The sequence below is a fragment of the Antechinus flavipes genome, chromosome 6 (genome assembly GCF_016432865.1).
Source record: "Antechinus flavipes isolate AdamAnt ecotype Samford, QLD, Australia chromosome 6, AdamAnt_v2, whole genome shotgun sequence".
Taxonomy (NCBI): domain Eukaryota; kingdom Metazoa; phylum Chordata; class Mammalia; order Dasyuromorphia; family Dasyuridae; genus Antechinus; species Antechinus flavipes.
In genome coordinates, this window is record NC_067403.1 from 151,618,728 (window position 1) to 151,762,906 (window position 144,179).

At 35.3% G+C, this 144,179-nt stretch overlaps 2 protein-coding genes across 3 annotated transcripts; both read right to left on the minus strand.

Moving 5' to 3' along the window:
• Positions 1–556: 556 nt before the first annotated feature.
• Positions 557–69,263, minus strand: DNAJB14 (DnaJ heat shock protein family (Hsp40) member B14). Of its 2 annotated transcripts, XM_051965239.1 has the most exons (8): positions 69,131–69,263; positions 41,986–42,157; positions 26,055–26,200; positions 15,502–15,687; positions 12,906–13,000; positions 8,464–8,573; positions 7,383–7,555; positions 557–6,514 (listed from the first exon to the last, which is right to left on the minus strand). In XM_051965239.1, the coding sequence occupies exons 1-8, from the start codon at positions 69,261–69,263 to the stop codon at positions 6,390–6,392; spliced, it is 1,140 nt and encodes a 379-aa protein (XP_051821199.1). In that variant the 3' UTR covers positions 557–6,389. The 2 variants fall into 2 exon arrangements, with proteins under 2 accessions (XP_051821199.1, XP_051821200.1); XM_051965240.1 differs by lacking the exon at positions 41,986–42,157 and having other exon boundaries at positions 69,131–69,234.
• A 2,080-nt stretch (positions 69,264–71,343) lies between these two features.
• LOC127540518 (histone H2A.Z) lies at positions 71,344–73,781 on the minus strand. The gene is made up of 5 exons (XM_051965244.1): positions 73,642–73,781; positions 73,038–73,115; positions 72,649–72,762; positions 72,201–72,330; positions 71,344–71,787 (listed from the first exon to the last, which is right to left on the minus strand). The coding sequence occupies exons 1-5, from the start codon at positions 73,642–73,644 to the stop codon at positions 71,726–71,728; spliced, it is 387 nt and encodes a 128-aa protein (XP_051821204.1). The 5' UTR covers positions 73,645–73,781; the 3' UTR covers positions 71,344–71,725.
• Between the last annotated feature and the right edge of the window lie 70,398 nt (positions 73,782–144,179).

Here is a 144,179-nt window from a genome sequence, read left to right on the forward strand (position 1 = left end):
TTCTTGTTTAATAAAATCTGTTGCTTGCTGTCTTAATAAAAGAGGAAAATCTGGAACACAAAGCCTAGGAAAAATGAGTGTTGAAAATTATCTTTACATATGTTTGGAAAATAAAATGCTATTGGAAAAAAATAAAAGTTCATTCCAAGCCTGGTGAAATTGGGAAGATAATGTGACATGGGGGAAGAACATTAGCTCTTGCCAGAGGAATCTAGTCTCTTGCTTCCAATCTGCCTGATAAACCTTTGTGATCTTGGATATAATACAATTTCCTTAACTAGATGTGCTCTGGGGTTCCTTCCATCACCAGATCTGATCCTATGAATGTAATTCTATTTGGTTAAAACTTTGTGTGTAATAAGCAGTAAATGAAGTAAGTTTAGAAAGATAGTTTAGAGCTAGAGTGTGACACTGTATTTTTGTATTTTTATTGGAAAAGAATAGGATGGCAGTCAGGATGGGACATGATAGAACCTGCGCTTTAGAAAAATTGTTGTGTCACTTGATATGGAGGATTTTAAGAGAAACTAAAAGAATAAATAAAATCTCAAAAATGTTGGAATCACAAATGTCCATTTATTTGTGTACATATGCAAACATATGTATGTTTCACAATCACAGTCAGACCTGATATATATCTGGCATTTTCAGCATAGGTTAACCTGTCAACTGTCCAAAGAAAAACTTCCTATCAGCTTTGGACAGCCAATAAAAGAATACTGGCTCTCCAGGCCAATGGTAAAAATTGGAATATTTTTAGAAATGACCTTTTGAAAACAAAACATGAAAAACAAAACCAAACAAAAATGAGACTACTTTCTGGGCTCCAAACATCTAGGGATTGAGAGAAATATAACCGAGACCTTGTCCTTATCTAGCAGAAGCAATGGAGTTTATCCCTGATTGTGCAACGATGTTTGTTTTTTTCCTCAGGAAGGTCAATGAGAAAATTTCATCTGAACATGGATGTATTCAGTGTAAGGTATTGCACTTATGTATGAAGTTTTAGATCTGACCCATTACTATACTATTATAAATGGTATAAAATATAAAACATGATTTTTAGCACCTGCTCCAAAGTGACTCATTTTTTTCTGTGAAAAAAAAAAATGATTAATGAAAAGGCTTAGAATTCATATTTCAAAAGATGTTAGGTAGACTGGAAAAGATTTATATGTGGTCATTTTCAAAACTATTGTATTTGACTATCTGCTTTCCCAGATCTAGCTTAACCAGGATAAAATTATTACTAAGTGGTAATAATTGATAAAGCACTTTAAAAGGGTGTAAAGTACTTTCCTCATAACTACCCCTGAGGCAGGTGGTGGGTGATAAATTTTCTGCTCCTGGATAAAAAGGAATACAAAATGACCCTTAGTTTCTATGCAGTTCTTTTTCAATTCTGTAGTGAAGGTAGAGGCATTGCAGGAAGGCCAGCAATCATAAAACCTAGCACATCCTTAAAGTGAACTTGTATTATAATCATTTGCAGGGAGAATAATAAGAACTTCAATCTGTTCCTGCCTTGCACAGACATGAAAACTGTAGGAAATGAAAAAAAACGAATTTATCACAAAGCATTCAATAAAATTTACAAATTTACAAAAATAAAATCAAATACCATTTCTTTAACACACTTCTCACACTGAAAATAATTTTATTTTGATATAAGTCTGATATTACAGTAATTATGTTACAAATCAGACAGTTCATTTTTTAATCTTGAATGCACTATATAGACAAAATAAGATCTCCTATATAAGATGCCAGCTTCACTTCATTAAATTTTTTTTACAAGGCTTCCACTTAAAATTCCTACACATACTGGGAAAATTATCTGTGGCTTTCAAAACATACAAATTAAATTTTGGACTAGAAGGAGTTGTACTGAATGACAGAAAGTGAAAACAGGCAAGAAGCATTTCTCAAGATTAATAAATGGCCAACTGAGTTAATCCTTTGACTGCTTTTGTTTCTTGTCATTATGACTAGCTAGAAAAAGAACTGACCTCTTTATTACCAAAACTCATACTACATACAGTTGAATGGTACCCATTTGAAAGTTCATTATTTAAATTTTTGAAACTCAGTGGCTTATAAAACTGCAATGTTTTAATAAGGCATATTGTCTCCTGTGAAATGAAATCAGTTAAACAGTTTGGGGTCAGATGTTATTAACTTTTTGGTTTAATAGTCTTGTTGAGTTGAAGTCTCAAACATTAAATAATTAATTGATGGAGATATTTTAAGAAATGCTTCTTACCTAATAGCATATTTTCAGATTGCTTTGAAGAGAAACAGGTACAGGCTATTTTGAAAAACGGAACTTATAACAGGAATGGCTATATACTCTTAGGGGAAGAAAAAAGATTATTGAAAAGGCATAGAATTATGTTTAACAAGAGTCTGAACTGAATTTCTAGAATTAGAAGATTAATCCTTCTGCTAATGGAAGCCCTGCTCTGTGCAAACATATTGTGGTATTAATTAAACAATCACAAGTTTGAGGTATTAGCTGAAAAAAAATATATATATACACCTATACACACACACAATACACAGAGTATTCACAAATCTAATGGCCCCAAGACCAGCAAACATTGGCATTAAATGAAAAAAAAAATTTTTTTTATCTTGATAAGGGAAAAGTTACACATGCAAAGGGATTTTTAAAAAATGCTACACAATCCTTAATATAAGGAGTGTTTTAAAGTAATTTTATTAAAAAGAAAACTGCTTTCATTCACATGAAATATGTATTTTAACAGTAATTAAACTAAAAAGGAAGCCTGAATTCTATTACCATGTTTCCCATCAGATCACTGATAAGTAAAATTCCTTAAGGGGGATCATCACTTTATTTATTTTCTTTGAAAAAATATATAAAGAGGTTTGCTGGCACTAAAACCTTAAATAACAAATGTATTTGCCAGACTATTATTTTTGTACTCATCAGTTTAGTCACATGTTTTGTAAAGTAGCAAACAAGCTTGTTCACTGTTGTTTTCCTGTCCACATAAGGAGTGAAGATTTTATATAACTCTCCTTTTGCCTTATTCAATGTGAGGCTGAGGAGTTATAAGATTACTACTGGATTCAAGTCTCCCACAGGGACACCAAGTTTTTCTATGAACCTTTTGATTCTTTCACATAATACTTGCTTAATAGGAATGCTGCCTTGATTAGAACTCCAAGAATTTTTTTTACTGTCTTAAAATCATTGGGAGATTAAATTCATATATAATTAAGCAAAAAATTAAAACATGTTTTATCAGGTAGTGTTATGTTGCCACATGATAGTATTTTAAAATATTGAATACCAAAGAGAAGGCCCTTTTAAATCAACTATAGAAACTAAGCCTTCCTTTTACTTGTTAGATGTAGGGCTGGAGATGAAGGCTTAGTTGGTTTTTAGGGTTTGGGCTAAGTTATGTTCAGTGGGAAAGAGCAGAAAACCAATCTAAGTAGAGGTAGTACAAGCAGATTAGTCTAATGAATTAGAATAATGATGCTCATCTATATGGGTGTGACTACTTCTAGAGTATTCACATATTCATATTTTATGTGAAGAGTATGAAACAAATAGTTACAGATGCATCTAAATCCACTTAGTTCTGAAATGAACCCTTTTCACTTAAAAAAACAAAACAAAACACAATCTGAAACTACTATACAATATTGAAAGTGAAACTTTCCACAATTCAAAATTAACCAAGATGGCAAAAACTAGCACCAATCCATCTGTAAACTATAGGGCAAGGGAAAACAAAAGTGATGAAACAGTGTGATTCTACTTTGTCTCAATTTACTCAGACATTAAAATACTTTATTTTGTATTTCTTCAGAAGCTTTAATTTGTTACTATTGTGAGTAGTTTAAGGACATGGAAAAATTTCTTTGATGCCAAGTGAATAAAATAGCTGTAAATTATCTAAACACAGTATATCCTTACTTCATGACTAGGAGCCTTTGATTAGTGTAGTGATGTAAAGTTTTAGTTTGGAATTTGGGATGAACACATACCTTTTATAAGTAATAATATTTCACAGACAAAAAAAAAATATCTTTGAAATGAGTGTTAAAATGTGAAATCCTCCCACTTTAAGGTGGCCAAATGTTGCCTTGCACATCTTAAAACACTAAAAGGCCTGGGCCTTTTTTTTTTTTTTTTAAACTAGCATGCAGGCAGTATAGAAAGCCCAACTTTTTTTTAACCTCCAGAGCACAAAGCAGCAGAAGCTTTTGAGGCTTGTTGGTCAGCAAGGTACCCTAAAATTTGCTCAATCATTACTAGTGATTACAATCAATTTTAATATGTCCTTTTTTCCAAATATTTCATCTTAATATTTTAGGAAATTCAATGGAATATACCAATACAATAAAAGTATATAACACTGTCTAGAACCATGAGTAAGATAGCATGATACAACTTCACCTGATTTTACTAATGTCATCAATATCCTCAAACTCCAAATTAAAAGAAAAAGAATCATTAAGTAGGAGGGTTGAATTCAAAGAAATTACCCCCATTTATGCCCATCATTCCTGTTAAAACTGGAAAAAAGAAATGGATAAAAATATTGTAATTCTAATCCAAATTTATATGTTTTCTTATGACTATAATACTTTCAAAATAAATAATTATGAACAATTTATGTCCTTTATCTGCTAATAGCCCACTCTGCAGGCTGAAGGAAATACTTCAAAATGTAATTCCCTTTAAGTATGCTATTTATTCTAAAGGCCACTTCTCTAAAAATTAAGTAAAACTTGATTGGGTTCTCTACTATTCCTTAATTACTATGCTGTTATATAATTTATGATGCAACTTAAGCAATTCTATTGAATCACTTGGAAAAAAGAGATACAAGAGGACAATTTTAAGGAGAATGGTCATTTTAGCAGGAATTTATTAGACTGACAATAAATTAACTAAATTTAGAAAGTTTCTAAGCAACGAGCACTGCTACTATACCAAATTTCTAGCATTCTCGTCAAGTTAAAAAAAGCCGTCAAAGACTTTTCCATTCAACGAGTATGAAACAAAATGATTAAAATATGACAACTGTTCCAACATAGAAAATTTCAAATAAAAGTCTCATACTCAATTTATAGGCACAAAACCCAAAATCTAACTGCTTGCATATGATTCTAATTTATACTAATGGATTTCATTACAAAAATGTATTTTTTTTTTATTAAGATCAAATTCGACTACTTTAAATGGTTAGTCGACTTTAAGTTCAGAGTGGCACTATGGAGACATTTAGAGACTTCCTGTAAAAGATTATTCTATCTGCCACTATATTTCTGCTCATCTTTGCATATAGCCAAATAGGTCAAATAATTTTGCAAGTTACCTATCTAAAGTTTAGTAGTTGGCAATAGTGTTAAAGGCATAAGGCTTAATTTTAGTAGTAACTTTTCTTACCACTTGCTTATAAAAGAATTAATTTACTTTTGAGACCAAGCATGAAATGAGCACTAAGAAAACACAAATTTCTGTAGGAGAGGAAAAGTCTTTTCCTTCATAAATTTTAGAAGCTTTTAAATGGACATACATTGACTGGGGGTGGGGTAGAGGGAACAAAGGAATATATTCAGAATTTCAAAACTGACATTTACTTCTCAAGAAATGTCAACATTAAGTATTTGTGTATCATTTTTAGTGTATTTTTAAATTAATCAGGATAGCTTTTCATTTCCTCACATTGCTTAGCAATTCATAAAATTAAATGGCAAACTGATAATCTACACCAGTTCAAGTCATCTCAACATATATTCAGGAATATACATTTAAAAATATTAAATTCTTCTAAGCAGATAAAGCTAGAAGATTTTTTTACACAAAGTTAAATTGCCTTTAAAAAAAAAAAAGTATTGTTGTTTAAACTCCACACACTGGACACCTGACAAGAAAAAAGTAACATTGTCATATAATTATTTCATCAGTGAGGTGAAGTGTTTCATGGAGCTAAACTTCTGAGATTTTTAAATATAAAGTCAATAACTTGTATATACACAAAATGGTTTTTTTCCCCCCATAAATATTTACATGAGAAAGGAAAAAGGGAGTCACTGTAACTGGAAAACTGCTAGAGATATGATAATCCTTTTCTGAATAATCTGTAATTAAAGAATTATGTAAGCATTGGAAGTAAAACTAAACAATTAAGAGATGCGTAACTAAATCATGAATTTTAGTTTTCAATTTCTTATTATATAAAGAAGCCATTAACTGTTTTGAGCCCTAGAGCATAAGATTTCAGGGAACAACTACTCGGTTTAGTTTTTAATATCCAACTCTTTTTTGAGATTTTACAACGAAACTAAATTTCTTCTTATACAGAAAAAAAAGTGTGCTAAAAGATGTAAATGAAAATCCTGGTTCATCCTCCTCTATAGATACTAGTCAGCCGCTCTAATTCTTTACAGTTGTCCATGCTTAGTGATTCTGCCTTTTTTCGTAGTCGATCATCCCGGTATACTTTTGCTGCATACTGCATATCTGTTTCTTTAAACACAAAAATATTTTTAAAAATTTAAGAAATAATTATATTTTTAAAATAAAGTGTCATTTATAGTCACTGAATGAAAATCTGTTCACTGAATCCCTTGTTCAGAATTATTAGTCTTTCTCTTTGTATATGTGTGATTTTATAAAACATTGCTTTAAAAAAAAAAAAAAGAATCATTTCAGAGAACTATAGAATACAGAATCTCTTCATTTAGCAAGTAAAAAATTAAAACTCATACTGGTGAAATGATCTGATCCAAGCACTGCTAATTTTATTTAGTGATTTTTTATTTGTAAAATACTCTAAATAAGCTCAAGCAAGTAGTTCATTTAAATATGAAGTATCTCCATCTTACCAATGAGGAAACTAAAAGACCTGCCTACAGTCATAAAATAATTAACTTCAGTCAATTCTCAAACCCAAGGCTCTTGATTCCTAATGCAGTGCTGATTCCATTTTCTCATTCAGTGCTAATTGGAAATAGTGAGTATTTAGGAGCACATGAGTAATAATGCAGCTACCAATCTTTAAGAGAAAGAAGACAATACTTATGTATGCCATCGTCAACTTATGTAACTTTCTTAGTGGACCATTTACATATTAACATATATCTTGTTGACATCTGGTCAATAGTTAAGCTTTACATGAAGTTACACAAATATTTTACTGATGCTGACCAAAAATAAAAAATGAGAGAGCCATAAACTGAGAATAAAAGAGAAAGAGAGAAAGACACGGAGATGGAAGGAGGGGGAAGACTGGTGGAGAAAATGAATGAAAATTACAAGTAAAATAGCATGGTACAAAGAGTAATTTAGAAAATCTGTTGTAAATCTGCTAACATTAATTATTTGTTCAACTTACTTTGTTGTCTTTCTTTCCAGCAATTATTTCGAATATTAGTCACATAATCTTCTTCCACACTTTTTTCTACCTTTTGTAATAACATTCCTTTATATTCATTTTTAAAATCCTTGTTGACATAATAAACAACACCTAAATTTTCTGTCTGCATTTTAATGGTTTGTCCTGAACCACTGCAAAATAGACAAAGACTTATTAGTTTTTATGAACTAAATTCAAAATTAAAATTTTATGAACTTAAACTAAGTTAGAAAATCAAATTGCCAAAGGAACATTAAAACATGAAATTGATAATAATTCACCTTAATTTTAAAATTATATTATGTTGAATTTTCAAAACGATATTTTGATCATTCTCTAAAATGAAATAATTTTAATACAGTAAGTTTTATTTTAGATTTTAAAAGCAAACAAAACTATATCAATGTTTGAATTCCTGCTTAAAAGAGTGATAGGTTTTATTTAGAATGAGTAAATTTAATGGCAACTATGTAAATGCACTACATCTTTAACAAACTAATTTTTGACTCAATGAAGGCAAAATAAATGTGAACCAATTTTCCTAATCAAAAAAGTTAATATTAATAAAACTAAATAAAACTAAAAAAAAATAAAACCAGAATACTGGGTTAAACTGCCTTAAAGATAGATTATTAATATAATTCAAAATTCATTTCAGATTTTATGAGAAAGTGGGCTTCATACAAAGAGCAATATCAACTTCTCTTTATTCTATACTCTATAGTTACATTTGCTAACATACACAGGAAAATTAAGTTGTTTTCTCACTTTCTTATATCTATAGAAAAGAATAATTATTATTTTTTGCCTTGAAAGTACAAAAGTATTAATTAATATATCATCTTTTCATATTAAATGGCTGTGAAGTCTAATCACAACATTCTTTCCTTATTCATTTCATCCAATTAAATAAACTAGATTAGAAAAGGAAAATAAAAACATACTTTACAATTATTAATCTGTTAAAAATCCAGGAAAAAACTAAAAAAAACTCTGGTAATTCAAGAGGTAGAAAGACTACTAAGGAAATCAATTCATTATAAAATAATTAACTACTTACGATCTGGGATATAAGGAGTAAGGAGGATTAGAAACCATCAATTGACTTAACAAGGACACAAGGATCAATACTACAATGGGCATCAGCTGTATAAACACAGAGAAACCTCCCTATATAATAGAAAAAAATAACAAATTAGAATCTAAATGTCTTCTCAAATGAAAAGTTATACAAAAATCAAGGAATCTCACAATGGAAAAGATCTTCAGAAAATACTTAATATTGTAGGCACTTTATAGGAGTTAAGATGAAGCTTAGAGATAATACTTAGTGGGAGAACCAGTCCTGGAACCTTCACACTTTTAGTCCATTGCACTTTCTTAGAGATACTTTGCTGTCTTGTATAATTTAGCTTCTGTACAGAAACTGAATTATAATAAAAAATTAAAACCCAGAGGGCCATTAACACCATTAAATAGATTAATAGCAATCCTGGGTCATATGAGATTAAGACTGTATTTTACACTCTCATAACTGACAAGAGCTTTAAGTTCTGAAAACATTTGTGCCAAATTTCTGAAAATCTAATTATTTAATCATTGACATGTATGTTCCCTTCTGATTAAACTAGCCATGGTTTTTAACATCTTCTAACAAAGTATTTTTCTTCTCCTATTCCACCTATCTAGTTTATCAATTAATAGAGAATAATTTAAATAGATGCTGATAAATATTAAACTTTTTAAAAAATGTAAACAATTTTCTTTCTTAAATAACCTAATTTGTTTGAGGAAAAATGAGGATTGATTTCTATGCATATTAAGATTGCTTGAAAGATAACCAAGAGACTTTTCTTTATAATGAGAATCTGACCAAATCAGAGTCAAAAGTTACATATTACAACAAAATCATAAACAAGAAAACAAACAGTAGATGGGAGGGTGCAGGGAAGGTTGAATAGGCCTGTGTGCTGGCTTGTAAAACCAATTCATTAAGCTGTCCTACATGAACTACTAGAGAAGAGATAATGTAAGCTTAAGCCTAAATTTAAAAATGTTTTGATCCAGAATTTTGATTTTTATAAGTACGAGTTAACTCCCAATAAAGAAATTCCTTCTATCAATGCAAATCAAAATTTTTGTTAAGATCAAAATTGCAATTGCAGAAAGGTAGTCCTAGGAAACTTTACTTTATAAATCCTTGAAAAAGCATAATCTTGTATGGAGGAATAAGAAGGAAAAAGTGTGATGTTTAATCTCATTATGTAAAAATAGTTGAATGAAAAACAGATCTGGAAGAAAGCAATTTATTATGAAGAAAAGTAACTGTCCCTAGAATGAAACTTGTAAAAAATTAATTCAAAGAAGCTTAACTATCCGATAGAGAGCATCATATTAAAAGAAACAGCATTATTACACATTTGTATGATGTTTTCCAAAGCACTTTTATATATAATCTAATCCTCAAAAAATAGTAGGCAAGGAATATGTAGTCATATTTAATCAATCAACAACAGGCACTTATTAAGCACTTACTATGTGCCAGGCACTCTGCTAACATCTAGGGATAAAAAGAAAATTCAAAACTGAAATAAGTTTACACGCTAATGGGAGAAACAATTTATACATAAACAGATACATATACTATAAAAAGAAAATTGATACAAAGTAGAGACAGTGATAAGACTTCCCAAAGAAGGGGTCTCAATCTTGAAGAAAGCCAGAAATTCTAAGAGAAGGGTGAATGTTCTATACAATGGAGACAACCATTATATGGTATATACATGGTGATGGGAGACATGGCTGGAAGAAAGGATACACAGAGAAATAATGTATATGGGAGAAATGGGTCAGTTTGAAAGAGGCATTTATATTTGATTCTAAAGCTAATAAGAGAATCACTGGAGCTTACTGGGTAAGAAGGCAATATGATCAGGCCTGAGTCTTAGAAAATCACTTTGGTACCTGCATGAAGAATGGATTAGAATAAGGAAAGACTTGAGAAAGGAAAACAATGTAGTAAACTACTGCTGTAATTTAGGGGAGAGGTGATAGTCTTAAACCAGGTTCAAAAATTATAATGAAAAGAAGATGTACATATGAAAGACATGACAAACTGAAAAAATCTAACAGATTTGACCTAATTTCATGATTTTCATCAGTACCATTCAGCAGCAAATAAGTAGGAGCAAAAGATGGACAATGAGAGTGATCTAAAATAGGGTTTGGCAAGATACACATGATGATTAGAAAAGGGAATATGAGATTTGACAGTGAAGGATAATACAGAGTTAAACTGGTTCATCAAAGGGTTGGAAAGGGAGGAGAGTAAAGCTTGAGCAGGGGCAACAGACTGGGAAAATATAGAAAACTAGAGGGATAGACAATGGGGATGAAAAGTAAGATGGCACAGGGAGAGAAAGAATAATAAAGAGTTATGAACAAATGGGGGAATTTTGGTGTTCTCTGACATGGAAAAGAGTGCTTGTAGATAGATCATCCAAGTAGAATAGAATTAAGAATTAGATATTTGAGAAACTATGGGAAGATATTGATAGAGATATAGATATAGGTCTCCCCATATTATATATGCATGTGCATATACATGTATATATGCATGTGTATATATATATAGAGAGAGAGGTTGGGGAGAAATGATTGCTAATTAAAAACTAAAGTCACTGAGAAAAGAGGAAGAATGTCCTAGAAGTCAGTAAGTAATAGGGGTCAGGATATGGTCATGGTCTCTTCCCCTCTCCCCCTCCCTCTCTCTCTTTCTCCCCCCCTCCCCCTACTCCTAGGCTCATCTAGGGATAAAAAGAAAATTCCGTCCCTCTCCTGAACTCTGAAATAACTTTACATGCTAATGGGAGAAACAATTTATATATAAACAGGTACACATAACATAAAAAGAAAGTTGATACAAAGTACACACAGTGATAGACTAGATTCACTGTAGAAAGTGTACTCGACTTGGAGTCAGCCAGAAATCAACCAAGGGAGGGAAACACTAGAGCCTGATGGTGGCGTGTTCCAGGAGCCTCAAAAAACCTCTAAGAGAAGACTGGAGGTGTTGTGTCCCAAGATATCTGGGAGGCCTGGAGGCAAGCATAAGGAAGGTCAGGTAGTATTATGACCTGAGGCCATATGTGTGTGTGTGGAAAATCAGTTTCAAATTCTAGGAAATATATAAATTGATAATCTTACTAAATACATTAAGTAATTTTCCAGTCAGTCAAGTTTTGTCTTCCAGGAAAAGATAAGTAACAAATATTTAAGGAAAAGGTGGTAGGTCTGAATAGCTATTTGTTAGAGCTTTCCTGGGCTAAAATTCTAGTAAATAATTGCAATGAAGAGTTTAGATAATTGCATAATTCTAAAGTGATGCAAACTAGATTCGGTTCAATGAAAAAAAAAATTAAAATACATTAAAAATGAGGAGATGATATTTAGGGAACAGATATTTATATAAATTTGCTGCTATGGAAGACTAGCAAATACTGTGGTAAAATACTTGCAACCTATATTCCTCATTTCCATCACAGAAAAAGTTACCTTAGGCATGTTTTTAAATTGATATTTGAAAATATCTAAATGAAGGTTTTCTCCATAAGCCAGAGAGTGGGTGATAAGTATCTAAATACGATATAAATTTTTATGTGTTTGACCCGAGAACCTGCCTATCGATGGGCTAAAATAAAAATGAAATGAAGAACTTTTTAAGAGAAAGAATGAGGGGAAAAAAGAATGATTCGATTTATGTTAAATGTTGTTTAAAAAAAAAAAAAAAAAAGGTGGCAACTATCCAGACAGAGCAGTTAAGGAAAAAAGCTTCCTAGTAAAGAGCAATGTCAGAAGGGTCTTTTCGCCACACAGAAAAGCCCTAAGGAGAGACTTGTTAAGTGCTGGATAGAATCCAAAATCAAGATTCAGGTATTATAGAGGAGGCCCCTGACCCAAAACTGAGGAGCTGGGTCTGAAGTCTAGAGCTAGGAATGAATGAGTTTTTCCCAAGGACAGGATTTAAAATAGCTGCACAATTTTGGAAATAGGCTGAACCTGTAAAAGCAAGATCATTCATGTTATATTACATTTTAATAAACAATGAAGTTTTATACTTATAAATTAACTTTATTATTTTATAAAATAGAAACTTTGTACTCCCAAGAGTTCCTCACACTATTTTGAAGTAAAGTTAAATACTAAATGGCTTTAAAAGGTGTTCCTATACTACTTAGGACAGGACTATGGGAAATGATTTTAGGCAAGAAATACAGAAGTATGTTAGGCTGTCCTAAAATATAAGGAGTAGAAAAATTCTTTGATGGTGGAAGAAGAAATAATCAGATGTAAATGGAGATATGCTTTCTTATTTGTGGATGATCTAAACAATTTCATTATAAATTTTGCTTATAAATTTATTTTTATACAGCCCTCTCTACGAATCATACCACTTAATTTCTGGAAACAAGGCAAATACAAGCAATTATATCCCAAACATACATCGCCTCTTTCTTCTTCTCTCTCATGTCCACTATGCCGATGTTGGTGGTGATGACTATATCCAGCCCGTCCATTAGAAAATGAATGTACACTACCTGAAGAATTAAAAGCAAAATTAAGCCAAAAATAACACTTGTGACCAAAAAACTTAGAAAAAGAAAATCAAGCCAAAATTCAGGATTATTATTGTTTACAATTATCGTCAGATCACAAACATGCAAGTTTTTCTTTTCTTTTTTTAAAGCAACCATATCTACTGATTTATAAAGATTCTTTAAAAAGTTTTATGGTACATTTAAATTTAAATAATGTGGTTTTTAGGTGTGACAGAAATAATAAATATATGGTATTTAGCAGTATAATTTAAGACAGCTACATTACAAAATGAATTGCAATGTATTAGTTCAGACTGTGTACCAAAGAAAAGTGGTTACTCTATGGATAAGATTGGTAAACTGTGTTCTATGGCTAGCAGAACTGAAATTTGTATCAGCTACAAAAAGAAAATTTCTAAGTCATTATCATAAAGATTACAAAATGGATGACACCTACATCTTAAATTATTCAAGTTTCCAAGCTTACCATCTTGTATAAGGATTTCATAAAGACCTGTACATACCTCTAGATCTCACTCCCATGGTCGTCCTTTCATAAAAAATTAACGCTTTACTATGATATCCATTTTTTTCCCCAGACCAAATTCATTATTTTTGATCCAAAAGGTAATTATCCTCCTTATTAATGATACTATTGATTTTTCCTATTACTCAATAACTAAAATGATTTAATTAATTCAAGAAACATTATTTTGATAACTTTACAATTTAAATAACAAATTTAATTATTATTTTGCATTTATATAGTATCTTTGCTTTAAAGGTTAAAAATAAAGCTTATATTTTTTAAGTTCCATAACCAAAATCATTATCAGTATCATTTAAAAAAAGGACAGGAGATGATCTTTTATCTCACTAATCAGGAATCTACTCATTTTAAAATAGTTCAAACTATCCTGGATTAAATATCTTTTGATTCTAATTACTCAATCATTTAGTTTGAATCCTTCATCTTTGTTTATCCAGGCTGATGCAATAAATTAACCTTTTAACTGATCTTCCTCCTTGAATATCACATCTTCTACACCAAAGCTTGTCATCTTTCTAAAACACTACAATGTTTTTTCACTTCTCTCCTCAAAAAACTGCAACTGCTTTCTACTGTTTGGTATAAGGTATTAAAGGACTAACTTAGATATGTAATATTTTATAAAATCTAGCTCCAACCTATTTTTTCCAACTTATATTGCAGCTAACCTAGACTACATTCCATTACTCATTATCATTTTTTTTCTTTTCCCATGTCTTTGTTCCTCACAACTGGAGAAGTCAATTTTTTCATGAAACCTTCAATAACTTGGTCCAGGTCCACTTATTTTTTTTCATTCTCAATTTTTTTCACCGTAATTTGTATCTTATCTATGTACACTTCTCATTCTATTTTGTTTCTTAGTTATTTGTATGTCTATTTTCCTTCCTCATTAGAACCTAAGTTCATAGTAGAGCCTGTGTGTCTCCAATATCTAGTACAACTTTTTTGCATATAGCAAATATTTAATAAATACTTGTTAATCTTTTTGCTGAATAAACAAGGTTTTTTAAAGATCTTATCTATTAATTATTGGCAATGCCATTAATTAATTGGCAAGGCTATCCAATAAGTGAATACACACACACACACACACACACACACACACACACACACACCCCTACACCCCTCTTGAATTCACTGGCAAAAGCAAAATTTCAGTAAGGAAGCTTCCTTTCCCAATGTGGTTCAGCAGTTGTTCTGCATCCTGTAGTCTACAAGAACTGTTTGGGGCACTACCAGATTCAGCAACTTGCCTTGGGTCATTCATGCCAGGTGTGTCAAGAGATAGAACTGGAAACCAAGTAGACCTTCCTGACTCGGGGACTAGTTTTTGTATCTACTAAACCACAAAGCCTTGCCATATGTTAATTATATTTATCTTATTGTTGTTTGTTACTTCTATTAGGTATCAATTTAATAGCTTCATTTCAGTTATTCTATATACTTGAATGAAATAAAACTGTATTTAGATAAATATATGGTCCTAACTTCTCACTAACAAATTACTATTAATGATATTTTTGTTATATGACTAGGAAATCTGCGCAAATGAAATAATTCCTGTACAGTCAAAGTTTATATCCAAGGCATTTTTGTCTTCTAGCAGTAACAGTAGTTCACATTTGTACAAAGCTTGAAGGTCTGCAAAGAGGTTTTTTAGATCTTACTTATTAGTCCTCAGAGATCTAACTATATATATATATATATATAATATCTTTAAGATATAACTTATTATCTAATTTTCTGTCATTTTCTTTCATATAGCTTTTCTTGCAGACAAGAGTCATGATTCACTGCTCTTGACAAGAGAAAGAAATTATCTCTTGGATTTGCTCACAACTCTGACATTTTTAACAAATATGGGAGTGATAAGCAAACCATTCAAAAGACTTAACTGGTAATCTCAAATTTCAATAAATAAGTTATATATGAATGATTATTACAATACCTGATGGAAATCCACCACCAAAGAATATATTAAACAAATCTTCAGGAGTTATATCAGCTTCACAGCCTCTATGGAAATTAAATCTACCATTGTTTTGGTGATTACATGCTTGGTCTTCATTCCCTGTGAGGTCATACTGCTTTCTTTTTTCAGGATTGCTTAAAACAGCATAGGCATTTCCAATCTCTGAAATATTTAGTGAATAAAAGCAAACCACATTATAACAGATACATTAAGCTACATATATCTAATTTAAATAAAGAATTACTAGTGATCAAGAAGACAGTAAAAATGATTATCCTTCAAAGACAAAATTACATTATTTCTACAATTATATAGGTAATAATCTTGAGGTACTCTACAACACTAATTTCCTATTTCAGCTTCTCTAAACATGAAATACTACTTTCATTATGAACCTAGTCTATGTTACTTTCCTACCCATACCAGCCCTTCTTCCTTTGTGACTTGAATCATCAGGGCTAAGCTCAAACGTCTCCTCTGTTTTAAGATCCTTTTCTTAGTCTGAATGGATATGACTTTCAACTCGGAAAGTAGTTCTTTTCTAGCTAAATAGATTATCTCAACTTTCTGAAATTTCCTATTGTACTTCTCTGCTCAGTATGCCTAAAGGATCTGTTTTACTTTTCACTGACTTAAATGTTTATCCACTACTTTTCATCAACATCAGGGAAAAATTGCCAGAATATATACATGGTTATAATTCCATCTTGTGGCAACCTACATTCTCAAGCAGAAACATACTAATTTTAAAGGCTAGTCTTGTCTATACCTCAATTGTGGTATTTATTGCATAAGAGTAAATGACTATTCTTTAAACATTTCATAATGTTAAAAAGACCTAAAAAGGAAGCTTTCCAGAACATTAGGTAGATCCTCAACAAATGAATTGTGGGAAGACAGGGCAGAGGTCATAAAAGAATAAAAAGGTATGGACAGATTATATTCTACACCATTAGGGGCAGCATCAAACCAATAAGACCACGAATCCACCTAAGTATATAATATGCCTAATTTTCATAACTAAAATTTATGCTTCTCTAATACCAATAAGTAAATGCTACTTCTTGTGGATGTAAAAGTTCATCTGTATCTTCCACAGTGCCTACACATGTAGGAAACTCAATAAATTCTTGTTTTTAATGAATGAGCCATTTCCTTAGACATACATTATTCAGAAACATACTTCTAAATAAAACTACATTGCCTTCAAGATCTAAAATTAATGGAATCTGTTAGTAAATTTTCTATTCAGCTAGAAAGTCTGTTCAAAATAGAATATAATATAACCTGATTTAATGTGTTGATAAACTAATAAATGAATAATCACAAAATTTTTACAGCTAGAAGTTTTTCCCTCTTATTTTACAAATTATAAACCTGAAGCTCAGGAGGGTTAAGTAACATCACATGGGTGATAAATTTTCAATCAGGAAGGAAAGATATGTTCATTCCTCCTCTTAATAAATCTCACTGAGTTATCCAAATTCTCTTTTAATACTGAAATTCTTTTGTTGATTATTACTTAAAATAAGCAGCCCATTGTAAACGAAGTAGATGTCCATCATTTGTTAAGAATGGCTGGATAAAATTGTGAGATACAAGTGAAACGTAAACCAGAACACTGTTATTCTGTAAGAAGTGATGAATAAGTCAGAGAAATCTAGAAAGACCTGAAGTGAGGCAAAAAAAGCAAAACAAATGGAATAAAATATAAAATGACTATAATAATTATACTATCATTAAATAATGTAAATGCACACAGAACCCAAAACACCAGAATTTAAATTATACACGTCAAATCTTGGTTACAGAGACCTGATGATGACACAAACTTCCTTTCAATAAAGAAACACAAACACAGTTGTATATTTTTAAGTTTGCTTTGTTTGACATTTTTCTTGTTATAAGAAGGTCTTTTGGGAATAAAGGGTGGAATAACATCAGCAAGTAATAGTAGTGTTTAAAAAAAAAAACACTAATAAAACAAACAACAAAATAAATCACCAGGTGAAAATTCAGGAAAAAAAATTGTTATATAAAAATTTTAATATATATTTTGTAAGGATCTGACTGTAATGCTGAGAGCTATAGGCCAATACCATCATATTAAAGCCTAAGGCAATATCTTACAAACAATGCTTTGTAAAATTCTGTTATTCCTACACCTGAATACTAATGCTAATAATCTTCCTGCTAAGCAATATGGAATTACTTCATCAAAATAATATATGTGGCAATTTTTATAGGTTTAATGCTATTTTCCCACAAATGACATTCCAAACCCTCTGCTTAGAAGTTATGGGTTGCATCAATATATTTCAAACTCCAAAATCTTCTATGGTTAAATATGTTTGAAAAATGTTAACCTAAGGTAGTGGGTACAAAAGTTTTAAGTATGTGACAACATAATTTAGTGTCTTGATGCTATAGAAAGCAGAAAAAATGATAGAAATACTAAGAGAACATAAAAGAAGAATAGAAAGAATAAAAAGTGAATGTCTAACAAATATAAGGAAAATATAGTAAGTTACAGTCTATTTGAACTATCCATATAATACCCTGACAAATCTATGAGCATGTATAAGTTTTTTTCTTTTAATACTGAAGAAGCTAAGTGCTTTCCAGAAGTAACACCAGGTAGCTGTGGATCCTAGACCAAAGTCCTCACAGTCCTAGTCTTCCACACTAAAAGCTACTTTTTGGGAATGGATTTAACCAAGTCCAACCCTATTTTCATTACATTTATTTTCATATTTAAACACTACTGCTGTCACTGGAAATAAAAATTAGTTTGCTTCAGGCTTTAAATGCTACCCTCCTCTGATGTGTTAGCAGCACTTAACAAGACAAAACGTTAACCAAGAAAATTCTTTAAGTGAACAATTAAAGTAATTTGCTTCAACAAACTCAATTTTGCGAACTGTTCAATTTTAAAACTTTATCTCTACAATGTTCCCATCTGCAAATAAATGATTACAGAATTATTCTGGAATAAAGCCACAATTAAAGTTGTGAGTTCTATCCTCCAGCTTTGTGATTACACTGTTGGAGAACATGGTTTTAACTGGATTCATAAAGTTCATCTTCTTAAGGCTGAGTTATCCAATTAGGAAAATAGGCAATTGTAGAGGCTCTATCACTCCTCAGGATGCATGACTCAGTGTCAACTACTATTATTTCTCTCTTAATCTTCCAAAGGAATAAAGAGTAGGTTGAGAATAAAGATTTGGGTTAAAGAATTTGCCTGCCTCACCTAGAAATGGGAACAGGAAAAAAATGTACAACATTAACTAGGCTTTATCAGACTCACTAAGATGTCCTAAAGTGGTCATATTCTCTAAAATAATTTTGTTGCTGTTGAGTCATAGCTGACTTTTTTGTGACCCCATGGGCCACACTATTGATGGAGTTTTCTGGGAATGGATTCTTATTCCCTTCTTCAGTGGATAAAAGTAAACAGGATGAAGTGATCTGCCCAGGGTTACAATGTCTGAGGCTGGATTTATTACTCAGGGCTTCCTCATTTCAGAGTTTGTACTCTATTTACTGAGTTATTTAGTTGTCCCTAATATATATTTATTTTGTTTAAACTCTTAGTGTCAGAATTTAAAAACATCTGGAAAGATTGTTTTGATTTTTTAAAATATATACAGTAATTTAATATTAAAGAGCTTTAAATATGTTATCTTATTGGATCCTCACAACAATCCTGTGGGAGGGAATGCTAACAGTATCCCCCATTCTAAAGATGAGGAAAACAGGATGAGAAAGTTGAGTAACTTTCCCAGGATTATACAAGTATAAAGCATCTTAGGCAAGATTTGACTCCAAGTTCTGCACTCTATATATTATACAACTGATATCTTTTTTTTTTTCTTTTTATCATATATATATATATATATATATATATATATATATATATCTCACTTTACCTAGAACTCACTTTCCAAAATCCATCTTATCTTGAACATGAGAAATAGAAAAGGAAAAAAGGAAAAAAAGACCTCTGAGCAGTCATGTAGATGGTTGTAAAATTCATGCACAAAAATACATACACTTGATTCACAATGAAATGAGCCACCCATACCTAGCCACAGTTTACCAACTGATATCCTGATTCAATAAGAAAAAGCTGTATCATATTCAATATGTCTTCCAGAAAGAGTAGGAAATATGCAAATTATTTTAGAAATATTTTTATCATGAATGATTAAAAGTATTAGGATTTTTCAGCTATTCAGAAAGATTCATTTCCCTGGGGTTCCAAATGGTATTAAGGTTTTTAAACCCTGGTTTAATTTCGTCATTGAAACAGGATGCAGCACTAATTGTATTGTTAATAGAACTAACAATTTATGCAATGCTTAAGGTTTCCAAAATACTTTCCACATATCAGTGTACTTCTCACTCTGGGCAGTCTTTGCTCTTAGTGGTATAATTTTAAAAGAAAGTTCAATTTTAATCTCAGTTTAGTTTCAGCTCAATTTTAGTAGGTAATGTTCTATCTCATTTAATATTTGTAAAGATGAATGGGAAGAGAAAATTACAACAAAAACTTCAGGGTCAATTAGTGTGCACATTCTATGTAGTACTGTTTTCCAAATGAAAGAAGAAGTTATATCTTTAAATATTAAACTGGCATTTTAAATATTTTTGTGAAATAGAGGCTATCTCTGATGGGTAATGATGAAAGGCCATACCTGCTTTACCTCCATCCTCCCCATGGAGTCAGCTGACAACTGACATCCCCCTCAATTCAGAATAAAAGGTAAAATAACTGACCTATATTTCTTGGGCAAAGGGGTGTTTTCTGCTTTACAATAGAAAAATGTTTAGTAGCAAAGTTCTGACTTACATGCATTTTCCCATGGGAGTGGGGAGTGGGATGCGGAGAAATCGTTCATTCTGGATACAGTGAGTCAAATAGGCTTTTTTGGACTGACTTGGGAAACAAACCATCATTCCATTATTAAGTAACACTACAAGGTAAAGTAGTCTTAACTCCAAACAACTAACCTACAAAAGAACTTTTGGTTTGTTCTGGACTACCTATTAATCTCTATCAATGCTATTTTATCTAAGGACTAAAATCAACTGCTAGCTCTCTCATGAAGACATTATATTAGTTTTAGGATAAAACAAAGCCCCACATCAAGACTTCAATTTGACTTGATTCTTATGCATTGAAATTATTGCTCTGTAACTCCATAGTGCTGCTTTCTTCTTTAATTGCTGATATAGATAGAAATGGCTTCAATCTTACTCGAATTTTCACTTAAATATTTAAAAAAACAAATGCTTGTTCTTGAAGTATTTTATTATGGTATTTTATAAAATACCTGAAATATTACCATCATACTAAAAGTATGTATTTCTTAGAAAATTCATCTGACAGACAGTACTGTTTACAAATTTCAAATTATCCCCCGATTCAAGAACTTATTGCTTCCTACAGCTACTAAAACTAATCTATATTTCACTAGTTACATTTAAAGTCCTTTTTGACATTGCCTCATTTTACTTGCTCAATCCGGTTGGAGTCATCTCTCCAAGTCTTTTCTCATGTGATGTATCATCCCCTAATCACATACTTTCTTTGATTCCTCTCCACCCAACTATTTTTCAAGGCATAGTGAAATTTTACAAATTCTATGAAATCTTCTTTGAGAACTATGAACCACAATGATTTCCTCGTCTTAATTTCCCACTTGGCTTCTCTATGGTACACATTTTAGTAAGTTTCTTTCTTTCTGTTGTTCTCTCACAGTTTCATATAAGTCCACTCTCCAAGTAGACTGAAAGTTCCTTAGAGAGCAGGGACAATTCTCCCATTCCTTTTGTTTTCTTCCCCTAAACACTAAGCACATAGGCATTCAAAAACTTACTGAATTGAATTAAACTTCAATATATTTTCTGTACTAAATGATACACTCACTGAGGAGTGTTCAGATGCTAAAACACTCACAAACAAAATTCTGCTCTAGTCTACTGCCATAGTAAATGATCAATAAGTTAATCTAAGGCATATACTTAATTCTGTTTTTGTACTCTCAACAAGTCCAGCTATTTTTCAAGCACACCAAAAAATGGTTAGAGGTCTTTAAAATGAAAAGCTCCACTAGTCAAAATGCATCTGGAAAGAATTTCTGAATTACAATTCTAGGAACAGGAAAGGTTAGAAATTGTTTCATTCAACAAACATCTGAATGTCTATTCTATGCATAGCAATTTCAATCTACTACTCTAGTTGGAGAGATAAGGCATACACAGATGAAAAGTTAAATACAAAAATATTTAACAACTATTTTAAAAATGGTATAAAGCAGTATACAACTAAGTATCAACTGAAAATAATAAGTATTTTAAAAAGTCAAATGAAGGAGACAGACACATTTGAGCTTGGCTGATTAGACAGCTTCATAAATGAAATAAAATCTGAGTTGGGTTATGAGAGGTAGGAAGTGAGAACAAAAAGGAAAAGCAATTTAATGGGGGACTTTGGCTTGGGAGGAAGGTAAGGATATAATCGGAGTTAAAACTGGCATCTTAGATTCATTTATTGAACACTAACTAATGAATGCTTACTATGTACAGAACAATGTGCAAGGGACCAATTCAAAGGAAGATTACTTCCAGACTGGGCATGGGCAAGCGTTCACCAGAGGATAATAGAGGTAGAGCTGGAAAGGATGTCAAAGGCTATCTAATTTACCACTCTTATTTTATGGGAGAGAATACTGAGCCCCAAAGAAGGTAAATGGCCTAATTAGTGTCATACATATAGTAAACATCCCAGGTGTAATTTGGAACCAGATTGTTTGGTTTTAGAACTAGTGTATTTTTCACTGTAATAACTGCCTCCATCCTCCTCCCCCTAATTTTTCCCATCTTGGCTACTTGGTTAAAAATCCTGGATTATTTAAAAAAGGGGGGAGAGGGGTGTCAAGATTCAATCCTTATTTGTGAATGGAGTCACGTGTGCATAGTTTTTTCTACTTAACATTAAAAAAAATTATTCAGAAAAAAAAAGAAATGGAGAAATGTTTTATGGTGGGTTAAAATTTTTTTTTTTTTAAAATTTGGCCTAGTCTTATGATTTCATTGGAAGAGGGAACTCATTGATGAGGAAACTCCCATTCTCAATGCAGATTAGTACCACCTTTTCCATTTAAGATTTGTCTAATCACCCTGTGAGAGGGTAATTGATTTGCCTAGGATGACATAGCTAGCAGGTGGTATTTGAAACCAGGTCTTCCAGACCTACTACTTATTACAACATACTTGCTTTTCATATTTTATTTCTGCATTAAAATGAGCTAAAAAATTTTCATTCTTAGGGAAAAAAAACCCCACCAGAATGAAATAATATTAACATTTGCAGACATTGATTTGGATTTAATTGTGAAGAGCCTTAAATGACAAGAGATTTAGAGCTAGAAAGGATTGTAGAGATCTCTTGTCCAACTCTCTCATTTTTCAACTGACAACAGAGAGGTCTAAGAGGAAGTTACTTGTATGAGGTCCAACAGACAGTAAATATTAGAATAATGATTTGAACTCATATCCTCTGATTCTATAGCCAGAGCTCTTTCCACCAAACATTGTGCCTCAAGATGAATGAAGCAATATGGTCAGGAAGAGGCAGAGATCCAGGAAGTCCCCTAGATGAAACATACTTCCATTCTATCATTCCTCCAAATTCTACCAAATGGGCATTAATTTGATCTACTAAACTCATCTTAAGTATAAAAAACACACACACTTTAGAATATATTTTAAGTATTAAATTTATTCTCCATTTATTCCTTAGTGCAAATCCAATCCAAGGGTCTTCCTCCCAACACAAAGCCGATCTGAGCAAATTTCAATTTGTTTAGGGCGTGGGGGAGGTGGGGGGGTGGAGGGGGGAAAGGTGTGATGATGCAAGAGAGAAATAATTATAGAGCACAGTGAACTTAGAGGGATGCAGGCTTAAATTGGATAATAAAAGTGGAAATATAAATAAAAAGATCAAGGAAAAGACTCTATATATAAGCAGTCGAAGAAGGGAGGGTGAAGAACAGAGAATGCAAGAAAGTGGTGAGAAAAGGTTATACAAAAGGAGATGGGAAGGCAGGGAAAACAAACTTCACCTACTTTGTAATTTTGCCTAGGACCCTGATGGCAACAATTGCCCCAGATGCCATTATCTCCTCTGTCACCTGCCGTAAGCTGCCAATGTCTTGTGTAGAACAACATCCCTGTTTATAGGTGCAACTCGATTTAGGCAAACCCATTATAAGAAAATCTGGATTTTCAAAAAGAAAAAAATTAGGGAGGGGATGGGGTGTGTATGTGATCATTTTCTTTACAAAAGAATTCACCATCTAATTCTTTTAAATGCACAAGGAAAACTCATGATTTTAAATGATCTGACTTATAAAAATTTAATTTATATACAACTTTTAAGGAACAGATATACCTAAAACAAAGCACATTTATATTCATTATCAGAGTTATAAGAAATCTGGAGAAATTATTTGGTCCATATCTCCTTAGTGCTATATAATTAAAGAAACCCCGTCCTGGTTGTCAAAAGACTTAAGTGCTGGTGACTTTGGGGATATTTTGTTTAATTTCAGTTCCCTTATCTGTCAAATGAGGAGTTTAGATTAGATTATTTCTAGAGTTTCATTTACCTGTATGATTCTATTAAATACTATTCTTTGAAAACTAATAGATTTAACTAAACATCACAAAGTAATCACACTATATAGGTAACATAAAAACCCTTATGATTTAACATATTACTTCTTTGAAGGGTTCTGATTTTCGGGAAGAGAAATCTTCTGAACAAAATTACATCTGTAATAGATGAACTTATTAAAACTTAAAAAAATTTTAGATGACAATAAATTACAATCATTACACAAGCATTTACATTACTTATTTGGATGTTTTGCTAACATTCACTGAAAAAATTGAAGGAAAAAGCAACTTATTCCCTAAATTGTGATTTGAATATTAATTTTTCTTAAAAGAACCCAAACTTCTACTACAACTATTTCCAAACAATTTTTTAAAACACAGCTGTCAGAGATTTTTAACTTTTCACACTTGGGGAATTCTCAAACAGAAAAAAGAATAAAGATCATAAAATTTTCAAGGCTATACTTGATGCACCATTATGAACTAGCTTCTATTTGATGAACATTTTATGAAAAATAAAAAATAATTTTCTTATGTAAAATGGGTAGCCTTCAGTAAGTAGTAATTTTTAAAAATTATATATTAAATCAGAAATCATACTTTTTAAAGAAAATTTCATTAATAAAAAGTTATCAGTAATTAATTTGTTATGAATTAAGCTACTCTGATCAGTTTTTTAATTCTAATTTTTTTTAATGACCCAAGATAACTATTTGTAGCCTGGTAATATAAACCAACTGAAATGTCAACTAAAATTTGGTTGTTTTTGAATAAAAATTTTTTTCTACATAAAGTCGATTTCTTTAACTTAAAGGAAAAGAAACCTGGCCAAAATGTCTGACACTGAAATATATTTATATCACTAATGCCACTTCAGGAACTAAATATTACCAATGTATATTTATAAACTTTAAATATTCTTAATATATTTTCTTACCAAAAACTTCCAAGAAATAAAACTCTTTTTTGGAAACATTTTTAAAAGCACATATAGATAGTAGTCATTCCCCAGGACTAACACCTCTTTACAATAATTTACAGTGATGCAGGTCAGTTTGTATAGTTCCAAAAAACCAATAATGTAACAATAAGTACCAAATAATGCTTAAAACTTGCCCAGTCCCCAGTGAATGATGATCATAAACCTAACTAAGTTCTTATAAAGAGGAACTTGTTAGAACTAAACTGTGTTAAGAGGCATGAAACTGTAAATGCAATCTTATGGCACATTAATTTATTACTCATTGAAATACAAACATATCAAAAAAAAAAAAAAGGAAGAAAAAGAAAACTATGAAACTTGAATGAAAATAATGGCCAATAAAAATGAGAGAAAAAAAAACTTTGGTTAAGACAAAAATTTTAAAATATCAAATAAAAAAATGAGCTGAAGGAAACAGACAAATTGATGTGAGTAAGCAAATGAACACCATACTAACAGAATAGCTAATAAAATATATTTGTATATGTCAAACTGCTTATCTTGCTTTTTTATCATCACAGAACCAGGTAGCAGCTGACAACAGTTCATGTATAATCATTCACTTAAATATTTATGCTTAGTAGGTTTGATTGGCCTAAAAATATATTTAGGTATTTAGCCTAACCAATTTACTTAGATTTATGTCCAAGTGAACACAATGTCTTTGTCAAATACCAAGTTATACTTCTCTTGGGTTTACTCTTTTCTAAAGAACTTGATATGAATATTTTAATGAACGTTTCTAAAAACAACATGCTATTCAGAAGACTTCTGAAATGAATTAACTGAACTAGTTATTAGCTCACTACTGTTACTGTACTTATAAACTATGTACAATGTTTTAAAAAGTTTACTTTACTTTTAAAAGCATCTGTTGCCCCAGGTGCATGGTTTTTATCTGGATGAAACTTCAAAGCAAGCTTTCTGTAAGCTTTCTTCAAATCTTCATCACCAGCATCTTTTGTGACTCCCAGGACTTCATAATAATTTTTACACTTGTTTATGCTGTGAAGAGAATGTTATATAAAATAAATGTCAGAAGAAAATTTCATACAACTTTTGTGAACATTTAACTCATTAGAAAAGATAAATATTTTTGCTCCATTGTTTACTCAACACAAGAAACCTGTGTTCGGGATTAGATGCATATAATTCTCAATTTATTTCATTGTGTTCCAAGACACACTCTATACCCCAAATTCTGGAAATGTAGGCAGAAATGTGAGCAAGAATAAACATTCAGTACAAGAACTTATAAGAAAAGCAATTCAAAGTTTGTCACATTTGTACCTAAAAGATAGTAGATGCCACAATAAAATATTTTGGAACAAAAAAATTGAAACTACAATAATTACATGAAAAAAATATACTTTGCAAATAACTTTTGTCTAATTATAAATATTTAGCTAAGAATGACTAACATGTAAAAATTCAATATTTAACATAAATAAATATGAAATTTGAATCTTCATATGGTTCAACACCAAGTAAGGGTAGAAAACAGGAAGGGAGGGAAGCTTCTTTATGTAAGGTAAAATTCCCATCAAAATGAATTTCCAAATATGTTCTGGCAGAGGCAAAGAAAGAAACTGGGTGGTGGAAATAAGGTAAACAAAGACGGAACATCCCTACTATTACCAAGAACAAAACAAAGCAAAATATTAAAAGAGTTGGAGGAAAACTGACCTTCCCTGCATTACTAGACAAATTTTCTAGTAAGATTTATAAATTAATTAAGAAGAAAATTACATAGGACTGATACAATGACAGAGAGATTGACTAGGCCAATGAGAGAATTGATACACTGAATAAATGGAATCTTCTGACTAGGAAGGGTTGCAAGAATGATTAATAGGAACCTGAAACTTATGTTAGGTAAAAATATAGTAAGGTTTTTCTTACAGCCCAGAGTTGAGTTCAAGTCACTCAGCACAAACATATATACTAGATAAATATAAAAAACTGAAATAAATTTCAATTTTGATTTTTGTATTAATGATCTTTAGAGAATATGTAAAAAATTAAGGGACTGGAGACAGAAATGTCTCCATATTCAAAGAGGAAAAAATGAGGTAGAAAAAAGATGATAGCTACATGAAGTATTGAAAACTACTCAAATGCAAGGATTAATTTTGACATGTACAATGATCTCCTGGTTCTGCTCATTTCACTTAGCATCAGTTCATGTATGTCTCTCCAGGTCTCTCTGAAATCATCCTGTTGGTCGTTTCTTATAGAACAATAATATTTCATAACATTCATATACCACAATTTATTCAACTATTCTCCAATTGATGGGCATCCATTCAATTTCCAGTTTCTAGCCACTACAAAAATGGCTGCCACAAACATTTTTGCATATGTGGGTCCCTTTCCCTCCTTTAAGATCTCTATGGGATATAAGACCAATAAAAACACTGCTAGGTCAAAGGGTATGCACAGTTTGATAATTCTTTGAGCATAGTTCCAAATTGCTCTCCAAATGGTTGGATCCATTCACAATTCCACCACAATGTATTAGTGTCCCAGTTTTCCCACATACCCTCCAACATTCCTCATTATCCTTTCCTGTCACCTTAGCCAATCTGAGAGGTGTGTAGTGGTATCTCAGAATTGTTTTAATTTGCATTTCTCTTATCAATAGTAATTTGGAGCACCTTTTCATATAATTAGAAATAGTTTCAATTTCTTCATCTGAAAATTGTCTGTTCATATCCTCTGGCCATTTATCAATTGGAGAATGGCTTGATTTCTTCTTATAAATTTGAATCAATTCTCTACATATTTTAGAAATAAGACCTTTCTCAGAACCTTTGAATGTAAAAATGTTTTCCAGTTAATTGCTTTCCTTCTAATATTGTCTGCATCCAAGTATCTTTTTAATGGTTCCAGAGAGGTCTCTTGCCAAAAATCAGTGCCTCATCTGTTGAGCAATGTTGATAATTTCATCAAGACTTATGTTACCACTGTGTTTAATATTTTCTTGCTTCTTTATGTCCCAAAGAAGTTCTTTTAGGGCTTTGATGATCAAGGCTGAAACAGAAGGCACAACCTCAGTCTGGAGTTGTCTGTTCTGAATGTCAAGTTTCAGTGTAATCCTTAGTCTTTTTCTTGGGGATGTCATCACTATTTTTTTAGAAAATAAATCCAAGGGATTAATCTGGGGGGCAAGAGCTGATGTGGCACCAACTTTACCACTAGTACACCTTAAAAACATGACTTTAATTTCTTTAGGGATAAACTTGGGCAGCATGGCAGTGCCAAAAGTGGAGACTTGGCCTGTGTGTTTCAGAGAGGCTACCAATTTTAGATGCAGGAAGACTGAGCTGGGAGGCAATAAAAAGCTCAAATTACATATTTTTGCTTCCCAAGATGGAAACCTAGTGTCTTAATTTCACTTTACTCACAATGGAATTGTCATGGCCTTGACCATATTTATCATCAAATGTAAGACTATGCCCAAAGGATTATCAAGCTGTTCATAACCTTTGATCCAGCAGTGTTTCTCTTGGGCCTGTATCCTAAAGAGATCTTAAAAAAGGGAAAAATTTCCCACATGTGCAAAAATGTTTTGTGGCAGCAAGGAACTTGAAACTGAGTGGATGTCCATCAATTGGGCAATGGCTGAATAAGTTATGGTATATGAATGTAATAGAATATTATTGTTCTATAAGAAATGATCAGCAGGATGATTTCAGAGACGTCTGGAGATACTTGCATGAACTGATGTTAAATAAAGTGAGTAGGACCAGGAAATCATTGTACATGGAAACACCAAGATTACATGATGATCAATTCTGATGGATGTGGCTCTTTCCAACAATGAGATGATTAAGGCCAATTCCAATAGACTTGTGATGGAGAGAGCCATCTGCTCTCACAGAGAGGACTATGGGGACTGATTGTGAATCTTAACATAAAAAAAAAAAATTGTTTTTACCTTTTTTTGTTGTTGTTTGCTTGCTTTCCCCCCCTCATTTCTCTCCCCCAGATCTGATTTTTCCTTGTGCAGTGTAAATGTGGAAATATGTTTAGAAGAATGGCACATGTTTATTGTTGGAATTTTTACAAACTGCTAACTCATTAGAGTTGATAGAATATTGATCTGATCTTACAAGATGTTTTGGGCCAGAACCTGAAACAAGGTACTAAGTAGAACTAATTAATACAATGCTTGTGTTTGCACCTTTACTCATCGGAATTCACAAGTATGGGAGATTCACAAAAAAAACTTTGTAACTTTGTGAATTCACACCTCCCTTGAAGCTCTTAGGGTCAGAGAGCACTATGGGAGAAACCCATAATCCCTCTCTCTCGCATCCCACAATTTCTCTCTCTCGAATAAATAGAGCTTCAAAGGGGCCAGTCAGAAGAGTTTTCAGAGGAAGAAGCTACCAGTTGAGAGTTCAGCGGAAGATTGAGAAGGCTCTCTCAGAGGCAAAACCAGATTCACTTCATCTCACACCACTGTGGTGGCTGGGCTCCTGCATTTCCCTCACTGAGACCAAGTTGGTCTGAAAGGCTCGCCAGAAAGCTAGCCAAGCCCCAAGTGAAGGAGACAAGAGATTCATTCCATCTTTGTGCTGGCTGAAGGCTGAAGAAAGCAGAGGCAGAGGCTGAAGGAAAAACCTTTGGATTTGGAGACATTCGGAGGGAGCTCTTGGAACCAAGCAGAGAGATAGGCCTCTAAGCTAACTGGGCTATATTAGAGACAATAAAAGATCTGAACTTTTATCAACTGGCTGTGTTTTGGGTGATTATTACTTTCTACTGAAACTAAGGCTGCTTCCAGAAAACCTTCCCCAAGAAACCTGCTCTCTCCCAGAGAGAATCTTTATATTATTTTAAAGAAGAACAAAAGAACACAACATTTATCAATCTATATTGGATTATTTGCTATTTAGGGGAGGGGGGAAAAGGAAGGAGAAAAATTTGGAACACAAGGTTTTGCAAGGGTGAATGTTGAAAAGTATCTTTGCATGTATCTTGAAAATAAAAAGCTATTATCAAACATTGTTTTAAAATGTAAGTGTTCCAATCTCAAAATCTGTTATTTTGAATTTCCTTTATTTGATCATGACTTTCTTTTTATCTCCCTTCTCATCCATTCTTATCACATATCTAGTCATGAGACATCTCTCTGCTTTCCTAAGCCATCATCCCTGCTCTGACCTTAAGTTTCTTCCTTCAAAATTCTGACCTTTTCAAATTTAACCCTTCCTTCTGCCCTTGAATGAATCCCTGGCCTCCACTGTTCCATTGCTTCTTGATTCCTTTTCAACTCCCATTAGTAGGTTACTCCCTCTACCTACCTTTTCTGTTACTCTTTACTTGCTACAGATCCAACTTGATAAAACAAAATAATTCCATTGAGTCCATTACAAATCTATGTAATCGAACTGCAATTACCCTCTTGTTCCTGTACAATATTTTTAAACTCTCCTTGGATGAACTATATCATATTCTTCAAATCTTCTACATTGCTTTTTTTAAATTTCCCCCATCATGAGAACTTCATTTCATATTTTATTTACAAAAAGGGCATTAAGAGTGAAATAAGCAGAATCCAAAAAAAAAAAACAAAAAACAAAAAAACAAAAAAAAACACTTGTTTAAAGAATGACTTTGTGTGAATAAGCTGTTTGTCTATTTAAAATATTAGCTATTAAGGGCATATGAAGAAAGATGCTATCTGAAGCCAGAGAAAAAACTAATAAATAGAAATGTGTATAGAATAATTTTGTCTATAAATATATACACACACCTATTTGGTCTAATGGTAGCCAACTCTAAGATGGGAGAGGGAGAAAGGGAAAAAATTTACATAATTTTGTATATTTGAAATATAGCAAATTGAGCATAGTAGATTTACATTTTCATATATAATCATCCTTTTTATTATGTTGTATTATAAAAATGCTTGCTTTATTCCCCAAATTTAAAAAAAAAAATTAAAGAAGATATTAACCAAGAGCTGCCTCTCCTCTCCAATTTCATACTTCAAATTACTTAAATACCCTCCTTTCCTCTTTCCTTGATCCAGTTTGAAAGGCTGTGATAGCCAGTCTCTTGATCATTAACAATCTCTCTACGTATGTGCCCGATTCCATCTCTTGTTTCCTATGCAATTTGTCCTTTCTATAGTTCTCTCTTGTGCTTGAATTATCAACTAACTCTAGCTATTTTATGAGCATTACAGAAAGTTTTTACATACAAACTGATTCCTAAAAGTACATAACCCCAACAAAGTACAATTAGCTGAGTGAAATCTAAATTGTGGATATATGCAAAAAATAGGATCAAAGACTGAAATTCACTTTACCAAAAAATGTAAATCCTCATTTTATTAAAAAAAAAAAAAAAGAACAAGCAAACTTTTTAAGTGACAGAAAATTAAAAAACACCAAACCAATATTTTGTTCAACTAAATTTCTATAAGATCTGAATATTACATAGTTCACTTTCTGTATGAGCCAGGAATTTTCTGGTTTTTAAATCTTAAAAGAGTTTTAGAACCCTGCCTTCTGTAGTACCTTAAAATGTTTAGTTTTTGATTCTCAGTGGTCATTTGAATTTCAATAATTTGCTCATTTATATCACAGAAAATCTGAAGGCAAAAATGAAATAAATGAATACCAGGTCTTAAAAGTTAAATGATAGTGGAGTCAGTGCCATTTTAGAAGAGTACTCCACCTTAGCTTATGTGTCTACTTTAACCAGTTAGCAAAATATTTAACCAAATTAGTAAAATTAATACATCATTTTATAAGATAACTCTTATGCAAGATGAACCTCATATTTGGTAAAGCAGACTGTAGAGGGGGAGAGGAATAAGGAAAAGAAAAGGGACAAGAGTTTGCGAGAAAGTATGTCTCCTTTTAATTATCAATTTAAGCTCAGGAAAATGAACCATGGACTTCCTGCAACTACTGCTGATCTATAGTAGTGGATAAATAACTGCAATCATTAAGCTGTCTGATATTCAAGAAGACTTCTCTTTCATCCAGTAACATAATAAAGACCAGTACAGCAAAGGGCTCCACCAATAGCTATGGGGATTAGTAGATTGTTTTCATTCCAGAAGATATTCCTCCACTGATTCAAACTTGTCACCTTTGCCCTTGAAAATCTGTGACTTGAACATTTTTTTTTCTGTATTAATTTGTAAGAATTCACTATGATGGCTTGGAATGCCTTCAGTAAACAATTAAAAGCTTCAAAAGAGGGTGGTTTAGCATCAGGTAAAGTTTTATTAAAACAGATCCCTTTTAGGAAAAACTTGCTGACAGTTGCACTCATTCCAAATCTGAAAACAAGAGATTATTTAAATAACCTTCACTTGCCCCTACTGCCCCATCACTCTGACTGAAACTGTTCTCTCTGAGGTCATCAAAGTCCTATTCATTGCCAAATCCACAGGAATTTTCTCAAGTTTTCATTATCTGATACCGTAGCCCACCCTTCCTTCTGAATGCTCTCCTCTTAGGAGTTTTTGTGACAATGTTTTGTCATAATTTTCTTCCCACCTAATTTGACCAATGCTCTCAAATCATTCATTGTTCTGTAGATCCTCTGCCACACCCCACCCTTTTAATATGGGTGTATCTTAGAACTCCATCTTCAGCCTTCTCCTCTTCTTCCTCTACACTCTTTCTTCAGGCGGTTATCAACTTTCAAGGATTCAAGAGATCAGGGAATTATAGGTGGAAAACTGGAAGAAGAAACTAAGGCACAATGAAATTAAATAAATTACCTGGGTCATACAATTATACTTAGCAGCCAGGTCTCCCTTACTCCAAACCAGAGACCTTCTGACCCCTATTTAGTCTCTCAAATATCCATCTAGAGAGATGTCAAAAACCTCTCAACTTCAACATGCTCAAAGCAACATTCATTTTTCCTCCCTTAAAAACCAGGCCCAGAGGCAGTCTTAGAGCACCAGTGCTGAAGTCAGATCTGGCCTCAATCACTTAACACTTCCTAGCTATGTGACCATGGGCAAGTCACTAACTCCAATTGCCTCAGCAAAAACCAAAAACACACAAAAAACACAAAAACAAAACCAAACCACAGGCTCTTCTAACATTCTTGATTCTGTCAAATAACAACCAAGAACTCATCCTGGCCTCTTCCACTTTCTCTTATCTCACAGAATCAACTAAATGCCTGATTTTAGGGCTTCTATCTCAGTGACAGTACTTGTATTCATCTCTTCTTTTGTGTTCCTAATGCTATCCTCTCCATTTAGGATCTGGCATCACTCCATTTGAATTATTATAATGACCTTTTAATTGGTTTCCCTATATTCTGTCTCTATTCTCTAATTCATTTTCCACAAAGCCACCAAATTGATATTTAACCATGTAACACTACAATAACTCAAGACATTTTAATGAAATCTCCTCATTTTGACATTTTAAAAACTCATCACACTATAGCTCCAGGTTATTTTTCTGAGCTTATTTATACATTTTTCCCCATCTTAAAGCCAAAATGATTTACCTGATGATCTCCATCTCCATGACATCACATTTCCTATGTCTCTTGTGCTCATTCTCCTAACCTCTGCCTCTGGGACTTTCATGGCTTAGCTCTAGTGCCACCTCTTGTTAGAGGCCTCTCCCTATTCTTTCTCAGAATTTAGTACACAAGCCCCCACAGAAAATTATTTTGCATTTAGCTTATATTTATGTGTGAATATGCTATATCTTCTAGTAGAATGTAAGCAGGGCCTGTGTTTTTGTTTGTTTCCCCATCAAATAGCACAGTGCTCAAGGATAAGCCCCAAATCACACAGACAGTATGTGTCAGAGATGGGATTTGAATCCAAGTGTTTTGGCCCCAAGGATAGCTTTCTGTTTGTTACAGTTACAACTCCTCTCTTCCCCTCCAATTATGCCTCAGAACAGACATCATCAAAAAAGTTGATCAACCTCGCTGCATCAACTGCAACCTACAGGGCAAGCAAATCTATTTAATTGAAACTATGTTCAAGATAAGTCAAATCACCATCCTGACTATCAATCTCTAGTTATTGACCAAAGGCCATCAAGAGTCAAGTGCTACAGCCCCAAGAGTCCTTAGAACAGTCAAGTAGTTGAACATCTGAAATAAATATGGCTGTATCCGTGGAAGGAACCTTAAAGAAGATGTAAGATCACAAGCTTTGGTATTGTATACTAAAGACTATTAGACCTTTCATGATGCTATATTATGTCTGACATTAGAATGTAAGCTCCTCAATACTACCAGACTGCTTTTTCTTCTGTATTTCCATGCTCAGAACAGTACTGTCTATGCACATGATGTCATTAATGAAGGCTTTTCAATATGTTCCCTCATGATGCTAAGGTGCCACTTTCCTAGTACATAGTAGGTATTCAATAAATGCTTGCTCAAAACTATGATCCCATAAGAATGAGTGTAAACAATAAATGAGAGTGCAGGAGAGAGGGAGTGAGCTATTGCATCAAATGCTACAGATAGGTCAGGTAAGAAAACAGTGGCTCCACAGAGTTAGGAAATCATTCATACTCTGAGGAGAACAGTTTCACTGATGTTGTTTCTGACTGATGTGGTAGTCAGAAACCAGATTTCAACGATTGAGGAATGACTAGGGAGAAGGAGAAAAAGGAGAAGAGAAAATTATCCCTGGTTGTAGAAAAACTTTTACTTAGAAAATTCCTGAGGAATAACAAAGAAACTATTAAGTGACTAATAGCTCCAGTTAAGTAAGACAGAAAATACATCTATAAAAATCACTAATGGCTCCATATAACAGTAACAGAAACCAGAAGAAAATGAGGCAAAAATACAAAATAGAAATAAAAAATGTACAAGACTGAAGCCATACTGTGAAAGTCTCTGACTACCTAATAAAGAAGTTTGTATTTGATACTAGAACTCCTAGGGAGGCACTGGAGCTTACTAAGCAGAGAAGTGAGATGTTCTCTTTTGTTTTCCTATTATTTTTACAGTGTGCAGAGGACTGGAAAGGGGGTGCAGACTTGAGGCAGGGAGAGCAGTTTAGGGATACTGCATTGGAGAGAGGTGACTGTGAGAGTAGAGAAGACAAGTCTAAGAGATTTGGAAGCCAAAATCACCAAGCTTGGCCAATGAATGGATATATGAGGTGAGGCCCCATGAAGAGTTCAAGATTATTCCTAGGTTACAAACTTAGGTGGACTTGAAAAACAGTGCTGCTCTTAAAAGATTAAAAAAAAAATACTAACAGGAGGCTGCTGCAGAGGAAAAAATGAGCTCTCTTTAACTGAAATGACTGTGGCATGTTTTTGTTCTTCAGCTATTTCAGTTGTGTCTGGCTCTTTGTGACTCCATTTGGGATTTTCTTGGCAAAGAAACAAGAGTGGTTTGCTATTTCTTTTTTCTGCTTACTTTATAGACAAGAAACTTGAGGCAAACAGGGCTAAGTGACTTGTCCAGGATCATATAGCTACTAAACATCTGAGGTCAAATTTGAACTCAGAGGAAGATGCATCTGCCTGACTCCAGGCTTGGCACTCTACTGCATTTTCTAGCTGCCCCTACTATGGCATAACCAGACTAAAATGTCTAATAGGCAATGGTGATGAAGGACTGGCACTCAGGAGAGACACAAGAAATGGATATATAGAACTGTGAGCCATTTACAGAAAAATAATAACTGAACCTTTATGAACTGATAAGGTCACCAGGCAATATGGAATACAAAAAGAGATAAGACTCAGAACAGTTACTTGAGTGTCCAACCATAATTTCAAGGCACAATGTGAAGGAGAATCCTGCAAAAGAGGCTGAATAGCAAAGATAAGCCAAGCAGGAGATTTGGGAGATAGAGGAGGGAAACAGAAGTTCAAGAGTGGAGAGCAGTGTAATGTTGAAAGTAGTTGACAACAGGTTCAAGACTGAGAAGGGAATAAAGTGAAACAGTGATAGCCTAAGTATAAGTATAAATAATTTCTGCAGGGAAATTAAATGCACCTGGAGGATCTGTGCTAATTTGATTAAAAACTACCTAAATAATGTCACTAATTTAGTGCTATATCAAACAACAAAGGGCAAAAATCATTTGAAAACCAGAATGGTCTAGAATTTCAAAAAGTTAAAAAAAAATTGGATTGAAAGTACATCTGAAAATATAACATAAAATGACAATTATAACATAAAATGACAAAAATTAAAATTTAAGTTGAGCTCAAATAGAAAACTATGCCAGTGGGACAGACAATATAAACAAAAATATGAAACAAAAATTGATTAGTGTTCAAAATAGAAGAACAAATTCCTAAGGGGAAGTGTTCACAATTTGATAAAGAACTTCTGTGAAACTTGGAAGCATCTGGGGAGAAAATAAGCTTAGAATGACCTCCTATATCAGGAAAAAAAAAATTCCAAAAGAATACATGGCATAAATAGATTTTAAAAACAGATGACATAACTCTGGCTAAGAGAAACTGCTTAGATTCCCCCTTCCCCCAAAAAAGAACTAGAAAAAGAGAAAGCATTCAAATCTGACTACATTAAAGTTAAATAGGCTAAATAAATTCCATATAGTTAGGGAAAATGAATGAAAACTATTCAAAGGGTGGTATAATCTTTTTATCAAATATATTTGTTAAGATTTGCTATTCACCCAAAAAGTATGAGATCAAATACCATTCCCCAATAAACAAATGGTCAAAAGATATGAACAGTTAAAAGTGCTGCAAACTACTAAAACATCATATGCTCTGAATCAAAACCACTATTGTTTTTGTTTTTTAAATACTCAAAAATGACAAAAGATGGAAATATTGTAGAGATAATAGAAAGCCATAAATGTTAATGCATTGGTAATGGAGGTACAAATTGGTCCAATCATTCTGGAAAGCAATTTGAAATTATGTAAACTAAGATGTTCAAATCCTTTAATCCAGAAATTTCATGCTGAATACATCTCAATGATAAGATTTCATTTCAAATGATACATTTCACTGATAAGAAAGGTTTCACATACATCAACTATTTCTATCAGTCCTTTTTATGGTAGCAAGGAACAAAAGAGAAGCCATTGTTTGGGAAATGATTAAACAGACTGTGGTAACCAACAATGTAACAGAATATTATTATGCTATAAGAAACAGTGAAAGTGATGGATAACTACACCCTCTCAGTATAGAGAAACACGAGAAAAGTATATGCAAGGATACAAACTGAAATAAGTTGAATCTGGAAAACAATACATATAACAATTTTAAAAATGTAGAAAGAACAGGAAGTAAAACTAAATGCGTTGAAATTATAATGATCAAGTTTGACCATAAAGAAGAGATATGTGAAGGAGTTCCCCTTCCTTTTTTGCAGAGGTAGAAAACTATGGGTGGAGAAGCCTACAAATAATGCTTGATTTTTTAGGTGTTCTAGTTAGTTTAGCTAAACATGTCTCTCTCTCACACACACACGTAGGTGATATCTTTGGCAGCTAGGTGGCGCAGTGGAGATTGCTGAGGCCGGAGGCTACACGATTTGAGTACCTGGAGATATTAATTAATCTGTCTGCCTTCAGTGTTCTCAACTGTAAAACAGTTAAGTGATGGATTTGGCTCTTTCCAACAATGAGATGATTCAAACTAATTCCAATAAACTTAAGAAAAGAGCCATCTGAATCCAAAGAGAAGACTATGGAGATGTGAATTACAATATAATATTTTCACCTTTTTTGATGTTTGCTTGGGGTTTTTTTTCCCCCTTTTTGATCTGATTTTTCTTGTGTACCATGATAAATCTGGAAATATGTTTAGGATAATTATGCAGGCTTATTAACCTATATTGAAATGTTTGCAGTCTAGGGAAGGGGGAGAAGATAGAGAGAGGGAGAAAAGTGTGGAACACAAGATTTTGCAAGAGTGAATGTTGAAAATTATTTTTGCATGTATTTTAAAAAATAAAAAGCTATTACTAAAAAAAAAAACCCAAACCAACAAACTTTAAAATAATTAAAACCATCTATCTCCCAAGGTTATGACAATAAAATAATATATTGATTAAGAGCTTAGTATAGTACCTGACATAATCGGTATTATATAAATGCTAGTTATAATGATGATATAAAACAAAACATAACAATAACATTTGTTATTTTTTAAAATAACTAGTAACATAAAAAAAAATAACTAAGATAAATGCAACTTAAAATAATGGTAAGGTTTTACCCTTCACCCACTAAAACGGAGGGACTTCTACAAAGAGACACATACAACTATTGGCACAAATATTTTGATGTACTCAAAATATTCTGGAAAATAATTTGGAATTATTGAGACAAATTATAGAAGGTGAAATATTCATATTCCTACACAAAGAAATCCCATCCTAAAAAAGTCATAGATAGAAAATCTCAACATATAGCAAAATATGCCTAACATTATTTTTACTTATTTATTTTTATTGAAGCTTTTTATTTACAAAACATATGCATGGGTAATTTTTCAACATTGACCCTTGCAAAGCCTTCTGTTTCAAATTACCCTCTCCTTCCCCCATCCTTTCCCCTAGATGGCAGGTAGTCTAATACATGTTAAATATGTCTAACATTACTTTCTATGCTAGAAAAATAATGTCCCAAAGTGAGTAGCTTTCAATTGGAGAATATCCAAATATTATATTAATTATTAATATAATAAATTATCATTATGCCGTAAGAATTTTTTTTAAGTAATTTAGAAAATCAAAAGAAGATTTGTAGGATTTAACTGAAAATGAAGCGATGAGAAAAAGACTTATAATACAAATACTATAATGTGAATGAAAAGAACACTATGATGAAATAGCTATGATGGACAATCTTGGGTCTAAAGAAAAGATGAGGAAATGAATATTCTTCCTCTAGGCTGAGGTAGGAACTAAAGAAATAGAAAGGAGCAGAAAAAGTCACTTTCCAGATGAGTTTGCTCAGTTGTTTTTGTTACAGGGAAAGATGAAAGGAGAAAGGAGAAGTGTGGTGGGAGAGCTGGGAAGGAGTCACATGTCTGAAAAGGGTTATAATGTGAAAAACATGAACAAAGTTTTATTTTTTTAAAAGGTCCTTTTTTTTTTAAAGTCATGTTCCTCCTATCCTAGCAACATTATTAAGTTTGAAGATAGGCTTAGAATTTTAAGATTCATTCATTCATTTAGATTTTTTGGACTAGGTGAAAGAAGAGATTCTTTGCCTCAATTTCTACTTATCTTGAGTCACTGAATGGGTGCAGCCTCAGTCAAAGTGAGACCTGTGGAAGACCTTAGCCTCAAAAGCCTTAGTATAATTTTGAGCTACTTACAGCTTTTAATGTAAAGATATAGTGTAAGATTTAAAATCTTAAAATAACATTTTTATTCAAAACTATTTTTAAATTTACATTCAAATTTTATGAAATGTATAACATAAGTAGTGAAATGCTTTCTTATTCCTGGAAAGCTCTGATTAAACTCTTTTCTCCCTGAACAATATATGGGTTGATTTTTGTTTGTAATGTTAACAAGTTTTTAAAAAATCTAAATTTTTAAAATGATGTTCAAATGGTAATTATGATGATGTTTTACTTAAAAGATTTCATATTGGTCATTGTTCATATTCATGTTCATACATGATGCATTTTTAAATAGCAAAGTCGGAAAACTCTTTAAAAGTTTTAAAATCTTAACTCTTTCTAAGCTTCATTTCAGATGTATTTCAACTCAAAGGTGATGAAAAGTACTTCACTTCAGAGAATTAGCCTTCCTATACCAGCACTGTTCAAGATGTATAACTTATGCAACTAATGGAAAACTATTGCATTGCTTCTCCCTGAGCAACTGGCTTGCATAATCATGCAACAATCAGCTAACCAACAGGATAACAATTCTTTCTTCAGAAAAATCCCTTGTGAACATGTGAAACAAAAAACAAAACAAAACAAAAACCCATCACTAAAGTGTTTGGTTATTTTAAGTCTATACAACAAGATAGCTTATGACTAAATTAACGCAATGAAAGTGAACCTTGGAAATCAGTTCTGTTTATGAAAAATATGCACACACATATTAAATGCCTAATGCCATGAGGAGCCAGGAAATTTGATCAATGGAGAATCAGGGAGTAGGAGTGAGTGAGAGAGAGTGGCGGAAAGAGAGTAGATTTAAAGCAGAAATAAGACACAATATTTGGCCTCAAGAGGTTGATAGGCAATGGGATCATCAAAAATTCATGGAGAAAGCAGTATCTCAATTTTCCCTTTGTAGTAAAGTAGATCTCCAAAGCAAAACAAATAGGTTGGACAAATGGGGGGAGGGCATTCTCAACATAAGAAATATTAGTATCAAAAGCATGGAAGCCTGAGAGAAGGAACGAAAACAACCCAAATTGGCTAAGAATATGAGAAAAAACTTGAAAAACAAGGTGAAGACATATTGTGCCACGTCTTGGATACCAGGTGAGGGAGTCTGCATTTTATTCAGGAGGCAAGATACAGTTGATCTACATGTAAGGAAGATGATTTTGGCAGCAATATATACAGGGTAGACTGGCACAGGGAAAGAATGGAGGTCAGCCTATTGGCAGGCCTAGTAAGTAAGCTGCACATTAAACAGGACAAAAAGGAAAGCATCAGTAAATATTCTGATCATGCCAGATGAAGTGGTGATCAGACAAAAAGAGTGAGATTTGAAAGGTAGCCCAAGTTGAGGGGAAAAAATGAGTTCAATTTCTTGGTTGCACTTGAAATGCTGGTGTGACACATGAACAGAAATACCTACAGGGTTTGGCTTTTTTTGGGAAATTTTAGATTTTGGAAAATCATATTTTGGAAATATGAGGGCATGTTCACAAAAGAAGTCAAGAATGGAATCCTTTTCTTAGATAATGTCCACTGAAATGAGGGAATGAATCAAGAGCACCAAAGGAGAGAATGAGAGAAGAGAGGAGAATGGTATAAATTGATTCAAGGAGGGAAGAAAAGAAAAAGACTGTAATGGAAAAAGAAATTGGCCTGCCAGAGTTAAGTATCCCAAAAGAGGAGTGCCTGATGGCAGGATATGACAGACTATCCAGGACGAAAGTATAGTCAGCAGTGACAAAAAAATACAAAAAGGTAAAGGAGAATGAGGACTGAAAAAGCCCTTGGATATGTGGCCAAATCAATGATCACTGATGTTTGACAGAGGCCAAGGGAGGTAAAAGCAGATAGCAAGAGACTGAGGAGAGAATGAGATAGGGAGGAAATCAGGCACAGACAATTCCTGGAAGAGAAAAAGACCAGGTTTGAACAACCCACACCAAATACCACCATCTCCAGGCCCCCCATTCCACTCTACTATAGATCTCCTTGCTTTTTAAATAACATACAGTCTTTGAATCCTTGTTCTGAGAGATTTTCATCATACAATTGTGTACATGTAGATAACATTATTATATAGAAAACTATGGGACTTTCTTCACATTGTTTTCACATATAATTGGGGGAAAATAAAAACAAAACAAAACAAACCATTGGTGAAAAATTATTAGTCTTAAGTAATTATAACAGTAAACACTTATATGTAGATTTCCAAAGTTGTAAATATTTTCCACATTTTATCTCATTTGAAACATAACCCATAATCCCATACTATCACGTTATGCCCATAATGTGTTTTTATAAGGAAAATTAATCATAGAGCATACAAGTAAACAGTTCAGCTTTTTCATATGCATTTGCTATTTACAAAGAGACAGAAGAATCTTTTTAGGCCAAAATTAAACTTTCTAAGCAGTCATCACAATCAAAATATTAAAAAGATCTTATAAAATTCCATACCTGAGGACTCCATCTACTTGATCTTTGGTATAGGCTTTTCCACTTTCACCACCAGCACATGTACTGTCCTTTGTGCTATTGGATCTGTTGTGATCACTACCACTTGTTGGTTTTCGACAATGTGGGCCATTTGCAGCTGTGCTTCCATTTTTCATAATTGCTTCCAGAAGCACTATACCAAGACAAAGAAAGTACATATAGTAATTTCATTAAAGAAATATATGCAACATACATATGACATACTTTAAGAAATCTGGATGACTAACAAATTGAGATAATTTTTAAAAATAAAATGACCACCTTAAATGGAAGCTTCCTTAGTTTCCAGAAAGACTAAGAAATTTTAAATGAAAGTGTTAGTAACTACTGGCAATTGAAGATCAATCAACTATCTGTGATCTCTTATCCTTTTCACTTATCTGAAAAAAGGCTAATAAATCTGGTAAAATATAGCATTTAGATTTTCATGACTTCTACCTTACTTCAATTTTGTATAGTTTTCTGGTATCCTAATCTATTAAGGTCCCAACAGAATTTCCTACAGTGTTGATCTCTCCTATGACTATTCATATTACTCTAAAAAATTCATCATCATCCTCATCCCCTCTTTATTTGCATCCCCCCCACCCTCTATTAATATCTTCTTTCTAAGAAGCCAATATGGCAGACCTATATCTCATACCCCATACCAAAATAAGGTCAAAATGGGTACATGATTTGGATGTAAAGGTGATACCATAAGCAAATTAGAAGAGCAAGAGAGAGTTTACCTCTCAGATCTTTGGAAAAAGTAGGAATTTATGACAAAGTATTAGAAAACATTATGAAATGCAAAATGGACAACTCTGATTACATCAACAAGTTTTTGCACAAATAAAACTAACATGGCCCAAGATGAAAAGGGAAGCACAAAGCTGAGGAATTTTTTTTACATCCAATGTTTCTGATAAAGGCCTCATTTCTAAAATATATAAAGAACTGTGTCAAATTTATAAAAATAAAAGTCATTCTCCAATTAATAAATGGTCAAAGTATAAGAACATATAATTTTCAGATGAAAAAATTAAAACCATCTATAGTCATATGAAAAAATGCTCTAAATCACTATTGATTAGAAAAATGCAAATAAAAACAATTCTGAGGCATCACCTCATACCTCTCAGATTCACTACATTGACAGGAAAAGATAATGATAAATGTTGAAGGGGATGTGGGAAAACTTATTTATAAATGCGTTGTTGGTAAATAATAATTCAACCATTCTGGAGAGCAATTTGGAACTATGTTCAAAGTACTATCAAACTGTGCATAACCTTGATCCAGCAGTACATCTGTATTCTAAGGAAATCATAAAGGAGGAAAAAGGATCCACATGTGCAAAAATATTTGTAGCAATTCTTTTTATGGTGGTAAAGAATTGGAAAATGAAAAGCTGCCCTGATTGGGGAATGGCTGAATAAGTTATAGTATATGAAGATAATAGAATATTTTTGTTCTATAAAAAATGATGAATTGTAGAGGGCTAAACCTCCAAAAAGATATGCTTGAATCAGATAACTAAGCTTTTAAGGCTAATTTTACCCATTCAATGTGAGACAATGACTCTATTAGCATATATTTGGATAAATGGCTCTTCTCACCATTGGTACTTGCTGAAGGTTTGGTGTTAAGATAATGATAGGCAAGGATTGGAGGACAGAAGGAGAGGGGCCACAGGGGCACTTGGTAGCAGGACAAGGAGGAGAGAAGTTGGTGACTCTGGAGTATGGAATCCAGGATTCTGCTTGCCTCCTCTTTCACTTCTCTCCCTAAAGACTAAGGACTTTAATTTATCCTGACTCTGGCTGACCCAGAGACCCTCCAGGGAGATAGCACATACCCTACAATGAACAAGCTTATTTTGAAAGGCCTGGAAAAATTTACATGAACTGGTGCTGAGTAAATAAGAATGAGGAATACAACTGTACACAGCAAGGCTGTGCAATGCTCAACTATGAAAGATTGGATTCTTCTCAGCATTCTTCTCAGTAATACAAGACAAGTTCAATAAACTTTGGATGGAAAATGCTATTTGTATCCAGAGAGAGAACTATGGAAACTGAATGTAAATCGACACATGCTATGCTATGCTACACACTTTTTTCCCTTTTTTCTTCTGTTTTTTTTTTCCTTATGGTTTTTCACTTTTGTTCTGATTTTTCTCTCCCAACTTTTCATAAGGGAATGTATTTTTAAAAATGAATTACATATATAACCAGAAAAACAGAAAACAAGATAAAAAACCCAAACAAAAAAGAAAAAGGAACGCCTTAAGATAAGGAAAAGTTAAGATAATCATTCTAGGATGGTCAGGTACCAGACAACTACAGTTGAAAAATTATTAAAGATCATAAGAGAATGAAATAGTGCTATGAACTGGTACTAGAAGCAGGCCTGAGAATTCACATATTTATAGTAACCCTAGAAATTACTTAGCAACAATGCTCTCTGTCTATATATACTCCTTTCCTTTAGTTTTTATTTTTCTCCCTCCTTCAAGGCTCCTTGCCCCTCATGTTCATTAGAATCTATCAGAAGGTAACTGGAGTTCATATAATATAAATGTGCCCTAATTGGTTCCAAATTCTCAGAACAAATTCACCAAGTGGCTGGAGCATGGATTTCAGAAATTCAATTGAAAATATCTTTAGAAGGCATCTAGTCCACCTGTAAACTTAAAAGAACTACATAAAATGTTAGATCATTATCATAAATCTTACAGGCTATAGAAAGCTACTCAAGTTTTTTGAGCATATGGATGACATAATCATGCCTGTGCATTAGGAAAATGTTCTTTATGGCTATAGGAAACAGATTGGAGACAGAGAGATGAGAGACAAAGGAAGACTCCCTCAGAGGCATATCTGTAACAATTTAGACAGATACTGACAAGATGGAGTATAAGAAATTACACTGGAGGTAGTAGAGTCAGCAAATTTGGGTTCAACTCTAGACTTTGCAGTCTCTACCACTCCATATCATAAAGTGACATTTAGCAAGTCAGTTCATCTCCTGGAGCCTCTGTTTTTCCCATCTATAAAATAATCCGTAGCTTCAGAGAAACTTAGTCTGAATGATAGGAGATATATTTCCAGGACTGATCCTCTGAAGTCAAGAAGCAAGGGGGAAAAAAAATACAAAACAGCAAAGTTACAGAAAAATGAAAGATGGCTGTACCAGTTGGGCTCCAGCCCTCTCCCTCATCGTTCCTCTTCCTATTCTCCCATTTGCTCCTTAGTTGACTGGGGCAGTCAGAAGTTTGTGAGGCTCAAGGTATACATGGAACCTAGAAGACATGGTGACTACAGCTTTAGCAGATGGTTAGGATATTTCCCTTTATTTTCCGTTAGTATTTTGTATTACACTACTCAAGTCCTGTGGAAATTCCAAGAGGAGTTTCACTGTAGTTATTAAGTTGCATGGTTAAAAAGCATTGCAACTTAACAGACATGAATACGGAACCATCACCACTGATTTTTGAGAAAACTGTAATAAAAGGTATTAGAACCTGGAGACAAGCAAATGTCCTCTTTTTTTTTTTTTTTTTTTTTTAAAGTGAAAAGGTAGATTTTTTGAAACTACATACTAATGAGAAGTAACATGGAATAATAAAACTGAGCCATACTTGTATTTTGGAGGCATAATGAAATGCTAGAAGAGGGCATGGATTCTTTAAGAACCATTATTGATAAACTAAACTCATTTTCTTTTTTTCATGAGATTAATAGACAACAGAGTAAGAGAAATACTTTAGATAGACATGTTATTCTTAGATTTTAAAAAGGTTAAAATTCTCTTAGATCCTTGCAAAAAAGATGGAGAAATATGGATTTCAATTAGTTATATAGCTGATTAAGAAACCTACATAATGGAACAAAGTCATTTTAATGTTATGTTTGTTTGTTTCGAGATGTTTCGAGAGGGGCAGCCAGGTGGCGCAGTGTTTATCGATAAAGCACCAGCCTTGAAGTCAGGAGGACCTGAGTTCAAATATGACCAGAGACAGAAATGAGAAATCAAGTTTTTAAAAAAAGCTTAACTCCACTTAACCCCAATTGCCTCCATATCTATATCTATATCTATATATATATCTATAGTATATTTTTAAATTAGATTTTTTTTTTTAGTATAAACCTTTTCAAGGAAGATGTGTTAATGCAATCTATATTCAGGTGTGACATATTGAGACAAGCAATACAATAAGCTGTAAACTAATAGGGTCTGAAATTTTTTACTAAAAGATAACTCTTAACAAAAAGGTATTTTTCATCTGGGTTCAAATATGTGCCAATCAATACCCTTTGGCTTTAATACATTACTCTCTGTGGGGAGATTCATGGATAAATGCAAATGTGACAAGGGGATTTTTACCATTTGATATTAACTAATGATTTACTTCCAGGCTGGATTAGGAGAAGCAGGATCCCCTAGAATTGAGAGAATCAAAAGAACTCACACAAAGGTAGCTTGATTTAACAAGCTTCTTGTTGGAGAATATAAATAAATAAATCCCTGGAGAATTAACCTTTACTTTTCATTTGCTTTAATTAGAACAACATCTCGCTCTAACTGATCTCAGGAAAAGGAAAATTTGGCTGTATCTGATCTGAGAAAGGAAGAAAGTATAAGAGGGGAAAGACATGAAACTTATGAAATTGCACTTACTTCTGAATTCTTCTCCTTAACTTCATCCAACTCCTACTTCTCCACTTTTATTATCCCTAGAACAGATTTTGTCAAGACTTCTACATCTGAGATGCAGACACTAGATGACTGCCAACTCTGCGTCTCCAATTTCCCAATACCTGAAAATAGGAATCCTAAGAAAAAGAGGATGTGGTAGCACAGGCTCTAATCCCATCTGCTGGAAAATCTGAGACTGGTGGATCACCTGAACTCTGGAACTCCGAGTTGGATTAGGGCTAAAGTCAAATGGGTGATCACATAAAATCCAGCACAAATATGGTGAGCCTCCTAGAGCAACAGCCATCAAAGTTGTCCTGAATGGATACCCATCAACTGAAGAATGGTTGAGTAAGTTATGTATATGAATATTATGGAATATTATTGTTCTATAAAAAACGATCAACAGGATGATTTTAGAGAGGCCTGGAAAGACTTACATCAACTGATGCTGAGTGAAATGAGCAGAACCAGATCATTGTATATGACGACAACAAGACTACACAACAATCAATTCTGATGGATATGGCTCTTTTCAACAATGAGATGATTCAAACCAGTTTCAATTGTTCAGTAATGAAAAGAACTATCTACACCCAGGGATAAGACGGTGAGAACTGAATGTGGATCACAACATAACATTCTCACTCTTTTTGTTGTTGTTCCCTTGTGTTTTGTTTTCTTATTCGTTTTCTTTCCTTTATGATCTGATTTTTCTTGTGCAGCAAGAGAATTGTATAAATATGTTTACATGCATTGGATTGCATATATATTAACATGTATTAAAAAAAAAACATGTATAACATATATTGGATTGCTTGCCATCTAGGGGAGAGGGTGGGGGGAAGGTGGGGAAAATTTGGAACACAAGGCTATGCAAGGGTCAATGTTTAAAAATTATCCATGCATATGTTTTGAAAATAAAAAGCTTTCATAAAAATATTTTTAAAAGTATCTGTCACCCAATTCTCACTTGTGGCTGAGTCATAACCCAGTAAAACTTTTTGGCTATAAACCAAATTGAGAGGAATTAAAAGACCTTAAAATCCTTTGATCCAATAGAGAGATGTCTACCACAAATACGTGAAGATTTCCCCAGTGGAATGGGCAGAAGAGACAATTTGTTCTAAGAGCCACAAAGAAGGTATTAAATTTTACTTCTCTTCTTGCACTCTATTCTTTCAGCCAAAAAACGCCTTGCTGTTTCCCATATGTGACACAATCAATCTGCTATCTTGGAACCTTTAAGGTAACTCGGTACCTTCAAAAGTGAAGATGAAGCCACCTTTGCAGTTCTCTGACATAGCTGAAATAATTTACCTCTTTAATATTTGAGGGAAAATCTATCAACTGGGGAATGAATGAACATGTTATAATATATGATGGCAATGGAATCCTATTGGCTATAATAAATGATGAGCAGAATGCTTTCAGAAAAACCTAAGAAAGACTTCCATAAACTGATGCAAAATGAATTGAGCAGAACCAAGAAACCTTGTAACAATTATAGCAATATTGTACAATGATCAACTGTGAATAAATAATTTGGCAATTCTTGGCAATACAATGATCCAAGACAATTCTGAAGGATTTTTGATAAAAAATGCTATCCACCTCCAAAGAAAGAACTTGATAGTCTGACTGTAAACTGAAGCACATTTGTAGTGGCCAGAAGCTGGAAAATGAATGGATGCCCATCAATTGGAGAATGGTTGAGTAAACTGTGGTATGTGAATGTTATGGAATATTATTGTTCTGTAAGAAATGACCAGCAGGATGAATACAGAGAAGACTGGCGAGACTTACATGAACTGATGCTAAGTGAAATGAGCAGAACCAGGAGATCATTATATACCTCAACAACGATACTGTTTGTGGATGTATTCTGATGGAAGTGGATCTCTTCGATAAAGAGAACTAATTCAGTTTCAATTGATCAAGCAGCTACACTCAAAGAAAGAACACTAGGAAATAAATATAAACTGCTTGCATTTTTGTTTTTCTTCCTGGGTTATTTATACCTTCTGAATCCAATTCTCCCTGTGAAACAAGAAAACTGTTCGGTTCTGCACACATATATTGTATCTAGGATATACTATAACCTATTTAAAGGACTGCTTGCCATCTGGGGGAGGGGGTGGAAGGAGGGAGGGGAAAAATCGGAACAGAAGTGGGTGCAAGGGATAATGCTTTACCCTGGCATGGGTTCTGTCAATAAAAAGTTATTAAAAAAAAAAAAAGGAAATCAGGTTTAGTCCCTATCTCCATCTCCATCTCCATCCATTTATATGGAAAGTTTAGGACAAATATTGCAAATAGACAATGAAATGGGTCTATGACAAGATAGGAGAAAGAACATAAACTGGAACAATTTGAGAAACAATGCCATTCTTTTAATTATACTAAATTGCTCGTTTCTACAAACGCTCATCTTTTTAATCACCCAGATTCTCCTAGTAATACTATTTGGCTGAAGATCACGAGATGTCACAATTTCAAGAGAGTAACAACTGCAGGGGACCTAAATAGTAATTTAGAAAGTAATATGGTAAGTGTCTCATGTTATAATGTATTACCAGTGATGATGAATTTATATAAAATGTGTACAATGAAATATATAAGATATTATGTATATATTTAAAATAAAAGTGTAAAAAAGTAGATCAAACATGTAGCAAAAGAGAGAATAATAAATGGATAATTCACATATTGCATTGGTATTTATAAAATTTTAAAAGAACTAAGGGAAGGCCTCCACTGCACTGGGGACAACCTCTATGAAACATTTACAGACCAAGATGCAAGGCTTTACATTAAACTACTGAATAGTTTCTAATAAGTTCAATTATCTCTTGCTGAATTAAGAGATTAATATAGTTGCTGTGTTAAAATGACCCTATACCTATCTATTGTGATTAATCTCTTGGATCAACTGAGATGTTTCAGAAAGTATGTTTTTTCCTAAAAAAGTACAATCCTTTAAAAAAGGCTGTACGTTCACACACACACATGCACACACATGCGCGCACACACACAAATGGGAACTCTATTATTATTATTATTGTTGAATTTACAGGACTTCACCAATTTTCTTCTCAAGCTCATTTTACAGGTGAGAAACTGAAACAATCAAGGTTAAGTGATTTGCCCAGGGTCACATAGCTAGAGTCTGAGACAAGACTTGACTCCAGCAAGATGAGCCTTACTCTAGGGCCTGGCAATCTATGCACTCTGCCACCTACCTGCCTTAAGCTTATTAAAAGGCCACGGTCTCCCACTACATCCAGTGCCATCTCCAGTCATCCTGATCTATATCTTGCCACTGAACTCAGATGTTCTGGAAGGGAAAGTGAGGCACAGCTTTCTCTCACTTATACCCAATGTACTTCTATATCATGGCATCACTTTCCTAATGTCATGGTTCTCTTTGAAAATGAAGGACAAAATAACAACTACTACTACTCAATAAGTCTTGGAAGTAACAGGGAGCCACTAGGATTTTTTTGAGCAGGGAAATGCTAGAGTAAAACCCAGACTCCAGGAAAATCACTTTGGGAGCTGAATAAAGAGTAAATTTGAATGGGGAGACAGGAAGAAAAATGAGGTGCCTATTTTAACAGTTAAGAAAAAAAGGGTGAAAAGAACCTACCCACAGATAAAGCCCTAAATTATAGTTGACATTCTAGCTACAACAACTACAAGATTAGACTTGAGAGAACAATGACTAACATTTAACCTCAAAACTTAGTTCTTAGCAAGAACATTCAGTAGAGAAAAGGATGAAAGGTAGAGAACAACACAGAGGTAGAGAAATAGAGACACATAAAGGTAAGAGTATTGCCCTTAGAAGATCGTTCCCAACAAAGTAAATCTAGAAAGTCCTACCTCTCGCATGCATTATGGTGCCTGAATTCTTTAAAATTACAAATTGAAGGAACAGTTGTCATTCTGCACTAGTACACTTTACTGTGAATTTGAAACACAGATAAAATCACTGCTAAACAATTTACAGAGGCACCTCAGCACTAGTCTGCTTTGACACTCAGAATTCCAGCAACTGACGCTAGCTCAGCACTTCTTGCAATTGGTTATTGTCTCAGTAGAGCAATGGGGATGTGAGGCTGGCCGAGTGCACTGCCCAGCCCCCACTGCTATGGCTGCTATTGCCCTCAATTGGGGGCAGGCCCTCCTCAATGCAGGCAGCAGCATGCAAAAGTGTCCGATGGGAGTCTATGATTCAGAGGTTGGTTGCAAGGCAGTGCCTGTAAGACAAAGTGGCTGCAGCATATAGTCTCTTGGCTTCCAAAACATTAGTACTAGAAGGAGTGTACTCAGGAGGAAGAGATGCAGTAGCAGTGGTGGCAGTTGTGCAAGCAGCATAAGAGCAGTGATAGAGAACCAAGTAGCCCGCAGCCCCTAATCGCAATGGGGGCCAGAGCCCTGAGCTTCAGAGGGTGCAGGATCCTAGTTTTTGCCTCCTCAGGCAGCCCTGCCCCATCACCCACCACTCCAGAAGCTTGGACAACATGGGGAAGGGGGAAAGTAATAAAGATCTCAGTTCCTCTCAGAAAGTGAGTTAGGTCAAGAAGGGAGAAGCCTGGCTGGGCTGAGAGGATTGTTTCTTTGCTTCTTTGCCCCTTTGGGGAATTGGGAATAGTTAGGCTGCAGAATGGAGACATATTCCTTATAGGAAAAATTCACTTGATACATTTTCACCAATTAACCAAGAGTATTTGCATACATAGTACCAATATTGCCAGCATGTATGCCAGTTTTACCAAGCAAAATCTATATCTAATTGTATATAATCAGTAAATGACTATAGTGTTTAAGAAAAAAAAAATGCTCATTTTCCAATTGATAAATGGTCCAAAGACATGAACAGGCAGTTAGTTCTGGAGAGAAGAAATCAAGCTATCAAACAGCCAAATCAAAAATAAAAATAATAATACTCCAAATCATTAATAAAGAAATACAAACTAAAGCAACTTTGAGCTTCTACCTCATATACATCAAATTGGCAAAGGTTGAAGGGGTTATGAAAAAAATAGGAACCTTAATGCACTGAAGTTACTAGAAGGTGCAACAGACTGGGCCTGAAATCAAGGAAGATGTGAATTCAAATCCTATCTCAGACATTGATTAATTGTGTGAATCTGGACAAGTCACTTAAACTGTTTGCACTAGTTTCTTCACCTATAATATGGGGATGATAATAGCCCCTATCTCTCAGAGTTGTTGTAAGGATCAAATGATATCATTATAAAACACTTAGCAAGTGCCTCGTACATAGTGTTATATAAAAGTGAGTTACCACTATCACCATTTGTTGTTCAATTGTTTTCAGTCATGTTCAACTTTTTGCGACTCCATCCGGGGTTTTCTTAGCAAATATACTGGAGCAGTCTAACATTTCCTTCTCCAACTTATTTTACAAATGAGGAAACCAAAGCAAAGAATTAAGTGATTTTGCCCAGAATCACAAAGCTAATGACCAATCTGAACTAAGGCCAATTTGAATACAAAAAGAAGAATCTTACTGACTCCAAACCCAGTATTGTAACTACTATGTCAACTAAGCTACCCTCATTATCACTAAATTAATACTTATTTCCTTCTCCCTAGCAATACCTTTACAAGTACATAACTCCCAAAGCTCAAAGAACGAGGAAAAGGATTATTAGATTTAAAAATAAGTATAATAGCACTCTTTTTTTGTAGTGTTAAAAAAGTGGAAACATGAATGGTCAACAATTAACGGATAGACATGTTATAGTGTCTAAATATAATAATACTAAACAAATGATGAATGGAATTGTTTGTAGAAAAACTTAGGAAGATCTGTATGAAATAACAAGAGTAAAACAAGCATATTCGGGAGAACAACTTATACAATAACAATAACATTGTAAAAAGAAACAATTCTGAAAGAAAGAAGTTTTCTGATCAACACAACTGACCACAATTCCAGAATATCAGTGATAATTATTCACTTTCTGTTGAGTGACAATAAACTCAAGATAAAGAATAAGACATACACTTTTAAACATGGGTCATATGATGATTTGTTTTGCTTGACAATACACAGGGGTATAAGGGTATTTTTTCTGTGTGTGGGGGATGTAGGAGAGTAGGGGAACTTGGGAAAAAAAGAGCTAAATGCTTGGTCATAGAGACTAAATTTAAAAATAAAATGTACCAATAAAACTTAAAAAAAAAAAATTAAGTAAAGCCAACAAGGAATTTTTAATTGTAAGGGAAAAAATAAGCTAGTGGGCTAATAAAAACTTCAGTGAATGAATCTATTTTTTGAAACTACAATATTTAGAAATTTAATCTATGTCCAAATAGTTTCCCCTGTCTTCACAAAAGTTAATTTATTTAATTATCCATGTCCTCCTTTATTCCTGTATTTATCTTGTAGTTCTGTTGTCTAGAAACAACAATGATTAGTAAATGATTAGTTTGAATCTGGTTTTGTTTGTAGGAATGTTTCAAATGCCTCTTTTTATTATTACTTATTGTTTATATTATATATATTATTTTATTATTAAGATAATAAAAATTATTTTATTTTTTGTTAATGGCTAGACTCAGATTTGCAGCTTATATCACCTTTGGTTACATTCTAAATTACTTTTGCTCTTTAGAAAACATTATTCTACTCTCTCCTGCAGTGTTGGAGGGCACAGGATAATCCTTATTATCTGAATTACTTATCCTTTATATTTGAAGGTCTTTCTCTCAGTTTCCTACAGAATTTGCTGTCAATGTTGTCATTGGATCACTAAGTGTCTTGAAGTTTGCAGTATACTGGGGGTTTTTTGGGGAGGTGATCTATGGATTCTTTCATTGACAGTGTTTTCTGTATTAAGAGTCTGGGCAGTTTTTTTGAATTATGGTGACTTTTTTGGTTTTGTGACTTATATTTTCCTCTGGGAGACATACAATCCTTAAATTATCTAGGAATCTTGTTTTCCAAATCAATGTATGGCTTTGAGATCATGGGGGTTTTTTTTGGTTTGTTTTGCTTCTCTTCCAGATTGTTCCTTGCTGAGTAGTCTACATTCCTGATCTGTTGTTCTCTCTTCTTTATCTTTGGTAACATTTGCCAATGTGGAGTCAAGTTTTTTCATTCTGCTAATTCATTCAACTAGGTATTACAGTAGATAGAGTGCCCAGCTCAGAGTCAGGAAGATTCATTTTTCTGAGTTCAAATCTGGCCTCAGATATTTATTAGCTTACTAACTGTGTGACCCTGGGCAAGTCACTTAGTCCTGCTCCCCTTGGTTTTCCCATCTATAAAATAAGCTGGAGAAGAAAATGGCTAACTACTCTAGTAATTCTGCCACCCTCCCCCCAAAAAAAATCCACAAACCCATATGGGTTTGACCTTATTATACAATGTAACACTGTAATTTAACTACAGAGGAGATATTAGGTAACATTATACTCACGTGGAAGTCATTTCTGAATCACAACTGTACATATTATGTATATAACTGATTTGTTAAAAAATAATCAAAGATTAAAAAAAACCAGAATTATAAAGATGTGAAGACATGGTATGTAATTAAAAGAATTCCAACTTGATCTATATAAATAAGCTATAAGTATCAAAAAATAGAAAATGGATAAATGAACAGATATTGATTGAGAAAGACTATCATCACTCTTTACTGAAATGTAACAGCATAAAGTAAGCATTACAATGATGAGATCAGCAGAGAAACTATCTCAGCCAGCAAATATTTAATGATCCCTTTGCCATAAGGAGTGAAATTGTATCAAAAGATACATCAGTTTAAAATATAAAATCATACAGAACATTTCAGTAGAACTTTATGACTCTCAGCAAAAGATGAGAAATGGTGAAAGAAAAAGTTCGAAAAAATCTTCATTTGGGACTTAGATTAATTCAGATTGTCCTTTAAGAAATCTTAGAATGAAATGATGACAACAAATAAAAAGAGTCAGCATTTCTATAACAATTTTCTCCATTAATAACAATATTTTTTTCCTTTGGATGTTTTTAATCATAACCTATAAATAAATTCACAACTATGATATTATTAAGCTACAACAAAATGTATACTATATCATTTTTCTTTTAAAGTTAATGCTAATAATTTCATCAACCTAACATAGGATTTTGCATATAGTAGATGTTCAATAAACTTTTGCTGACTAGAAAAAAATAAAGACCAAGATAAGGTCAAAATGGGTTCATGACCTAGGCATAAAGAATGAGATTATAAATAAATTGGAAGAGCATAGGATAGTTTACCTCACAGACCTGTGGAAGAAGGAAGAATTTATGACCAAAGAAGAACTAGAGATCACTATTGACCACAACATAGAAAATTTTGATTATATCAAATTGAAAAGTTTTTGTACAAACAAAACAAATGCAAACAAGATTAGAAGGGAAACAATAAACTGGGAAAACATTTTTACAATCAAAGGTTCTGATAAAGGCCTCATTTCCAAAATATATAGAGAATTGACTCTAATCTATAAGAAATCAAACCATTCTCCAATTGATAAATGGTCAAAGGATATGAACAGACAATTCTCAGATGAAGAAATTGAAACTATTTATAGACATATGAAAATATGCTCCAAATCATTATTAATCAGAGAAATGCAAATTAAGACAACTCTGAGATACCACTACACACCTGTCAGATTGGCTAGAATGACAGGGAAAGATAATGGGGAATGTTGGAGGGGATGTGGGAAAACAGGGACACTGATACATTGTTGGTGGAATTGTGAACACATCCAGCCATTCTGGAGAGCAATTTGGAACTATGCTCAAAAAATTATCAAACTGTGCATACCCTTTGATCCAGCAGTGTTTCTACTGGGCTTATACCCCAAAGAGATACTAAAGAAAGGAAAGGGACCTGTATGTGCCAAAATGTTTGTGGCAGCCCTGTTTGTAGTGGCTAGAAGCTGGAAAATGAAAAGATGTCCATCAATTGGAGAATGGTTGAGTAAATTGTGGTATATGAATGTTATGGAATATTATTTTCTGTAAGGAATGACCATCAGGATGAATACAGAGAGGACTGGAGAGACTTACATGAACTGATGCTAAGTGAAATAAGCAGAACCAGGAGATCATTATATACTTCAACAACCATACTGTTTGAGGATGTATTCTGATGGAAGTGGATCTCTTCGATAAAGAGAGCCTTAATTGATCAAAGATGGACAGAAGCAGCTACACCCAGAGAAAGAACACTGGGGAATGAATATAAACTGCTTGCATTTTTGTTTTTCTTCCCAGGTTATTTATACCTTCTGAATTCAATTCTCCCTGTGCAACAAGAAAACTGTTCGGTTCTGCACACATATATTGTATCTATACTGTGATATATTTAACAAGTATAGGACTGCTTGCCATCTGGGGGAAGGGGTGGAGGGAGGGAGGGGAAAAATCGGAACAGAAGTGAATGCAAGAGATAATGCTGTAAAAAATTACCCTGGCATGCGTTCTATCAATAAAAAGTTATTAAAAAAAAATAAAAATAAAAAAAAATAAAAGATGAGGTCCCATGTTTAATATTTTCTTATAACGTGGCATTATTGTTGGAATCTTTACAAACTGCTAACTCATTAGAGTTGATAGATTATTGATCTGATCTTACAAGATGTTTTGGGCCAGAACCTGAAACAAGGTACTAAGTAGAACTAATTAGTACAATGCTTGTGTTTACACCTTTACTCATCGGAGTTCACAAGTATGCCAGATTCACAAAGTAAACTTTGTAACTTTGTGAATTCACACCTCCCTTGAAGCTCTTAGGGCCAGAGAGCACTATGGGAGAAAACCCATAATCCCTCTCTCTCTCTCTTATTCCACAATTCCTCCCTCTTGTATAAAAGAAACAGACAGAGGCTCTCGGTCAGATTTCAGCTGAATTACACCAGAAGCCCTCTCTCTGAGGCAAGAGAGATTCACTAGAATATTTTTCCACTTGGCTGGCTGGTGGCAGAAGAAGAGTTTTCAGACGAAGAAGCTACGAGTCGAGATTTCACCAGAATTACATGAGGAGTGGAGCTGGCTGGAGGCTGAAGAAAGCAGAGGCAGAGGCTGAAGGACAGAACCTTTAGATTTGGAGACATTCGGGGGGCTCTATGCTAACCGGGCTATATTAGAGACAATAAAAGATCTGAACTTTTATCACCTGGCTGCGTTTTGGTTGATTATTACTTTCAAATGCAATTAAGACTGCCTCCAAGAAAACCTCCCTGAGAAACCTACCTTCTCCCCCAGAGAGAACTATTCTACTTATTTTAAAAGAAGATCACCACACATTATAAGATATAAAACCACATTAAAACATTGCTTAACCAGAACGCAACTAAATTCCTCACATAACAGAAATTTTTGTAGCTTTCTACTTTGGGGAACAAATTGCATGTACAAAATGTACACATCAGTTTTAAACATCTAGTTTTAAAAAAGCAACTTCTGTGTTCTGTCCTTCAGTCAGTATAATTGGATTAATAGTACCTTAAGAGTATTAGTTGAATAAATACAATGGCCCTACTAAACCATATGCTAACTATCTGATCTAGATAAAAACTTTATGAGAGTGATCTACACATGTACCAAAGATATCCTTAGAAGAAATAAGCATTGTCAAATGAAAGCAGATCATACCTTTTTCATTACATAATTTGACTAAAAAATGCAGAACATACAAGATTTTACTATACTTACTATTTATAACCAACTGTATGTTTTTTTTTAAAGCTATGATCATATAAGATTTCTTAATAAATAAAACAAGTGATTCCCCACCCCTAAGGATTTTCTTCCACATAAATAGCAAGCAAAACACAGAACAAGTATTCTCATGGATATCCAATACGAATCTAAATATTTAACTTTCTTCCTTAAAAAAAAAAAAAAAGCCCCATTTTCATCTTCTATTAGTGATGCTCTATGAGCTGTAAATCACAGAATACCATAATATGAATCATCAAAAGTATGGGTCTGTCTGATATTTAAATCCCTTGACAAAATGACCCCAATTTAGGTTTTCAAAATTGTTATGCATTACTACTCTTCACATATAATACAGAATATCCAAACTGGCTTCTTGATGTTTTAAGCATCATCTCTAATCATTGTGATTCTGCATGGGACATTACCCATGTGGAATTCTCTTCTCACTTCCAACTCTTCTTAGAATTCTTCAAGTATCATTTCAAGCACCCCTTTCTTTGTGAAGCTGTTGACAGTCTCCACTCTTCTCCTCTCCCTCTCCCCTGCCCCCGGGCAAATAACATTCCCCTTACCCTCACCCTCAAAAAAATCATCTTGTAGTGAGTGTGTGTGTGTATGCATCTATTGTCTTTCCTGACACAATGTACAATGTGAGGTCAGGGACTGTTTCACTGTGTTTTTGTAGCTCTAGGGTAAGCACACTGTAGGCCCTTTACTAAATATTTGTTGATTGATTGTATTACTCAAAAGGCAACAGAGAGACCTAAAATAAGTATGCATAAAAATTGTTCAACATAATTATGTCAGAGAGATTTTAATTAGTATAAAAAAAAAAAAAAGAGGGGAGATCATGTAATAAGAAAACGGTCATAAGCATTAAGAGGAAAACCTCCAATATATTCAAGGGTCCTCAAACTACAGCACATGGGCCAGATGTGACAGCTGAGGATGATTATCCCCCTTCACCCAGGGCTATGAAGTTTCTTTATTTAAAGGCCCACAAAACAAAGTTTTTGTTTTTATTATAGTCCGGCCCTCCAACAGTCTGAGGGACAGTAAACTGGTTCCCTATTTAAAAAGTTTGAAGACCCCTGTATTAAATAGTCCACTGAAGAGGATATATGGAAGGCCTTGGACAAAAATTGCAGAGTGTAAAGCAAAAAGTATTTTGGGAAGAGGTCTTATTGAAGATACAGGGAATCAAAATGTTAAAAATGTCTAAAAAGTGATCAAGTTCATTGTTGTTGGTGTGCCAGTATACAAACATTTTGGAAAATAGTATGCAATAAAAATCACAGAACTTATACCATGTGATTCCATAACTCTATCTCTGACTCTGGAGCTGGTAGAAGGTGTAGTAGACAGAGTGCCAGGCCTAGACTCAAGAAAACCTGAGTTCGAATCCAATCTTAGCATTTCCTCCTAGCTTTGTGACCTTGGGCAAGTCACTTAACTGCCTTAGTTTTCCTCAATTGTAAAATGAGAAGGAAATCACACACTACTCTGGTATCTTTGCTGAAAAAACCTCAAATGGGGTCATAAAGATTCAGACACAGCTGAAACGACTAAAGAAAAATTGTTGACTATCTCAAAAAAAAAAATCATAAAAAAGAGCCTCTCAGTACAAACAAGTGCACAGTTACTTTATTGGCAAATAATGGTGAGCAACCTACAAAATATACCCAACAATTAGAAAATGTATGAATAACTTATCACTTATTAATGTAATGGAATATTACAGTGGTGTAAAAAACAACTATGAAACACAAGAAAACACAGAAAGACCTCTGTGAGGTGATATAGAACATAATCAGCAGACCCAGAATGGTACAAAAACACTAACTAGAACTATACGACCAATAAATAAATAAGTAAACTGTTAAAAAAAAAATTTCCAAAATGGAAACCACTTCAAACAAGTCTGGTCACTTAATAAAAACCTAAACACCCTAATTCTTTTAATTCTGCTATAATAAAAAGGCATAGAGAGATGGATAAGATTTTGGCCTCTTGTTTTTGATGTCTGATTTGTTTTTGCTCATGGTTACAAAGATAATTTTTTTTTAAACTAAAATCTATAACTTCATTGTTATAAAGGCCTCCCAGTGAGGAAACTATTTCACTGTCAATAATCAGAAATGGTTTGAATCTTTAGGTCTGAAGTCTCATCAACTGGAGCACTAAGAGGTAAAGGGTCACTCTGGGCTTTAGCTGTCATTGAGAATCTCAAGATTATGCTAATGATAATTTTTGTCAAGATATTAGGAGAAACCCTATTTTCCAGAGCTAAGGTAAGCAGGCAAGCTGTGCCCTGAACTTGGCAGAACAACTATCCTTTGCACTCAACCTCTGGCAATATTAAATGATTATTGTATTGCTTTGACCAGCATCAGGTGTTCTCTGAGCTCATATTAGGATAAGACAAGTTCAGAAATATTCCAGTCATGAAACTCCGCTATGAATCGAACTCATCTCATTGTTGCTGTTACCCCTCATTGACAGGGCTACAGTTTACTGCATTCTTTTGGTGTATGCATCAAGGTTGAGCCACACTAACTCAGGTCCCCTCACCAGAGGTGTGGCCCCAACACATGTATCTAATCTGCCTCCTTCCTTGCAAGCCATTTCACTCGTTTTGAAATTAAACTGTTTGATTCCTATTTCTTCTGTCTCTAGTCTGCTCTCTATGGCTCCACCTACCCAAAAGTTAGACGCCAGTTCAATCCACTTGACATTTTAAAACAATATAAAGTGAAGAAAAGACCTGGATTGGCATCAAATTACAATACTTTTAATTTTATTAACTACAATTGGGAAAGAAGAGCTATATGCCAAGATTAATTTTGTTTAGTTCCAGAAATGTCATTTAACTTTGTGTATGAGTGTTTGTCTTCCAAATCCTATTTTGCTTTACGGTATTAGCAGGAGTCAAACATGGGAAAAATACAGTGAAAGAAAGCCTATTTGATATTAATTTTTTTGACTTGACTAATATTAGTTTACATTTTTATATGGCTTCAGCTAGAAACTATTTTCACATGCATTCACAACCAACACAAAGATGACAGTGTAATATTTGGCATCCCTATTTTACAGAAAATTATAAGCTGAGAGATGTGATTTACTCATGGTTATGCAACTACTGAGTAGGACAATAAGAACTTGAATTCAAATCTTTTGACAATTGATCTTCCTCTTCCCTTCCAATGCCCAGGTTTTTCTCTTTTGACTTTTTTCAACATGACATCAAACCCTCCATCTCTCAGTTTTGAGCATTCTCTTTGGCATCCCCAAACCTGCAATGCTCTCCCTCTTCTAATCCACCACTGGTCTCCCTGGCTTCTGGTAAATCCCCAATAAAAACCCATCTTTTACAGAAGGCTTCCCCTAACTCCTCTGAATTCTAGTACTTTCCTTTTGTTAGTTATTTTTTATTTATCTTTTATATTGATCACTCTGTTTATATTAGCTTAGACATGCCCTTATTACACAGTTATACTCTTCTTGAAGGCAGGGACAGCCTTTTGCCTCTTTTTTGTCTCCCTCTCCCTTAGGACACTGATGGTACTTATCGCCCAAACAAGTGCTTAACAAATGATATTTGTTGACTGGTTGATCATACTCCCCTAAACTTTTATTACTGGAAAATCTCATCCACCTGCAGGTTAGAATTAACTTTGGTACTTAAACCTTGTCATCTCTGCCTCTGATTGGAAAATAGGCAATAAGTTCCAAAATTTCCATCTAAGGGGGGGAGGGGGAAGAGGAAAGGAGTCTCAAGGCAGTGATCCCTTCATTTCTCTAAAAGGGTGCATTCTGACATTGCTATCATGTCTCCCAGCTAGGTAGCTACCTTACCCTCCCATCCTCTTTCACCTTCCTTTTGTAATGCTGTCTTCACACTTTAGATTGTAAGCTCCTTAAAGACAGGCACTACTATTCTTGTTGGGCATCCTTGATATTTAGCAGCACAATTTGTGGCACATAATATGTATACAAGTAAATATTTGTTGGCTGAATTGAGCATACACTTAATGACCTGATGTTGCTTCTAAGGAAAGCTGTTAATTAAAATCTGTGCATAATTACTCACTATCTTCAAATTCTAAAATTAGAATTAAAAATGGCATTTATTTGCTATCACTTCTGAGTTAATTTAAGTAGAATATGCCAAAATATATAGGTGGACAAATATAAGTCAAAGCCTATTCCAAGGTACTTTCATCTTTCTTAAAATGTAGTTCCATTACTTGGAACAAGGAAATCTTTCTTGTTATACTGAAATTTTGTTGCACAGAAATTGATTACAACTAAATTTTACCTGCAAAGGATCAGAATCAAAGAGTAGAAAGAGATTTTAGATCATATAATCTAACATCTACCTGAGGCATATAACAACTCCAACATGCAGCCAATCCCAGAAGTAATGGGAAACTCACTATTTCTAGAAGCATCAAATTCCATTTTCAAACAGCTATTAATATGTATTTATAGCTCACATTTATATCACACTTTAAAGTTTACAAAACACTTTCTATATAGTTGATTTAATCCTCACAACAACCCTTTCGGGTAAGTGCTATGATTATTTCCATTGTGCAGAGAAGGAAAACTTGAGGCTGAATGTGACTTGCCCAAGGTTCCTCAACTAGTAAATTTTTGAGGGAGGATTGAAAGAAGTCTAACTCTAGCTAATGTACTATCTGAATGCTTAATTAATGAAAACCAATTATTTAACTAAAATTATGCCAGCCAGTGATTTAATCAGAATGATGAGGTCAACTATGTTACAAAATCATAGTGTTGAAATAAAAAGAAATAACTTTGTTATATTAGTTGTCCAAACCTACCTGTGGCTAGCCAAACTTGAACAATGGAAAAGAATCTGCCAAATGCCTTTGAAAATGATATAAGGTAAAAACAGAATTGACACTTTATACTTGATCACAGATAGGTGATAAAGTGGACTGAGTGCCTGAAATCTCAGGAAATCTCATCTTCCTGAGATCAAAACCAGCCTCAACACTTACTAGCTGTGTGATTCTGGGCAAGTCACAACTTTGTTTACTTCAGTTTTTATCAATAAAACGAGCTAGAAAAAATAATAGCAAATCAAGAAAAATTTTTACCAAGAAAATTCTTACTAGGACCGTGAAGTGTCAGATATGACTGAACAACAACAAAAATTTGGTCATTTGAAACATGGAAGAAAATTATTTAAGAACATTAATTTATAGGAAACAAAAGTGCTAAGCCTAGAGTCAGGAAGAACTAAACCCAAATTTGGCCTTAGCATTTCCCATTGTGTGACCTTCCTCAAGTCACTTAACTTCTATTCACCTAATCCATTTGGCTTTAGCATTTCCCCATTATATGACCTTCCTCAAGTCACTTAACTTCTATCCACCTTGGGTTCCTTATTTGTAAAATGTAGATAATCACAGCACTTACTGTGAGGATTAAAAGAAATTTTTGTAAAATATCTTTAGCACAATGCCTAATACAAACTAGGAATTTAATAAATGTTTGATCCATTCTCTCCCACTACCCTGTTAGAAACAAAAATATTCCAATATAAGAAATCTAAAAGGTTTGCTTTTTTTTCTTCCTGGTAACACAACTGGGTCACCCTCATTTAATTTTCACCCTTCCCACACACAACTCCCCTCTACTGATAAAAATCTAAAAGCCCTGCCTTCATCCATAAGTACATTTAAAATAAGTTCATTGATATAGTCAGTTTTTTAAGTCAGTTTTGTCTTCATATTCCTTCAAAAAATCCACATTCACTTTTCTCTTATACTAAAGAGTAACAGTTAAACAAAACTAATCTATAAGACATTGATGTATGCAACCAGCTGCCCCCTAAATGCAAAAATTTCATCATCTATTCTATGAAACTAAGAGTGATCATTACAAATACCATTTCATTGCCACAGTCGTAATTTTCTGACTTATACTTTCTTCATTTTGCATCAGTCCATAAAATCTGACTGATCCAATTCTAATTTGAGTAACTCAAAGTATAGCATATTATATCTATATACCATAATTTGTTCAACCATTTCCCCAATCAATGGGCAATCACTTTGTTTCCTACTTTTTCCTACCACAAAAAGTGCTTCTACAATTATTTCATTATGTATAAGACTTTTCTGCCTTTTACATCCTTAGGGACATATATGCCCACTAGTCCTACCTACTTTTCCACATTTTCACATGGAAGAGGAAGAGAGGATGGAGATGCAGAAGAATATAGAATTACTACTAGGCTTTGTAATTTAGAATTTAAAAGACTTAAGAACTTGGAGCTATATGCAAGATTTTGTACGTTCTGCCTTCTTTACTTTTTAGTATCAACAGTATAAACATCTAAAGGTGAAGCTTTTGATATTTCTGAAGGAAAGAACAATGAAGATTGGGTCTATGGTCCTAGCAAAGAAGTCACGGGTTGCTCTCAGACTTTGTCAGATTTGAATGAAACAAAAAAAAATTATATATTCAGATGAATATGGATTAGGCTCATTCAGTAAAAATTTTGTATCTAGATTCATATATAGTAGTATGATATAATAGTGAAAAATAATAAACATACCTTAGCTAAAAATGATTATTTTTCAATGCCCACTAGGTATCCAAAGAATACTTCTATATATTACTCTCATTCAACAAATACAACTAATAAGTATAAATGAAATTATACTGGTCAGAGGGCCAATCCCAGAATCAGGATAACCTAGAATCATGTTCTCCTTCTGATTCATGCTAACTATGTGACCACACATAAATCACTTGCCTTCTCAGTGCCCATCCTGGGTAACTGTCTAAGGCTATGCGTTAACAATTAACAATTAACAATTAATCAATTAATTGATCTGTTAGTGACAACAGGTTAACGTAAGTCTTCATACTGACAAGCCCAATGAAATCATATGGGGTAAAAGGAAATTAAAAAAAAAAAGTGAGCAGATCATTGTGTCAGGCACTAAAAATACAGAACAAACAAAAAACTAAAGCCCTATTTCAGAATTCTAATTTAATAAGGAGTTGAGTACACAGTAAAGAAAAGTGGACAGTGGGAGATTGGAGAGTTGGAAGAGAAGAGCCTTGTGATAGAAGGGAAAAGTTAGACAAGTACAAAATTAGTCAAAGACTGAGAAATTGGGGGTGGGGGCATATGACATCATTTCAATTGGAGAGACAGCTTTTATGAAGAACTCTAAGGTGGGACTTGAGGAGGGCTTCATTGGGCAGTAATGGGGTGGGAGAGAAAACAGGATGTCCATTTCAGGTATGAGAAACATTTGATGCCAAATCAACGATGGACACAATGCTGATTAGACCTAAGAGCTATGAAAAATAAGTTCTATGAAAAGAATTTCAATTATACTAATAATCAACAATGACAAATATATCTTAATACCACATATAGCCATTTGTTATCTGGAAGAAAAAATATTTAAGATAGTATAAATTTTCTATGGACAAATCAAGTTTCCAGAAGATGTGATGTGACAGAAAGGAGCTGGAAATGAACATAAGGTCAAAAGATCATAGATCCCAGAGCAGAAGTCATCTCAGGGGCCATCTTGTCCAATTTCTTTAACCTGATTAAGAAAGAGACCTAAAGTTCACATAGGTAAAGAAGCATTAGAGACAGAATTTGAACAGAGGTCCTCTGACTTCAGAGGCAATGCTTTTACTGTATCATGCTGTGTCTTAGGAGGAGGAAACTGAAGGATCTGCAGGGTTTGTAAGTTAAAAAACAAACAAAAGAGAATTTGGGAAAGAGAAATTTGGGAGAATGGGGGAGGGAGGGGTAGTGAAAGAGACCAACTCTCCAGTAAGGAGAAGAAAGAAAGGCTCAAACTACAGGAAGAAAAAGATTAAGAAATTTCTGAAAAGAACTCAAGAAGAATAAACTCATTACAAAGGCAAGATCTGGAAGAAAAGATAGATGAAACTGATTCATAAGGTAAGAACAGAGTGGAAGGAAGACAGCTGAATGTGCATGTCAAGTTATTAAAAGGGTATAAGCATAAAGTCACAGAAAAAAACAAAATTACAAAATGTTTTTAAAATAATATAAATTACCAGTAAGAATGGAGAATAACTATAACAACAATGAACATAACTAAGAATGTTATGCTTTTACTTCTGCCAATATACCATGCGTACTCCTTAGGCTTAAGAAATAAATTTCCATTCAAAATAATTTAAGTCCAACAAGGTTTTATACTTAAAAGTAACTAATCATCTATATAGAACGTGAATCCCTGAACTTTAACAATTTAATTTCAATATAATTGGTTTCTATGTAATCTTATGTATTTGATTTTATGCATTTAAAATGTAATTCTGAGAGGTCCATAGGTTTCACCACACTAATAAAGGGTCCATGACACACAAAAAAAAGGTTAAGAATCCCCACTCTAGAATATCTTAAGGATTGTAGCTATCCATGATCTTAAAGTAAGAGATACTCTAAAGTCCCCTTGAGTTCTGAAATTCCACAATGCTAAGTTTTTTTTTTTTTTTTTTTAAACCTTATTTATTTGGATAAGGCATCATTACTTAATTAGATTAATGCCAAGATTTGGTGATAATCTAATTAGAAATGTGTACAGGGTTCTTAAACTAAGATTTAGGATAGTGGCTAGAGTTCAAGTCCTGCCTTGCTCAACTGCAGCATCTACAAAATGAAGAGCTTGAATCTTATTATTTTTTTCACTTTAATGATGATCCTAAGGCCCTTATGTGATCAAAGAATCCAAGGGAGAAGGTGGCATCATTCTAGTGTCCAACACAACCACATTTACCCTTTACCCATGACAACCCCTTATAACTCCCCCAACTGCATCTTTTCCCCATAAGACACCATCTCCCAATTTTCCCACTGAATCCCTCAGGGCAAAAATAACCTAAGTACTATCCCAAGTATCTATTACCAACAATTTGGGGCAGGTGTCACTAAGAAAATAGCCACCAAAAGGGGAAAGAAAATTGGGGATAGGGTATATGATCAAGAAAGTTTGAAGACTACTGGCTTAGTTCATACCTAAGGTCTTAGTCAGCTGTCCTAGTCCTAAGAATTTTCATAGTAATAGTTCTGTATTTATAACTAAGAGTAGCAGTGTCTTTTTACAGTAGCAGGAATAAGGATAGGGTCTAAGAATAGGGAGCTTCCAAATGAGTAAATCTCTCCTATTAATGCAGGTCAGTACCTTTTCTGTAACTTAGAGCACTGCCTGGGGTTCGAGGGCATATATAGGCAGTATGTCAAGGGCAACCAAGGTCTTCCTGGAACACATGCCAACTGTCTATGTACTACAGCATATAAATGTCACATAAGAGTACACATTAATAGATATTGCTTTGCATCACAGGGTTCAAGAAGTTGCCTAGATAAAAGAAATTAACAAGTAGAAAATTTCAGTTACCAAAATTTTTACTAAAGTAGTTAACAATGGCTGGCTTCCTCAATACCCTGTCCAAAAGTTCTCTCCTTCTTCTGTACTTCTATATTCATTATCCATATTGCTTTGTGACCTTGTTTTGTGATGACTCATGTGGTTATCTTGAATCAATTAATAATTATTTATTAAGGACCTACTATTTACCAGGTACTGTCTTAGGCACTGAGAATAAAAAGCAAAAAAAATCAAAACAAGTCACTGTTCTCAAGGAACATATTTTAACAGCAGAGACATGTATATCTGTTTCTACAAGATACATGCAGATACAGAGAAGATACAAGCTAACTATAGAGGTAATGACACTAGCATGCAGGTAGACCAGGAAAAGCTTCCTCTGGAAGGTGGCACTTGGGCTAAGTCTAGAAGAAAACTAAGGGTTCTAAGGGGCAGAAGTGAAAAGAATGTGTTTCAGTGAGTGGAGGAGACCACCAGAACAAAGCATGGAGACAAGGAATGGAATGTCATGTGTGAAGAATAAGCAAATCAGTACCGTTGGCATTAGTGTGTGTATAAGGAAGTAATGAATAAAAATGCTAGGAAAGGAAGGATCCAGTTGTCAAGTTCTGGATGCCAAACAGGAGTTGATATTTGATCTTAAGAGGGACATGGGAATCATTGGAGATTATTGACTAAGGAGTAACATAGATATGTACTTTAGGAAAATCACTTTAGAGAGACCATAGCACAAACTAGAGGTGATGAAAGACTGGACTAGTGTGGTGGTTGTAAAAGTGGAGTTAAGAGGACAAATGTTAGAGATGTTATAGAAATTTTTAAAAAGGTAAGAAGCTGAATTCCTTGAGTAAAACAGGGTTCTTTGCTTGGTGCTGTGCTATTTTAACATGTTCATAAAATACGAAGATCTAACACCTTAATCGATGGTGTAAGTAAAGTTGTAGATGGCATGTTTATTAAATATGAATTTTTTCACAAAGTTGGGAGCAACACAGGATCTCTGTAGGCTAGAACACTGAAATGAATTAATCAAATGAACTCTAAAATGAAAAGTCATATCAAGGGAGGGCAGCAGAGAAGATAAAAGTTCTGGGATTGGATGTCAATAGGATATTTGCTGTTTTATCTCCTTTTCCTAACTAGAATCTTGGCAGGAATAACTTTATTTTCCTATTCCCTAACAGACCTTTACAAAATAAATTTTTACCAAATATTTGCTGATTAACTTAGGTCTTCCAAACTTCATAAGTAGCTTAAGTTCTCTGGGTCTCAGTTTTCTCAGCAATAAAATTAAGGGGTTGGACTAAATAATTTCCCACAGTTACATCCAACATTAAAAAGTAGCTGATTAAATAGCTGAAGTCTAAAAAATTACTTTTCTATCCTCACGGTATATAAGGTTAACGTACAGTTAAAAAGCCAAAAAACAACCCCCCCCCCCAAAAAAAAAAAAAAAAAAAACCAACCAACTAAACGGTTAGGGAAGCAAAGGACATTAACACAGTAGAATTTACTTAACCAATCCTGATTTTCCTTTCTATTCTTAAAGTTTTCCATATCGTGTGAAATAGCATTTACACTTTTGAGACCTATCTAGGGATAATACAAACAAGTAGCAGTACTTCTGAGACTGGATGATACGAAGAAAAACTACTTACATTCTGGAATTTAAGAAAACTCTCATAATTTATACAGTACAGTATGGTCCATTCCTTGCCCCACCCCGAAATCACAAAATATTTTATCAATTTGAATCCTATCCTTACTCCTGCGAAATTTGCAGTCATTTCTTGATTCTCCTCTCTTAGGGGAAGCTGCCCTCCCTAAGGTACAAAGATTGTTTGCTTGGGGAACGACTTTTTACCCCCAAGAGGAGATGGGCTCTGAGGCCAGTGGATTATCCCTGAGGGTTCATCCATGTTTTCTCGCATCACCAGGGACCTCTTGGGGCATCTCGGCGCTCGACAATAATCATCACACTGAGAAGCAAGAGGAGGTCGGCCTCCTGAGAAATCTCAGGCATCCGATTGGGCCCAGCTCACCTCGAACCGGACCAAGGGTCATTTTTGCTAAGCTCCCGGGAGAGAAGGTGGGGAGAGGGTCACTGACCTGGCAGGGGCGGGGAGTGGGTTAGAAGGCCCCAGTGGGGGTGTGTCAAGCTGAACTGGCCGAGCTGGGCCTCCTCTACCTCTCCCTGCGAGGCCGAGCAGCGGAGGCGAGGCCAGGCTGAACCGGTGGATTCACTCACCTCGGGCCGTGGGGGAAGGGTAGAGCTTCTCGGCTTTGTGCAGGAAGCGCAAAGCTCGGTCGCGGTTGCCGGCTTCCAGAGCTTCCCGGGCGATCTCGATGCATTTCTCCGCCTCGTCCCGGTTCCCCTCCATGGCTCGCTCCTTCTTCCGTTTCCTCCGGCAGCGCAGCGAGAAGGGGGCGGAAGCCAGATCGGCGGAGGCGGAGGAGGGAGGGCGGGCCGGAGGGGGAGGGGGCGGGCCGGGGCGGAGCACCCGAGCTGGGAGAGGGAGACTGGCCGCGCTGGGCCGCCGAGGAGGAGGCCGCGCCGGGACCGGGACCGGGACCGGGACCGGGGCAGACGGGCAGTAAACCTCGGAGGAGCTGGCGGGCCTCGGGGCCAGCGGGCGGGCGGCCCCGCCTCCTCACGGGCGGTCTCTCGACTCTGCGGCTGCGGCGTTTAGGCCTAAGTCTGGCTGCATCCCGAACCCTGACCCCTGCTGGGGACTAACGCCCAGGTGGGCCCGGGTCAGGCAGTGCAGGGGCAGACAGGGCTGGGATGTCGAAACGTCCGACCCGAATCCGCAGAACGAGGCTGGCAGGGCGCAGGAACCAGGCGGAGCCAACCAACCCGGGGCTGACAGCGGGGGGGAGGGGAAAACGGGTGGTACCACCAAACTCTCGGAGGGGTGTCACTGCGGCGCCTAGGGCGCAGACTACTCGTTCCCTGAGCTGGCAGGAAGCCCTGTCCCCTCTCCAGCCTCGGCTTCCGTATCTCGTCCACCCTCTCTCCACCCTCTACACCGAGAAAGCCCAGGCCCTGGGATGGAGTGATTACTACGTGGGCAAGTTAGAATTTGGGGAAGCCGCTTCCCAACCTCCCCATCTGGAAGGCACTTCGCTGGGGCGTTCGGAATTGTGGTTTCCTAGGGGGCGCTAGATACCTTGTTTCTTGGCCGAACCTCCCAATTCACCCAGCCGTGGATTTAAGAGTTACCGGCTCCATGGTAACCTAAGACTGGCGTGTAGGAGGCGGGACCAAGACAACGCCAGCCTCCCAGTCAGCCCGCCGTCACAGCGCACGTACCAAGCCATGTGCGATAAATGCTAGAGCCCCTCTGACTCGCCTCCAGCTAGTTCTTTCCCCAAAACGTCCTTTTGAACAGATTTAAAACAGCAGATAAGTGTCACGATCTAAAAATGGAAATCACTAGCTAGCATGAAGTTTTAAGAAAAATTGCTTTATTAGCCGTCTACAATTTAGTTTTCATAGTAAAAAAAAAAAAAATCCATTACTTTATGCCCATTTTACTGCGGTGTCAATGTAGTTTTTACAAATCAACCCTACATCTTACCCCACAGTAATTGACTTTTTGAAGGATGCAGAACACAAGTGGTCAGGTTTGATAAGCCCTCATAGAACTAATTTTAATTTTGGACATGCAATTTTCAACCAAGGCAATTTCTGAAAACCATTTATTAAGGTGTTATGACAACTTAAGGACATGCTATTAAAATGTTTTTGCTTTGAAATCCCGATTTGCACCTTTATTTACTAAGTGTATTGTTTTATGTGCACATGCATTCACACATACATAAAATAGTTTAAGATTTTAAAAAGCTGAGTAATAAGACAAATGTCTCTAAGCCAAGATTAAAGCTAAGTAATTCGCATTAATAAACACTCAAAACTGCTGAGACGCCCTGGGGAAGAAAACCACCTTAACAATATATATGATTGTGACAAGTGGTTTTGTGGTGAACGTTAATATTTTATAAGAAGGAATTCTATACAGGTATATGAGAACCATTCACTGTAAATTGCAATAATCACCTTTCATTAAGTTTAACGTTTTTCTTTAATTCCTAGGTCCCTGTAGTTTCTAAGCTATAGCCATTTATTTTCCTAATTAAGAAGTTTGGCAAAATTAGGTCTTTATTAGTAAGAACAGAGGTACATAAGCATGTACACAGACTTAGAAAAAAGATTTTACTGAAAAGCCTCTTAAATCATTTTTGATTTTGATTAATTTTAACGAACCACCTATTTTTATTAAGAGCTGCAGATGCAATTGCTTTGCTTCTGGATTGAAATTACTTCCCATTTTAGCTGTTCAGGAGAAACCTATGAGTTACTAGGATGTATATTTTCAAAGGATTCATTTGAGTTTAAGAACATTTAATGAAAATAGACCTATTTCTGTCCTATCAAACATGAAAATTCAAGAAACAAACTTGTTTTGGATATGACCTTTATTGAACTTATCCACCAGAGTGGAAATAAAAGTCTGTACAAAACCAAATGTTTGTTACTATAACTTCTGCATCACAATTAATATCCAAACAGATTTTTAAAAACAGTCAACTCAATCAAAACCCACTACTTCAGAATCAATAGCTTCTTTGAAGCCACAGTAACACTTAAATATGGTTAAGACTTCAATGCAGAAATTTGGTTGGCTGGAAAAGCTAAGTAAGCTTCCAACTTAATCAAAATAGAATTACAAAAAGGCAAAATTGTGGTTTTCACAGAGATACAGTCCACTGGAAATCACCAACACTGGACAGTTGTTAAGAGTATTTAGAGTCCTGAGATAACATGGAATCCAGGCATCCTTTAAACAGTCTTCTGTTGTCCTTTCTTTCCAATCAGAGATTTATGGATGTGTGGAATCACACCTATAAGAGTGTTAAAGGATTAGAAGTTTTCTTTTTTAAGGAATGACATAAAATAACTAAGATCACTAAAATTTGCCCCTCTTTATAGTTCTTAATTAAAAGGTAATTTAACTTCAAAAAAGAGCATTAGTTTTCCATTCAATGAAAGGGGACTATAATATATACATATATATATATTATAGTCCCCTTTCATTGAATACATATATATAGTTACAACTTATCTGTTGATCAGTTTGTTTCAGGGAAAGCTTGCATGCAGAATACTAAAAAAGGGATGGGAAAGGTTTTTTACAGACTGATTTAATTTGTATTGCTCAAGCCATTAGTAATTCCTACTCTAAAAGCCAAGTGCAAGCTGGACCAAAACTTTCTCGTTTTCCCGCAAGCAATTTAAGGTAATGCCAGTTACATACCACCACCAGCAATTGTTGCCTTAATAAGAGAGTCCAATTCTTCATCCCCGCGAATGGCAAGCTGCAAGTGGCGAGGAGTAATGCGCTTCACCTTCAAGTCTTTTGATGCATTTCCTGCCAGCTCAAGAACCTAGAAGAGAAAAAACCTTAAGTCAATACGGTCTACAATAACTTTCTTTAGTCCAACTGAGTATAAAGGCTATTTTGTTGCATAAGTTCTTTAAATGAAAAAAGTTCCCTTCGATGGCAGACTATGAATACTATTAAGCCAGGAGTTGATGCCAGTTAAGAGGGCGGCTGCTTGGGTGACCCCTAGTGAACCCTCGGGCTCCCTCTGGCGTCGAGAGGAGGCTTCCCATCCCTTCAGTTCCGAGGGCTTTTTGCATCACTTTCCTCCAGCTCCTCCTCCCTCTTCCCACTCCACGGAGAATCCACACAATCCCTTTACCTCTGCAGTTAGATATTCCAGGATGGCTGCACTGTACACGGCAGCAGTGGCTCCCACGCGTCCATGGCTCGTTGTCCTGGACTTCAGATGCCGATGGATACGGCCGACTGGGAACTTAAAAACACACACACACATACACATACACACACAAGCACAAGAATGCACAAAAAATTTCTGGCCTGGCGGAGACCGGGTTCAATCAACAATCCCGCCAAATCTCGACCCGGAGCTCGGGGTGCCAGTAGTTCCCGATACACGTCACCACGCTACCACTGCCGCCCCCTCCCGCCCCAGCCCAAGCGCGAGGGGGGACCCGCCCGCCAGTCCTCCCTCCCTGAGGGGCGATCCACAGAGACGGGCGGAGGCAGTCGGCAGCGGGCCCCACTGACCTGCAAGCCAGCCCTCTGCGAGCGGGAAACCGCCTTTGTCTTCGCTTTTCCGGAGTCCTTCCCAGCCTTCCCGCCAGCCTGGAGAGGGCACACACCCATACGGGCGGGAGAAGGGGACGGGGTTGGAGATGGTTAGCCGGCCCGCTCCGCGGAGCTTCCCAACGCACGACCCGAGCATTTCCCCGGGCGCGAGCGGGCGGGGGATGGGAGTAAAGGAGGTCGCCCCCGCCTTCCCGGGGTCTCCGCGGCTCCCTGGCCGCCAACCCCGCCGGCGCTGGACGATCCTCGCGCAGGCCGCCGGGAGCGCGCGCGCGCGCTCTGCCCCGGGCCCGCGCGGAGCCGCGCACGCGCGCCACCAACCGTCGCCGCCGCCACGAGACCGGAGGCGGCTCCCTTCCTCCTTCCCTCCCCCCAATCGTCCCCCCTCTCCTTCGCTTCCTCCCCCTCCTCCTCCCTAGCCTCATGCAGGAGCGCGCGCGCGCCCCTAACCGCCGCCTCTTCCCCTAGTACCCGGTGTGTAACGGTACCCTCCCCCTCTCCCCTCCCCCTTCTCCAGCCGGGGAACCAGCCCGCGGAATCCTTCAGGCTCTTCTGCTAAGTTTACCATTTTGAGTTGTGCGTGAAGCTCTCTCGCACACACGCTCACGGCAGAGAATGGACCAAGCAAACACCCGGGCAGAGATCCCGCCGGCTACTGCTCTGGCGCACCGCGATTCAAACTGCGCTGTCTCCCGCCTTCCCCGCTCCCTTTATACTGCAGAATGTTCCCTCATCCGGGAACTCGGATCGCCCCCCGCACCAATGGCTGCCACTCGCCCTGGAGACGCGTCTTCACCGCCTCAGCCAATGAGCATGAGAAGCAAGAGGACGTAGGGGCGGGCTTCTCGCCGCTCTAGCGAGAACTGGTGTCGGAGTGGGGGGGGGGAGCAGTAATGAAAGGGAAGGCAAGAGGAAGGGTGGGGGAGAAATGGAGCAAGTTAAGGCGCTCAAGCGTAGAAGCCAGCCAGCCGGCGTCATGTGACTCGGAGGCGGCGCGGAGGAAGGGCGCGCGCCGAGGTTGCCCGCCGGGGCGCCCGTGCATGCACACCCAGCGTTGCGCCGCCCGCCCGCGGGTTCTAGCCCCAGGTGGGCGTGCAACACTACAGGCCGCGGAAATCCAGCCTGTACCCACCCCGTCGCCCCTCCCTCTTTACCGCCTTCCCCACCCCCACGTCCTTAACTCTCGCCACTCAGCATCTCTTGCTCACCCATCCAGCCAGCGGGGCCTGGAAAAGAGACTCCCCACGTTCCGGTTAACCGTGGCGGGCTGGCGTTTCCGCGGCAAACTACCCTGCCTTTGCAGCCAATAGCGAGCCGGCAGGCATGCACAAGCCGCCGCAGGGGGTCCCCGCCAAGCCCCAAAGAAGCGGCCACAAAGGAGGCGGGGTGTGGGAAGGGAAGGAGTGCAAACAAAAAAGCAAAGCGCGGCGTGAGACGAAACTCTGGGGGCCCTAGATGGAACTGAGCCTCCTCGCATAAATGTGCCGCTCTTCTCCGTTCGTCGCTTGGTTGCGTGACAAATGCATGCCAGCGATTCACTGACAGTTACCGACCGTCAGTGTGAGGCGGTGCACGCGGAGTTTCACTCTGGCAGGAGTCCGGTCGGACTAGAATCATTACTGATCGTATACTCATTTTGTATCAGCAAATGCATAAACGTGACCCTCTTCGCCGTCCAGTAGTTGTTGCATCTGAAGTGCAGCTTTTATTATCGGCAAGCTTCAGAGCAAAATTTGGAAAACACTAAAGATTAAAAACAATACCCAGTCTTTTAAGCTCTATTTCTGATTAGTTTGACAAGTTACAGAAAGCATCCTCATCATTGAGGGTGGGAAGAGACAAGTTAAATTATAAATTTAGATTAAAAAACCACTGCTGAACCTAGGTAAAAACCAAACCTTGGGATGCGAGCTCCTTGTTTCTATAGCAATGGCTGCTGGGCTTGCAAAAACCTAGAATAGGGAAGCTGGCTTGTCCTCAAGTGCTGGACAGGGACTTCCTCTCTTCCCACCTCCCCTCCCCGTTCCCTGCTATCCAATACGTAGTCAAGCAAACATCTTATCTGATAGCACTTTTAAAGAAACTCAAAGCGTAGCAAGTAGATCATTAATAGTAATACGATGCCAAGATGATACCAAAGGACATCATTTTGTACCAAAAAATAATGCTGCGAATTTCAATGTCTTCATTTCCAAGATAAAGGAAGAATTTTACCATAACAAGAACTAGGTTGACCGGAATAATAGTAAAGAAGAGATTTATAGAGGAACATGACTCCAACCAGGTACTCATTTAAAAAAACTAAGCAAGTAATTTTGTCTAAAACAACTTTTGAAGGAGATAGTTGCAGATCTCCCATATCACTCTCAACTCCCCAGCCCCCATCTCTACCTGGTCCTTCCAGGATTGAGAGAACTAAGGGTTGTAGGGGATAGTTTTTACCCTTCACTGAGTTATCCCTATATCCAACACACTTAGGGTGGTGATTGGAAGTGAAAGCTTCGATGGAGGCAATAAGACCAAAATCGTGGGTTTAAATGAAGTTGTTAGTTTTGAATAAAGTGAAGAACATGTTTTTGAGGTCATATTTTGCACTCTTAATCCGATCCAATTTATAATTCATAAATGCATTCCTTTGATTACAAAGAAGATCAAAGCAGTGGATTTAGCTATCATATTTGTTTATGAGAAAATTACTTCAATACACCTACAACCACAGGAACTTTGGTCTCCTAGAAATAAGAATTCCTGACATGCATTTCAGTCCATTATAAATTGTTGCTCCCTAATTCTTTCCCCCCTTTCCCTTTGTACTTACCACTCTCTACCACTAGACTGTGTGATATTCATGTAGTTTGCATTTCTTATCAGTCAAAAATGAACACTTGTTTTGCATTCCCTGAGGGACCACGACACCTATTTATTCATTTCTCTGGCAACGTCAAACTTGATAAATTATACATTTAATAAATGTTGGGTGGCTTGTTAACTTCATTTATCTAGCTATTTAGTGAGTTAGGCTACAATCATACAGAATGTATAGACTTCAGAGGTCAGTGATCTTGAATTTCTCCATCTTCAATTTCTACTTGAAGACTGTCTTACTCCCTGTTCATGCATCCTGGTTTCAGTGTCTGCTTTAGAACCTGGTATTTTAATACCAACGTGGTACTCTGAAGCTCAGGACTCCTGATTTTCCAAAGCCCTCCATTTATAACCTAGAACCCAGGGCCAGCACCAGCCTTGACCTAATATTCAAACAGCTAATCTTCATCCCTTTCCCTTTTTCACTTCTAGGTCTTGGATCAGTAATAAAATCAACACTATGATTCAAAGACAGGATGAATCACAATCCCAGAGACTTCCAAGGCCGAAACATCCTTCCCAAAACAACTTATTCCCCAAATGAATAGTCTATTACCATTAGAATCATCTCCACTTTAGTTTTTCTACTCACGTGGTAGTAAGGAAAAAGCAATACAAGAATATTCTCAAGGTTTCTCTATAAAAACTTTAGAACTGATTGTACAACACGGGAGTGGCACAGGACCAACTAGCAAGGTCTCCCCAGATCAGAGAAGGTGCTATGCTCTATGAGCAAAACAGAATTGAAGCAGCTCAGAAGAAACAAGAGATGTACATAGAGAATCCATCCCAAATGTTCATATGGACTATTTCTGACCTTTGGCAAAGCATTTGGAGCTCATTTTGTTCTGATCAGCTATAGCCTGACACACTGAATTTTACTCTAACATAGTGATGTCATTTTGGTCGTCCCAGAGAACTAGGACAATAAGTAACCAATCATTAGAATATAAACTCCTTGAGGGCAAAAACAGTCTTGATTTTTGCATGAGTATCTCCAGTACTTGGAACATAAGGACTTAATTTTAAAAAATATTCTTGAGGAAATTAATCTTCTCAAGCACTCCATTCTACTTTTGAATGGCTCATTATTAGAAAGCTTTTCCTTCCATCAAGCTGACAATTTGCCTGCTACTCAAATATATTATCATATAATTTTGAGCTAAAAGAGAATTGAGACTGTCTATTCAGGCCAAGCCTGAAGCACATTCAAGTTTTAAAATATAAGTATGGTACATAAAACATAAAACCTAACTTACTAAGATTTTAAAAGGGCACAATTCCAAATTTAAAGGGATAGAAAATTTTACCTTTGGTAGTCACCACAAACAGCAACCATCCAGAAAAGAAGACATCAATTTACTTTCTTCAGGCAATTGCAAAACTGAAGACTCCATCTCCCCTCTGGGCTAAACCTCTTTTTATTTCAAGGGTCTGAGACCCCGCCCATTCCATCCCTTTTTTAAGGGGCCAACCTACTTTTACCAACTGCTTGAGATGCCTAGTCTATGTAAGTAGCAAGCCACTCCATTCTCTTTGTCAAGAAAACCCCAAATGGGAATATAACTGAAAAACAACCAACCAACCTCCAAGTTATAGTTCTAGTAAATCTTTTCTGGGTAGTCTTCACTTAGTATTCTTCAATTGAGGACCCTACAACTTCCAGATGTAGTTTGGCCAGGGCAAAGTACACTGACGGTTATAATAAATATAGCTAATATTTTTAGAGAGTTTTAAGGTTTGCAAAACATACACTCTTTGTATGTTTGACTCAGTTTCCTCATCTATAAAATGGAAATATCACCTACCTTCTAGCATTGTTGTGAAGACTAAATAATATATGTGTAAAAAGTTGTTAGCACTGTGCCTGACACACAATAGATACTTAATAAAAGCTTGTTATTGTTATTCCACTTGATCCTCATTTTGGAGATAATGAAAATGAGGCTGAGAAGTTGATTTGTCAGGGTTCTAGAACTCTAAAATGTTTGAGATAGCATTATAGGCACCTTTATTTTGGAGATTATGCTTCTATTAAAACTTAACTTTTTCCTTGTTAAAGTTTTTTATTACATTAGGTCTAACTTTTTGGTTTTTTTAATTCAAGTGCAGGTCTTAAAATTTAGCCCTTTTGAATTTTATGTGATTTATTTTGGTTCATTATCCTAATCCTTCCAAATATTTTTGGACTCCAAATCTTCATTAGCCCTCCTCCCCAGGTTCATGATCTTTATGTATTTGATAGGGACAGCTAAGTGGCACAGTGGTTAGAGTGCAAGACTTGAAATCAAGGAGACATCTTTCTGAGATCAAATCTGGCCTCAAGACACCTTACTATTTGTATGACTCTGAGCAAGCCATTTAATGCCTCAATTTCTTCATCTGTAAAATGCACTGGAGAAAGAAATGGCAAAACACTCCAGTATTTCTGCCAAGAAAATCCCAAATGGAGTCATGAAGAGTTGGTTATAAGTGAAAAAATGACTTTGAAGAGACATATTTGTTAAAAATGACATATTTAACAAGATGTCATTCTTCATATAAGTCTTGAGAAAATTGTTGAGAGTATGGCTATTCAATATATGATTTATCCAAGTCTGATCCAATTTTAGGCTTCTAATTGAACAAAATTACAAAAATAATTGAGAGCCCAACAGATTAAAAAAAAAAAAAACAAAACAAAACATAATATATTCCTGTCTTTAAGGTCCTTAACTGAAGTCTAGTTTAAAGAACTAGAAAAACATACAAGTGAAACTTCAGTGTAACAGTAGTAAAGTTCAATTAAAAGATCATTGTTATAACAATCTAAACACAAAGTAACAGGATTTCAAACAATGGTTGTGACAGTGGATAGAAAAAAGAAAGCAAAAGGAAGAATCAAAATGGTTTAGCATCTGATTAGATAATAAGGGAAGAAAAGGGTGGAAGAAGGGAAGTTTGGGATGGCTCCGGTTTCAAAGCTGCATAACTAGGATAGTGATATTGCTGCTATCAACAAAAGTAGGGGGACATCCTTAGCAGGTTAATTAAGAATCAAGTAAGAGATAGTACTCCATTTTATAAATATCCATTTAAGTTGACATAAGGGAAAGCAGAAATTTCCATGAAGTGGAGATATGGCGCTGCAGAGTCAGGTCAGGAGTAAAGTATAAAGATAAAGTATAAAGCATTTGTATGGAGGCAGTTATTGAAAGTATAATTTTAGATGAGAACTCTAAAAGAATAAAATCAGCAAAAAATAAAATAAAAAGAATTAATTACAAAAGGGATCATTATGGTGAATATGCAAAGGTAGGAGAATTAGGACACAAGTATCACAAAAGGCAAGATGGTACAATATACAAATTGTTAAACATGGAGCCACAGATTTCATGAACTGAAATTCTGACTCTGCACCCATCCTATCTCTGTAACCTTGGACAAGTCACTTAATTCTGTTCAACCTTCATTTCAAAATGAAATAGAGATAGACTAGATGATTTATAAAGACCCTTCCAGCTTTAGATATCTGATCCTTTGATCCAAAAAAGAAGTAGTCAACATCAAGCAATACAAAGAAGATCATAGGGTCATAGGATTTAAATCTAGAAGGAACATGTAGTCCAAACGTCTCATTTTGTTGTGAATGAATGCCAGCATGTCTTAAGAACTTATTACATATTACATAAACCGTGCCAACTTGATAAGTTTACAAATACAAAAGTAAAAACACTTCCTACCTTTTTTGCTATGTATTTGACAAATATTAGCAAAAATTCCATATTCAGAGAATAGAAAAAAGGATTGAATACAGCATCTCCATTAATATACATGGATTAAAAAAATGTCAAATTCAACATTTTACCTACAAAATCATCCTGTTTTTTTGTATCCCCCTTCTGTTCTCTTCTATATATTAAAAAAAAAAAGATCCATTTATAATTTTTATTGTTTTTTTTTTTTTTTTCCTGCTGAGACAATTAGGGTTAAATGACTTTCCTACAGTCACACAGCTAGAAAGTGTCAAGTGTTTGAAGCCAGATTCTTTAAAACTCAGGTGGTGGTTGTTATTTTTTAACTTGTCTAGGACTTACTAAATTCTTTTCCATTCCCTCATTTTAACTATGTGAATATAACTTTCTAACCTATTCTGTCCTTCTTCCATTTTTTGAGTGAATTCATGACATTTGTATTCAAATATTATGGTTAATTGTTTATTTTCCTCCATCATTTTCTCTTAGAATTTTTCCTCTTTTATTCCAGCTAATTTCTTTGCAAAAAGAAAAAAAAGGAAGTGAAAGAGAATGTAGTGAATAATTAAGGTGGTCTATTCTAACTCTATAGTTCCTTCTCTATTCACCTTGCTTAGACCCTAACCATTTGTTCTTACTGTTTTATTGTTGTTGTTTTTTGCCTAGAATTCCACCTTTAATATCTCCCCTCCAAAACTGTATTTTGGTTTGCTTATGTAGTATTCCTTTTCTTTAACTCTATCCTTTCTCCTAAACTTCTAGTCCCTTATCTTTGGTCCACCTATTTCTTAGCTGAATTTAATTTAATTCTGCCTCTGAGCTCTTTCTATATATGAGTTCAACCTTCCTTTTCCTAGATCAGAGTGAGATTCATGAGATATCTACTTTTGCCACCTCATTATGTTTTTATTCCCATCTTCCAGCACACTGCATTTGTTAGAAATAGTATATTATCCTCTCTTCTTCCTCATTTCTTCCCCAGTATATTTATTTTTCCACCCTCCCCTCCATTCAAAGCCATAATAACAGAACAAAATTACACCTAGACAATGTCTGTCTTCTTTAATTCCCCTGTGACCTTTGAAGACAATGGGGTTTGGAAGGGATATTAATCTCTTTTATTAGAATGTCTGCAGTTGAACAATGTTTATTCTTTTCTACTGTTTCAATGTATTTCTCTTCTAGACTTTTCTTGATTCTCGTATTTGCATTTCAAAATTTCTGCTCAACTTTAGTCTTTTCATGAGACATGCTTAAAAGTTATCTATTCTATTAAAGATTCATTTCCCAGGTCCCCTTCACAAGAATTGCTTTCTTTCCTTTATGGCATTGCATATTTATATGTGTAATTCTGATTCTGATTGTGGTTTCTTGGAATTTTCCTGCTCCATTTTTCAGGTTAGTTGTTTCCACATTATATTCACTTCTATTTTTTTCAATCTTTTGACTTTGCCTTATATTTCTTTTCCCCTAAAGTCATTGAGTTTTATGTGCTCTATTGTATATCTTAATTTATTGGGTAGAATTTTTTACCCTCTGATTTGTTATTTTTCTTCCAAGTTTTACCTCCAGAACTCTTATTTCGTTTTTAAAAAATCTTTATGCTTTCCCCCCCAAGAATCCTTGAAGTCAACTTTTTTTTTCCCCCTATGGATCCCTGCTATTAGGAACTATGTTAGTTATTTTCTTTTTTTTCTGGTTTTGCTTTTTAGGCATCTAATATATAGTATTTTTTTATTGTGTTAGGTATTGCCTAACTATTTATTGATACTTCTAGTCACTAGTTTCTAGTTTTGTTCCAGGATCAGGCTTTGCTACCTCTCAAACTCATCATGATTTTTTTTTTTTAATTTAAAAGATCTTCACAAAAACTAAACAAATCTATTCTGATCTATTTTAACAGAGTGCCTCATACTAAGATTGAGACTTTTTCCCATCATATCTAAGACTGAATTATAGTTCTTAACCCCAGACAATTTATTTGATTTTAGGTTAGAAATTCCCAAGAATCTCCTTTAGGTTGGCATGCAATGAATTTGAGATACAATAAAAGGTAAGTGAAGGTAAGGTAAGGGCAGAAGTTTTTGCTTTTGTTCTGTATATCTGTCAGCAGCAAAGTTCTATGGATTTGGTACTATATTTTGGTGTGTATTCCTATAAATATGAAGCTGAGTAATGGAATATAAACAGTAAAGATAAACGTATAATATCACACAAACACTACAGATGCCTTTTGGCAAGCATTTCATATCAAAAAACTATTTTCCAAAGATTTTCTGTCAGCAAGAAAAAATCAAAATGAGCAACTGTCCTCTCCATACTATGTCTTCATGAAACTTGTCCTTTTGTTTAAAGAAACCAGCATCTCATAGTCATTTTATTTCTTTGGGTTTCACTTATCTGTAAAATGAAGGCACGGGATACACTAAATAGACTCTGAGATCCCCTCCAATTCTAGAATCTATGATGTTCCTTCTTGAATGGGAAAAATTCACATGTGATTGCATTTTTGTTGTTGTCCAGTCATTTCAGTGATGTCCAGCTCTTGGGACTCCATTTAGGGTTTTCTTGGCAAAGATACTGGAGCCATGTGTCACTTCCTTCTCCAGCTAGATTTGAACTTATGAGGATGAGTCTTCCTGACTCCAAGTCCATAGTCTATGCACTTCACCACATGGAAGCCCCTTTATTGCATTAATTCAATCTATTCTTTTCACTTGAGGATTAAATAAATAATCCTTAAGAACTTTGAATTCTTACTTTCCTAGGATAATAGGTGTCCAAACTCAAAGGAAGCCAAAATGTAATGTTCTCCATAGTATAAACTATATATTTTTTTTTTTTTGCAAATAGAATTCCATTTTAAATACCCTAGAAGTCCTTATAATTGAGAGGAATTTTGCATAAGAACTACCAATCCTGCAAATGACAAGTGTATACTATATCTGTTTTATCAGTTTAAACTTCAGGATAATATGTTTATTAAAAAATAATAATTTCATATATTAAGCACCATAATGAGGGAAATATGCAACATGTTAGGTATCTTGGTTTTTAAATAAATTCTACAGATTATATATATATATATATTTACTACCAATCAATCCTCACAAGTTATGTATAGTATAACTACTCTAAATAGCTGAAGACATTTAAACATTACTCTTGTTTTTAAAAGCCTCTCCAAAAGAGGCAATAGAAACTACTATCTCTTTAACAAGGAAAAAATATAAGAATTAACATTATATATATATGTATATATATATATATATATATATATATATTAGTAAATGAATTTAATTTCCATTTTGGGGGATCTTTGAGCAGTTTGTTGAAAAGATAAAGTAGATGAAAAGAAAGTTTTTTCTTGTGACAATGTCTTAACTGATATAAAGAGAATTTATGAAGCATAAAGTGAGTCTGGAGAAAAAAAACAAGATTTTAATGACTTAAGAAACTGTAGAAATCACTTCCCTGTTGCTGTAGTTTTTGTTCATGCTTAGTTTTTTAAAAGAACCAATGTCACTGTGGGATATCTTGACCTGTGCATGAATTGGATTTAACTGAGGCAGTCATCACCCTCACTCTCTCTTGAAGTTCAGTTGCAAGACAAAAGTTAGGAGTACTGGTGATGGTTTGGATGTAGTGGATTACCTTGGGGTCTCCAATGTTTCACCAAGTTCTTAGATCTCCATAGCACCTGCATTAGCAGCCTTTGTGGACTTTGGGACAATTTGTTCTCATCTGTCCATACTCCTGGGGGATGCCTTCACATTTTTGGAACTAAGATACCTCTAACTCACTGACAAATCAGTGAGGTTTGTTAGTTATCTTTAACCTGGTTTAGTCTATCTATTGAGGAGGTTTTGCTCAAGCTGCTGTGCATGCTACAGTTTCTTGGAGTCACACATGAGAAAAGAGTGACAAAAGACCAAAAGTTTACTAAAGTTCTTTGAAACAAGAAGGAAAGAAAGAAGACAGAAAGGAAGACAAGGAGATGGGAGTTCCACAAACCATGGATATAATGCTCTATATTCCTTGACAAGATCTAGAAAGCTAGAGAATGCCCATCAGTTGGAGAATGGCTGAACAAGTTATGGCATATATAACTGTGATGGAATATTATCATGCTATAAGAAATGATGAGCAGATACTTTCAGAAAAACTTGGGAAGATTTACATGAACTGATGAAAAGTGAAGTGAGAAGAATCAGGAGAACTGTGTATGTAGTAATAGCAATATTATTGATAATAATAATAATATTGATCAATTCTGAAAGACTTAGCTACTCTGATTAAGAAAATGATTGAAGATAATTGATTCATGATGAAAAATATCTAGCTTCAGAGAGAGAACTGATGAATTCAATGCAGATTGAAATTAGCTTTATTTCTTTCCTTTTGTAACATGATTAACATGGACATATTTTGAATGACAATATGTATAATCGATATCAAATTACTTGTATTTTCAAGGAGAATGAAGGAGTGTGAAGGAAGGAAAGTTGATGATAGGCTAGACAGAAAGAAAAAAGATGGAGGTGTTATTCTTTGTGAAACTATTGCAATCTTATCTTGTGAAGAAGATGAAACATATTCTTACAATGAGTTTTTGTTATCATGAATGAACTAAATGTTGTGAGACAGTTCTCAGACAAGAAATCACCTGTAGTGACAGTTTGAGGTGCCCTACTTGTCATTTTTCTCATAGCTAAAATACTGTAAATAGTTTTCTATGTCTTTGTTTTAGTGCTGATTTCATGGTGAACAAATTATATATTTGGTAGCTTTTATATTAAATTTTAGGAGATTAAGAGATTTAATATAGAGAAAGAGATGAGTAATTATTATCAGGAAAGATTTCTCTAAGTAATATTTGATGAATTGGGGTTGGAGTTCTGTTTAGTTCATTGAGAAATAGGTTGAAATATGATTAATAATTGTTATTAGTAAACTGGATTTTTGTGCATCCTATTTTAAATATCCTAGCAGTCCTTTTGATTGGAAGAGCCATCAACCCTTTTCTTTTTTTTTTTTTAATAACTTTTTATTGATAGAACTCATGCCAGGGTAATTTTTTACAACATTATCCCTTGCATTCACTCCTGTTCCAATTTTTCCCCTCCCTCCCTCCATCCCCTCTCCCAGATGGCAAGCAATCCTTTACATGTTGAATAGGTTACAGCATATCCTGGATACAATATACGTGTGCAGAACTGAACAGTTTTCTTGTTGCACAGGGAGAATTGGATTCAGAAGGTATAAATAATCCAGGAATAAAAACAAAAATGCAAGCAGTTTATATTTATCTCCCCGTGTTCTTTCTTTGGGTGTAGCTACTTCTGCCCATCTTTGATCAATTGAAACTGAATTAGCTCTCTTTATCGAAGAGATCCACTTCCATCAGAATACATCCTCAAACAGTATCATTGTTGAGGTATATAATGATCTCCTGGTTCTGCTCATTTCACTTAGCATCAGTTCATGTAAGTCTCATCAACCTTTTTCTAATGCAATTAACAAGTATAAACTCTACCTATTTTATAAGTTTAGATTTTAGTATGTTAAATGTTTTTAAGGGAGCATAATATACCATCACTTTAAAATTTTTTTCCTGTATTAAGTGCTATAATGAGGAGTAGAATGAAATAGGATTAAGTATAGCAGGGTCATTGAGTAAATAAATAACATTATATATATATAAATAATATATAATTTTGGATTTCCCTAATATTTTGGATGGGATTAAATATGCAAAGGAAAGAAATAACAAAATGATGGTTACCTGCAAAGTGATGTTGGCAAACCTTTAAGTTCTTACTATACAGGAACTTGGCTGAGCTTCTTATGCAATTAAAACATATTCTTAAATTTCCCTTATACTTTAGGGAGTTAAAAAGCATGAACATAATCATCCATCCTGTCATATCTTAACTATAGGAAATAGAAAGAGATGACTAGCAGCAAATGCTAGAATTTTAAATAAAAAACAAACAAGTAACCTCTACAAACTTCAAAAAATGCAGTAAAATGACAAAACCAGGCCCCCAAAAGATAATTCTAGATATTATCTTTCTTATTGAAGTCATTAGACTATAGTGAGACGAGCCTTTAAATGAACTATTTTACCTCTTTTGGTTGGCTATCAAGGAGAATAATCCTGCTGCCTCTGAGAGGGCAGGTAGTAGTTTTTATCTTTGTATTCTTAGCATAGCTATCTGTACCTGGCACATAATGAAAACATTAATAGAGACTTCATAACTAATCAATAATTATTAATAGATGAGTATATGATAATTAATAGATGCTTAATACATCCTTATTGAAAACAGATGGCAGAAAATAACATGACACAGTGGAAGGATCCCTGGCTCTGGCTTTAAAGAACCTCAGTTTAAATTCTACTTCTGATCTTTACTACTTGTATGACCTTAGGTAATACAAAAACTTTAGGTAAAACAAACCTCTGAAAGTTTGTTTCTTTATCTGTAAAAGGTGGGGAATTAGAGTAGATGGTCTTTGGGATCCTTTCCAACTCTGGATTTATAATATTACATGTTACCAATCTTTTGGTAAGAATTATAGTACTCAAGTGCCTCTAATTGAGATTTTTTCTTGGATGCAATTCGAGTCTGAGGTCAAATTTGAACTCATGTCCTCTCCTAATTCTAGGGCTGTTGTTGCTTCATGAACTGTGCCACAGCCAAATGTAGTTGCCCCTAATGCAGAACTTTCTTCCTTCCTTCCTTCCTTCCCTTTCCCCCTCAGTCCTTCATTCATTCCTTCCCTCTTTCTCTTCTTTATTCCTTCCTTCCTTTTTCTTTTCTTTTCTCCTTTCTTGTTTCCTTTCTTTTTTCTCCTTGCTTCCATCTATTCTTTCTCCTTTCCCTCTTTTCTTCCCCCTTTCTTTCCTTCCCTCTTTCCTTCCTCCCCTCTTTCATTTTCTTTTCCCCTCCTTCCCTCTCTCCTTCCTTCCTTCCTTTCCTCCTTCCCTTTCTCCCTCAGTCCTTCATTCATTCCTTCCCTTTCTCTTCTTTATTTCTTCCTTTTTCTTTTCTTTTCTCCTTCCTTTCTTTTTTCTCCTTGCTTCCATCTATTCTTCCTCCTTTCCCTCCTTCCTTCCCCCTTTCCTTACTCCCCTATTTCATTTTCTTTTTCCCTCCTTCCCTCTCTCCTTCCTTCCTTCTTCCCTCCCTCTCTCCTCCTTCCTTCCTTCCTTTCATTTTTCCTTCCTTCACTCTTTCCCTCCTTCCTCCCCTACTTTCTTCCCTCCTTCCTTCTCTCTTTCTTTCTTAGATTCCTTTGCTCTATCCTTCTTTCTTTCCTTTTATCTCTCTTTACTTTCTTGCTTCCCTCTTTCCTTTTTTCTTTCCTTTCTACCTCTCTTTCTTCCTCTTTCGTTCCTTCCTTTGCTTTCCTTCCTTCCTGGACTCTTTTCTTTCCTTCCCTCTTTTTTTACTCTCCCCCTCCTTTCTCCCTTCCCTCTTTCCTTCCTTCCCTCCCCCCTCTCTCCATCCTTCCCTCCCTCCTTCTCTCCCTCTCTCCCTTCTTCCTCTTTCCCTCCTTCATTCGCTTTCCTTTCTTTCTGGACTCTTTCTTCTTTCCTTCCCTCTTTTTTTTAGTCTCCCCCTCCTTTCTCTCCTCCTTCCTTCTTTCTCTTTCTTTCTTTGTTTCTTTCTTTCCATTCTTCCTCCTTTCCTTCCTTGCTTCCCTCCCTCCCTCCTTCCTTCCCTTCTTCCTTCATTCCTCTCTCCCTTCCTCCTCCTTCCTTTTTTCTTACCTTTCTTCCTTCCTTCCTTTTGCCCTTCTTCCTTCCTTCCTTTCATACTTCTTTTCCTCCAATCCTTCTTAATTCAATCCTTCTTGCTTCCTTCCTTCCTTTTTAATCTCTTCTTTCTTCCCTCCCTCCTTTCTTCCCTCCCTCCCTCCTTCCTTTTCCCCCTTCCATCCTTCCCTCACTCCTCCATTCCTTCTTTCCCTCTTTCTCATCTTTCTTTGCCTTCCTTCCTTCCCTCCCTACCTCCCTTCCTTTTTTCTTACCTTTCTTATTTCCTTCCTTTTCCCCTTCTTACTTCCTTTCATCCTTCCCTCCATTCCTCCCTACTGCAATCCTTTCCTTCTTCCTTCTTCCTTCCTTTTTTACCTCCTTCTTTCATTCCCTTCATCCTTCCCTCCCTCCTTCCTTCTTTCCTTTCCTCCTTACATCCTTCCCTCGCTCCTTCCTTCCTTCCTTCCCACTTTCCCTTCTTTCTTCTTTCCTTTCCCCGTTTTTTCTTTTTCTCTTTTCTTCTTTCCTTCCTTCCTTTTGCTCTTCTTCCTTCCTTTCTTCCTTCCTTCCTTCCCACTTTCCCTTCTTTCTTCTTTCCTTCCTTTCTTCCTTCCTTCCTCCCTCCCTCCTTCCTTCCTTCCTTCCTTCTTCCTTCCCTCCTTCGTTTCTCACTCCCTTTCTTGCTCCTATCTCTCTTCCCTCCCCTGTTTCCTTCCACCCCTCTTCCTTCTGTCTTTCCTTCCCTAATTCTAGTCTTCTTTCCTCTTTCCTTTCTTTCTTTCCTTTTTTCTTCTCTCCTTCTCGCCTTCCTTCCTTCCTCCCTCCCTATCTTCATCACTTCCCTCCCTCCCTCTCGCCCTCTCTCCCTTCCTTCTTCCTTCCTTTCTTCCTCTTTCCCTCCTTCATTCACTTTCCTTTCTTTCTGGACTCTTTTTTCTTTCCTTCCCTCTTTTTTTATTACTCTCCCCCTCCTTCCTCTCCTCCTTCCTTCCTTCTTTCTTTCTCTTTCTTTGTTTCTTTCTTTCTCTCCATTCTTCCTCCTTTCCTTCCTTGCTTCCCTCCCTCCTTCCTTCCTCTCTTTCCTCTCTCCCACTCCTCCTTCCTTTTTTCTTACCTTTCTTCCTTCCTTCCTTTCATACTTCCTTTCCTCCAATCCTCCTTAATTCAATCCTTCTTGCTTGCTTCCTTCCTTTTTAACCTCTTTCTTTTCTTCCCTCCATCCTTTCTTCCCTCCCTCCTTCCTTCCTTTCCTCCTTCCATCCCTCCCTCACTCCTCTGTTCCTTCCTTCCCTCTTTCTCATCTTTCTTTGTTCCTCTGCCATTTCTTTCTTTTCTCTTTCCTTCTTTCCTTCCTTCCTTTTCTCCTTCCTTCTTCAGTCTTTTCTCCCCCTTTTCCCCTACTTCCTTCCCTCTTTCCTTCCCCACCTCTTTCCTTTTCTCCTTCCTTCCTTCCTCCCTTTTTCTTCCCTCCTTCCTCCGCCCTCCCTTTCTTCTTTCCTTCCTTTCTTCCTTCCTTCCCTCCCTACCTCCTCCCTTCCTTTCTTCTTACCTTTCTTACTTCCTTCCTTTTGCTCTTCTTCCTTCCTTTCATATGTCCTTCCCCCCATTTCTCCTTACTTCAATCCTTTCAAAGCTTTCCAAGCTGATTTCCTTGCTTGCTTCCTTTCATACTTCCTTCCCTCCATTCCTCCCTGCTTCAATCCTTTCCTTCTTCCTTCCTTTTTAACCTCCTTCTTTCGTTCCCTTTATCCTTCCCTCCCTCCTTCCTTCTTTCCTTTCCTCCTTACATCCCTCCCTCGCTCCTTCATTTCTTCCTTCCTGCTTTCCCTTCTTTCTTTTCTCCTTTCCCCATTTTGTCTTTTTCTCTTTCCTTCTTTCCTTTCTTCCTTTTGCTCTTCTTCCTTCCTTTTCAACCTCCTTCTTTCCTTCCCTCTTTTCTTCCTCTCCTCTTTCCTTCCTCCCTTCATCCCTTCCTTCCTTCCTTCTTTCCTTCCCTCCTTCATTTCTCACTCCCTTTCTTGCTCCTATCTCTCTTCCCTCCCTTGTTTCCTTCCATCCCTCTTTCCTTTTGTCTTTCCTTCCCTAATTCTAGCCTTCTTTCCTCTCTCTTTTCTTCCTTCCTTTTTTCTTCTTTCCTTCTCGCCTTCCTTCCTTTCCTCTTTCCCTCTTTCTTCCTTCCTTCCCTCCTCTCTCCATTCCTTCCCTCCCTCCCTCTCGCCCTCTCTCTCTTCCTTCTTTCCTTCCTTTCTTCCTCTTTCCCTCCTTCATTTGCTTTCCTTCCTTTCTGGACTCTTTTTTCTTTCCTTCCTTCTTTTTTTGCTCTCCCCCTCGTTCCTCTTCTCCTTCCTTCCTTCCTTCTTTCTTTGTTTCTTTTTTTCTTTCTTTGTTTCCATTCTCCCTCCTTCCTTCCCTTCTTCCTTCCTTCCTTCCTCTCTTTCCTCCCTCCCTACCTCCTCCCTTCCTCTTTTCTTACCTTTCTTATTTCCTTCCTTTTGCCCTTCTTCCTTCCTTCCTTTCATACTTCCTTCCCTCCATTCCTCCTTGCTTCAATCCTTTCCTTCTTCCTTCCTTTTCAACCTCCTTCTTTCCTTCTCTCCATCCTTCCCTCCCTCCCCCATTCCTTCTTTTCCTCTTTCCATCCCTCCCTCGATCCTCTGTTCCTTCCTTCCCTCTTTCTCATCTTTCTTTGTTCCTTTGCCATTTCTTTCTTTTTCTCTTTCCTTCATTCCTTTCTTCCTTTTCTCCTTCCTTCTGTCAGTCTTTCCTTCCACCTTTCCCTACTTTCTTCCCTCTTTCCTTCCCTCCTTCTTCCTTCCTTCCCTTTTTCCTTCCTTCCTTCCTTCCTTCCTTCCTTCCTCCCTCCTTTCTTCCCTTCTTCATTCCTTCCTTCTTCCTTTCCTCCCTCCTTTCTTCCCTTCTTCATTCCTTCCCTCCTCTCTCCCTCCTCCCTTCCTTTTTCCTACCTTTCTTCCTTCTTTTTCCCTTCTTGCTTCCTTCCTTTCATACTTCCTTCCCTCCTTTCCTTCCTCCTTCAATCCTTTCCTTCCTTCCTTCCCTCCATCTCTCCCTCCCTTTTTCCTTCCTTCTTTCCTCCTTCCATCCCTCCCTCACTACTTCCTTCCCTCTTTCTCGTCTTTCTCCTTCTCCTTTCCCTTTTTTCTTTCTTTTCTCTTTTCTTCTTTCCTTCCTTCCTTTTCTCCTTCCTTCTGTCAGTCTTTTCTTCCACTTTTCCCTATTTCCTTCCCTCTTTTCTTCCTCTCCTCTTTCCTTTTCTCCTTCCCTACTTCCCTCCCTTCTTCTTTCCTCACTCCCTTCCTTGCTCCTATCTCTCTTCCCTTCCCTTTTTCCTTTCACCCCTCCTTCCTTCTGCCTTTCCTTCCCTAATTCTAGCCTTCTTTCCTCTTTCCTCTTTCTTTCCTTCCCTCTTTTCTTCCTCTCCTCTTTCCTTTTCTCCTTCCCTACTTCCCTCCCTTCTTCTTTCCTCTTTCCTTCCTTCCTGGACTCTTTTTTCTTTCCTTCCCTCTTTTTTTTACTCTCCCCCTCCTTCCTCTCCTCTTTCCTTCTTTCTCTTTCTTTTTTTGTTTCTTTGTTTTTCTTTCCATTCTTCCTCCTTTCCTTCCTTGCTTCCCTCCCTCCTTTCTTCCCTTCTTCATTCCTTCCTTCTTCCTTCCTTCCTTTTCTCCTTCCCTCCCTCCTTCCTTTTTTCTTACCTTTCTTCCTTCTTTCCTTTTGCCCTTCTTCCTTCCTTCCTTTTATACTTTCTTCCCTCCATTCCTCCTTACTTCAATCCTTTTCTTAGTTGTTCCTTCCTTCCTTTTTTAACCTCCTTCTTTCCTTCCCTCCATCCTTCCCTCCCTCCTCCCTTCCTTCCTTTCCTCTTTCCATCCCTCTCTCACTCCTCCGTTCCTTCCTTCCCTCTTTCTCTTCTTTCTTTCCTCCTTTCCCTTTTTTCTTTCTTTTCTCTTTTCTTCTTTCCTTTCTTCCTTATCTGCTTCCTTCTGTCAGTCTTTTCTTCCACTTTTCCCTATTTCCTTCCCTCTTTTCTTCCTCTCCTCTTTCCTTTTCTCCTTCCCTACTTCCCTCCCTTCTTCTTTCCTCACTCCCTTCCTTGCTCCTATCTCTCTTCCCTTCCCTTTTTCCTTTCACCCCTCCTTCCTTCTGCCTTTCCTTCCCTAATTCTAGCCTTCTTTCCTCTTTCCTTTCTTCCTTTCCTTTTTTCTTCTCTCCTTCTCACCTTCCTTCCTTTCCTCCTTCCCTCTTTCCTTCCTTCCTGGACTCTTTTTTCTTTCCTTCCCTCTTTTTTTTACTCTCCCCCTCCTTCCTCTCCTCTTTCCTTCTTTCTCTTTCTTTTTTTGTTTCTTTGTTTTTCTTTCCATTCTTCCTCCTTTCCTTCCTTGCTTCCCTCCCTCCTTTCTTCCCTTCTTCATTCCTTCCTTCTTCCTTTCCTCCCTCCCTTCCTCCCTCCTTCTTTCCTTCCCTCTTTCTTTCCTTCCTTCCTTTTGCCCTTCTTCCTTCCTTCCTTTTATACTTTCTTCCCTCCATTCCTCCTTACTTCAATCCTTTTCTTAGTTGTTCCTTCCTTCCTTTTTTAACCTCCTTCTTTCCTTCCCTCCATCCTTCCCTCCCTCCTCCCTTCCTTCCTTTCCTCTTTCCATCCCTCTCTCACTCCTCCGTTCCTTCCTTCCCTCTTTCTCTTCTTTCTTTCCTCCTTTCCCTTTTTTCTTTCTTTTCTCTTTCCTTCTTTCCTTTCGTCTTTTTCTCCATCCTTCTGGCAGTCTTTCCTTCCACTTTTCCCTCCTTCCTCTCTCCTCCCTTCCTCTTATCCTCCCTTCCTCCCTCCTTCTTTCCTTCCTCCCTCCCTTCCTTCCTTCCTTCCTTCCTCCTTCCTTCCTTCCTCCCTCCCTCCCTTTTTTCTTTCTTTCCTTCCTTTTCTCCTTTCTTCTTTCCTCCCCTCTTTCCTTCATTCCTTTACTTCCTTTCCTCTCTCTCCTTTCTTCCCTCCGTACTTTCCTCCTTCCTTCTTTTCTCCTTCCATCCCTCTCTTGGTCCTTCATTCCTTCCCTCTTTCTCTTCTTTCTTCTCTTGTTCCCCCTTTTCCCTTTCTTTTCTCTTTTGTTCTTTCCTTTCTTCCTTTTCTCCTTCTTTCTGTCAGTCTTTCCTTTCACATTTCCCTACTTCCTTCCCTCCTCCCTGCCTCCCTTCCTTCTTTTCTTCCTTCCTTCCTTTTCTCCTTCCCTCCCTCCCTTACTCCCTTGTTCATTCCTTCCCTCTTTCTCTTCTTTATTCCTTCCTTTCCTCCCTTTTCCTTTCTTTTCTCCTTCCTTCTTTCCTTTCTTTTTTCTCCTTCCATCCATCAGTCTTTCTTTCCTAATTCCTTCCTCCACTCTTTCATTTTCTCCTTCCCTCCCTCCCTCCTTCCTTCTCTCCTTTCCTTTCTTTTCTCCTTCCTTCTTCCTTTCTTCCTTTTTGTTTTCTTCCATCAGTCTTTCCTTCCTTGCTTCCTTCCTTCCCTCTTTCTTTCCTTCCTTCCCTCCTTTCTTGTTTCCTTCACTTCATTTTCTCCTCCCCTTTTTCTTTCACTTCTGTTCTTCCTCTGCTTCTTTGCTCTTTCCTTCCTTCCTTCTTCCTCTGCCTCCCTCCCTCTTTCCTTCTGTACTTTCTTCCTCCTTCCTTCCTTCCTTCTTTCTTTCCTTCCTTTCCTCTTTTCCTTTCTACCTCAGTCCTTCCTTCATTCCTTCCCTCTTTCTCTTCTTTATTCCTTCCTTCCTTCCTTTTTCTTTTCTTTTCTCCTTCCTTGTTTCCTTTCTTTTTTCTCTTTGCTTCCATCTATTCTTCCTCCTTTCCCTCCTTTGTTCCATCTTTCCATCCTCTCCTCTTTCATTATCTTTTTTCCCTCCTTCCCTCTTTCCTTCCTTCCTTCCTTCTTTTCTTCCTCTTTCCTCCTTCCATCCTTTCTTCTTTCCTCCCCACTTTACTTCCCTCTCTCCCTCCTTCCCTCCTTCCTTCCTCCTTCCTTCCTTCCATTTTTCCTTCCTTCACTCTTTCCCTCTTTCCTCCCCTACTTTCTTCCCTCCTTCCTTCCTTCCTTCTTTCTTTCCTTCCTTTCCTCTTTCCTTTCTACCTCAGTCCTTCCTTCATTCCTTCCCTCTTTCTCTTCTTTATTCCTTCCTTCCTTCCTTTTTCTTTTCTTTTCTCCTTCCTTGTTTCCTTTCTTTTTTCTCTTTGCTTCCATCTATTCTTCCTCCTTCCCTCCTTTGTTCCATCTTTCCATCCTCTCCTCTTTCATTATCTTTTTTCCCTCCTTCCCTCTTTCCTTCCTTCCTTCCTTCTTTTCTTCCTCTTTCCTCCTTCCATCCTTTCTTCTTTCCTCCCCACTTTACTTCCCTCTCTCCCTCCTTCCCTCCTTCCTTCCTCCTTCCTTCCTTCCATTTTTCCTTCCTTCACTCTTTCCCTCTTTCCTCCCCTACTTTCTTCCCTCCTTCCTTCTCTCTTTCTTTCTTAGATTCCTTTGCTCCTCCTTCTTTCTTTCCTTTTTCCCCTCTTTACAATCTTCCTTCCATCTTTCCTTCTTTCTTTCCTTTCTATCTTCCTTTTTTCCTCTTTCCTTCCTGTGTTCGCTTTCCTGGAGTCTTTTTTCTTTCCCTCCCCCCCTTTTTTTTTTTACTCTCCCCTTCCTACTTTCTTTCCTTTCCTTTCCTTTCCTTTCCTTTCCTTTCCTTTCCTTTCCTTTCCTTTCCTTTCCTTTCCTTTCCTTTCCTTTCCTTTCTTTTCTCCTTCCTTCCCTCTTTCCTTCCTTCTTTTCTTCCTCTTTCCTTCCTTTTTCTTTTTTCTCCTTCCTTCCTTCCTTCCTTTCCTTTCCTTCCCCCTTCCTTCTCTTTTTCTCATTTACTTGTATTCTCTTTCCCTCCCTCCCTCATTTCTTATTCCTTCCTTCCTTCCTTCTTTCCTTCCTTCCCTCTTCCCTCTTTTTTTCCTTCTGTCTCTCTTTCTCTCCTTTCTTTCCTTCTTTCCTTCCCCCTCCTTCCTGTCTTCACTCCTTCCCTCTTTCCTTTCTTTCTTTTCTCCTTCCTTCTTTTCTTTTCTTCCATCAGTCTTTCCTTCCTTATTTCCCTCCTTCCTTTCCTCTTTCTTCTTTCCTTCCCTCCTCTTTTTCTTTCCTTCACTTCCTTCCTTTCCTCCTTCCTCTTTCTTTCACTTCTGTCCTTCCTTTCCTCCTTTCCCCTTTTCTTCCTTCCTCCTTTCTTCCTTCTTTCTCTGTTTCCCTCCCTCCTTCCTCCTATACTTCCTTCCTTCCTTTTCCTCCCTTTTTTCTTCTTTCCTTCCTTCCTTCGTTCATCCCTTCCTTCCTTCCTTTCCTCCTTCCTTCCCTCCCTTACTTCTTCATTCATTCCTTCCCTCTTTCTCTTCTTTATTCCTTCTTTTCCTCCTTTTTCCTTTCTTTTCTCCTTCCTTCCTTTTTCTTTTTTCTCCTTCCTTCCATCAGTCTTTCCTTCCTCCTTTCCCTTTTTTCTTTCCCTCTTTCCTCCCCTCTTTCATTTTCTCCCTCTCTCCCTCCTTCCTTATCTACCTCCCTCCCTCTTTTTCTCTTTCCTTCCTTTTTTCATTCCTTTCTCCCTCCTTCCTTTCTTTCTTCCTTCGTTCTTTCCTTCCTTTCCTCCTTCCCTCCCTCCCACCTTCATTCCTTTCTTCCCTTTTATTCTTCTTTATTCCTTCTTTTCCTCCTTTTTCTTTTCTTTTCTTCTTCCTTCTTTTTTCTTTTTTCTCCTTCCTTCCATCAGTCTTTCCTTTCTCCTTCCTTCCCTCTTCCCTCCCTCCCTTCTTTCATTTTCTCCCTCCATCCCTCCTTCCTTATTTACCTCCCTCCTTCCTTTTCTCCTTCCTTCCTTCCTTTTTTCCTTCCTTCCTCTCTCCTTCCCTACCTCTCTTCCTTCCTTTCTTCCTTTTTTCCTTCCTTCCTTCTTTCCTGCCTCCCTCTCTCTCTCCCTTCCTCCTTCCTTCCTCCCTTCCTGCCTCCCTTTCTTTGTTCCTTCCTTTCTTCCTTTTTTCCTTCCTTCCTCTTTTTCTTTCTTTCTTTTTTGAGGCAAGTGAACATATGCCACTTATTCAGGATCACATACATAGATTCTGAGTCTGGATTTAAAATCCTGATTCTATGGCCCATGTTCTATCTCATATGCCACCTAGCTGTCCCTAACATATTATTTTCAAATCTTAACGATCTTGGAGTCACTATGATGTAGGGAAAAGGGCTCTCTAGATCTGCAGTCAGGAGACACTTGGATTAAAATCTTAACTTAGACCCTTACTAACTCTGTCATTTTGGGCACATTTCTCTTAGCCTCAAATTTTTTATTTTTAAATTAGGCCTGATAATACCTGAACTCCTTACTTTTCAAGAGTGTTCTGAGAAAAGCACTCTATAAAGTTGCAAATGTTATACATATGTTGGCTGTTTATATGAAAACTACTTACATTATTAAGTCACTTTCAAGCATGATTCAATGAAAAAAGCACAAAATTTGGAGTCTGAGAGTACAAATAGAAGTCCTGGCTTTGTGAACCTTGTTTGTATCATGTAATAGGTTTTAAAAAAATTGGACTTGCAGTCTCATAAGAGACTTAAAGGCATTGAGGCACCTAGGTGACACAATGGACCTGGAGTCAGTAAGAACTGAGTTCAAAATTCAGCCTCAATTGCTTACTAGGTGTGTGTTATTGGACACATCATTTAACTTTTGTTTGCCTCAGTTTCCTCTTTTGTAAAATGAGGATAATAATAGCATCTCCCTCCCAAAGTTATTGTAAGGATCAAATGAAATAATAGTCACATAGTAAGTATTACATAGTAAGCACTACATAAATATTATAATTATTATAGAAAGACTCCAGGCTAAATCCTGCCTCAGACATTTACTAGCTGGGGGATCTTGGGCAGGACACTCAACTTCTTTTCATTTGTATAACGAGGGGGTCACACTTAATGACTTTTTTTTTTAAGTCTGTCAGGATTAAGTAACTTGCTCAGGGTTACACAGCTAGTAAGTGTGTGAGCTTAGATTTGAGCTCCATCCTCTACACTGCCTATCTACTCCATATTTAATGACTTTTAAAGTCCCGTCCAACTCTCATCTCTGTGATTCAATGCTCCCTAACAGTTAAAATTCTATAAAAGTATTTGTTTTGTTTTCCCAACTACTTGTGGAGGGCAAGAATTTTTTTCTCCATATTTCTTGTTTCCTTCTTAGAAACTATTTTAATGCTATGTATAAATAGGCATTTATTACCTTTTTGCACTCTGTGACAGTGAAGTACTTTGCTCATAGTAGATGCCCAATGAATATTGAATTGATTGACCTTTTAAAGTTTTATGCACATATGTAATGTGTATCCTCAATACATATGTGCTTTGGAATCATACTATTCTGGTTGAACATCAATGAGAAATATTGCCCCAACTTTATTTCCAAAAACTACTCTATTAACAGATGAATCAAGAACCATAAATCAAAGTATTGAATTAAAATAAAAGAGGAACAGAGCAGATTATGCAGCAGGATTATTCTCAGCAACATCAATTAATGATCTCATCTCCCAGACTCATATTTTATCGGGGAAGAGGAAAAACAATTCTGGAAAACTCAGTCACTGGAGCAAGGAAAATTCAAAGGCACTCTTATGGGTTGGTATCAGTGCTGTCTACTTGTATTGCACCTGAGAAAACCTTTCTAATGTTCTCCATCTCCTGGCTGTGAGGACTTGCTGCCTTGGTTGTCTGCTGAATCTTCCTCTCTTTGCTCTCCACGAAACCTCACTGGCATTTCAATCCTTGCCTCTTCCTGTCACTGCCACTTTGGGAAAGAGTCACCACTGGTTTAGAGTAAGACTGCCCCAGGTAAACATGCTTCTGATTTAGTCAACACATTCTTTGTTTGCATATTAACTAGCCTTACAGCTCTGCCTTGTCTGGGATGTAAAAGGTATCAGCCACCAAACTCTAAGACTTCAGAGTTGTCTTTCTCAATAAGAGTTTTTTCAGGTCTCAGTCTTAGCTGAGTTAGGAGACTGAATCCTATTCTCTTCTTCCCATTCTGTAGATGCAGACTTGATGAATCCTGGACAGGCAGTACCTTTTCCAGGGGCTTTCAGAAACTGCACATAACCTTCTAATCTAATTCTTCCTCCTTCTCCCTCTCCTTTTCCTTTTTCTCTTCTTGCTCCTTCTCCCTCTTCTTATCATCATATCAAAGTGGAGCTATAAACACCAAAGGGGGTTCTCCCAAGCTGTCAGCCTCTGTGGGAAGGGCCCCACCTCCTCATGCATATTTGCTTCTGCTGCCTTTTAATTTCTGACATATGGTTATTAGTATTTGGGTTTTTTCAGTTATCTTGTACAGGTTATTTGTTTATTTGAACACAGTAGTAGACCACAGTCAGACAACTAAAAGCAAGTAATTTTTCTTTTATCCCAACAATAAACAAATATGAAATTATATATGGAAGTATAGGTAAAGAATGTTTATTAATTTCATTGCAATTATTTCTTCTATTTTTATAAGTTTTCTTTCCTAATTTCTATTTAGTTTTAAAGAGAAGTCAATTGCCCTATTATATTTTGTATTCTGGTCTTAATGTCATAGTGACCTAACTTTAAAAACAAAACAAAACAAAACAAAACTCTATGCTCTTTGTAGTTGGCAAGGAAACAAGAAGTTGCCTATAATGCTAAAAGCTGTTTTTAGTTTAGTATGTGACCTGAAACTTGTCAGTAACTTTACTTTAAAAAATGTTATATTATGACTCTGGATTTAGTGCTGTGTTGTCCTGATGCTAGATTATTGTGTATGGCACAATTAGAGAAGAGTAAACCAGTAATTTAAAAAAAACTTTTCAAAAGTAAAATTAAATATTTCTATAAGAGAGAATGTTGTTGTTGTTGTTGTTGTTGTTTTTTAGGAGTTGTATATTGCTGTTTATCCTTAATTTTTCGGGAGGACTGATGATATCAAGGGATGATGTCTTAACTTGAGCATAAATTGGATTTAAGTGAGGCAAAGTTGCATAAAGACTTCAGCCTCACTTTTCTAGAGTCCATGAAGACTAGTAGTAGGACAAAAGTCAGGACCACTGACAATGGTTTAGATGCAGTGGGTGATCTTAGGGTCTTTGATGTCTGAGGAAACTGTAAATGCTTCATAATTCCTTCTTCAGACACCCTCATGGCCTCTGGAACAAATCGTTCTCATCTTTGCACTTCATTCAGCTCCTCATCTGTAAAATGGGAATACAGTGGAGAAGGAATTAGCAAACCACTCCATCTTTCTTTATGGGGTCATATAAAGTTGGGCACATCCAAAAAGCTGAACAGGAGCAACAATTCATGAAGTTATATCCCTGTTTAACATCTGAAGATGATTTCATTGTTTTTTAAGGGAAAATTAGTTTAATCCAATCTCTGTGAAGTTGTTGTTGCTTCTACCACAAGAAGCATCAACACAAAATATTGTTCCTATCTCAAGAACCAAGTGAAATAGGTATGGGGATGTATTCTGATAGAAGTGGATTTCTTTGACAAAGAGACCTAACTCAGTTTCAATTGATCAATGATGAACAGAAGCAGCTACACCCAAAGAAAGAACACTGGAAAATGAACATAAACTGTTGGCATTTTTGTTTTTCTTTCCGGGCTAGTTTTACCTTCTGAATCCAATTCTTCCTGTGCAACAAGAGAATTGTTCGGTTCTGCACACATATATTGTATCTAGATATATTGTGACATATTTAACATGTATAGGACTGCTTGCCATCTGGGGAAAGGATAGCGGGAGGGAGGGGAGGGAAAAGTCAGAACAGAAGTGAATGCAAGGGATAATGTAAAAAATTACCTAGGAATGGATTCTGTCAATAAAAAGTTATAATTATGAAAAAAGAACCAAATGAAATAACAATTATAAAAATCTGATTGTATGCAGAATAAAATAAGATTAGTAAATTAAATATTCTGACATGACCTAATAGATTTATGTTCTTTATTGAAAAAGAGAAGAGAATGGGAAGAGCATGTGCATGCTCTGTTACATTTTTACCTTGTTTTGGAAATAGGTTAAATTTTTAAAAAGTTATGTCATTGGGAATTTGGATAAAACATAGACTAGGAGAATCTTTAGATAGAGCCTACCTTAATCCTCCTCTTATTACACAGGTTTAGCTCCTGCCAAAATTGTCACCTAAAAACCAATATGGTCTAGAATAACAATGCTACTCTGAGTCTCTCCTGGGCAAACACATAGCAGCTGGCATTGAACATAGGCAAGTCTATCCTACATTGAGGTACATCTCTTTCTGGAGCAGCTAATGACTCTTAGGGGATTTCCTTGGTTCTGTGGGGTGTTCTGAAGACTGTGCAGTATCATCAGGCCCCCAAACAAGACAAGAACTATAGCAAATAGCTCTCACATCAAGATCACCAAGGAGAGGATCTCTATCAACTACTCTGACATGAAAACAGACAATATATTTGGAATGAGTTCAACTTAGCTTCAGTGTAGCAGCTCCTCCTGGAAGCTTGGTGCCTTGGAAGGAGCCTATCATCATTGGTATGTGTTGGATAAAAAGGGTCACTTTTTTCTGTTTAGCCACTCTTGATGTTCTTATGTGGTTAGCAAGCAAAATTAAGAGTTTTAGAAGGGTGAAAAAAATGATCTTTATAAAACTTATAACTCCTTCAAAGTTTTATTTGTCTTTTCAGCTTCTGGTTTTGCTAATTAGTTCTAGAACATTTTTGATTTCCAATTTAACTATTTCCTATCAGTTGTAAACTCATTCAACCATTATCTAAAACAATTTGGATTTATGCCCAAATATTTATAGCAGCTCTGTTTTGTTGGCAAAAAGTGGAAATTGAGGGGATGCTCATAAACTGGGGGAATGTTATATGATTGTGATGGAATACTCTTGTGTTATAAGAAATGATGAGCTAGATGCTCTCAGTAAAATTTGGAAAGATTTACATGAACTGATACAAAGTGAAATGAGTAGAACCAGAATAGCATTGTACACAGTAACATAAGTACTGTAAAATGATCAACTGTGAATGACTTAGCTATCCTCAGCAGTACAATGATCCTAGACAACTTTGAACGTTCATTGATGAAAAAATGCTATCCATCCCCAGTGAAAGAACTGATGGAGTCTGAATACAGACCAAAGCATATTTTAAAACTATTTGGGATGTTTTATTTATTTATTTTTTAAATAATTTTTTATTGATAGAACTCATGCCAGGGTAATTTTTTACAGCATTATCCCTTGCATTCATTTCTGTTCCGATTTTTCCCCTCCCTCCCTCCACCCCTTCCTCCAGATGGCAAGAGTCCTTTACATGTTGAATGGGTTGCAGTATATCCTAGATACAATATATGTGTGCAGAACCAAACAGTTTTCTTGTTGCACAGGGAGAATTGAATTCAGAAGGTATAAATAACCCGGGAGGAAAAACATAAATGCAAACAGTTTATATTCATTTCCAGTGTTCTTTCTCTTGGTATAGCTGCTTCTGCCCATCTTTGATCAATTAAGGCTCTCTTTATCAAAGAGGTCCACTTCCATCAGAATACATCCTCAAACAGTATCATTGTTGAGGTATATAATGATCTCCTGGTTCTGCTCATTTCACTTAGCATCAGTTCATGTAAGTCTCGCCAGTCCTCTCTGTATTCATCCTGCTGGTTGTTCCTTACAGAACAATAATACTCCATAACGTTCATATACCACAATTTACTCAACCATTCTCCAATTGATGGACATCCTTTCATTTTCCAGCTTCTAGCCACTACAAACAGGGCTGCCACAAACATTTTGGCACATACAGGTCCCTTTCCTTTCTTTAGTATCTCTTTGGGGGTATAAGCCCAGTAGAAACACTGCTGGATCAAAGGGTATGCACAGCTTGATAACTTTTTGAGCATAGTTGGGATGTTTTATTGTGTGTATGTGTGTGTGTGTGTGTGTGTGTGTATGTATTACAATATGATTAATATGGAAATGTTTTGCGTGTCTATACATGTATAACCTATATCAAATTGGTTGGTTTTTCAGTAAGAAGAATGGGGAGAGAGGGAGAGAATTTGTAAATCAATTTCTAAAACAAATGTTGAAAACTGTTTTTACATGTAACTGGGGAAAAATAAAATACTCAGAAACTTTGGTCTCAATGTAGCCTCTTTGCATCTTGTTTTGTACATAATTGTTTTCATTCTCTTACATTAGATGGTGAGCTTCTCAGGGGCAGGGACTGTTTTCTGCCTGTCTCTGTATCCCTAGCACTTAGTACAGTGGCTGTATATAGCTGGCATATAATTGGCACTTAATATATGCTTGTTAAAAAACAAAGAAACAATGCTTGTCGATCCACTCAGAATAACAACCTAGTAACAGCTGCTCCCTAAAACAAGTAGTATTTTTAAGTATACTACTAACAATGTCAACTCTTATTTTATTTTTAAATGTAAAATCAACAATGTCAGATCTGTTTCATGTGATAAAGGAAGAAAAAAATAATTATTATTGCTTGTTTTTGCAATGATGTGATTTAAAAGTACATTTGTTCTCATCACTAACACTGAATTTAGAGGTCACATATCTGTCTGGCTTTGGTGCTGTTATTTAGATTTTATTTTTAATACTTTATTTACAATAAAGATGACCCTGGGCCATCAAAATAAATTCTGTACTGATAAATAGAACCCAAAACAAAACAAAGAAGCCTTTATAACATCAGGATCATTATTTTTTCAACATTCTGTCTTAGGGCTAGTGGTTAGCTTTTTCATCCAAAGAAAAAGTTTACTTTGTTGAAAAAAACCCCAGTATTTATAATACATTAAATGTGCTCATGATAACATCTTTTTTTTTTTTTTTCTTGTTAAATAGGAATTTATGGGAATAGGGTAAGATAGGAGAACTGTTTCTGTTTTCTTCAGTGTAATTAGACAAAGATGATTGCATTATCCTTATGGATAAGATCAAGAGTCATCAGGCTAGAAGTTCATGGGGATAAATGCATTTGGCACTGCTTGAATGACTAGACCCAAAGTAGAGTGATTAATAGAATGATGTCAACTTGGAAAGAAGTCTCTTGAAATGTCCCAGGGATCTGTTCTTGGCTTTGTATTATTCACTGTTTTTAATGACTTAGAGAGACACACTTGGTGTGCTTGTCAGATCATATAGATGACAGGAACCTGGGATCCAGTCATAATAAACTGAATTTAATTCAATTCAAACCTTTACTAAGAACTCCTATCTCTGTGCTGGGAATAAGAAGACAAAAACTCCAAGTGAGAGTCTTGAGACTCCAAAGAATCACAAAAGACTGGAATAATGTAAATAAGATGAAAATTGATAGGATTGTTGGTAAAGCTACATAGCTAGACAATAGTGTTTTTTTGTTTGTTTGTTTGTTTCTGTTTTTTGCTGAGGCAATTGGGATTAAGTGACTTGCCCAGGGTCACACAGACAGGAAGTGTTAAGTGTCTTAAGTCATACTTGAACTCAGGTCCTGCTGACTTCAGGGCTGGTGGTTTATCCATTCTGCCACCTACCTGCCCCATAGACAAAAGTTTTTTATGGAAAAAAAATCAAGCAATTTTAATGTATGACAAGTTCAATTTGTATTTTAAAATTTGAAGTTCATGCCTTTCAGGTGTGTTTGACCCATTTGGGGTTTTCTTGGCAAAGATACAAGAATTGTTCACCATTTTCTTCTTCAGATCATTTCATAGTTGAGAAAACTGAGGCAAACATGGTTAAGTAACTTGTCCAAAGTCACATAGCAAGTAAATGTCTGAAGCTAGATTCAAACTCATATCTTCCTGATTCTAGGCCTGGAATTCTATCTCCTGTAACTAACCCTTATTAAGAAAAATGCAGTGCCAAAAAAGAAAAAAAAATCCCACCATGACCATATTTAAAAATGTATATTTTATTCTTCACCTCCCAGTCATTAGGTGGTGAGTAGTACACTTTATCACTGATCCTTTGGAATCATCATTGTTTAATCAGAGTTTATTGTTTCAAAGTTTTTATCTTTACAATGTAACTTATAGTAAAAAGCAAATAACTATTCTGGTTTTGTTTACATCAATTTATACAAATCTTCTCAGGTTTCCCTGAAATTATTATTATAGTAATTTCTTACATCAAAATAACATTCCATTATATTTATATACCATAATTTGCTTAGTTATTACCCATTTGATGAGCACTTCCTAAACTCTCGGTTCTTTGCTAATTTAAAAATAGCTGCTACATGCACAAATTTAAAAATAAGACCAATGTTGAGAAACAACAAAATATAAATGGAACCAATAGTAGGTACAAAGGGAGTTTGGAGGATAGAGAGATCCTTTCAGTTTCAAGAAGTCACAAAAGTAGGATAGGTACATTTGAATAGTGTGTGTGTGTGTGTGTGTGTGTGTGTGTGTGTGTGTGTGTGTGTGTGTTGTGTGTGTGTGTGTGTGTGTGTGTGTGTGTGTGTGTTGTATGTAGGGAAGCTAAAGAGGAGAAAGTTGTGCAAAGCCTTTAAAACTAATTTGGAGATTTTTACATTTATCCTAAGGGTAATGTATCACAATCGAAAACCACTACTTTAAAGTTTTATCTTTGTAAGTATTAAAAGAGGCAGTGGTTCCTGAAAATTATTATTGTCATGTTTTGAATTCTTAAGTTAACAGATTCTGGGAAATAAATGATGTTAAGGAGGAAAGAAATTACCATTCCTAATCAATTTCTAAATTGACTCAAGGTGAAAGTTGAAAAAACAATGCAGTTAAGGTTTAAAAAATGGCAAATAAGTGTACACCTCAATTTAGTATGCCTTACTAATCACTATTTTCTCTGTTCATTCAAGGGGAATTAGAAGTCTTGATATGAGGAAGGAATGTGTCCTTGAGACCTGCTGGCTTCTAGGAGTTTTTCATGGTTACTTGCCTCTTTTCTGCCCCATTGACCTTCAGAAACTTGTGGAGACTTTTTGCTGCTTTTCTTTGGTTATGGCCTATGATTTTGTCATTGTAGGGAACTCATTGGGTGGAACCCTCTGTACACATGATTGTATCTTGGTAATAAAAATATCCTAAAAAGAGACTTCTTATATATTATGTTTGGTAATTTAATTATACTGATCATTGAATTTTGCAATAAGATGCTTACATAAAATGAGATGTGCTACTCTATGCACACCTATGATTGCGATACAGTTTTATAGTAGTAATTTCTTTTGATCTTTTCTTTGATTATAAAAAATACTGCATGCCAAATTACAGCAACTGGAGGGGCATTTTAAAAGTTTCGCAGTAGATTAAACATGTCTAGGATTAAAAAATTGAACTTTGACTTTTGATTTACTATGAAACAATTATGAATAACAGAATCATGAGATGCTGGGACAATTATATGAGAACAGTGAATTTCCAAATAAAGTGTTAATATAATAGTTTTGATTAAATTTTAAATAGAATGTTAACCCAAAATTTAAAAGTTAAACAATTGTGCAAGATTTGAATGAGACAAAAAGAAACAGCCACATGATGGCAGCATATTAAAAGAATAAAAAGATTTTCATTCATCTATTGCTAAATCACTGAACAGAAAAATAGAAAGAGACCTCTGGTTATCTACTTTAAGATAATATTTTTTGTACAGTATGTTAACATGATGGCCTATGGATTTGAGTTTTTAAATTTTGATAACTATTTCATTATAATTGGTTTTCTTTGTAATCTTTTGCATTTTATTTTCTGTATTTAAAGATACAGTTTTTAAAAGGGGACTTCCAATGGGATCTAAAATACAAAATGGAGAACCTTTGGCTTAAAGATTTCTTTAAAGAGAAGATTCCCTCCTTTGCCAATCGACCATTTTCAATTAATGCAATCAACCAAAAAGCTCAGAGAGTAATTTAAAAAAGTATAAAAAGAATGCATTTTGGAATTTTCCTATACTTTAACATCATCAGATTAATTTTTGGGGTTTTATTTTGTTTTTCCAAAAGCAACTTTTAAAAAAGCCTATCAACCTTGACTAGTGGCAGAATACACTGTGGTTCAGAACATGATAAAATTGGTATTACCCATTATATAATCTTTTCCCAGAATAATAAAAAGAACTAAATTAATTTTTAAATTAATGCTATTAAAAAATAAAAATGTTTTATAATCCCCACTTATGTGGTACCCCACATAAGTTAGAGAAGAAAAAGATGGCGATTTAGTGTTTTGGAAATTCCCAGGGACTTTTAGGAATGGACAATGTCCTTCTCTCCTCCACTCTTCTGAAATTTTTTCAAGTGTACTGAGGATGAATTTCTCCATGGTTAGAAAAGTTTCTAGTAATGCCTTTTTTTCTTTTTAATTCTTCTTCTTCTTCTTCTTCTTCTTCTTCTTCTTCTTCTTCTTCTTCTTCTTCTTCTTCTTCTTCTTCTTCTTCTTCTTCTTCTTCTTCTTCTTCTTCTTCTTCTTCTTCTTTTTTAACCGTTTCCTTTATTATACTTGATAAAGAGATTGAGATTTACAGTTCTAGTTGTCCAGTAATGAAGAGAGCCATCTACATCCAGAGAGAGGACTATGAGAACTGAGTGTGGACCACAGCATAGCATTTTCACTCTTTCTGTTATTGTTTGCTTGCATTTTTGTTTTCCTCCTTAGATTTTTTATCCTTTCTAGATCTGATTTTTCTTGTGTAGCAAGATAACTATATATGTATATATATGTATACATATATTAGATTTAAAATATAATTTAATATATTTAACATGTATTGGACTATCTGGCATCTAGGGGAGGGGGTGGGGAAAGGAGGGGAAAATTTGGAATAGAAGGTTTTGTAAGGGTCACTGTTGAAAAAAATTAGCCATGCACATGTTTTGTAAATAAAAAGATATAATAATAACAATTTAAAAGAAGAGATTGAGATTTAGAAAATCTGATTTATAACTAAAACATTAAAGATTTAGGTTTTAATTGTAAATCAGATTTTCTAAACCCCAATCCCTTTATCAGGTATGATAATTCTCTCTACTTGGTCAAAAAAGGAATAGTGTGATTGGCTATGAGAAGTAGTCTTAGTTTTTGGTCTAGTCCATAAAAGCAGCAAAACATGTTAGGTAGTCAATTCTGAAGTTGGACAGTTCCAGGTTAGAGGAGTGGTAGATGGAGGCAGACCCCTCTTGGGGTAAGAAGGAACCTCTCCTCTCCTGCCTTCCTCATTGGCTATGCCATCTGAGCCTCTGGACCAGTGGAAGGCAAAACATCCAGTGAAGAAGAGAGAGACAAGTGGAATACAGATAGGGATAGGAGACAAGAGTCACACAAGAAGGGAGGCAGCTTCAACTAGCATGACTCCTTTTGTGCCAGCTAATAATAATCCCTATAATTTATATAACATTTAATGTTTTACAAAGCATTTTACAAATATCATCTCATTTGATCTGTACAACAATTCTGAGAAGTAGGTGCTATTATTATTATCTTCATTTTGTATATGTGAAAATTGAGACAGTAAAGGTAAAGGAAGTAACTTATAGACATATAAATTCTTTTTCTTTTCCCCTGATCACCTTGGGAAATAGACCTAATAGTGAAATTACTGGGTCAAAGAGTATATACAGTTTTATAACTTTTTAATATCAAGAGTATATTAGGTGTTCCATTTTTCCACAATCACCTCCAACATTTGCTATTTTCCCCTTTATCATTTTAGCCAATCTGATAGTGAAATGGGACCTCAGAGTTGTTTTAATTTGTATTTTTCTAATAATGATTTAGAGCATTTTCTTATATGACTACATGTACTTTTGATTTCTTCTTCTACAACCTGCCTATTCATATCATTTAATCATTTATTAAGTGGAGAATGACTTATTCTTTTAAAACATTTTATTAAAGCTTTTTATTTTCAAAGCATATGCATACATAATTTTCAACATTCACCTTTACAAAACCTTGTGTTTCAATTTTTTTCCTCCATTCCCCCCACCCTGTCCTCTAGATGGCAAGTAATCCAATATATATATTAAACATGTGCAATTCTATACATATTTCCACAAATATGCTACACAAGAAAAAATCAGATCAAAAAGGAAAAAAATGAGAAAAAAACAAAATGCAAGCAAACAACAACAAAAAGTAAAAATACTATGTTGTGATCCACACTCAGTCCCCACCCAGTCTCTCTAGGTGCAGATGGCTCTCCTCATCACAAGACCTTTGGAACTGTCCTGAATCATCTCATCATTGAGAAGAGCCATGTCCTTCAGAATTGATCATTGTATAATATTGCTGTTGCCGTGTATAATGATCTCCTGGTTCTGCTCATTTTACTTAGCATCAGTTCATGTAAATCTCTCCAGGCCTCTGAAATATCTTGCTGATTATTTCTTATTGAACAATAATATTCCATAACATCCATATGCCATATTTTATTTAGCCATTCTCCAACTGATTGACAGCCATTCAGCTTCCAGTTTCTTGTCACTAAAAAAGGGCTGCCACAAACATTTTTGTACATGTGGGTCCCTTTCCTTCCTTTATGGTCTTTTTGGGATACAAGCCTAGTAGAAATACTTATGGATTGAAGGACGTACACAGTTAGATAGCCCTTTGGGCATAGTTCCAAATTGCTCTCCAGAATTTTGAATCAGTTCACAATTCCACCAACAATGTATTAGTGGAATGACTTTTGTTCTTACCAATTTGACTCAGTTCTCTAAATATTTAAGATATGAGATTATTGACTATAAATTCTCTCCCCTCAAATTTTTACTTTCCTTTTAATCTTGGCTGCATTGGTTTATTTGTACAAAGTCTTTATAATTTAATATAATCAAAATTATCCATTCCATAGTATTCTCAGTGATTTGAATTCAAGTCTTTCTTACTCCAGTTCTAGTATGATCTCAAGAACTCAAGAATGGAGCCAACTTCAACAACTTAACTGATCTGGTACCTTATTGGAGGGCTTTATCCAAAAGGAGCTGACACAGACAACAGGCTTCTGACACCAAGAGTTGTGAGTTATTCTTTGCCACATGGATATACTACCCTTGTGTCTCATTGCCATTGTACTTTAAGTCTGAGTCCATGCTACCCAACTCTGATAAATTTGATAACTCTTAAGTCCAAAAACCTTGTGGCTTACCTCCTACCCAAAAGTTGATAAACTTAAAAAGAAAAGACATACATTTTTTGCCATGCTCAAAATAGGAATTTATTTTACATGCATACTATGTTAAAGCATTTCTTTCTCCTCTTCTTTTTTTTCTTTTTCTTTTTCTTTTCTTTTTTTTTTTTAGGGGATTCAAAATAAGGGAAGAGATAAGACAGTAAGTGTATGTAAAAATAAATGAATAAATTCATTATTACTATTTTTTAAAGCAGTGATACTGCCTTCAAGATTTACCTGGTCCAGGAGTCTAAGTCTTGTATCATTAATATGGTTTCTTCATGGCCTTAAGAAGAAAAGCCACCTGCTAAGTGAAATGAGCAGAACCAGGAGATCATTATATACCTCAACAATGATACTGTATGAGGATGTATTCTGATGGAAGTGGATCTCTTCGATAAAGAGAGATAATTCAGTTTCAATTGATCAAGGATGGACAGAAGCAGCTACACCCAAAGAAAGAACACTGGGAAATGAATATAAACTGCTTGCATTTTTGTTTTTCTTCCCGGGTTATTTATACCTTCTGAATCCAATTCTCCCTGTGCAACAAGAAAACTGTTCGGTTCTACACACATATATTGTATCTAGGAAATACTGTAACCTATTTAACATGTAAAGGACTGCTTGCCATCTGGGGGAGGGGGTGGAGGGAGGGAGGGGAAAAATTGGAACAGAAGTGAGTACAAGAGATAATGCTGTAAAAAATTACCCTGGCATGGGTTCTATCAATAAAAAGTTATTTAAAAAAACCATAAAAAAAAACAAAAACAAAAGCCATCTTTGGAGGAGTCAAAGACTCTTTCCTTAGTCTTGATATGTGCCTCTCAGCAGCAGGCCATATGGCAAATATGGAGATAGGGAAACAAGCTGAATTGAAGCTATACTTTTTCTAAATATCTTTTCCATGTGATTGCTAAATAAATTTACCAGAAGATAACCAACAATAACAATGAATGGCTGATTTAGTTCTAGTTCTGAGACTGAACTACTATACTAACTTTGGTTAGATTTGGATTAAAACAAAAGAGGAAAAAATATTCCTATCCCCAATACTCCATCACAAAGAAAACAAAAAATCATAGCTCATTTTTTTTTTCTTGCATGCTATATGTAATCCAAATATATGAGTTGTGTGGCAGAACATGTTCACATATTTTCAATCCTGCATTGAAACTTTTTACATCTTTCCATTGGCCTATTATTGGCTTTTATAATTTTGTAAAATAGCATTGTTGTTTTTAATCATGTTTTGTACTATTTTGTACTATGCAGGTATTAGCACATTATATTGTCAGTCATCCAAATAATTTTCTTTAGTGAGCTAATCTTTTAAATTTAGAGATGAAATCTTCCTCTAGTTAAGAAAGCATATGAACTCTATCCAGGTTGTTAAAATTGTGCTCAAGGCAAAGGCAAAACCCCTCACTTGTGTAGCTTTCATGATCTGTGCTAAATAAATACTTATTGTTGGATTAGACTATTAACTAGCTGGCTATACAGATATTGTCACATGTATTTTTTAGTTCCTATGATTTAGAGAAAACAAAAAGTCTATTGAACAGATTGACATTTTTGCCTAATGAATAGATCTCCAAGTTTAAATATATTGTGTTATATACAATATATTGTATAATGTATAAATCTACCACCAACATAAGACCTATTTTATATGGTGAAATAATAAAGCACCAGAAAATTGGGAGTTGGGTGAAGAAAATGATCCTAATGATTCAGATTATAAGGATAAAGATAAGCATCACTAAATAGGTAATCAATAATGTAACGATTACCTATTTTCCATTCTATGAATCTTGTTTAGAAACCTGAACAGATCTAAATAACATTATTTATGATTTTAACTTATTCCAAAATCTAGATGAACTTTTAGCTTCTAATTTAAACTAATAAGAGAGCACCAAAATATGTTTAAACATGAATCTTCTCTTGAGAAGCATTACATAAGAATATAATTTTGGCATATCTGTGAGGATCTGAAAAAATGAATGCTTCTTTCTGAGGATTGTGACATAGGTCTACCAAATATTTGCCAAATATCAAATATTATGTGAGTTGGAGAGCAAAGACAGAAAAAAACCACAATAATTTAAAAAAATCAATCTAAAAAGAAATAACTGATTATAGCCCCCAAAACGTGGTAAGTTAATTACTGATTAGTCCTGGAAAAGTTTTCTAACCTTCATTACTTATTAAACTTGATGCGGTGAGAAATTTTGTCAAAGGAGCAGCTAGATGAGCAGTACATAGAGCAGCAGTTTTGAAGTCAGGAGTCCTGAGTTCAAATTTGACCTCAGGCATTTAATAGTTCTTAGCTATGTGACCCTTGGCAAGTCAATGAACCCCAATTACTTCAGGGGGAAAAATTGTTAAGGCAACAGATCTAAATGATGTAGATTTTTTTTTATTTGTTACTAAGAATCAATGAAGCTACAATAAAAAAGGGGATCTTCCATTGGTCCTCAAACACTGAAAAGTTTTGAGATACTCCTTTTAAAGAAGAATTGAATGAAGTTGGAAGGAACCACATGAAAATAAAATTTTTTTTATTTTTAAATTTTTTAAAACAAACCCAATAAATTTATTATGAATTTTTTTGGGTTTTTTAAAATTAACACAAACATTTTAAAATACAATGTACTGAAAAGAAGGAATTGTACATGAAATGAAAATATTTTAAAAAGAGACCAAAAAAAATTTTTGGAGGTAACTACAAGGCAGAAAATTACCAGAAAAGTGCCCACATCTCCAATTTTATTATAAAATGATGGGATGTAACATGTCACTTGAAGTTCATTTTTTTGAGTTCATACTCTTGGATTTCTTCCCAGAGTGATGAGTATCTCATCTTTTCTCCAGTAACCTCGACAATAGACAAGGAGTACCAAGTCATTTGGAATTCAAACATACTGGCTAATTACTGCTAGATACAGAGGAGGGATGGTCAATAGGTTAAATGCAATGAAATTAAATATATCAGCTATATATTAGGTGAGTCAAGTAAATACAGTTTTGCTTAGCCAAGATGATTAAAAAAATCTAAATTTGATTACTGTAGGATAGTTGGATAAGAGACAAAATTTGAAGTCATATTTGAAATTGGTATACAAATATTATATGGTTCAACTAATTTTATGGGTATGACTAGAAAACTAGTATTTTGTTGTTGCCATTGTCCAGTATAATTAGAAAACTTCTTGTTATATAAAATATAAATTTTTACATCTGCATCTTAAGTTCATTGCTTCTACATCTATTCTCTGGGATCAACTGAAGGAGTTATTTTTCACATCACTGCCTTTTCAGGACTTAGAGACAGATATCAGATCCTTTTAAAGTCTCCTCTTTAAGTTAAACACTTGACATTTCCTTCAAGCAATCTTTATGGGGGAATTCCTAATTTATCTATCATTCTTATTGCCCTCCTTTGGATATGCTTCCATTTTTCCTAAAATGAGATATTCAAGGCTTAAAATAAATCTGGACAGACCATTCTGGACATTGTCCCTTTCTTAATGCAGTTTAGGATAGTATTAGTTTTTTTTTTTTTTTTTTTTTTGAGGGAGGCAGAAAATGCCATGTTGCATTATTAAATCATTCTGAGGTAGCAGTCAATTGAAACTCCCAGGGCTTTTTAAAAAATATAGGAAATGTTGAATAACCATGTTTCTCCCTTTCTATACTTATGAAATTAAATTTTTGAACCCATGTGTAAAAAGATCTATTTCATCTAACTGGATTCAACTTCTTATTCTAAGATCTTATTCTAATATCTTTTGCAGGTTTTGTTCTGGGAAGTCCTACAAAATCTCTGACAAGATTGTCAAACTTTGCCAAATTCAATTTTTAAGGAGATTTATGGGCAGCTTTACTTCATAAAAATGAATATTTTAATAATTTTTTTTACTATTTTAGTACAATTTTTACTATTTTAGTAAATTCCATTTTCCAGGTGTAGAAGTTGAAAGAAAGGTGGTAGAATTCATTTTAAGGACTCAGAAAAAAATTTGACATATAAAACTTGGGCCTTCAAACATTTCTGGATTTAAATCTAGGGTCTTGACTATTCAGACATATCCTACAAATTTTGTATCTGATGATTATGGCTAAAGAAAAAAATTTTTTTTTGGCTGAGGCAATAGGAGTTAAGTGACTTTTTGAAGGTCACATAGCTAGGAAGTGTTAAGTATCTGAGACCCGATTTAAACTCAGGTCTCCTGACTTCAGGGCTGGTGTTCTATTTACTGCCCCATCTAGCTGCTCCCTAAAGTAATCTATTTTGGGAGTATATAGGGGGTATAGTAATTTATTATTTGATTATAGTTTGGTTAATGGTTATAGTAATTTATTATTTGGTGATGTTTTTTGGCATGAAATTAAAGAGAGGAGGGTATGTGATTATTTAATGCAAAATTCTTTCATTGCTTTTTAAGAGCTGTACAATTTTTTTTTTTGTGCTAGCTCTAATTATTGAGGATTATCTCTTCTTATTTGAAAGTTTATTTAAGCTACAACATTGTATCAATGAATGTAGAAAATCTTTTTGATTTATTGTTCTTGGGTAAGGAATCTTCTATCAGTAGGCAAAGGGTTATTTATTAAATACTTTCTCCATGGCATGGGAATGTCCTCAAAGGGTGTTTAGGAGGAAAATGTGCAGATTCTGCCTTTAGTGAGTTGATTATGTTAAAGAGAAGGCAAAACAAAGAAATAAAATTTAACAAAAAGAAGACAAAATCTATCTCAATCTCTACTTCCACACTTATTGATCATATAACACTCAGCAACAAAATCAAACTGGGTCTACCATTCAATTGAATTTACTTTAGCAAGCATCCGTTAAACACTGACCAAGTATGTGCTGAACTTAGAAAAATACAGAGATGAAAAGTAATTTGTTTTCTCTCTTGGAGTTTACAATCTTGCAGTGGAAGTGGGGTAGGAGATGACTCATGAGTCAAAAATACAAATAAAATATAAATTCCAATAATGTATTATTCTATTTATTGTAATAGAATGTAAAGAATATAAAGATTATGGGTAAAGGAGAGATCCAGATAAGATATTCTAAGAAAATCTGAAGAAAGAAAAAACATTTAAATAAAAGATGGGAAGGAGGAAGTCTTTACAGAGAAGGTGCTACTTGATGCACAGAAAGATTTCAAAAGGTTGAAATGAAGAGGAAATTAATTCCAAGAGTGAAGGCTGCCTTGTGGGAATGAACAGAAGTAGGAGATGGCAGGACAAGATCAGGGAACAATCCTTTTTCACTGAAAGAAGAATCCCAAAATTCTAGAAATAAAAGCTAGAAATGAAGCTGGAAAGGCAGTTTGGGCCCTTTGGAAAAAGCCAGCCTAGGGGAATTTGTATTTTATTTTATGGGCAATGAGGAACTACTGAAAATTTTGGAGCAGTAGAAGGACATGTTCAGATTAGTCATTAGAAAGATTGGGGGCCAATTTCAAGGGGAAGGAGAAGGAAAAGTAGTAAGCATTTACATATACGATCAGTTTTGTGTCAGACACTTTTTCAAATATTATTTCGTTTGAACTTCACAACACCTTGTGAGGCAAATGCTGTTATTGTCTCCATTTTATACTTGAGGAACCTGGGGTAAACAGGAGTTAAGTGACTTGTCCAAGATAATACAACTAATGTCTGAGGCTGGATTTGTATTCAAGTCTTTTTGATTCTGCCCAGTGCTCTATCCATTATACTACCTAGTTGCTTCTAGTTGAAGAAGAATGGATGGAAGAAGAAAGAGGATACGTAGAATTGAGAAAATAATTAAGAAGCTAAAATCACAACCAAAGAAAGGGATGATAAAAACCTGAAAAAATAATGAGTTAAGCAGAATGAGTTAGGTGACTGATTGAGTAAATGATCAAGTTACCCCACCTACTTAAAGTGATAATATTTTCTGATAACCTTAGAAAATTTTTGAGACTAGTCATCAGGGTAGGGTTGGAATTGATCGTTCTGAGACTCATCTGTATAGAAATGATAATTGCACCCTCTCTAAGTCCCTTATCCTGGAATTTCTTGTACTACATGATTTCCCTTGGTAGGATTCAATTTCTTCTCTATACAGATTATTCTCTGAATTATTTATCCAATCCATACTTCTCTTCTCATATCACATCTCTAGCTGCCTCTTGGAAAATTCAAACTGGAAGCTCCTTAGGCATCTCAAATTCATCATGTCCAAAACTGAACTCATATTTCTCTTCAAACCCATTCCTTTCCCTAATTTTCCTATTACTATCACTGGTACTAACCACTTCGCATCACTTAAGCTTACAACTAAAGTATCATCCTTTGCTCCCAACTGTCTCTCAACATCTCTCCCATATCCAATGTTGGTGACTTAAGTAGGTGTGACCTGAATAAAAATACAGTAAAAGAGACTTGAGAAGGTGCCATTCCACAGGTAAGATATGATATATGATATAAGGTATATGTATGTTATCTATAATTTATATTTAAATAAATTAATAAGATTAATTAATTAGAATTAAAATCTCCATATGGAGATACACATATGTTGTACAATGAATAGGGAGAAAAAGGACAAAACTGGGAGAGTCAAGAAAAGTCTTTTGAAGGAATTGCCCCTTGAAATGAGGTCAGAGGTAATTAGGGGGAGAATTCTAGCTTTGAGGGCTATTTTTTTCAAAAGTCTGGAGATAGGATATACACACACAAAACACACCCCCATACATACATAGATATATACACACATATAGATATATGAAATGTAGATATATGGAGTGTCCTATAGAGGTAAAAGAAAAATCCTCTCTTGACTGGAGTATAGGGCTTAATAAATGCTTGTTGATGAGAAATATCAACAAAAATAAATAAAAATAACAAAAAATTATTGATAATGGGACAAATATATCTTTGGCTGTTTCCCCCAGAGTGAGAATTCTAAAACTTTATTTTTGTCCAGAGGTTTGAGATGTTCCTTTATGCAAGACTACAGTTCCTTTTTTATTATTTTAGCCAAAGTAATGCCTCCTTTCCTCCTCTCCCTGCCTTTTCAGGTTCTAGAATCTCGCTGAAAGTGAGGATTAAGTTGTTCAGAGGCACTGGCTACCTTCTTTGAAAAGAATTAGTACGCTTTCGATTGGCCCTTTGTGTTAAGAAATTTCTTACTGTGCAGGGGAAAACTGCATATACTTTGCCTTTGGAAAAGTGTCTAGTAACACTTCTTGTAGAGGAGGAAAGGAAGGAATGATTAAGAATCATGATGCATGCATTTTGTAATTAGGTTTGTAATTGCAGATCTAACTCATGTTTGTACATGGTGTTATTTTATACTTGTATGACAGTGTATTGTTCACATATGATGCTGCTGACCCTTCATAATCAGTGGTTCTCGAACTTTTATTCTCAGTATCTTTATACTATTAAAAATTATTAAGTATCTGTCCCAAGAGTTTTTGTTTACATAGATTATATTTATAGATATTTATCATACTAGAAATGAAAACTACTTTTGAATTTGTAGACCTTCAGATAGGCTTTTAGAGCTACTCTGGATCACACTTTGAGAACCACCGATGTAGATGGCACTACACTGAATTATTTTTAAGTTAGTGGGGTTGGTTGTAGTGATCCTTCTACACCTTCAGCTAGGTAATGCAGATATAGAGCACTAGGCCTAGAAGCAAGAAGACCTCAGTTCAAAACCAGTCTCAGATCCTTATTAATTGTGTGACTTAGGGTATCACTTAGTCTCTGCTTCAGTTTCCTCAAGTGTACAATGGGGATAATAATAGCACTTACTTATCAAGATTGTTGTAAGGATCAAATGGGATAATATTTGTAAATATATTAGGATAGTACAGATCATAAAATAGGTGCTACATAAATATATTATTATTATTATCATTTATTCATCTACATATTGCTTCTTTTGACCAAAGGATAGAGGGAATCATAACAGATAAGATGCACAAGTTAAATTACATGAAATTAAAAACAATCCCCAAATCAATATAGAAAAAAAGAAAAAAAATTTGCATTCTATGTCACTGATGGAGGTTTCATGTTCAAGACTGACAAAAATACATATACTTAGCAGTCCTTATTCCTCAATAGATAAATAGTCAAAAGAAAAAAAAATCAAATGAAGATACTGCAAAACTTTAATAACTATTTGAAAATATGCTCCAAATCACAAATTATAAAACTAATGCATATTAAAACAATTCTGAATTTTACTTCCTCCTCTACAAACTGGCAAAAAAAGAAAAAAATACAAACAGTCCATTATAGGGTCATAACTTTAAAGTCAGAGAAGACCTTGAGGAATATCTAGACCTTGAGGAATATCTAATCCAAATCTTTCATTTCACAGATGAAGAAACTGAGCCTTTTAAAGTTTTAGCAACTTGCTTTATAAAGGTCATCTAAGTTTAGTTAAGTAGATGAACTGATGATATTCAATCTCATGTCCATTGGTTCCAAATCTAGTACTTTCTAGGGCTTCCTTCCTTTATGACATTTCATATATATGTATATATATATATATATATTCCATTATCTCTTACTCATATAACCAATCTTTAGTTTGTGTTATCATTATCTCTCACCCAGCCTACTGCAATACTTCTCCTCCTCTTCCCTAGTCCTCCTCCTCCTTCCTCTTTTCTTCTTCTTTCTCCTTTTTTTGTCTTCCTTTTCTTTCTTCTTCCTCCTCTTCTTTTTCCCCCTCTCTTGCCTCTAATATCAGTGAAACAATGCCTCTGTTTGGCACTGAAAGTTCTTTATAAACTAACTTTTATCTTCCAACTACAAACTCTGATTCAGCTATTCCAGCCTACCTTTTGTTTCTTAACAAGACACTCCTTTACTCACTTTGTCCCTTTGCCTTGGCTGTCCCCCATGCCCAGAATTCTGTCTCTTTACCTCAGTATCAGTTTCTTTGGCTTCATTCAAGAGTCAGATCAAATGTTTCCTTCTCCATGAGGCCTTTCCTGGTCCCCCCAACTTGTAATGACTTTCTCTCTTGGATTATTTTGATAATTCTGTATATATCTTGTGTGTATATACATATTTACATGTTGTTTCCCTCATTAGAAGGTATGCTCCTTGAGGTGAGAGACTGCTTTTTGCCTTTCCTTGTATCTTCAGTACTTAGGAGAGTGCCTGGCTCATAGGAAATATTTAATAAATACTGAATACTTAATACTTAATAAATGTATCTTTGTGACTTTAAAGTTAAAAGCTTCTTGGAGCAGAGGATGGGATGGGGTAAATCAGGAGGGGGCGTGAAGATCCATCTTGCATTCTTCACAATGCATGCATATATATATATATATAATATATCTCACAATGCCTTATCCATAGTAACTGCTCATTTAGTATTTAATGGCCAGGACATTAAAATTCTACTTCTGGAATATTCATATCCCATTTTTCTGTTCCCCTGAGGTTCATTTCTCTGACCTAACCTTTTCAATCCATTTTTTTTGGTCCACATACTCTTCCTATTTAGGAAAATGAAATTGTATATGTTGTTGCATATTAATGACTCCCACTAGTTGCCAAGCATCTCAACATGAAAGGGAACTTAAGTATGGCCTATCACACATTTTTCTTAACTTCAAATAGTTTGACTAAATGTTAAATAAATATCATACTTATGTTTCTGAACAGAGGGAAGAACAAGAGTAGCCTTGAGAATTGTTTAGGAAATTCAGCATCTTAAAGGTTGGTTGATGTGAAAGCTTTTTTGAGAAAAATATTATTTTTCCTCTGGTTCTGCAGAGAAATGGTGACCAGGAAGAAGAAGGAGACTGATTGTCAAATGCTTCATACCAGGGTCTCTTATCTAAGGGAGCAGCTGTATAATCTGTCATAAATCAGAAGACAAAAACCTTGCCAAATGATGCTAATGGAAGGACATTTGAGGACTGAGTATTGGCTGAGGTTGGAAGGTAAAAGGAGAATGGATAGAAATGGAGGTGTGAGGGAGAAGGGAAGTAGACCCTCCTCAGGAAACTAGTATTTTAGCAAATAGGTAAAAGAACTGAGGGAGCAATATGATGCCTTCACTACTTCAAAAACGTAAAGGAAGGGCCCAGGCAAGAAACAGGGAATTTTTCAGAGCACGGATGTCACAGGGGACCAGGAAGCACACTCCCGTTCCATGGAGTAAATGTGAGGTAAGTTTACAATTATAGGCCTTCAAAAACAGACTGTGAATTTCAGAGAGATGAGGATCTAAATGTAAATCATCTTTATCATACATTATTTACATATTGCCTTTCAGTGATCCTTCACTGGATTTTTTTTAAATGGTTGCGTTGGAATGAGATGATTGAGGCCACTGCCAATGATTTTGTGATGAAGAGAACCATCTACACACCCAGAGAAAGGACTGTGTGAATTGAGTGTGGATCACAATATAACATTTTCACTTCTTTTGTTGTTGTTTGCTTGCATTTTATTTTCTTCTCATTTTTTCCCCTTTTGATCTGATTTTTCTTGTGCAGCAAGATTATAATATAAATCTGTATACATATATTGGATTTAACATATATATTTATTTATTTTTATTTTTTAACATATTTGTAACATGTTTAACATATATTGGATTACTTGCCAACTAGGGAGGGGATGGGGAGAAGGAGGTGCTACAAAGGATATAGATATCTATTCAATAATTGTTCATTTAATAAACTGGATATAAAAAAAAACACTAATGAACAGAATCCTACTTTCAAAATTTGTACATGACATATTCCTGTTCCTCTGAAGTTAATTGAACATTCTCTTTTTTGATATTGTTGTTCAGTCATGTCTAATTCTTATTGGCTTCATTTTTTTTTTTTTTTTTTGTTTTTGGCAGCGATGTTTAAGAGTTTGCTATTTCCTTCTCCAGCTCATTTTAGAGGAAGCAAACTCAACTAAGCGAGTTGCCCAGGATCACATGAGTAGTAAGTTTCTGAAGTAAGTTTGAACTCAGCAAGATGAGTCTTCCTGATTCTATATAGCACGTTATCCACTACACAACCTATCTGCCCCAGCAGCTCTTTCTCTGACTTGATCTTTTAAATCATTGATCCATAGTTTTAGGTATAGATGGCACTAGCATTTGGGGATGAGAGTTAGGCAATCCTTCATATAGAAGATATTTTACAAATTATCTAAGTTGAACTGCAAACTAAGGTAGTGGAATACAGCAAATAGATTACTAACCTATCTGGATTCGAGTTAAGCTCCTGACACACAGGTGAGACCCTGGGAAGTAAGTCACTTAATCATTCAGTGGCCTGGGCAACTCTTATAAGACTAAGTTGCAGAGAAGCAGATACAAATCCTCATTGGTAGAGGGAACTTTCTCATTGGAAATTCCCTATACCATTGAATTACTGATTAAAAAAATAATAGCCAAAGCTCCTTATAGTATGGATGAATGTTGTTATTGTTGAGCTGTTTTCAGTCATGCCCAATTGTTCGTAATACAACTCTTTGTGATCCCATTTAGGACAACAGAGTAGTTTCCTATTTCCTTCCCTAGATCATTTTACATATGAAGAAATGAGGCAAACAGAGTTAATTGACTCATCCAGGATCATACAACTGTTAAGAGCCTAAGGCTGGATTTGTACTCATGAAGAGAAATCTTCCTGAGTCCCAACCCAGTGCACTGTCCACTATGTCACCTGACTGCCTCAAATAGATGAATAGAAAATGCCAAATAATTTCTTAATTGTTTTTGAGGGTTAAATGAAGAAAGCTTTATTAATCAAAAGCTGAAAAAGACTAAACCATTTTATACAGACAGGAAATTCAGATTCTTTAATGATAGATATTACATATTTTATATTTGATGATAATATTTTAAATTTCCTAATGATATCAATTAGATTCCTAACCTGTTTGTCTCTCACATATACACATGTGCCATTTTAGAGATAAGAGATCAAAGAAAACTTAAAGATATCTAGTTCAACTCTCATTTTATAAATAATGCCCAGAGAATTTTACTTACCCAAAGTCACATTCTTTGGCCATAGCATCATTTACAGGACAAAAAGAAGTACCAAAAAAAGCTTAGAACTGCTCAATGAGAAAGATTACTTTAAAGAACCTGACTTGCTGGGATATTCCTTAGGGATTTCGGTTATTATACAACCCAGTTTATGTAGTAGAATTAAAATATTTTCAAAAAGGTACTACAATTACAACTCAAGTACTAATAGTAGGTGGTAATACTTATGTAAAGCCTTAGTTTTTGCCTTATAGATATACTCAATGTAGGTGACACCATACACAGAGTGCTAGAGTTAGGAAAAAATCTGACTTCAGACATTAGAAGATATGTGACTGGGCAAGTCATTTAACTCTATTTGCCTCAGTTTCCTCATCATAAAATGAGCTGGAAAAGGAAATGGCAAACGTCTAATATCTGCCAAGAATAAACCAAATAGGATCTCAAATTCCCTATGACTATTGTCTGGCTTCCTTCAAATCCCAAATAAAATTCTACCCTCTAAAAAAACACTACTGCCTTCTTTCAGTTAAGTATTTCCAATTTATCTTTTATATATCCCCTCTGTATCCTTTATATATATCTCCTTTGTTGCTCTCATATTGTCATCTGTTAGACTGTGATCTTGAGAACAGCGACTGCCTTTTTCTTTTTTATTGTATTGCCAATACATAGCACAGTGCATAGTATAAAATGCACTTAATAAAAATGTTAAAGCTTAATTTGATTTAAATATTATTTAATTTAAATTACTAGATTAATATTAATATTATTATTATTAAATTTGGAGCAGAGGATTTGAGTTCTAATCCTAGTTCTTTTTACCATTTCTATATTTACCATGCCTATCTATTGTACACACACACACACACACACACACACACACACACACACACATACAAGGTAGGTGTCTTAGTGAATAGAGTGCTGGGCCTGGAATCAGAAAGACCTGAGTTGAAATCCAGCCTCAGACACTTACTAGCCATATAATCTTGGACAAGTTACTTAATCTTGTTTGCCTCAGTTTCTTCATCTATAAAATGATCTGGAGAAGAAAATGGCAAACCATTCCAGTATCTTTGCCAAGAAAACATCAAATGGGGTCATGAAGAATTGAACAAATCTGAATGATATTTTATCTATATATGTACATATATATATTTATATGTTTACAGCCATTAGGGGGGATATTTTCCTTGAATATACATATCTGTTAAAAGATATTTTCTTTATTTTTCCCAATGGGATGAGAGTAAAAAGGATAGAAAATAGGTTTCTGTTCATTAAAAAATATAAAGAGGTATTCCCTCTCTCTCTTCTCTCTCTCTCTCTCTCTCTGTGTGTGTGTGTGTGTGTGTGTATACTTCAAATGTCAAATGCTGTATACACTTTCAGATGAGATTCCTGTGTTTTATTTAATTGTATAGCTTTATTATAAGGGGCTTCAATGTGGATACGATCTGTAAATATATGTAATGTAAAAACAAAAGACACCAATAAATAAACCTGAAAGTGCTTTTCCCCATCTATTTCCTGTTCCCCCCCCTCAAAAAAGGAAAGAATAACTAATTAAGACTGACCTATGCATTTTAGATACAAGATGATTATCTGTTAACTTTTAATTCAATCATGATATATCTGGATAGTTGAGAACTGGATAGTAAGGTTACACAAAGAAGTTTCCTTTTTCCATACCTTGACCAAAGGAGCCTCAAGATTGCTTTTGGGATACTACTGATTTTGAATGATTGCTAGAGGAAATTGTTCTTTCTTAATGGGCAATATTCCATGCACTCATTAGCTTTCTGCTAACTGTGGTTGAAAACAAATAAATGAAACTACTTGTACTTTCACTTTAAAGCCTGAATTCTACGGGTTAAGCTTCTCTGTAAAAGGAAATCATCCTGACTCATTGTTTTCATTGTCTCATTTAAGGCTTCATTTGTGCTTTGAGTAAATGGTCTTCAGTCAAGTGAAAAAACATGGATAAAAGCAGATTGAGCTGATAGTTTCCCACCTTCCAGTCTGTGCAAAGTACTGATAAAGGTGTAGGAGTAACTTGTCTGCAATGGAGCCCTTATCAGTCATAATTCAGCTGTAATAGATCACTTGTAGTCTAAGAGTGTTTATGCTGCATCCCTATAATCTTGGCAATTGCTAACATTTTCAAATTTACTAGGAAAGCATCCCCACTAGGAAAGTACATTGATAAGCAGGGGGCCATCCAAAATAATTAAAAGAGTCTAGAAATTATGCAATGTGTGGAATTGTTAATGACATTGGGGTTTTTTAATTCAGAGAAGAGACAGCTAAGGAGAGAAATGAACACTGTCTTCAAATATTTAAAAAGAAGTGATGTATTGTTCATGCATTTAGTACAAGAAGGAGAATTACAGCCAAAAACAGATTAGGTAGAATTAGGGCAAATGGGTAGACATTATAAGAAGACAGATTTTGGGCTAATATCAGAAAGAAATTTCATACTCAATAGATGTAGAATCTAGACAGAATTGTAGAAGCTATATGTTTCAGAATTCTTATTTTACAGATGATGAAATCAAAAACTGGGGTCATGAAGAAACTCATTATCAAAATTGGTGAGAGTGGGATTCTGATTCCAGAGTCAATTTATTAAGCACTTATTGTGTCCCAGACACTGTGCTAAGTCTGAGAATATAGATATAAGCAAGCAAGATAATCTTCCTCCCTAAGGAGTTTCCATTCTAAAGATGGCAGCAAGGAGCAGGATATACTGGAGCCAGCTCTAGTAGTTATTGAGAGCCAATTATTAATTTTTTGTAAGAGCATTTTACACTTTAGAAAATGGCAAAGACTACAGATCAGAGATTAATTTGTTGTTTTCTTGGTTGTCTAGGCTGAGCAGTTGGGTACAGAAATGATTAGAGTAACATTGGGAATCATGGAGACTCAATATGTGTGATTGTGGATAAGTCACTTAATCTCTGCCTGCTTCAGTTTACTGCCTCAGTAAAATGGAGATAATAAAAGTACCTATCTCTCAAGGTTGTTGTGAGAATCAAATGAGATATTAATTGTAAAGTGGTGTATAGTGTAGTGCCCTCTATATAGTATTACATAAATTTTAGCTATTGTTATTATTGGTACTATTATTATTTTTTATTTTTTTAATTTTATTTTTTATTATAACTTTTTATATACAAAACATATGCATGGGTAATTTTTCAACACTGATCCTTGCAAAAACTTCTGTTTCAACTTTTCCTCTCCTTTTTCCCACCCCTTCCCCTAGATGGCAGGTAGTCCCATACATATTAAATGTTAAAGTGGTACTATTATTATGAATGATGGAAAAATTGTTAATAATGCAGGGTGTACTCTTTCTTTGGAGTATCTTCCTTTGGAGAATCTGTTAGTAAACATTTGCCAGCACTCCACTGAATGAGGTTATGTTATTAAGATTGCAGCAAGTTTGGGTGGAGGCCAACATCCCAAGAAAATTAAGATGAAATCTCACCTTTTCACAACAGTGGGAACCAGGATGAATGCAAACATGCTTATGAGGTCTGAGGGGAAAGCTTTATTATTGACTTGAATGTTTCATGGAAGAAGTTTAGACTGGAGACCATCAAAAATGAAATTCTGGAGTCCTTCCTAAAATGGTGGTTCTGAGGAGGGAATCACCAATGAGATTTCCCAGGATGACTGAGGGTTTTTTTTTTTTGTTTTGTTTTGTTTTTTTTTGTTATTGTTGTTTGTAGTTCAGTTCTGTCTGACTCTCTGTGATCCTGTTTTGGGGTTTTCTTCAAAAAGATACTGGAGTGGTTTGCCATTTCCTTGTCCAGCTTATTTTACAGGTGAGGAAACTGAGGCAAAAAGAGTTAAGTGATTTGTCCAGTATCACTCAGCTAGTGTCTGAAAGATGAGTCTTCCTGACTCCAGGTATGGGACTCTATTCATGAAGCCATCAGTGGAGTAAGGGAAGATAAGTAGTAGGAACAAAGTGAGAGAAAGAAAGAGAAATACTCTTTCCACTTGCATTTCTAGATTTAACTCCCACACTTTACTATTTCCTAGCTCCACTCATGAGGTTCCTCTTTTGCATTAATGAGTTCTTCCCAGAAATTCAGCCATTCTTGATTGTCCAGACTTATTTTTTCACCATCTACTTTGTTCTGTCCTGCCCCACTCCCCTCACTTTTCAGCTCTTTGGTTATGTCAATTCTTTTCCATTAGAATGTAAACTCCTTAAATTTCTCTTTTCCCTAATTCATAACTCTAGCTCTTAACTCAGTACTAGACACAGCTTAAGCACTTAATAAATGCTTGTTAAGAGACTAAGACTCTAGCAAGCTCTACAACAATTAGTGTTATTATTAGAATGGGCAGTTTTATATGGTAATAAATTCTCTGGAAGTGCTTACAGAATGGCCTATGCCCTTTACCAACAGGATCCTTTCCCTAATCAGTATATTATTAGAACCAAAATTCAGTAATCTTTGCCCTATGTACCTTTCACTCCAGGCTCTAAGAAGTGGATTCACCACTGAGTCTTGGTCACATCTACTTCTCTAGATTAAGTGTCAGAGAAAGAGGGAACCATTGTGATCCCATTTTAGCTCCTAAAGATTAATTCATCTGCATGATCAAATCTCTGGTGCCATTCTTTAACTGAGGATAAGTTGTCCAGCTTCTTGCTATGTCTCTTCCTCTGTCTTCCAGAAGTTTCTGGTTGAGAATGTGCTAAAGGAACTTCTTAGCTTTTACTCATTTCCCGAAAACCAGTTTTCTTCTTTTTCTTTCTTTTTTTTTATTTTCTTTTTAACTTTCTTATACTCACCCAAGAATTCCCCTTAACATGTCTGACCTCTAACACTAATTGGGACACCTTAGCTTATAAATCCTGGAAAAAGGGTTTTTTGAAATGCTAGCCACTGCCTCTAATCAGAATTGCTCTGAGGGTGCATAGAGAATAAAAGCTAGGAGTGTGAACCCCTATCCAATACCCAGGAAGAGACTAAAGACTTGATATGAATCTCATGTCCTTTGGTTTTTCTCATTTGATCTTATAAACTGAGCCAGACTTGATAGGTATCCATCAGGGGGAAAAAATTGCTTTCATATTCATACACTAGATGAGTGAGTGGACTACTATGGTCTCCTTCTGATTTCAGATTCTATCAAAAAGGGGGAGGAGTTCTATATCAATACAGTATCAATCAATAAACTTTATTAAGGTCCTACTATCAGCCAGGCACTGTACTAAAATGCTAGGGATACAAAAAAAAAAGACAAAAACCAACCAACCAAAAAAAAGTCCTTGCCTTTAAAAAGCTATCAGTCTAATGGGGAGACAACATGCAAATATGTACAAGTAAGTTATTTACAGGGAAAATAGGAAATAATTAACCCAGGGAAGGTTAGAATTAAGGGGTTGGGGGAGGCTTCCTATAGAAGGTGGAATTTTATTTGGGATGTAAAGATAGACAGGAAAGTGGAATTTTATTTGGGAAGTGAAGATAGAGACAGAAAGGTCATTAATTGGAATGGAGGTTGGAGAGTTCCAGTCATAGAGGGCTGACAGAGAAAATGCCTGGAACAGAGAGATAGAGGTTCTTGTTTATAGAACAGCTATGAGACCGGTGTCACTGATTTCAAGAGTACCTGTCTGAGACCAAGGTGTATGAAGACTAGAAAGATAGGAGTGAAGTGGGAGGGAGCCCTTTATTGAAGCTGTAATCCCTTTAAGATTATCACTAAACTGTGTTGTGTCCCCATTCTGATCTCAGAGATCAGGATTTTCCAGGCTCCAAGTAGTCTAGAGAAGGCCCATCTTCCCAGGATAAAAGAAACAATACTATTCAAGGGTAAATCAACTCCCATAGATCTTTTTGAAATTCTAAAGTCTCATTCAATTGAGATCCTGATCTGATCGACTCAGGCTGTCCCAATCACCCACCAAAATACCCATATAATAAACTTTCTTAAGCTAAACTCCTTGCAGAAGGCCCAAGCAATTTGCTAGGACCCTGCCCGCTGATTCTCAGTGTAAAATTCCATTTCCCCAATAGGATTCTGCCACTATAGAAGTCAGTCTCTTAGCAAACTGGTTTCTATCCAACAATAAACTTTCATTTTGCAATTATTAATTCAGGAATAAGTGAATTCTTTCACTTTAAACCTATGGCTGATTAAAAGGGATTTTTAACAACTCCCTTTTGCCACTAAGATCATCACCACCAGGAATTGAGAGGATCTAAACCTCATCAGGAGGTTTTGACTTTGAATGCCAAACCAAACATTTTGCAATCGCTCCTGGAGGTAACAGGAAGTCATGGGAATTTATTGAATAATGGGAATCAAAGTCAGGAGACTCTCAGATCTACTACTTTCTGGATGATCTTCATCAAATCATTTCTACTCTGATCCTCAATTTCCTTATCTGTACATCCCAACATCACTGTGTTGTGATTCACAGTATCATCCAAATAGAAATATCTACAGGCATGAATGACAGATTTTGGTAATTTTGTTCTTGTTCTTTGGCAACATTGTTCTTGTTAGTCAAGAGCAGCTTGATCTTGAAAGTCTCTATCTTTTCTACAAGCTTTGGGGTTTAACTTGGTTTTTAGAGCCATAATTAGACACTGGAGATATCTTAGGAGTCTGTTTATAACTAGAATTTTAAGAAGGGACTGTGGCAGCCAGTAGTTATTTTAACTTGGTAGCTAGCCCACTACAGCAGAACAATAGACATTTAATGACAGCCATCAAGATCCGGAATTTCTTTTGCTGATTGGGGACTGAGGTGAGAAATAACCTTTATTTATAAGTGTGAGCTTTGAAGGGAAGCCATTCATTATTTAGAAACAGAAACACAATTTTTTTTGTTGTTATTGAGTGCTAACTGCATCTGAATCATGTATATTATATAAGCATCTAGTGACCTCCCCAGACTAAATCAAAAACATTCTAGAATGGGAAACTACTTTTAGTCTTACAGAAGGGAGAAGCAAAATTATATTTGCAAAAATGTCAACAAGTATTTATTTAGTATAAACTATGTACCAGGCACTATGGTAAGTGTAGAGAACACAAAGAAAGACATAATATAACTCCTGATCTTAAGGAGGGGGGAAACATGCAAACCACTAAGCATAAATGAGATAAATGCCAGATGCATTGGGGACAATCTTGTAGGGAGTCACTAAGATTTAGGAGCCTAGGAAAGTTTTATTACAGAAGGTAGAGATAAGGAGGGAGAAAGTTCTAAGCCTTGGGGACAATCAGGGAAAATGCCTGGGAGAAGGGGAAAGGAAACAAGTTTTTATTATATTCTACTATGTGCCAAACACAGAGCCAAATGCTTTACAAATATTATCTCATTTGATGATAATAATAACATTCTTAAGCACTGTGTTGAGCACTTCATAAATATTATCTCATTTGATAATGATAAGAAGAAGAATAGCTAACATTTCTATAACACTTAATAGGTGTGAGGCATTGTCCTAAGCACTTTACAAATATTATCTAATTTTGTCCTTACAAAAACTCTGGTTTCTGGTACTATTATCATCTCCATTTTACAGTTCAGAAACCTTAGGTAGGCAAAGATTAAGTGACTTATCCAAGATGAAACAGTGCATGATAGTAGATTTGATCCTGGAGATGATAGGGAGTCACTGGAATTTACTGAATAGAGCCTGGGGGTGACCCTCAGATCTTAGATTTAGGAAAGTCACTCTGGGAGCTGAGTGAAGAATGGATATTGAAATTGTCCAGGTGAGGAAGTACTGTACCAAGGCAGTGCTAGTATTAGAGGAAAGAAGAAATCTATTTTCCTAATTATCCTAATACCTTCAGCCATTTTTTTGGGAAAAAAAAGTCTTAGAACAAAACTTTATTGACAGCATCTTTGAATCTGGTTTGTATTTCCAAAAGTAGAGAGGAAAAACCAAATTTCTTTCCAGTTTTGAACCCAAGTTTTTTTTTCAGCTATTTCATTAAGTAAACATAAGCTCCTTAAAGGCAGGGACTATATCACTTTGTATTTGTATCACAAAGTAGGTCACCTAAAAACAACCAAACACTGTGCTAAGGTCCCATAAAGGCTACTGGGCCTTGTTCCACTGTATTGAAGCCCATTATGTATGGTCTCTTTCTTTTAGAAATGTGAGCTTGAAGGGACTGTCTAGCTTTTTTTATTGGTATCACCAGATTATTACCAGCCTTTGTTTCCTATGGTTCTTATCTCTACAGATTTATTCAACCACCCCTTCTGACTTAGCAGAATACTTTGTACAGAGTAAAACCTTAAGAACTTTTCCACTGATTCATTCCCTCAAAAGGGGAGCTTATGGATCATTAAAGCACTGTTGGTAGAATTGTGAACTGATCCAACCATTCCAGAGAGCAATTCAGAACTATGTCCAAAGGGTTACAAGCCTGTGTATACTCTGATTCAGCAACAGTACTGGTCTATATCCTAAAGATATTTTTAAAAAGAGAAAAGGACCAATTTGACAAAAATATTTCTAGCAGCTATTTTTGTGGTGGATAAGAATTGTAAATCTGAGTGATGCACAGCAATTTGGGAATGGCTAAACAAGTTGTGGTATATGATTATAATGGAAAATAATTATACTACTAGAAATGACAAGCAGGATGATTTCAGAAAAACCTGGAAAGACTTACGTGCAAATGAAAATGAGCAAAACCAGGAGAATATTGTATACAGTAACAGTAATATTGTTTGATAAAGAATGACTAGGCTATTTTCAAACAATGATCCAAGACAATACCAAAGGATTAAAGATGAAGCATACTGTCTATAGAGAAAGAATGGTATTGTTTGAATGCAGACGGAAGCATGCTATGTTTTACTTTCTTTCATTCTTTTTCTTTTATTCAATTCTTCCTATGCAATGACTAACATGGAAATGTTTTTCATGATTGTACATGTATAACCAATATCAGATTTCTTATTATACTAGGGAGATAGAGGCAGGACTAGAATTTGGAACTCAATTTTTTTTTATTTAAATGTTAATAATTGTCTTACTGTGTAATTGGGGGGAAATAAAAAAAATATTTTAAAAGTATGACAAAAAAAGGAGCCTCAAATTCCCTCTATTGGGATTGGAGGTACTGGATGAACATGGGGGAATAAGCAGAGAACAAGGAAAAATTAGGGAAAAGGGTGTGACTAGGTCTTAGTTGTTATAGTAACTTAACTTTGCTAATGACTGCCCATTTTTTCATTATTTTTTAAAAATCAAGAACTTTCAGCATTGATCGTTCTCAAAAAGATTTTACAGAAGTGATCAAATCTATGAACAAGATGCTACTAATATCTTTTAAGCTTCATGCTTTTGTGAGTGTGTTGTTATGTTCTTGATCTTTGCTACTGTTTTACAATTCTTTCCTAAAATATCTTTAAAATCAACCCTCTTATCCCTTACATAATACATGTGAGATTCAATATATCCCAAATAGAACTTATCATTCACTCCAATTACTCTTTTCTAATTTTTTTTATCATAATTCAGGGCATTATCACTCTCTCTCAATGACCTAAGCTCCGAAAATTCTCCTCACTCTCACTCCATATATCTGTTCATTGTCAAATCCTATAATTATTACTTATACAATCTTTTGTGTATATTTTTTCCTTTCCATTCACAATACATCCTAGTTCACACCTTCATAATTTTCAACTTATAATACTTTTGCCTTTCTTTGTATCCCTTGCATTTTAAGAGAATGCCTAGCATATGGTGGGTACCTAATAAATGTTTACTGACTGACTATTGTAATAGCCTCCTAATCGTTCTCTCAGGGTTTCTCCCTCCAATTCCACATTCTATACAATTATCAAATTTATATTTCTAATGTACAGGTCTGACCATGTTGCTTCCCTGTTCAATGAACTTCAGTGGCTCTCATTCTCTTTTGGAAAAAAAACCACATAAAATCCTCTGCTTGGTAGGTAGATCTCATTCTCTTTTGGGAAAAAACACATAAATTCCTCTGCTTGGTAGGTAGATCTTTTGCATTCCAATTATATGTGTTCCTTTATAAACCCTACATTCTCTATACACAACATTTTATCCTTTGCCATGGTGTTTTCTTTATACAGAATATATCCTTTAATTGGAATGTTTCTTTCCTTCCTCTGAATCCCTAGGTTCTTTAAGGCTCAACTCATATACCAATGTTTACATAAGGCCTTTCCTGATCACTCCAGCTTTCCAGTACCATTCTCTTTCTTATTACTCTGATACACATTGGTTTATCTATGTACATGTTGTATTCTTCCATTCTCCTTTGGAACACAGACTACCCTGTATTCTCAGTAGCTAACACATGCTTAGTATACAATAAATGCCTATTTATGTCACTGTAAAAATTAGTCTATGAATTTATTAGACATTTAAAAAAATAACAACAATGCAAACCAAACCCACACTTAATTTGGAAAACCACATTATAGTTCAGTTGTTTTTGGCTACATTTGCATTCTTCCTTGTCTTCTTTAAAAAAAAAATTAACAAAGGTAATCTACTCTAGTATCATGGAAAAATATTCATCGAGGATAAAGGATCTTGAGCAAGGGTACAATGTTGGTTTTGGGGCATGCAATAATCTTTATCTCTATACTTTTCATGTTGGGGGTCCAGTATTAGAAGGATGTATTGAGAGACTTCTGGTCAATATAGCTTTCTGAGTAGGAGAAAGGCTACCTACACCAGTTTCAATAAACTATTAGGTTTCCACCAAACAGCATGACAAAAAAAATCCAATGAGAAATTATAGATAGTGTCATCTTCCATTCCAGAATTGTACAACAATAGGACATATGTAGCATATAAGGTTCTCTGTGTCCAATAGCAATAGTGTGGATATCCCCCTGAGAAAGACCCAGAGAGGTTAAGAAATGCTAGGAAATGGCAATTGGGAGCAAACTCATAGTTTGCAAACACATAGACTAGTGTCTGGTGCTACAGTCCTCCAGTTAGAACACATCCTAGGCTCTAGACTCTGAGATCCCTTAAACTCTGTCCTGAGATGCCAAGAGAGGTCTAATCAGCATTCTGATCATCTGGTGGGAGTGGGGAGAAATCTCAGGTCATCAGAAGGACTCAGTTAAGCTCAAACAGGGCCACCACTCCATTTCTTACCCTTTACCCCCCCCCCCCAAAAAAAAAAAAAGTACAGCAGGTAGACAGAATCTACTTGTGGCACAATGTCCCAATTCAGGAAACAAAGCTAAAGAGAAAAATAAATTGATAAAAAGACATGCCAGCATCAAAATTTTTTGCAACTTCAATAATAATAACAAGCAGACTCACAGAAGAAAAACAATTATTTTTCCATGAGGACAAGAGCACCTATGAAAGTGAAATTCTAGTATCAGAGGTTCCTCACTCTTCCTTAAAACAAAGGAGGGATGAACATACGTGCACACTTGCACACACACATAGTGTTTTATGTAGCAACACATAAAATAACAGGAAATCACATGATTTCTAAAAGGTTAACAATTGAGGGAATAGAATAACAGGGAGGGAATAGTCACAAACAAAATAAACATCTTGATCTTTAATAAAAAGATTAAAAAGGGAAAAAAAAAGAACTAGTACCTAAGGGGTTGTCTTAGATTGTCTCTTAACAATTGGAGATTCGCTGAAAAAATTGTGGTATGTGAATGTAATGTAAAATATAATTTCTCCATAAAAAGATGAAAGTGATGGTTTCAGAGAATCCTCAGTAGTATAAAATGATACAGAATGAAATAAATAGAACCAGAAGAGCAATTTATATAAGCACAATAATTTTGAAGGACTTAAGAATTCTGATCAAAATAATGATGATCATGTCTGTAGAGGATTTATGAAGAAGCAACATTCAGTTCCTAAATGGAAAGGTGATGGATACAAAGTGAAGAGAAATATATTTTTAAAAATCCAAAAAAACCAAAACCCATGACCACTGTTTGGATTTGTTTTGTTTGATATGCTTATATTTGTTACAATTTCTTTTTGTTTTAGACTTTCTGAAACATTGTGTTCTACATTGAAAAATTTTAGACAAGAGGAAGGCAAACAATATAGTAAAAAGACTCAAACTGGTGCCATAGGAGGACTAGATGAAAAAATTGAAGATGTTTAGTCTAGAGAAGAGAATTCAGTAAGAATATAATAACAGCCTTCAAGAATGTGAAGGACTTTACAATACAAATATGGCACTGATACCTAAACCAGGAAGAGCAAAAACAGACAAAGAAAATTGTTGACCAATTTCCCTAATGAATATTAGTGCAAAAATTTTAAATAAAATTCCAGTAAGGAGATATTTCAAATATACATTTTGACCAAGTGATATTATTCTAGAAATTTAGATCTGGTTAAATATTAAGAAAGCAATCAGCATGACTGACTATATCAATAACAAAAACAACAAGAGTCAATAGATTCAGAAAAGCTTTTGACAAAATCCAACTTTTATTCCTATTAAAAATATGAGAAGGCATAGAAATAAATGGAACTGTCTTTAAAATGGTGACAGCCAAGCATTATCTGTAATGGGGATAAGCTAGAAAGTTTTTTAATATGAGTACAGGTGAAGCAAGAATGCCCATTATTACCAATGTTAATCAATATTGTACTAGAATCTTTAGTTACAACAAGAAAAAGAAAAAGAAATGGAAGAAATTAGCATAAACAATAAAGAAATAAAAGGATCCCTCTTTGCAGATGATATGATTACATACTTAGAGAATCCAAGAGCATCATCTAAAAATTAGTTGAAATAATTAACTTCAGCAAAATTGCAGGATATAAAATAGACCCACATAAATTACAGATTTTCTATATATTATCAACCAAATCCAGCAGGAAGATATAGAAAGAGAAATTCTATTTAAAATAACTGCAGACAATATAAAATACTTGGGAGTCTATCTGCTAAGACCCATCCAGGAACTGTCTGAAGATAATTACAAAACAACTTTCACACAAAGATCTCACCAATTGGAGAACTATTAATTGCTTATGTATAGGTCTTCAATATAATAAAAACAATAATTTTGTTTATATTAATTTACTTATTCAGTGCCTTACCAATTGAACCATCAAAACGTTATTTTATAGAGCAAGAAAAAAATAGAATCAAAATTTATCTGGAAAAATTAAAGCTAAACATTATCAAGGGAATCAATGAAAAAAACTATGAAGGAAGGTGATCAGGCAGTACCAGATTTCAAGCTGTATTACAAAGTGGTAAACATCAAAACAATACCAGAGTATAGAAATAGAGTGGAGGATCCATAGAATAGATTAAGTACATAACACATAGTAGTAAGTGATTGCAGCAATCTAGCATTTGATAAACCCAAAGATCTAAGCTTTTGGGATCATAATTCAATATTTGGCAAAAGTTACTGAAAAAACTGGAAAGCAGTTTGGTAGAAACTAAGTATAGACCAGTATCTTATACCATATAACAAGGTCAGGTCAAAATGGGTAGATAATTTAGACATAAAAAAGTAATGTCATAAGCAAATTAGGGGAACATCAAAATATTTCTCTGTCAGATTTATGAATAAGGGAAGAATTTATGACCAAAAAAATAGAACTATGGGATATAAAATGAATAATTTTGATTTTATTAAATTTAAAAGGTTTTGAACAAACAAAATCAATGCAGTCAACATTGGAAGAAAATAATTGGGAAATAATTTTATAGTAAATTTCTTTGATAAAATCCATTTCTCAAATATATAAAGAATAGAGTTAAATTTATAAGCATACAAGTCATTCCCCAATTGAAAAGTAGCCAAAGGATATGAACTGGTAGTTTTCAGAAGAAGAAATTAAAAATATGTATGGTCCTATTAAAAAAGCTTTAAATCACTATTGACTAGAGAAATGCAAATTTTTTTTAAATTTTTTATTTAATAATTACTTTATATTGACACTCGTTTCTGTTCCGATTTTTTTTCCCCTCCCTCCTTCCACCCCCTCCCCTAGATGGCAAGCAGTCCTTTATATGTTGGATATGTTGCAGTATATCCTAGATACAATATATGTTTGCAGAACCGAACAGTTCTCTTGTTGCATAGGGAGAATTGGATTCAGAAGGTATAAATAACCCGGGAAGAAAAACAAAAATGCAGATAGTTCACATTCGTTTCCCAGTGTTCTTTCTTTGGGTGTAGCTGCTTTTGTCCGTCATTTATCAATTGAAACTCAGGTCTCTTTGTCAAAGAAATCCACTTCCATCAAAATATGTCCTCATACAATATCGTTGTCGAAGTGTATAATGATCTCCTGGTTCTGCTCATTTCACTTAGCATCAGTTCATGTAAGTCTCGCCAGTCCTCTCTGTATTCATCCTGCTGGTCATTTCTTACAGAACAATAATATTCCATAACATTCATATACCACAATTTACCCAGCCATTCTCCAATTGATGGGCATCCATTCATTTTCCAGTTTCTGGCTACTACAAACAGGGCTGCTACAAACATTTTGGCACATACAGGTCCCTTTCCCTTCTTTAGTATTTCTTTGGGATATAAGCCCAATAGAAACACTGCTGGATCAAAGGGTAGAACAATTTGATAATTTTTTGGGCATAATTCCAGATTGCTCTCCAGAATGGTTGGATTCGTTCACAACTCCACCAACAATGCATCAATGAACCAGTTTTCCCGCATCCCCTCCAACATTCATCATTATTTTTTCCTGTCATCTTAGCCAATCTGACAGGTATGTAGTGGTATCTCAGAGTTGTCTTAATTTGCATTTCTCTGATCAATAATGATTTGGAACACTCTTTCATATGAGTGGTAATAGTTTCAATTTCATCCTCTGAAAATTGTCTGTTCATATCCTTTGACCATTTATCAATTGGAGAATGGCTTGATTTCTTATAAATTTGAGTCAGTTCTCTATATATTTTGGAAATGAGGCCTTTATCAGAACCTTTAACTGTGAAAATGTTTTCCCAGTTTGTTGCTTCCCTTCTAATCTTGTTTGCATTAGTTTTATTTGTACAAAGGCTTTTTAATTTGATGTAATCGAAATTTTCTATTTTGTGATCAGTAATGGTCTCTAGTTCATCTTTGGTCACAAATTTCTTTCTCCTCCACAAGTCTGAGAGATAAACTATTCTATGTTCCTCTAATTTATTTATAATCTTGTTCTTTATGCCTAGGTCATAGACCCATTTTGATCTTATCTTGGTATATGGTGTTAAGTGTGGGTCCATGCCTAATTTCTGCCATACTAATTTCCAATTATCCCAGCAGTTTTTATCAAATAATGAATTCTTTTCCCAGAAGTTAGGGGCTTTGGGTTTGTCAAACACTAGATTGCTATAATTGACTATTCTGTCTTGTGAGCCTAGCCTTTTCCACTGATCCACTAATCTATTTCTTAGCCAATACCAAATGGTTTTGGTGACTGCTGCTTTATAATATAATTTTAGATCAGGTACAGCTAGGCCACCTTCATTTGATTTTTTTTTTCATTAATTCCCTTGAGATTCTCGACTTTTTATTGTTCCATATGAATTTTGTTGTTATTTTTTCTAGATCAATAAAATATTTTCTTGAAGTCTGATTGGTATAGCACTAAATAAATAGATTAGTTTAGGGAGTATTGTCATCTTTATTATGTTCGCTCGGCCGATCCAAGAGCACTTAATATTTTTCCAATTATTTAAGTCTGACTTTATTTGTGTGGAGACTTTTTTATAATTTTGCTCATATAATTCCTGACTTTCCTTTGGTAGATAGATTCCCAAATATTTTATGGTATCAACAGTTATTCTGAATGGAATTTCTCTTTGTATCTCTTGCTGTTGGGTTTTGTTGGTGATGTATAAAAATGCTGAGGATTTATGGGGATTTATTTTGTAGCCAGCTACTTTGCTAAAATTATGAATTATTTCCAATAGCTTTTTGGTAGAATCTCTGGGGTTCTCTAGGTATACCATCATATCATCTGCAAAGAGTGATAGTTTGGTTTCCTCATTGCCTACTCTAATTCCTTTTATATCTTTCTCGACTCTTATTGCCGAGGCTAGTGTTTCTAATACGATATTAAATAATAATGGTGATAGTGGGCAACCTTGCTTCACTCCAGATCTTACTGGGAAAGGTTCCAGTTTTCCCCATTGCATATGATGCTTACTGATGGTTTTAAATATATGCTCCTGACTATTTTAAGGAAAAGTCCATTTATTCCTATGCTCTCAAGTGTTTTTATTAGGAATGGATGTTGGATTTTATCAAATGCTTTTTCTGCATCTATTGAGATGATCATGTGGTTTTTGTTTGTTTGGTTATTGATATAGTCAATTATGCTAATAGTTTTCCTAATATTGAACCAGCCCTGCATTCCTGGTATAAATCCTACTTGGTCATAGTGTATTATCCTGGTGATGATTTTCTGTAATCTTTTTGCTAATATTTTATTTAAGATTTTAGCATCAATATTCATTAGGGAGATTGGTCTATAATTTTCTTTCTCTGTTTTCAGCCTACCTGGTTTAGGTATCAGTACCATGTCTGTGTCATAAAAGGAGTTTGGTAGGACTCCTTCAATCCCTATTTTTTCAAATAGTTTATATAACATTGGAGTTAATTGTTCTTTAAATGTTTGGTAGAATTCACATGTAAATCCATCTGGTCCTGGGGATTTTTTCTTAGGGAGTTGATTGATAGTTTGTTCTATTTCTTTTTCTGAGATGGGACTGTTTAGGATATTTACTTCTTCCTCTGTTAGTTTGGGCAAGCTGTATTTTTGGAGGTATTTTTCTATTTCATTTAAGTTGTCGAATTTATTGGCATAAAGTTGGGCAAAGTAACTCCTAATTATTGCTCTAATTTCCTCTTCGTTAGTGATGAGTTCTCCCTTTTCATTTTTAAGACTAACAATTTGATTTTCCTCTTTCCTTTTTTTAATCAGATTTACTAAGGGTTTGTCTATTTTGTTGGTTTTTTCAAAGAACCAACTCTTAGTTTTATTAATCAATTCAATAGTTTTTTTACTTTCAATTTTATTGATCTCACCTTTTATTTTTAGAATTTCAAGTTTAGTGTTTGACTGGGGGTTTTTAATTTGTTCCTTTTCTAGCATTTTTAATTGCAAACCCAATTCATTGACCTTCTCTTTCTCTATTTTATACAAATAGGCCTCTAGAGATATGAAATTTCCCCTTATTACCGCTTTGGCTGCATCCCATACATTTTGGTATGATGTCTCATTATTATCGTTTTCTTGGGTGAAGTTATTAATTATGTCTATGATTTGCTGTTTCACCCAATCATTCTTTAGTATGAGATTATTTAGTTTCCAATTATTTTTTGGTCTACTTCCCCCTGGTTTTTTGTTGAATGTAATTTTCATTGCATCGTGGTTTGAAAAGGATGCATTTACTATTTCTGCCTTACTACATTTGAGTTTGAGGTTTTTATGTCCTAATATATGGTCAATTTTTGTATAGCTTCCATGAACTGCTGAAAAGAAAGTGTATTCCTTTCTGTCTCCATTACATTTTCTCCAGAGATCTATCATATCTAACTTTTCTAGTATTCTATTTACCTCTTTGACTTCTTTCTTATTTATTTTGTGGTTTGATTTATCTAATTCTGAGAGTGCAAGGTTAAGATCTCCCACTATTATAGTTTTACTGTCTATTTCTTCTTGCAGCTCTCTTAGTTTCTCTTTTAAGAATTTAGATGCTACCCCACTTGGTGCATATATGTTTAATATAGATAGTGCTTCATTATCCATGCTACCCTTTAGCAAGATATAGTGCCCTTCCTTATCTCTTTTAATTAGATCAATTTTTGCTTTAGCTTGATCTGAGATCAGGATGGCTACCCCTGCTTTTTTGACTTCACCTGAAGCATAGTAGATTTTGCTCCAACCTTTTACCTTTAACCTGCATGTATCTCCCCGCTTCAGGTGTGTTTCCTGTAAACAACATATTGTAGGATTCTGGCTTTTAATCCATTCTGCTAACCGCTTCCTCTGCTAACCCCGTTCATGTTTATGGTTAGAATGACCAATTCTGTATTACTTGCCATCTTGTTAACCCCGGTTTATGCTTTTCTCCCTTCTTTCCCCTTTCCCCCCCTTCCCAGTATTAAGCTTGTGAGCACCACTTGCTTCTCACAGCCCTCCCTTTTTAGTATCCCTCCCCCCGCCTTAGAGTTCCTCCCCTTATCTTACCCCTTTCCCTCCCAGTTCCCGTATTCCCTTCCGCTTAGCTTATTCCTTCCCTTTTCACTTTTCCCTTCTCACTTTTCAATGAGATGGGAGAAGTTTCACCATAGATTGAATATGTCTTAAGATTTTTCACTTAAAGCCAATTCTGAAGGCAGTAAGATACCCACTATATTCATCCCTCTCCATTCTTTCTCTCAGATATAATAGGTTTCCTATGCCTCTTCATGAGATGTACTACCCCCACTTTACCCTTTTTCTGGTACAATGTCCTTTCCACATCAATTTCTAGAACAAGGTATACATGTATTCTTTATACATCTATATAGTCAAAATATAGTTCCCAAGATTAATCTTTACCTTTTTAGATTTCTCTTGAGTTCTATATTTGTAGATCAAACTTTTTGTTAAGTTCTGGTTTTTTCATCAGAAATAGATGAAATTCGCTTACTTCGTTGAATGTCCATCTTCTTCCCTGGAAAAAGATGCTCATTCTCGCTGGGTAAGTTATTTTTGGTTGCATACCAAGTTCCTTAGCCTTTCGGAATATCATATTCCAGGCCCTTCGATCTTTTAATGTGGATGCTGCCAGATCCTGGGTGATCCTTATTGTGGCTCCTTGATACTTGAATTGGGTTTTTCTAGCCGCTTGCAATATTTTTTCTTTCATCTGAGGGTTCTGGCATTTGGCCACTATATTCCTTGGTGTTTTGATTTTAGGATCCCTTTCAGTGGGTGATTGATGAATCCTTTCAATGTTTATTTTTTCCTCTGTTCCTATGACTTCTGGGCAGTTCTCTTTGATAATTTCCTGGAAAATAGTGTCCAGGCTCTTTTTTTCATCATGTTTTTCTGGGAATCCAATGATTCTCAGATTGTCTCTCCTGAATCTGTTTTCCAGGTCTGTTGTCTTCCCCAGAAGGTATTTCACATTTTTCTCCATTGTTTGATTTTTTTGGATTTGCTTGACTGATTCTTCTTGTCTCCTCGAGTCATTCAATTCCACTTGTTCAATTCTGATTTTCAGTGAAGTATTCTCTTCACTCACTTTTTAAAAATCTTTTTCTAGTTGTCCAATTGAGTTCTTTTGTTCTGTGGAATTTTTTTCCATTTCGCCAATTTTGTTTTTTAGAGAGCTGTTTTCTGTTTCCAGTTCACTAATCCTATTTTTCAAGGATTTTACTTCTTTATCCACTCTCTCTTTAACTGACTTCTCCAGGCTCTTTTGCCAAGCCTCACTCTGCTTTCCCCATTTTTCTTCTAGCTCCCTTGTGAGAGCCTTTTTAATCACTTCTATGAGGTTCATCTGTGCTGAGGAACAGATGATCTCCTCCTTTGGGGATTCACCTGGGGACTGCCTGTTTTTAGTCTCTTCAGGATTTAGTCTGCTCTCTATCTGTATAGAAGCTGTCAAGGGTTAAAGTCCTCTTCAGCTTCTTGCTCATTCTGTCTAATAATCAAAGACAAACTACCAAAGAAAAACAGAAAAAACTGGAGTCTTTCTTTGGGGGGGGGCTGGGTGTGTTATCGAGCTTCCTCTACAGACTGCAGGGGGCAGCAGTGAGGCACTAGCAGGACTGTGTTGCGCGTGCGCTCTGAGATCCCAAAGCGTGCTGAGTCACTGTGGGGGGGGAAGGGGGGGCGGCCAGGTCCCGAGAGACTCCAGCTGTTTGGGGTTGTATTCTTCAGCCCCGGTGTTTTTAGCTTCTCTGCTGGGCTGCTGACTTGCTGCCGGAGCAAAGTATCCAAACCTGTAGCGAAGCTCTCCCCGCAGAGACGGCTGCGACCACTCCCCACCCCCTCTCCAGTCTGCTCCCGTGCTCTCACTGCCGCTGCCCGCCGCCTGTGAACTGATCCAACTATTTAAAAAAAAAAACATTTTTTATTAAAACGTTTTATTTACAAAGTATATGCATGGGTAATTTTTGTAATATTGACCCTTGCAAAACCTTTTGTTCCAAATTTTCTCCTCCTTTTCCCATCTCCTCTTCTATTTGGCAAGTACTCCAATACATGTTAAATATGTCAAAATACAAGTTAAATCCAATATATGTATACATATTTATACAGTTATCATGCTGCACAAGAAAAATCATATCAGGAAAGAAGAAAAAAACTGAAAAAGAAAACAAAATGCAAGCAAACAACAACAGAAATAGTGAAAATGCTACGTTGTGTTCCACACTCAGTTCCCATAGTCCTTTCTTTGGGTGTGGATGGCTTTCTTCATCACTGAACAATTGGAACTGGTTTTGTTTTATTTCAGATATTTCTCTCTCTCATTCTTGAATAGAGCCACGTACATCAGAATTGATCATTATATAGTCTTGTTGTTGCTATGTATAACGATCTCTTGGTTCTGCTCATTTCATTTAGCATCAGTTCATGTAGCCTCTCTGAAATCATCCTGCTGGTCATTTCTTATAGAACAATAGTATTCCATAGCATTTATATATCATAATTTATTAAGTCATTCTCCAACTGATGGACGTCTACTCAGTTTCCAGTTTCTGGCCCCTACGAAGAGGGCTGCCACAAACATTCTTGCACATACAGGTCTTTTCCCCTCCTTTAAGATCTCTTTGGGATATAAGTCCAGTAGAAACACTCCTGGATCAAAAGGTATACACAGTTTGATAACTTTTTGAGTGTAGCTGATCCAACTATTTTAAAGAACAATTTAGAACTATGCCCCAAAGGCTATGTAAAACTGCATACCCTTTGACTCAGTAACCACTATTTGGTATGTATCTCAAAGAGATAACAGAAAAGGAAAAAAAATACATACAAATTATTTATACCAACTCTTTTTGTGGCGTCAAAGAATTTTAAATCGAGGAGATGTCCATCAGTTTAGAAATGGCTGAACAAATTGTGGAATATCATTGTGATGGAATATTATTTATTGTGTTTTGAGAAATTATGAGTAGAATGGTTTCAGAAAAAAATCAAGGAAGACCAATATGAACTTATGTATAATGAAGTGAATAGAACCGGGAGAACACTATACATAGTAAACAACACTATATTGTACAATGATTAAATGTAGATGATTTAGGTAGTCTGATCAATATAATGATACAAGTTTATTTTGAAAAATGCTGTCTATTCTCACAGAAAGAACAGATAGAGTCTGAATGCAAATTGAAGTGTAGTTTTTCTTTCCTTTTTTGGGGGGGAGGATAGGGAGTTGTGTTTTCTTTAGAAACATGGCTAGTATGGGAAAATATTTTGTATGGCTTCACTGTATAATTTGTATCAAATTGCTTGCCTTCTGAAGGAGAGGGGAGGAGAGTGAGAGAAAGAATTTGGAACCCAAAATTTAAAAATAGTGTCAAAATTCTTTTTACCTGTAATTGAACAACATTTAATGATATATATATATATATGTATGTATGTATGTATATGTGTATATATACATACACACACGAAAAAGGATGGACTGTGATGTAAATGCAGTATTACTCTTGCTTGGCCTCAGTTGGCAGAATTAGTTACAGCAGGTAGATGTTGCAAGAAGACAAATTTAGTCTTGATATAAAGAAAAACTTCATAATGATTAAAGCAAGTGGAATGAGTTGCCAAAGGAGATAGTGGATGCCGGTCACAGATGGCTTCAAGTAAAAATTAGATAATGATTAGTTGAGTATTTTGTAAGGGAGTTTCTTTTTCAGGGATGGTTTATGCTAGTTGTACTCTGAGGTCTTTTCTAAATCTGATTCTGTGTTGTTTTTATGTCCTCCAGAATATAAAATCCACCTTCTGATTTTTTGTATTTGAACATTCTGAATCTTCTATTGCTATTATTGAGTCTTTTCAGTTGTATCCAATTCTGTGACTCTATTAGGATTTTCTTGACAGATACACTGGAGTAGCTTGCCATGTCCTTTTCCATCTGATTCTTTCTTTAATCATCTTCTTTCCGTCTTTTTGTAGGTACTGATTATAATGGGTTCCTTGGTCTTCCTGCTTTACATCTGGCAGTATTATGAAAATTTCCATTTCCAGGTGGTTCACATGTATGCCCGTTTGGGGTACCCTAATGCCCAGCACATCTTAGGACAGAGATATCTGAAAGGTAATTCTCTGGACCCAGTTAGAGCACAGTCTGTCTTGGTTAGGAGTTAATCACAAATATACAGCTAAGGATGAAGACTTGAGCAACAAGCAATTTAATTTAATTTATTTTTCTTTTTGTCATTTGTTTTGCTTTTTTCTTCAGGAGCTGGTGTAGTCAAGAATGAAGAGATGGCAATGCACTGGTTTAGGTAAGAAATTCTTAGTTTGTTATGACACTGGATTTCAAGAGACTATTTTTTTAAAATGAAAATTAAACTCCCTTGTGGGCCTTTTTAGGAAACAGTAAGACCTTCCCAAGCCTCGAATGAGTCTAGTTTACTGTTTTTCTTATAGTCTTGGTTTCATCTCCCTTTTTATCCTTCTTGAGGAAAAATAAAAAGTGCATTTCAAAATTGGTGATCCAAGGAAAGCAAACAATTGTATAGTTAGTCATTTTCTGTATTTGAGAAAATCTAGATAAATTCAGATAATTAAAGCAAACAACAGCTAACAAATCTAACACTAATATCTATCTACCACTTAAGATTAAGCAGCTTTCTCACAACAGCTCTACAAAATATGTATTGAAAATATCATTGTCACCATTTTGCAGATGAGGAAATTTAGACTTATGGCTGTTAAGTAACTTGCTTAAGGTTAGAGCATTATAATATTAATTGTAACATGTACTGTTCTAGCTAAACAGAACAATCAAGAACTCAGAAATGTTGGTCTGGCTAGAATGTCAGACCTATTGAACCTGTTAATACCCTGGACAATTATTTGGAAATTGTACATTTTAATACTAACAGAAAAACATAGATGAAGGCTCTTTATGGTTCAAATATATATTTAAAGATCTGATTTTGCCCAATAAAGCAAATACCTGTTTTCACAGTCTTGATTCTGCATAATTCTCTGCTGTGGCTATCTAGAACTGGTCTTTGGAGCTCTTTTGTCCAAAAAATGATGGATTGTTTTAGGAAAATCATAATAGAAAGATAAGAATAACTTTGGAGACACATACCTGGCTCATGGAAACTCTCTTCTCATGCTCCTCTTGAAGAGTAGTGGATGGAAATAAAGAAGATTTCAAGACGCCAGGAGTACTGCCAGCATGGAGACAGGTGGTAGGGAACAAATAGAATTTAGGGTATGTGGGCATACAACAAAAATAGTTTAAAGACAGCTTAAGGACTGTCCAGACTCATTTAA

Coding starts and splice junctions, on each gene's coding strand:
- DNAJB14 (XM_051965239.1), bottom strand. CDS start 69,263: ATGGAGGGGAACCGGGACGAGGCGGAGAAATGCATCGAGATCGCCCGG. Junction 15,688..26,054: donor GGCAACAGATGCTTTTAAAA/GTAAAGTAAACT, acceptor TAAATATTTCAG/AGATTGGAAATGCCTATGCT. Junction 6,515..7,382: donor CTGGAAAGAAAGACAACAAA/GTAAGTTGAACA, acceptor TTGTGTTTAAAG/AAACAGATATGCAGTATGCA.
- LOC127540518 (XM_051965244.1), bottom strand. Junction 72,763..73,037: donor CGCAGAGGGCTGGCTTGCAG/GTCAGTGGGGCC, acceptor TGTGTTTTTAAG/TTCCCAGTCGGCCGTATCCA. Junction 72,331..72,648: donor TGGAATATCTAACTGCAGAG/GTAAAGGGATTG, acceptor TTTCTCTTCTAG/GTTCTTGAGCTGGCAGGAAA.